This window comes from Hypanus sabinus, chromosome 25 (genome assembly GCF_030144855.1).
Source record: "Hypanus sabinus isolate sHypSab1 chromosome 25, sHypSab1.hap1, whole genome shotgun sequence".
Classification (NCBI taxonomy): Eukaryota; Metazoa; Chordata; class Chondrichthyes; order Myliobatiformes; family Dasyatidae; genus Hypanus; species Hypanus sabinus.
The window spans coordinates 39292560-39436738 of record NC_082730.1 but is presented as its reverse complement, the minus strand read 5'-3'; the positions used below and the strand labels follow the sequence as shown (position 1 = coordinate 39436738).

Here is a 144179-nt window from a genome sequence, read left to right as displayed (position 1 = left end):
TAGTAATTTGTTTTTAAACTTTCACTCTTTCTTTTACTTTTGTGTGGGTATGATTCTAATTTATGAAAGTTTTGTTGCTTAACTATATTCATTTTTTTTTAAATTACAACAATACTTCTATTACAGAAGATGTACCAGAAGAAAATGGTAAATAGAATTTTAATTCATATTCACTCAAATTTCTTAATACTTAAAATTGAGTAGAGGTCATGTGAGAATTATCATTGTTTAGATGCACATCCACTGTATTCCTCTGAAGCCCTCCATTGGCCAGGATCGAGCATGGATGTTGCATGCCAGCTGACTATGTGACCTGCAAACCAGTTCGCAGACCAACCAGGGTGATACGATATGGAGAGTAAGCTGTTGCCTGTGCAGCACAGCTGATGAATCCAAAGGAATGGCAGGAGCACTCAGTCATTGTTGAAATCAATGTAGGTCTTCAGCACCAGATTTTTCCTTGAGGTTTACTCCCAAAGACTTCCCCATGAGCTTTCCTTGAGCTTCCAACCACAGCTGACCAGCCCCTTCTGCTTGAAGCAACTGGTCTTAAGGCACCTTCGCCCCTTCTCCTGTTGGTAGAAACAGTTCTGCTGGGCTTAGTAGCTAAACCACACGAAGACCAGGAGTTGGATATGGTTGTCAGAGGCTATCTGAGGCACACACCATTGGGAGCATTTAATAGAATGGAAGTTTATGCCACCACCTCCCCCAGCTATGACACCCTTAAAGAACTGACAACTGTATTAACTCAACTGGTTAAACCAAGAATTAATTGATACATATAGACTTGGAATATTTTTGTTCTCTATTCCTGGTTTGTAATAGTTCATTTTAGGGTGACAAAAGGTGAAATTATAACTAACCATCTAAGGCCAGAAATAAGGGGAAAAAATTGTTACTTAATCTCAGGTGAAGATAACCTGCAAAAATGAACAATAAAGCTTTTAAATTAAGTGAATAATCTTACTGTGATATATTGATAAATTCACTTAATTGTGAAGAGAAAATTGGCCCTTTCATTAAAGAGTGCAATGGTCAATTCACGCTCTTGAATGATCTTTTACTTTGCATACACCAGCCTTTCTCAACTTTTTTGTCCTGAAGGAACTCTTGAACTATTTTTTCAGGTCTCAAGGATCCCCTACATAAAATTATTATATCTACAGCTCATGATACATTAGCATGATCAGTAATTTTTAAATGTAATAATCCAAAAATAATGGTCAATGCTCTTTTGAGTAGAGATTAAATTTTTAGCTTACCTTTTTTGAAATTATTTTCTTTCTTTCCCTTTCATAAATTTTAAAAACTCATAAGGTAAACATAATAAATTCCTCAATTCTGGGTTGAACTTGAGTTAAACACGCACAGATTTCACCTTCAACTGAAATGAGTTAATTCCTATCCTTGCTCTTGATGCTTGTTAAACAAGAAAAATCTTGCTCACACATGTAAGAAGTTGAAAACTGCAGCAAAATGTTCAGTGCTTTCCTATGAATGTCAAGGTATTCTTCGTTCACAGGGGAAGGTCAGTAAATCTCATCTTGAGTGCATGATCAGAGTGCAGCTCACAAAGTTCCTCCTCTCCTCTCAAAGTCAATTTCTCAGGCTGAGCAGAATATTCAGAGAAAGGGTCCCACACCCACTTATGTTGAAAGGAAAATACTCTTCAATTTTGCTCAGCCATTCTTCCACATGGTTTTCAATAAGACTTCAGACTTTCTGATATCCTTCCTCACTCTCAAGCCCAAGCCGCAGAGGAAACATTTCTAGATTTCCTTTTGCAACATGATTTTTTTCAACAATTCAGTTTCCTTTTAAGTCTAAGAATCTTATCACTTGAAGCCAGACCATTTTCTCCTGGGCCTTGCAGAGAATTGTTCAACTGGAAAAATGTCTGTTAAGAAGGCTAGTTTCTGCCACCACTCTTAATCTTCAAAACACTCTGCTAAATCTGGCCTACTATTTTCTTGAAAGTACTCCTGCAATTCAATTTCAGCTCAAACACCCTGTTGAGAACTCTTCCTTTGCTAAGCCACCAGATTTGTATATGGAGCAGGAGGTTGGTGGGCTCTTTGTCCAGGTTTTCACATCGTTTTTGAAATATTCTCTAATGAACTGGTCTTAAAGCTATTAAATAACATGCTTCCTATACCTTCTTACAACTGTGACTTTATTTTGAAAAGCTTTAATCTGTTTGCTTTGAGATTCCAATAGTCATTTAAAATAATCAATATTTGTATGTGTCGTATGGTTGTGATTTGCAGTTAAGTGTCTTTTCAATTTTTTTGGAGCCATTGCTACTTTTGTAAGTTGTTCGCACAATGGAATAGGACACCTTGGATCACCAGTCCATATGTAACCTGTCCATATATCAGCAATGTTTTGTGTCTATTGTTGCACTAGTGCAGTGAAGTGACTCAGAAGATTGTAATACTTCAGAATTGTCCTTAGGCATAGGCCTAGAAAACTCCTCTTCCATTTCACACCTCCTCTTCAAAAATCACCACATTGGACTGTCTTTAGAATGAAAATTTCCCTCCAGTTTTCTATTTCACTGGTAGATTGCTACCAAAACTGAACAGAACCTTGCAGTAGAATTTAGGATCCCCATAGTGCTGATTAGCCAATACCCAGAGTAGAATTCATTCCAACATTTGCAATTGACACCTGCAAGCAAAGCTGAAGTGCTAATCCTCCTGACAAATTCTTCAGACAGCATAACGAGAAGTTAAAGTCTCAATAAAAACAAACACACGATGTTGGAAATAAAATGTTGAATTGCTTGATTACAAATAACTTACAGCAAGACATTTTACATTACAGTAAAGCAGAATTTTGAAATAATAGTCTTGAAAGGCCAAGATCATAACTGAGTTGTTTTTAGTTTCAGAGAGATTTCTCCAGGAATTATACTTTATAGTACTGTTTATGCGTTTAGGTAAATGCAAATTCATATCCTCTGAGTTACAGTAACCACCCTTTCAGGCCAATTCATGCAGGCCAACTGAAGTGTCCATCAATCAGCACAACTCCCATTAACCCTTTCCTTTACACCTACTAACCCACATGTTTTTTATTACATGCAGCACAAAATTTTATATTCAATGATGCCGAGTTTTATAGTGAAATTAGTGCAATGCATGATAAGATCTTATTATTTTAGTGAATTCAAGAAGAATTTCAGTTTGAGAGGATTCCAACAGCTGGGAAGCAGATATCACTTTGAGATGCTTCTAAAAATTTGCTTTCAATTGAATTTACATTTTAGAACTTCAATCTAATATTTACTGACAGCTTTAAAAGCAGTACAATTGTAAATTACATGCCATTAAATACAGAGTACATTTCCGTCACTATGGCTTGGAAGTTATTGAGAAAGGATAATAAACTATTTCCATGCCAGCCTGTCTTTCCCTCCAAATCTATCAGATGGCTATTTTCAGATCTTTAGTTGTTCTGAAACTCAACAGGATATTATTGTCAATTGCTACCATTGTAAATGCCAACCGCAGTCAACATAATCTTTGAGGCCCAGGTTTGTTATCTAGAATTTGGATTTAGCTCTTTTTGTGATGAGGCAGTTTTGTTAGTCATAAGAAAAGGGAGAGAAATTAGGTAATAATACATTTCTTTCTCATTGACAACTGAGTTAAATCGTATGCCACTGGATTAGTTTCAGTTCACTAATCATTGTGTTTTCTACTCTCAATGTTGTAGAAGAAGTGGAAAAGGAACAAGGTAAATTATTTCAAATCTGTCATTTTATTTATATATATATATATTTGATGCCTGTAAACAAAAACTGTAAAAGAATGAATTGTTTAAGCTTTGCACTCATTTGGCTGGAAATTTGGGAGTCCTTGATTGTCAAATTATGATTAATAACTTTGTTTTGGCATCCAGAAGTTAAACAATTTACCATTTACTTTTGGTGGAGGAATTTGCTGTTGAAGCATTTGATAATATATTTTAAATATTACCTTGGACTACAAACACTGAAAATTCAAAATACGAGAGAGTGAGAGGGAAGCACTGAAACTGTGACTTTGCCTGTCAGAGATGAGATTTTACAAGTTCATTGAGGCATCTAAAATGGAGGGGAATACATGACATTATAAATAGTTTCATTCTGTTCAATAATATATTTTAGCTTACTTATTATGTGACATCTCACTATGATTTTCTGAACTAATATAGTTCCTTTGTTGACTGATTTAATTTAACACTTCCACTGTCAGTAGAATAGAAATAGTGCTTTGTTACTGTATTAAGTATATTGTTGCACTGACTTTCCAAAATTTGTTTCAACAACCTGTGATCTTGAATGCTTATTTCAGCTGAGGAAAATAAAGATGATGAAGAAGGTAAGATTTGTAAACCATACCTAGCACTGTCTTTATTGAAAATATTTTTCTGCATGTGCCGAATTTTGCATTCCAAATGTTTAAATAAAAGTAATTAAGGTGACAAAAACATTATTCCATTCCTCTCCCCCTCTTTCTGTCATACTGTAGCATATTACAACTCTCAAAGTTCAAAATAAACTTATCAAAGGCCATAAATTTCACTAAATACAACCCTGAGGTTCATTTGCTTGCTGGCATTCACAGTAAACACAAAGAATACAAAAGAAATCAATGGAAGACCACACCCAACAGGACGGACAAACAACCATGTGCAAAAGACAATGAACAGTGCAAATATAATAGAATTTATTTATTTATTTATAAGCAACACATATTGAGTACATGAGATGAAGTATCCTTGAAACTGAGTTCATAGGTTGTGGGAACAGTCTAGTGGTGGGGTAAGTGACGTTGAGTGAATTTATCCCCTCTGGTTCAAAAGTTTGAGGGGTTTTGTTTTAGATGAAGTTTTAGCTGACTTGTCAAACCTTTACAAACTTCTTAGGAAGAAGAAGAAGCACCACAGTGCTTTCGTCTAAATTGCACTTATGTGCTGGGCCCAGTGCAGATCCTCTGAAATGATGACACCAAGGAATTTCAAGTTGCTGACCCTCTCCACCTCTGATCCCCTGATGAGGACTGGCTCATGGACCTCTGGCCTCCTCCTCCTGAAGTTAATAATGAGCTCTTTTGTCTTGCTCAGTGAGAGGTTGTTTTATGGCACCAATCAGCCAGATTTTCAATCTCCCTCCTATATCCTACCAGCATTGATTTGGCCAATTTAAGTATGGCATCGGAGCTGTGCTTAGCCTCACAGTCATAAATATAAAGCAAGTATAACAGGATGCTAAGCACACAGCCTTGTGGTGTACCTGTGCTGACGGTGTTTGTGGAGGAGGTGTTGCCAATCCAAACCGACTGGTGTCTGCAAGAGAGAAAATCAGGGATCCAGTTGCACAAGGAGGTATTGAAGCCAAGGTCTTGAAGCTTATTGATTAGTTTCGAGGAGAACAAGTCTTAATAAATATATAGCTGTAAAATTACTCACCAGAGAATAAATATTGAGCTGTAAAATTACTCACTGGAGAATCCTGCCAAAGAATTGATCTAGATAAAGATCAACTGTATTTGCTATATGGATTTACATGTATTAGGATATTGTTGTGGTGTGTTGGTGCTACTTACAACAAAAATTACAATATCCAGTAGTTAAATTACAATATTCAAGAATTACATGAAAATAAAGTTAGAAGTACTGCTATATTTGGAATAAAATGTGCGTTAATAGGAGCATGCAACAATCTACCTCGTGATTGACTTATCAATATCAAATGGTCAAAGTTAAATAGAAATGGTATCAATTAGCTTATGAAATGTCAATGAGTCAGTCTTCAAATAACTTGTCAAAGTATGAAGGGAAACCAATTAGGATTTGGTGAAGCAGGAAGGTGTAATAAACATCCTGCATCATCTTTGGTTAAGAAATTATGAAGAGAAAAATGTAGCCAAATATTTACATTCAAATATTTATACTGCCAGTGCCAAATATTCCCTTTCACTTTCATCCTTCCCATCAGTCAGGGACCCAGAAGCTCCAAGTAATAACTTATCTGTACTACTTTCAATTTAGTGAGCTGCATTCAGAGCTCATTATGTTGTCTCCTATACACAGGGGAAATCGAACATGGTTTGCTTGGTCACACCTCCATATAATAACTAGGGTGAACTGGAAATTCCAGTTACTAATCACTTTAGTTCTCCATCTGACTCGCACTCAGAACTCTGTCTTCCACCTCCTTTAAAATTTCAATGAAGCTTAGTATAAACTTGAGGAACAGCTCCTCACCTCCCATTTTAGCACAGAGCAGCCTTTTGTACTCAACATTAAATTGACCAATTTTAGAAGCTTGCCTATTCCAGTCACATTTCCAAAATTTATTTTATTTTTTTCTCCTTTCTGATATCTTCCAGTGTCCTTAATTATCTCCTATTTACTACCAACTGCAGAGATATATTGTGCATCCTTTTTCAGTTGACGAGAACCTGTCTCTGCTGGTTTCTTTATCTTATCATGGACCTTCTCTTCATTCTATCTACCTCTTCCCCCTCTCTCTGAAACCCAAAAAAGGTTCCATTTCTAACTTCTCCCAATTTAGATGAAACATCAGCTGTTTCTGTCTCTGCAGATACTACCTGACCTGTTGAATGTTTCCTGCTTTTTCTATTTTCACTTCACTTCAGTTTCAATTTTGTAGCAGTTATTAAAAATGTTTTTCTTTTTATATCATTTGGGTTGTTTCTTTTTCATTATCAATGTTAAGCAATCTATTTCTAGCTGTTGAAGTTGAGAGGTAAAGAGAACCAAAAAAGTACTCTCAGATTCAATAGAGTGAAAAAATTCAATTAACAAAAAATTTAGAAACTTGAAACAATTCTGTTATGCATATCATAGAGGTGATCCACATTTCACTTTTTAAGCTACAGCACATTTAATTATGAAAATTACTGAATATTATTTAAAATAATCATAAAATATCATTTATCATTTTAAATCCTAGAAGATAAAACTACTGAAGATGCTCAAGGTAGGAAATATATAAGCATTCATATTTTTCTCAGTAATTAGCTATTTTTCTAATCTCTTCTGATTTTGTTTGTAAACTGGAAATGTCCATTGGCTCTCAAGCTACATATGGATGATAATATTCACTCATCATCCCAAATATAATGCATTCCCTGAGCAATTCTCTCATTAATACGTGCTTTTGGTAGCCCTTCTGTTGAGGCATTCCCCCAAAGGCCTTCAAGCAGAAGACTGGCCTCAGAACATACAGTAGATCCCAAAGTCTGACATGCAATACACTCTGATGATTGAAACATTTGTACAAAATAAGGAATAAAAGTTTAAAGAAAGGAAATTAACTTAGAATTGGTTTAAAGACACCATTTCACGATTATATTGTAACGACAAATTGGATAGGCTAAGTCTGTATTTTCAATGACAATAGAGATTGAGAGGTGACATGACAGAGGCATGGAAAATTGTAAGGATAGATAGAGTAGAGACAGTGTCTGTTTCCCACGGTAGGGGAAAGTTCAAGGCATAGGTTTAAGGTGAGAGGAAAGAGATTTAATTTGAGCTCATTGGATAAGTTTCTCCAGAAAAAGAGCAATTAGGATCTGAAATAAACAGCCATAAGAGGTGGTGGAGCAGGAAAAATAACATTTAGGAAGCATCTGAATGGGTAATTTAATGATTCTGGCCAAGTGGGATATGAAAGGAATCCAGGTAAATGTGACTAGTCTAGACAGGCACAATGATCAGCAAAAGGATCTGATTTATACTGCCTAGCCCTATGGTAAAAGTTCATTAAAAAGAATTGAATGAAGACTTAATTTAATAAAAATAATGTAAACAGTCACTTTTCAGGGCTACATTACACATCCACACCTCCCTGGAGTAAAGCTGAAGGGCCCGATGTAAAATGCATTAGCATTTAGGGTATTCATCCCTTGTCTCTGGATAGTAAGTGTTATATTTCTGCGGTATCATTCAGCCAATCAAAGTATACAAGTGAAACTAAAACCATGTTTGATAAATTCCATCCAGAGAAGTAAAACACTCTCAGATGAAGAGCCATACTTTACAAAGTTTCTCTTTCAGAAGATGAACATTTAGTGAAAAGGTTAATCAGACTCTGACTGCCTGATAGCTTCTAAATTAAATAGAATAATGCAGTTAATACATTACAGCTAGAATATTTTTAATAATTAACAATGAGAGAGGAAAAAAAAGGAAAACTCAAGAGAAGGAGATGTAATGTGGAATTGTGTTTTTTTTCCCCTTGTTCTTGCAGAGACTAAGTTGGGCCAAGTATCTTATCATTGCTTCTGATCATGAAACAGTGTATAATGGCCTTAAAATTTAGATTCATATCAATGATGATTTTTTCAGTGATTCACATTTGAAAGTTACTTCTTGGAAGGGTACACCATTAACATCTGTTCTGGGTCAAACTTCACCATTCTGGCTTAATAGTTCCAGAGACAATTGGCTATTTTCACATTGAGGAAGAGCATGTAAGAAATAAGAACATTTTATTGCAATGAATGACCATTGTTCAATATTCCTGAGTGTCCATTCATAGCACTTAAAAAGAAAGAAGAAGAATCTTGGAGTTGCAACGCAGAGAACCCAACCCAGGAAGACCTTTTCATAAGCAAGAGAAATTCTGAAGTGACTGAAAATCCAGGCAACACAAACAAAATGCTGGAGGAACTCAGCAGGCCGGGCAGCATCTGTGGAAAAGAGTAAGCAGTTGACATCTCGGGCCAAGACCCTTCATGATTCCTGCTTGCTCTTTTCCATTGTTGCTGCCTTTTCTGGTGAGATCTTTCATGTTTCATCAGCCTTTACTTCCTCCACAGTTACTACGCCAACTGTGCAAAGTTCTAATTTGTCCTGGCCACCTGTATTCCAACTCCAGTGCAGACACTCTCACCTATACCTGCCACTAAGACCCATTCACTAGATGACACTTCCTAACAAGCAGCACCATATTACCACCCACCCAGGTTTTTGTTTCCAGCAGTAACCTTTATCCCTAGGCTCCATTTAGGTTATCAATTCCCTTCACTGCTCCCTCAGTCTAGATCTGAGCCGGTGTGAGGTTTCTACACAGAACTTTCACTGCTGAACTATATTACTAATCTGCATAAGAAACGTCACCTTTGGTACTGCAACAATAGGAAAGTAAGGAAGGTTATTCTGGTTGCTCACTGACTTTATTATCCCATAACCCAAGTCAAAACGTGCAACGGCAGAAAAAGTGACTGAAATTGGCAAATCTTTGATTGTCACAGCAAGGATAGAAGTTGTTGCTTGTATATGTTTACAAGTTTATTTTAATAAAATAATAACTTTTATTAAATAGTGAATTTTTATAGTTTACAGACCCTGGTGCGAAAGATGGAGGTTAAGAAAATAGTCACTTACACTTTTAAAAGCAACCAGCTGTTGATTTACTGCCGGCATACCATTTGGCCTAATCTAATTTGCAAAATGAGACAAATGGCTAATGTCACAATCTATACTTCCACCTTCACCCGATCACTTCAGTAACACAGATGCAAACTGATACTTCAATAATCACTTACTTAATTTATTGAATTATGATTAGCATTTAAGACCCAGTACCTGAATTTGGGCATCGAGGGAGAGAGGAAGAGAAGAGCCATTCACAGTACCACCGATGCGGCAGAGAGGGCCTCAAGATGGCTGTGGCTCAAAAGAGGGGAGCCATGGAGTCATTTGTAGCTAGCCATTTGGACACAAGCTGGGGTCTGATCAGCCCCAGCTGGGTCACCTGGAAAAGGGTGTATGATGCTGAAAGATCCGAAACACCCGATGATTCCAGGTACCTCACTGATGATGTGTCCAGGAGCATCAGTAGATGTGTGCACACAGCAATTGATTGTCAAAAAGCCACTTGAATAAAAATCTATTCTAATACTTTACTATCCAAATGGCTACAGATTTATCATGGATAGCCAACACTAACTTTGACATTTTCGTCATACCTCTCTGTATAAATACTGTATATCACAATCATTTCTTTTAAATGCCTTTGTCATTTTTAAGTAATTCTAACCTGAGGAATATTGGACTTGGAATTGCTTGCATCTTACCTGCAATGGAACAGATTTTCTTTAGAGATGGTATTCCACAGAAAGTGATTGAACAGTTGGTTAGGCCAACAAGCCTACACTTTAATGCAATATGGGTAAATCATAAACATTACAATGTAGCTGCTGAGTTGTTTTTGACAATGAAACCTAAGCGCTTTTCCATGTTGGATGGGCATAGCATTTAAGGCCCAGTACCTGAAGAGATGAAGTAAGTATCTAAAAAGCTGTGCTAGCTTGCCAGTAGTTTTCACAGCAAGATGTGTTATTGATGAAAGAAGATATTAACAAGTCAATTAACAAAAATAGCTTCATGGACTGGCCCAAGTGATTAAATCCAGAGTTTTGCAATTTGTTTATTTAATTCATTGAACAGATTTTCCTCACTACTTGGCAATGAAAATTAATTATTTACTTTAAAATCTTTGAACAACAAACATTTCATTTCTTTTTCTATTTCATATCAAAGAAGAAAAACCCAAACCAAGGTAAGTACAACTTGTATGATTAATCTCTTTCATTATTTTGAATAATCTTTTTTATTCAAATGTTTATGAAGCTCAGTAAATAACATACCAGTATGAGCTGTGATCTTTATTGTGACATGTATTTCAGTTCAGCAACAGAGGAATGTTCTGGAGTAAAACAGAGACCCTATAAAAGATCTCACAATCCTATTCTGAGAAGAAGAAGAAAGTTCTTTCTGACTGTCACTCCCACACTTACCCACACTCAGCAATCCTCTTCTTAAACAAAAACCTAATCAATAAATCTTTGCCATTTATGAGCCCCTATTATGCACAACTATACTGCTGAAATTCGAAGTTAAAAAAAACCGCTGGAGAAATTCAGCAGGCCAGACAGCATCTGTGGTAGGAAATAGAAAGTGAATATCTTGTGTTGAGGCTCCTCACGTGACCTGAAGGGTAGGGGGAGATAGCAAGTATTAAATGGGGTAAGGGGAAGGGGTGGAGAAACATCTGACAAATGGTAGGTGGATCCAGGTGAGGTGAGTGATGTGCTGTTTAATGCATAAGTGCAGCCAACTAAGGTTAATGGCTGAATTTCTCTATATTACAAATGAAATGAGACTTCATGACATGTAGGCTCGGGTGTCAGATTGGAGTCTCTTACCATGGTCCAGGCATGCAATTTAGATCAGAAATGGTGAGTCCCAGCAAATAGGAATGAGAGAAATCAGGGACAAGAGAAAATCTGATGATGCTGGAAATCCAAGTGACGCACAGGAACTGCTGGAGGAACTCAGCAGACCAGGCAGCATCTGTGGAAAGGAGTACATTTGACGTTTTGGGCTGAGACCCTTCAGCAGCACTGGAAGAAAAAATATGGGGTATCAGAGTTAAAGGGTAGGTGGGGGGAGGGATTGAGAAGCACAACATGATAGGTGAAACCAGGAGTGAGGGAGGGAGGAGTGAAGTAAAGGAGTTGGGAAGTTGATTAATGAAGGAGACACTGGGCTGGATTGGGAATATAATAAGAGAGGACAGAAGGCCATGGAAGAAAGAGAAAGGGGGAGGAGCACCAGAGGAAGGCAATGGACAGGCAAGGAAACAAGGGGATGGGGAATAGAGAAGGGGGGCATTACTGGAAGCTCAATAAATCAATGTTCATGCCAGCAGAATACCCAATGGAATATAAAGTGTTGCTCCTCTAACTTGAGTGTGGCCTCATCGAAACAATAGGAGGTTGGAGGAGCAACACCTCATATTCCGTCAGATGGCATGAACATCAATTTGTCAGACTTCTGTTAATGCACCCCCCCGCTTCTCTATTCCCCACCCCCTTTTCCCTCTCTCATCTTGTTTCCTTGCCTGCCCATCACCTCCCTCTGCTGCTTCTCCTTATTTCTCTTTCTTCCATGGCCTTCCATCCTCTCCTATTAGATTTCCCCTTCTCCAGCCACGTATCTCTTTTAACAATCAGCTTCGCAGCTCTTTACCTGATCCCTCCCTCCTTCCCGGTTTCACCTATCACCTTGTGTTTCTCTCTGCCTTCACCCCTCCACCCCCCAGCTTTGACTCCTCATAGTTTTTTCTCCAGTTCTGCTGAAGGGTCTTAGCCGGATACATGATGCTGCCTGGTCTGCTGAGTTCTTCCAGCATTTTGTGTGTTTTTCTTATGTGAAATCAGGGATCAAATATCGTTGTCCTTTTTCTGCCACAATTACAGAAGGAAATGAGAAACAAAGCTTGCTACCTCATCCCACTGTCTGATGAAGTGAAGGAAGATGTTCTGCTTTTTCTAGTCGCTAAAACACAATTTTTAACCTTATTGTTGCTACATATTATTATGTATTTGTTGAATGCCATCATCACAGAAAAGCCCACATTTATTGTACAAGCTTTTTACCCTTAGAATAGTTTGGAAATTACTTCAAGGGATAGTTGTGATTCAAGCACACTGCTGTAACCGTGGGCTCAAAGTAACATATAGTTCAGACTGGGAAAGTGTAATAGATATCCTTCCCCAAGCAGATCCACTAATTTCACAGTCATCAATTAGTTTTAGTGCCATGGTGAGACTGGAACGTGTGGATTAATGGTCCAGGCCTCCAATTGTTTGCCCAGTTATAAATCCATAATGCTGCCATACACAGCAAAATTACTTTTGGGCTGGTGAAATCAATTAAATTGAAGATCCCTGAAAGTAATCTGTGATACAAAGAAAATACCTGGATTAGTGTCTTAGAAGCATAGCAGATAATTTATTCCTTTCAAAGTGTGACGTGCCAAGTGAGCTTGGGAGCAACAAACATGATGTAACACAGTTTAATTATTTTTTTTGATTCTGTAGGCTCTTTTTGCCCAACCTTGTGCCACCTAAGATTCCAGATGGAGAAAGGGTCGACTTCGATGTAAGCATGTTTTGTTTATTGCTCATTGAGCAGTATTTTTTCTTGTCACTTATTTCATATTCTGTCATTTGCTCCCATACTCCTAGGAGACTTTCACTGCTCTTTATGTGGGAACAATCTTCCCGATTACACTTCCTTCTGGTTTTAAGAATATGATCTTTACTCCAGTTCCCATGCTAAAGCAAATGGTCCCTTGTGTCTATCATATCATCTATAATGTTTTGATATGTTTGAAGTAGACACAAAGCCAAAATTTTGCATTTCCAGTAGATCTATGCAAAACCTCCTGCAGTCTGTTGGTCTTGCACTCATAGTGGGCGTTATGCTCAATATGGTCATACCTGAGTTTAGATGCATCAACAATTTATCCTGTATCTACCTGTTTTTTACCCCTAAGGATAAATCATGAAACTATGCTGACCTCTTGCTATTAAGGATTTGGGAGACGGTTGAATGAGATGGAGCTCGTGCGTATGGTTTCTGTTTTGCAGGACATCCACCGTAAACGGATGGAGAAGGATCTCTTAGAGCTGCAGACTTTAATTGAAGTTCATTTTGAGAACAGGAAGAAGGATGAAGAGGAAATAATTGCTTTGAAGGAAAGAATTGTGAGTTGTAGTGTTTTTTGGGGGTTGACTCTGCATGACATCTTGAGGAAGCTCTGTGGTCTGCCATCTGGTCACTTGCAGTGTCTGGAGAGAAGGGTGGGTGTTGCAGGTCGATGTGCTTACGGCAGAAACTGGTATCACCAAGGACATACTGTATCACAATCATCAAGAGCAGTCTGAGTTCATCTGCCAATGGCTTTTACGGAATTGACATGGTCATCGTGCCATGAATTATGGTCAGCTGTGCCAGAGCCTTGGACTGAAATACAGGCTTTACAATGTACTCCTGACAGTGTTATTTTACAGAACCGGGATTTGGTCCCTCATTGTTTAAAGACATAAACAACTGACCAGAGTTTAAGGTCATTTGGCCCATTATTGTCTTGCTTAGACCAGTGCAAGAGGAATTAAAAATTAAAATAACTGAATGCACGTCACTAAGTTTGCATTTTGCCCAATTTAAATATTTCAAATTGCAAGATAATCCTTATTAAGATTAATGACTAAATCAATTGAGTTTAAACAATAACTTATAAGATAACAAGGAAATGAGAAGGCTTCAAAAAGAAGGATAGTAGCAATTGTTCCCAACCTGAGGACCACAGACCCCTTGTTTAATGGTATTGGTCCATGGTATAAAGTGGGCTGGAACCTCTGTGTTAGAGGATGCAGGCTATCTGTGAGGAACGTCACCTACATGTAGCAGGTGAATGCACAACTCAAACTGTTGTCAGTTCTATCATGTTGCAAATTCAGGTGCCCACCTGGCACCTGCTAAAGGTACTGTTGCAATGGCATCATTGAGAGCTTACCAATACAACCAATGATCAATAAATGCACAAAACAATAATGGCTCTGGGCTGCCTCCAGGTCTTTGGTGGTAATATACACGTCATGCTGGAGGAGCTCAGTGGAGAGCTGCCATCAATGGAAAGGAAGAAACTGTCAATTCAGTGTGCTGCTGAAGTTTCTTAGCGTGAAAGGTTGACTGTTTATTCTTTTCCATAAATGCTGCCTGACCTATTGTGTTCCTCCAGCATTTTGTACGTGTTACTCTGGATTTCCACCATATGTAGACTCACTTGTGCCCATGTCTTTTGCCCTTCCCAAAAGGGGACAACTTTCATTTCTCTTGAATCCCATTTGACTGAATCATCACATAATCGACAGAATTTGTTTTAAAATCATTCGCAAAACCAAGCAGGCTTAGCGATGGCTAAAGTCTCTAAAGTGTTCTAAAATCAATGATTACCGTTAGCTGAAATATTTACTAAGATTGTATTTTACTTGTACCATAGTTCAAATGGTGGATTCTCTCCAAAAAGACACATATTAACTTAACTGATGAAATGCACGTGAATTTCCAATGTAGGAGAATCGTAGAGCAGAAAGAGCAGAGCAGCATAGGATTCATGCTGAGAGGGAGAGGGAACGCCAGTCAAGGATCGCTGTAAGTAATGATACTTGAGCTACCTTTCATTGCACAATTAGAGAAAAGCAGGCAGACGGCTAATTGTCTATTTATTTTATAATAGGAGGAAAGAGCCAGGAAGGAAGAGGAAGAGTTCAGAAAGAGAGCAGAGGAAGATGAAAAGAAGAAAAAAACCATTTCGCATATGTCCTTGCACTTTGGAGGCTACATGCAAAAGGTAACCATTAATACAACATCATTATTTGGAACACTGATTCAAAATGCCTTACTTCCTTTATTACTGGCTCTAGTTAGACAAATACAGACGAGAATTTTTAAAAATTATCTATGCTTCCCAGTCTTTATTTTAACAGTTATTGTTGGATAATTATTTGCACTAGTAAATGGAAAATTTGTGTAAAATATTTGCCCAATAATAAAAATCCTCTAAACAACACACACAAAATGCTGATAGAACACAGCAGGCCAGGCAACATCTACAGGGAGAAGCACTGTCGACATTTCGGGCAGAGACCCTTCATCAGATGCTGCCTGGCCTGTTGTGTTCCACCAGCATTTTGTGTATATTGCTTGCATTTCCAGCATCTGGAGATTTCCTTTGTTTGCCTTTCAAAATCCTCTAAAAGTAAGTTTGTAGAATTGAACTGCACTATTTTAAACTGATAGAGATTAATTCTCAGATTTCTTTAATTTATCTATTATATTTTCAATCCACAGAAGGAAGAGCATTGAAGTTTGCTTTTGCTTCATAGATAAATCTATAGCTCTGACTTTTGTCACCATAGGCCAGTAACCTTCATGGTAATTATACAAGGAGTTTATCACAGCCAATTCCTTTTAACCATTTAAGCCTTCTATGTTAGCATTCCTGCAGGACAATTTGATGAATGCATATACAGGTTGACCACATATTTTCCGGAAACTGATGGTTCAACACCTCTTTTAATTCGGATGAGGATACTAATTTTACATGTCTTCAATTTGGGTGCTTTCTCAATTAGCTTTCTTTGTATCATATTATTATTGTATGTTTATTTTTGCACTGTATCAATGTTCTTCATTTTGATCTGGGTTTTTTTTTAATCTGTAGCTATGTTGAAAATGTATAAAAAAACTAATTAAAAAAATAATAATTCGGATGAAGTTACAAGGCCAAGTAGTGCTCACTTTGCATGAAATAGTTAGATGAGGTGGATGCTGGCAATTCTGTGTAGGCGTTTATAAAGAATTTATCATGAAGGATGTTCTTTGGTTCATCGCTCGAGAGTGGGAGAAGGTAGAACCTTCAGCACTAAAGAATGGCTGGCGTAAGTTGTGGCCTGCCTTGATGTTCGATTGTGAGCCTGAAGAAAAGCTTGATGATTTTACAGGATTTTGTGTACCAAAGGAGAAAGTAGTTGTTCCTGATCTGCTTGCATATGCACGAAGTATTACCAGATCTGCTTTCAAAGATATAGCTAATAGTCTTAATGAAGAAAATCTACCTGAGTGAATGATTGTAAATGACGAAACACCTGTTGTGCATCACCTTACCGACTCGGAAATTATAGACAGTGTTCTGAATACTGATAGAAGCACACTAAATGATAAAGATGGCAGCAATGATTATGAAATGGGAAGATTTATTGACAAGTTAACTGAATTGTTGGATGATTTAATCAAAGGGTTAGAGAAACGTACCTTCGTGACGGACAAGGGCTAATGAATTTTTATTTGATGCAAGAAAAATTATACAGGGAGAAATCAAAACACATGAAACAACCTCACCTGAATGAAATGTTTAAAGATGACTGAGAAGCAACATTCTTTGTAAGCACAGTAATTAATAAAATTACATTTTATTTTTGTTGAATTAATAATCCTTTTTAAGCTTCTCCAGTCCATTTTTGCTGTTATTATTGTGAGACCTCTTTTAATCCAGCAAAAACATTAATCTGACAAGGTTTAGGAACCAAGGGTGCTGGAAAATCAGTGGTCAACCTGTACTTGCACTAATACAGCAGACAAAGTTGCAGTTTCCTCTCTTAGATCATTTAAATCAGCAGACTCCAGGATCAAATGGGGACTTTCTTAATAGTATGTGTCACTTCCATCTTGTGAATGTTACTTCCAACACCACCAAGAAAAGCTTTACCTTTATTTCTTTCCAGAACTAGATAGCAAATGATTTGGTTCCCCTGTAACTTAGGCCTCCCCTACCATCATAACCACCAAAAAAGCACATCGAATTCCATTTCTCCATTGATATCTCCAGTTTAATTGAATTACACAATGAATTGTGGAGTGTTGTCATGTTGTTTCCATCAGACTGACAGCCGGAGAGGTGGAAAGAAGCAAACTGAAAGGGAAAAGAAAAAGAAGATCCTGGCGGAAAGACGCAAATCTCTGGACATTGATAATCTGGATGAGAGTGAACTGAAGTAAGGATGAACATTATTCTTGTTTACTTGCCTATTAGTAGTTTACATTCATTCTCCTGAGAGTGCATCCATCTCATTGAGCAGGGGATATGGCACCCAATGTTTTTGTAATGTTATGCCACCAAGAGGAATGCTTCGAATATGCAGGAACATATCATTTTTCCTTAATTACTTTGATGAACAGGTGAATCCAGCTTCTGGAAAGCCCAGGTATGAAGCACCAACTGACTGGACACAGAATCAGTTTGCTAAAGGACATGACCCTGAAATTTCATGAGAATTTAATTGACCTCCTTGCTGTAACTCCAAAAGGAGACTGGCAAAATTCTTGAGTGCTAATAGCATTTTTGGTTTTGCCAACTGTTTATCCAGAGGCCCAGTAGAGTTGGAATGGAAGAACACAGGAGGGTTTAAGGTCAAAGCCTAAACCAGTCATAGTTACAACTATATAATGTTGCACTCATGAATGCTCCATATGACTTAATTTAGAATTGTTTTCAAACCATTGCTGCCAGACTTTGGATCCATATTTCAACCAATTCAGCAAACATTTTCTTGTATGAACAGGGAGAAGAGCAAAGAGCTGTGGCAATGGATGTACCAACTAGAAGCAGAAAAATTTGACCTACAGGAAAAAATGAAACAGCAGAAATATGAAGTAGGTAGAAATGTGAATATTAGTGTGTGTTTTTATAATTCCCTTGCTACGTATATCATATTTCATATTTTTGGCAAATCTGCCATATACCATGATGCTGGATTCATTGGTGAAGAATTGAGAAAATTTTCTCTGCTGGCTTTCATTCAATGAATCTGCTCATCATACTACTGTGCTCATGCCCAGATCAGAGAGCCATTATGTTAAATAAGCCCTTTTGTTTGGTAGATAATCAAATGCCGTGCATGAAATATTTCCATCAATGTCTCCTCCTTTAGCCTGCTCATCTCGTCTGCTGTCGAGACAAAAGCAGATTTGTTTAAAAGTAGATTTGTTTAAACACGATCTCCCTTTCATACAACTATTATAAACTTGTCTAACAGGGCTATTGTTTTCTAGGTGCACTGTTGCCAATTCTTCTGCGTTAAATTCCCAACACTTTCCAGACAACTGACTGCAGTAAATGCTCACCATTTCCTTACTTTCATTATTTGCTTTGCCATCATCTCTTTAAGAAGTTCACAAAGTTCTTGTACCTCCCTCTTATTCCATAAATATTTTGTCATTTTGCTATCCTTTGCAAATTTTCATTCTTAACTCATTTGTGTAGATTAACCGTCTGGTGATCATTATCAATATTTGTTTCTCCCAAGTTAGTTCTGTTCTATTATTTGTCTTTAGAGCTATCTTTAATGGCATGTTGCTTTCTGATGCCAGATAAATAATTTGCCCTAAATCTTATTTTTCAGGCACACTAAATTCATTTTAAAAAGCTCTTTCTAATTTATCCTCAAAAATGAGCCTGACATTTGCCACATTTGTGGGTTTGTCTTTTCATTGGCATCATGGAGAAAACTTGGAATTACTTTTTTTATATTTCCTTACCTGTTTTTATATTACTTATGCTATGTTATTGATACTGTCTGTTTACTCTATCTATGTTCTCATAATCTTATAAAGCTCTGTCAGGTCTCCTCAAATATGACCAACCTATCATTATAGCCCATGCCCTTTGATCCAGGCAGCATCCTGGTAAACAGCTTCTGCATCGTCTCCAAATCCTCAACATTCTTGCTATAATAAGGTAACCGGAATTGTATACAATACTCAAGATGATGTCTAACTGGTGTTCTATAAAATAACAACTTAACATACTGACTTTTGAACTCAATGCCTTGACTAATAAACGCAAGAAAGCCATATATTCCTTTCTGACCACCTATCAACCTTCATAGTCACTTTCTGGGAGCTCTGAACTTGGACCCTACGATTCTTTGATTATGCTGCTTGGTAGCATAGAGGTTAGCGGCGACCCGGGGTTCAACTCCCACTGCTGTCTGTAAAGAGTTTGTATGTTCCTCACATGAACACATTGGTTTCCTCCAGGTGCTCCAGTTTCCTCCTATAGTCCAAAGATGTACCAGATGTACCAGTTGGCAGGTTAATTGGTCATTGTAAATTGTTCTGTGATTAGGGCTGGGCAGTGTGGCTCGCAAGGCTGGAAAGGCCTATTCTACACTGTATCTGAATAAATAAATAAAAATAAATAAACAATGTCCATCTCCTTTCATTTTCCTCACATTTGAGTGCCTACCTAAACATCTCTTAATATATAGTGTTGCCACTACACAGTAAATGCAGTGCAGAGGGACAAATAAGGTACAGGGGTCCTGATGAGATAGATCAGATCAAGAGCTCGTCTTTTGGCATATGAAAGGTTCGTTTAAGAATCTGGTGGGATAGAAACTGTCCTTGAGCCTGGTGGAATGTGCACTCAAGCTGTTGTATCTTCTGCCCACTGAAGGAGAGGAGAAGAAGGAATGAGCTGGGATAGAATGGCTGGGATACTGAGGCCCTTGCCAAGGCTATGTTTAAAAAGTAATTTCAGTTGTTTTCTTTCAGTTATCAATAATGTTCATGCATTTCATTGACCACACGACTCAACAGTGATTTCCATGATAAAAAAGCTTGCATTTCAAGAAGTCTAAGTAGATTTTTTATCAAATTATGTATGCAGTACACAACTCTGAAATTTGTCTTCTCCACAGACAGCCACAAAACAAATGAAAACCATGGAGCCCATTTAAAGAAAATAAAACATTAAACCATTCCTCGCCCAACATTGCTCGCTCTAATTTTTAGTAGTCAGTGTGCACAGAAGTCTTATGTCCTGCAGATTTTTTTCCTGTGACAAATGTACGTGCACACTGAATGCATACATAGCACAGTTTATGTAGGTTTACAGAATACTTGACATAAAACTGCACAGAATAACAACAAAATAACATACATATTTAAGTCACTCAGTTATTTTTTCTCTCTCCTGTCTTTGACATTTACCCATTCTTTGTAAACTCTATCTAGACTAATAGAACTTCCATCCAATTGATAGCTTTTGATTCTTATTAACATATCCAAATGACATTCACCTAAACAGTTTCTCAGCTTGTTTTTGAGTTGATTCATTAGGCTAAAACCTCGCTCACAGTCCGCATTGGATGAAAGAAAGGTTCCCCCAATGTCCATCAATTGTGTAAGGTCGCAAAACTGGTCATTTTGAAGTAGAAATGCCAAATGACGCTTCAAAAAGTCAAGTTTCCAAATATCATCCCACTTCTTTCCACTAGCAAATTCTGCAGCAACTTTCGCATCACGACAATACAGATAACTCTAGTTTCTGAATCATACGTAAATATTTCTCATAGCTGAACGTTCATGACCTTATGAGTTTTCAGTGTAGCAGCTTCTACTATTTTGTTAAGCCATTCAACTTTGAACAAATTTGCAGTTCTTTTGCACTTCATGCCCTTTGCTTCTTTTAAATTTGACATAGTGAATCAATATTGTTTTTAAATAAAAACTTAGTAAGCTATCTTCAGGGTTTGAAACAGATCTTTGTACATTTTACAATAAGAACACTGTCCGCCAAAGCTGGCTGCTGCCGTAATGCAGCTGTACAAAACAGAACAGGAAAGGTGAGGTGATGTAAGTTAGTGACGTGCATTGTGGTATTTGAAAAACTGACTAACTAGTTAACAGAAACATTTAGCTAAAAGGTTATTTTCAATAAGTATGATTATTAATTACTACATTATTTTAGGTAACTCACCTTCTGTGCGCACATTAATTTCCTTTGTGCGCTGGTTGAATACGTGTGCGCTCGTGCACATGTGCACAGATTAGAGGGAACGTAGCCCCCAACATGCAAAGAAAATTGCATAAACAGCAACAAAAAAAAGCAAAAGCACAAGATATAAAACTCAAAACTAAAAGGTATATTTCAGTTCAAATCAGTGCTAATTATGGACCAATGTAGTAAATTCTCCCAAGGTAGTTCACAAGAATATTTTTGAATATAGCTGGACATCAGCCAACAATAAGGATGAACATTTCAAGGCATTGTCCCTGGTATTCCATAAATTTCCTTTATTTTCTTAGATTTGAGGGCAGGTTATAGCTTTCCTTTGTTTTTAGTGATTTAAATGAGGAAACCAATACAATATCAAAGGTTGCTGCTTTGAGGAGGGCCTTTAATGGTTATTGAAAGTTAGGTAAATGGATAAGGGCATGGCAGAGTGGAGAACAGAAAAGATCTCAGCTTTTTAATCCTTGACTGTAAGTATCTACATTTAAGTAGCTAATAAAGAGGGAGCCTCAACTAAATAAGGTAAATAAGTAATGAAAATAAAGGGGTATCAACTCTCAGTGCCACAGACTTTAGATGTTCTTACTAAACCTACTGAATAGACCTGCCATCACAGAAACAATGTGCTGGAGGAACTGGGAAATCAGTGGGTCTAGCAGCATCTGTGGAGTGAGGGGTGGGGGGGGGTGGAATTCTTAATGTTTCAGCTCTGGACCGAATATGTCACAGTTAGATATGGAAACACCAATGACCAGGAATGGAAATGTCTACGAAAGAGGGGGATATAGCCCAATTCCATCACATGCAAAGCCCACGCCCCCCCCCCCCCCCATCACTGAGCACATCTACAAGTAGATCTGCCACACAAAGGTAGCATCTCTTATCAAGGACAACCACGATCCATACTATGGTCTCTTCTTACTTCTACCATTGCAAAGGAAATTCAGGAGTCTGAAAGCCCACACCACCAGCTTCAGGAACAGTTGTGACCCTCGAGCCATCAGGCTTCTGAACCAGTGTGGAAAACTACAGTGCACTCACCTCAACACTGAACTGACTTCACAAACCTCAGACTCACTTTCAAGGTCTCTACAGTTTAGGTTCTCAGTATTATTTATTTATTTTATTTATTTATTATTTGCACAATTTGTCTGCTTTTGCATATTGGATATTTGTCAGACTTTGTTATGTTTAGATTTTTAATAGATTCTATTGTATTTCATTATTTTCCCATAAATGCCTGCAAGAAAAAGAATCTCAAGGTGGTATATGGTGATATATTCTGTACTTATTTTGACAATAAATTTAATTTTAACCTCATTCCAAGTCCTGCATCAGGATGGAGAGGAAAGGGGAGATGGCCAGTATAAAGAGGAGATGGGGAGTGGTGAGGCAGGAGTCTGAGGTGAACTAAGGAAGGGTGAAAGATGATAAACACATTTTGATAATTCCTTTACCATCACAGATGTTGTCCGACCTGTTAAGCTGCTCCAACCGACTGATTGTTCCTCCAAATTCCAATGTCTGCAGCATTTTGTCTCTGCTTTCACAGAAGGAATGGATTTCTTTTCAAAAATAATTTCCAAGGTCTAGACTGTTAATTTCTGATGATCAACCTTGATAAGGGGAGCTTTGCGTGAGAGTTTTAAAGGAGAGTTGAGGGGTAAGTATATGTTTACAGAGTGAAAGGAGGTTATCTGGAACTCACTGTCAGAGGAGGAGGTTGAATGAGAAACAATTGCTACATTTTCAGAGCTGCATGGGCAGGTTCTTAAATAAATGAGCCTGTGGACAGAAACCGGCGCAATGGGATTACTGAAGAGGATCAAAGTGCAGTGTGGATGTGGTGGCCCAAAGGATCCATTTATGTACTACAAAACTTCAATTCTATGATTTAGTTTTATTCTATTTATCCCAACCAGTAATACTACAGCCAGTCAAGGGAGCGTCCTTATTGCAGTCTTGGGGTGTAAGTTCTCTTTTGCTGTTTTTCAGATAAACTTACTGCGAAATCGAGTCAGTGATCATCAGAAAGTGTATGTATCTAAACCTAACATTACTATTGAAGTCATATACCAATCTATTGCAGTTACGACATTCTATTACTTTGCTTTTGTATGCTACTTTAAATTATGCTAATTGGCTTCATAGCTTATCTGCCTGGCAAAGCGTTTTGGTTCTTTAAGGTGTCATAGCTGGGGGAAGGGGTATAGTGGGGATAAGAGCCTACTAACTATAAATGCTCCCAGTGATGTGTGTCTCAAATAGCTTCTGAAAACACAGTCCGGCTCCGTGCCTCCCACTGCTATGCCCATTCCCACTGAAGGGGTAAAGGCAGGTTACTGGTGCCTTAAAACTTCATCAACCATGAAGGGCAGTTCATCTAGGAGAAGGAAGACTTTGATCTCAAACCCCCGCTGCCTTGCGGCTATACCCACTGATGGTTAAGGGGTAGGGATTAAACATTGAGGAAAAATCCAGAGCAGGACTCCCTGAGGCAGTCCTACGTTCGAGTTCAATGCTGATTGACAACTCTTGGTGCCAAACTGTGTCAATCGCTGCCGTTCCTTTGGATTCATCAGCTGTGTGGAGAGGGATGCCTGCTGCGTGGGCAACAGCTTGCTCTCCGAATCATACTGCCCTGGCTTGCAGATCAAAACCACATACATGATCAACTGTGACCAGTGGAGCGCCTCATAAAGCATACTTCAAAATAGTAGTAATGAATTCATGTTTGTCGAATGAAGTCCAGGATGACATGATAGTACAGTATCATGTGCAGTTAGAATTTTTGTTTTTAAATAACATTTTACACTGAAGCCCTGACTGCTGTTCAGGTGACATTACATATCCCAACAGAACATTTCAAAGCTTTGCAGAATGTTTTCCTAATTGTCTTGGCTAATATTTATTCCTAATTCCACATCACAGAGATGAAATACTTGTTCATTACCTCATGTTGTTTGTGGGCCCTCGCTATGTGTAATTTGACTGCAAAGTTTTCTACGACTGCACTCACACTCAAAATGCTTTTATGTAACAGAAATCTGTTATATAAGTATAGGGTTTCCTTTCCTTCCATGTAATTTCATGTTTTTTTAAAGCACTGGATTGCTTTATAAATTGTGTTAAATCATTAACACTCATGTACTATTTTTCCCAATTTTATTATTGGTTATCTCCCCCTCTTCCTTCATCCTCTTAACTTTCTTTCTATGAACATCTTATTGAATGATTGAAATCCGAACACTAACAGGAAAATTGGACAAATGCATTTAAGGGGAAGAAGGATAAAGAGGAAGTAGACTGAAAGCAAGTTCTTGCAGAGAATAATTACAGACATAGACTGGTTGGCCAAATCGTCTGTTTGCTATTTTAAGTGACAAAAATTTGAACAATAACCTGTTATGATTTCCCCACTTTAGTTCTAAGGGTCTCCGTGGCAAGGGGAAGGTCTCGGGCAGATGGAAGTAGGCGAAGCATTATAACACCATGGACTGTTGAAATGAGGAGAGCATGAGTCATCTGTCAGATAAATCATCTTATAATTTTACAATCTACTGTAATATCATCAGTTAACCTGTTAATCTCTCATTTTTTTCGCTTATGTCTAAACTCTACCAAAGACTATTCTGCTGCTTTTTGTATTTATCACAACTTCTGATGCTTTAGTGTACTTGTAACAATAAAAGCTTTTATTCAGGAAGTTTAGCTTGGTTATCAGAACAGAACATTTTACAAATGTGCTGCTTCTTTATCGTGAATATAATTGGGTGGGAATTGCAAATTTTTTCAGAGAAAGGTGTATTACATTAGGGCTACACTTGGGGAAGCTGTTTCACAACTACTCTATGTTGTGATGAAGGGGGAGTTAATGGCTAAAAATTAATATCGCTTCCTAATTTGAAAAGAGCTCATATATATTTAAGACACAGTTAGAGAGGTTTTTGCAAAGCAGGGGAATTAAAGGTTATGGGGCAAAGGCAGGGAGATGGAACTGAATCCACAATCAGCCTTGATCTTATAGAATGACAAAGCAGGTTCAATGAGCCGAATGGCTTACTCCTGCTTTTTTTCATATGTTGTTATGTACTTCTATAGGAAAGTGTAATATTTGCCAAAAAAATACACAGTTGAACTGTTGTCAAAACCTGAATTCAAGTTTACCAGAGTTAGTGGAGATAATGGTTCGCTCTTCTGTTTTGCAAAAAAAACAAGTTCAAAAGGCACATTCAGAAACCAGGTAAACGTTCAAGTTGCTTAGCTGATCAGCCCAGATCACCTCACGTCAAGTTTATTGTCATTGAACTATATACGCATGTGTGTGTGTGCACCCTTAACTCCTGGTGGAGTCATCGGGTCGCCGTCATGACAAGCTTTTTGCACTGATCTTTTTGGTGATTGGTCATCACATGGTGTGTCTTGGGCACCTGAAACCTGGCAGAGCCCATCTCTAGATCAAGTTGCTAGCTCAACACTCAAACCAGACACAACTAGAGAGCGTGCAAGGGAGCCAGCCGAATTCAAACCGGATGGAAACCGGATTGAAACCCTGAAATCCAGCGCTGATGCCACTGTGCCACCAGCCAGTGCAACTATATGCATGTATACCTTCAAATGAGACAACGCCTCTCAGGATCAGTGTGTAAAGCACGTAAACACCTACACATAAAGGTTTTCTCAAACAAAATAGTGGAGGCATTTTATGTTTCAGAAGAGCTGCAGCAACTCATTTATTGAACACTAAAAAAACTGAACCCAAAGCATGCTAAAAATTCTTTACATAATTACTTCATCACGTCAGACCAGCCTCTTAAACTGAAACCCCAACTCAATGTTGGTGGTTATGAATTATGTACATTTCCACCAATTACGTTACCCTACACAGCCCCCCCTCCTCAGAATTCACTAAAATGGGCTCTGTGAGCTTGTCTAGAGCTCGGAGGAGCTGCCCGGCTTGGGTTCTCTGTTCCATGGGTGGAGGAGCCGCAGGTGGCTCTGGCTCATCCAGAGGTGAGTTGACATGCTCATGGCCATGTCGTGATGGCAGGGGCATGGTAGCAGAATCCTTCAAATCTTGGTGGGCCAGTTTAAGGCAATCTACTGAAATATGTTCAGGTTTACTCCTGTTATCTATGGTAACAGTCTTTTCTCCCAGTTCCAAGATGCAGAACGGGCCTTCATAAGGGGACCTAAAGGGATGTTGGAGTGTGTCAGGATGGACAAAAACAATTAAGACAGAATATAGGTGAACAGGAACCCAAGAGTGCAGCACGCTGTGATGGGAGGTAGGAATTGAGCACGGTGTGACTAGTATCCTAAGCTGCCTAAATTTCATTGGAAGAAGCATCGTAGGAAAGGCTGGTAACAATCCTGGGGATGAGGTTGCTGGTTTAGAAACAGAGGCATTGTGTAGGAAGGAGAAGCTGTAGACAGGGCAAAATTGAAGCCAACAGGATGGATTGCTACGTAAAAGGTGGACAAAATCATGAAAGGTGATTACAGGACTGAAGGTGTTGTATCTGAATGGACACAGCATAAGGAATAAGGTCAATGAATTTGTAGTGCAGTTGCAGATTGGCAGGTATGATGCTGAAGGCATCTCTGAATCATGCCTGAAAGACTATAGCTGGGGGCTTGATGTCCAAGGATAAACATTGTATCAAAAGAATAGGTAGAAGGCAGAAGGAGCAGCGTTGTTCTGTTGGTAAGAAATGAAATCAAATCATTAGAAAGAAATGACATAGGGTCAGAAGGTGTTGAATCATTGTGGGTAGAGCTAAGGAACTGCAAGGGTAAAAAGATCCCAATGGGAGTTGTGTACAGACTCCCAAACAGCAGTAGGGATGTGACCTACAAATTACAATGGAAAATAGAAAATGGATGTGAAAAGGACAACGTTGCAATAGCCATGGATTTCAATATACAGGTAGATTTAGAAAATCTGGTTGATGCCAGATTACAGGGGGGATCTTCTAGAATGCCTTCAAGGTGGCTTTTTAGAGCAGCTTTTGGTTCAACCCATTAGAGTTTCAGCTATTTTGGGTTGGGTGTTGTGTAATGAACCAGAATTGATTGGAGAGCTTAAGGTAAAGGGACCCTTAGGGGTGTTATCATAATATGATTGAATTCACCCAGAAATTTGAGAAGGAGAAGCTAACGTCAGATATATCAGTGTTACAGTGGAGTAAATGGAATTACAGAGGCATGAGAGGGGTTTTTGTCAGAATTGATTGGAAAAGAACACTGGCAGGGATGACGGCAGAGCAGAAATAGCTGGAATTTCTGGAAGCAATTCAGAAGACACAGGATATACTTTCCAAAGAGGAAGAAGTGTTCTAAAAGCGAGATGACACAACTGCGGCTAAGAAGAAAAGTCAAAGCCAACATAAAAGCCAAAGCAGGGGCATATAATAGAGCAAAAATTAGGGGGAAGTTAGAGGATTGGGACTCTTTCAAGTATCACCAGAAGGTGACCAAAAAGTCATTAGGAATGTGAAAAGGAAGCATGAAAATAAGCTAGCCAGTAATATTAAACAGGATACCAAAAGTTTCTTTAGATACATAAAGTGTAAAAGAGAGTCGAGAGTGAATATCAAACAGCTGGAAAATGATGCTGTAGAGGTAGTAATGGGGGACAAGGAAATGGCAGATGAACTGAATAAGTATTTTGCATCAGTCTTCACTATGGAGACACTAGCAGCATGGTCAAAATTCCATCCATCAGGGGGCATGAAGGGTATGAAGTTACCATAACTAGAGAGAAGGTTCTTTGGAAACTGAAGGCTCTGGAGGTAGATAAGTCACCTGGACCAGATGGTGTACACCCCAGAGACCCAGGGTGACTGGACAAAATGGGATCTGCCCAAGCACAAGATCTCATGGGCAGAGTTATGGAGATTGGAGTCCTTCCCTATCTCCTTCCTCTTGCGATCCGTGTATGACACCGTTCCTTCGCCATAACATCTGTACACATGGGGGATGAGAGAGGATCTGAACTGTAAGATCTGTGGTCAAAAGGGGACACTGGCTCATGTACTGTCTGGGTGTAAAACAGCTCCAATTCAAAGGTTGTATAGGTGGCACCATGATATGGTGCTGCTGGCTCTTGCTGACGCACTAGAGCGAGAGAGATGCAAGAAGAGGACGGCTGACACAGATTTGAGGAAGGTCATCACCTTCATCAAAAAGGATAGCCTAGGCCTATCGTAACCAAACAACCAAAGCCAAATTGCTGCTAACGGCCAGGTCCTGGGAGATGAGGGTTGATGTGGGAAGGAGGCTATAGTTCCCAGAGGTGGTGCACACAGCCCTCTGCCTGGACATTGTATTGTGGTCAACTGAAGACCGGAAAATAATTCTGGTTGAGCTGACAGTGCCGTGGGAGGAGGGATGGGAAGAGGCCCACGAGATAAAGGCCTTGAAGTACCAGCCCTTAGTAAAGGGGTGCAAAGACAAGGGATGGCAGGCACGGTTGTTCCCAGTGGAGATCGGCTGCAGAGGTTTCCCAGCCAAATCAGCATGGTGGTTGTTGTCAGCTCTGGGCCTGGTCGAAAGGAGCAAAAACAAGCAGCTCGTAGGATGGGGAAGAGACAGAACGAGCCTCTTGCTGGATTTGGAGTAGACGAGAGGAGGGAAGCTGGAAGCCAGGAGCAGATGGGCGGTGAGTTGGCCACCACTGCCGGCCCACCAACTGGAGAGTGTCGTGGTTAAGGATCGAAGCACTCGGTGAAGGTTGGGAACCACCTGATGACACCTGCTCCTGGCTGAAGGCTACAGTTACCTCATAAGGAATCTAGAGAATGCACCCTAACAGGTGTCTGTAACAACATTCTGGAATGGTTTCAGAAGACTGAAAAATTGCAAATGCCAATTCCACTCTTCAAGAAGGGAGAGAGGCAGAAGAAAGGAAATTATAGGCCAGTTAGTCTGAACTCAGAGCTTGGGAAGATGTTGGAGTCGATTATTAAAGATGAAGTCTCAGGGCATTTGGAGGCACATGATAAAACAGACCACAGTCAGCATGGTTTCCTCAAAGAAAAGTCTTGCCTGACAAATCTATTGGAATTCTTTGAAAAAATAACAAGCAGGATAGACAAAGGAGAATCTGTTGATGTTGTGTACTTGGATTTTGATAAGGTGCCACACACGAGACTGCTTAACCAGCTATCCTAGCATAGATAAAGTAGTGGCTGATTGGCAGGAGGCAAAGAGTGGAAGTAAAGGGTGCCTCTTCTGGCTGGTTACTGGTGACTAGTGGTGCTCCACAGAGATCTGTGTTGGGACCAATTCTTATTACATTGTGTGTCAATGATTTAGACGATGGAATTGATGGTTTGTTGAAAAGTCTGCAGATGACATGAATATAGGTAGAAAAGCAAATAGTTTTGAGGAAGTAGAGAGTCTACAGAAGGACTGAGACAGATTAGGGGAAAGGGCAAAGAAATGGCAGATGGAGTACCGTGTTGGGAAGTGTATGGTCATGAACTTTGGTCGAAGAAATGAAAGTGTCGACTATTTTCTAAATAGACAGAAAATACTGAAAACTGAGATGCAAAGGGACATGGGAGTATTAGTGAAGGATTCCTTAAAGGTTAACTTGCAGGTTGAATCTGTGGTGAGGAAACATAGAAACAAAGAAAATAGGTGCAGGAGTAGGCCATTTGGCCCTTTGAGCCTGCACCGCCATTCAGTATGATCATGGCTGATCATCTAACTCAGAACCCTGTACCTGCTTTCTCTCCATACCCCCTGATCCCTTTAGCCACAAGGGCCATATCTAATTTCCTCTTAAATATAGCCAATTAACCAGCCTCAACTGTTTCCTGTGGCAGAGAATTCCACAGATTCACCATTCTCTGTGTGAAGAAGTTTTTCCTCATCTCGGTCCTAAAAGGCTTCCCCTTTATCCTTAAGCTGTGACCCCTCGTTCTGGACTTCCCCAACATCGGAAACAATCTTCCTGCATCTAGCCTGTCCAATCCCTTTAGAATTTTATACATTTCAATAAGTTCCCCCCTCAATCTTCTAAATTCCAGTGTGTATAAGCCTAGTCGATCCAGTCTTTCTTCATATGAAAATCCTGCCATCCCAGGAATCAATCTGGTGAACCTTCTCTGTACTCACCCTATGGCAAGAATGTCTTTCCTCAGATTAGGGGACCAAAACTGCACACAATATTCTAGGTGTGCTCTCACCAAGGCCTTGTACAACTGCAGTAGAACCTGTTTCAATTCACCTGTTTCTGACTGTAAAGGACCTACATTTGTCTTGACCAATCTTTTTCTTTAGAAGCTTTTACAGTCAGTTTTTATGTTCCCTGCCAGCTTTCTCTCATAATCTTTTTTCCCTTTCCTAATTAAGACCTTTGTCCTCCTCTGCTGGTCTCTGAATTTCTCCCCGTCCTCAGGTGTGCCACTTTTTTTTTGCTAATTTATATGGAATATAAATATAATTTATAGGAAGGCAAATGCAATGTTAGCATTCATTTAAGGAGGCCTAGAGCAAAGATGTAATGTTGAGACTTTATGTCTAAAGCACTGGTGAGGCTCACTTGGAGTATTGTGAGCAGGTTTGGGCCCCTTATCTTAGAAACAATGTGTTGAAACTGGAGAGAGTTCAATGAAGGTTCACAAAAATGATTCCAGGATTGAATGGCTTGTGAAATGAAGAGTGTTTATCGCTGGTCCTGGCCTGTATTCACTAGAATTCAGAAGAATGAGGGGTGACCTCATTGAAACCTATTAAATAATGAAAGGCCTTGTTAGAGTGGATATGGACAGGATTTCCTACGGTGGGAGAGTCTAAGACTAGAGAACACAACTTCTGAATGGGGGGGGCATCCTTTTAGAACAGAGATGAGGAGAAATTTCTTTCGCTAGAAAGTTGTGAATCTGCTGGAATCTTCACCGCAGGCAGCTGTGGAGGTCATCTTTCTGTATAATTAAGGCAGAGATTGATAGAACCTTGATTCGTCAGGGCAGGAAGGGATATGGGGAGAAGGCAGGAGACTGGTGCTGAGTGGAAAATTGGACTAGCCATGATGAAATATCGGAGCAGACTCAATGAACCAAAATGGCCTAATTCTGCTCCTGTATCTTAGGTCATCCCTGAAGTGAACTCCCACGAACTTGGTGCAATTAACTCTTTCTATGGAGATGCCACTGTTTGTAAAGTTCTATACAAAATCTCTGCTTAAGGAAGCTTATTGAATAACATCAAAAGCAAATAATTTATCTCAAGAAATTCCTTCAGAGGGCATTTATGAAGCAGATATTAAATTTATCCCAATATTTCTTCTCAATGCATTTCTTTTGAAGTCCCAGAGAGACAGAGTTGCATAATTCCACTGCTTTTAATATAAAGTCTTGACAGTGGAGCATAATAGATTGCTAAGGTATATAATTACGGTTTCTTTTATATTTCATATCATTTAAATTAATCAAGTTTTTTACTTGTTTTCTTAAATCGCTTGAATTTAATTACAATCTGTGAGAATTAATTAATGTGATCTTTATTTCATTGCTTATAACAGTAAAATTTTTCAAGCAGGTATTCGTGCTGTGAAATAAACATATTTAATATATGTAATTAACTGTAAGAAATGAGGCACAAAAAAACCTAACAGGGGTCTATAATGACAGCACTGAAAGTAAGAAATAAGATCTTAGTTCTCAGTTCGTTGAACAAGTAATGCTCTGTCCCAGGTTTGGGCCCCTTAGGGAGGGGAAGACCTCTGCAGGGAGAGGAAGACCTTCAAAGTTCAAAGGAAATTTTATGAACAGTGCATATATATCACTATACACAACCCTTGAATTCATTTTCTTGTGGGCATACTCAGTAAGTATATAGAACAGTAACTCAACAGAATTGAAGAAGGATCACCCAGAGTGCAGAAAACAACAAATTGTGCAAAGACAAATATAAATAAAGAGCAATAAATAATGAAAACATGAGATAATTAATTATCAAATGAGATTGGGTTGTAGGAACATTTCAATGATGAGTCATATGAGTATAGCTAACCTCTTTTATCCAAGGCTCTGTTGGTTGAAGGGGTCGAAACTGTCTTGAGCCTGGTGGTGCGAGTCCTGAGATTCTTGTACCTTCTACCTGATGGCAGCAGCGAGAAGAGAGTATGGCCTGGGTGGTGGGGATCTTCCTACGACAGTGTTTCACGTAGATATGCTCAATGGTGGGGAGGGCTTTACCTGTGATGTGCTGGGCTGAATCCACAACCTTTTGCAGGATTTCCCATTCAGGAGGTTTTGGTGTTTCCTTACAGGTAGTGATGCAGGTAGTGAAGTGTACACTCCCCACTGCACACCTACAGAGGATTGTCAAAGTCTTAGATCTCTGCCAAATCTCTGCAGACTCCTAAGGAAGCACAGGTGTGGCCATGCTTTCTTCATAATTGCACTTCCATGCTGGATCCAGGATATACCTTCTGAACTAGTAACACCCAGGAATTTAAAGTTGCCAACCCTCTCTACCACTGATCCTCCAGTGATAACTGGCTCATTGACCTCTGGTTTCACTCTCCTGAAGTCCAAAATCAGTTCCCTTGGTCTTTCAGACATCGAGTGAGAGGTTATTGTTTTGACACTAACCAGCCAGATTTTCAAATTCCCTTCTGTATGCTGATTCGTCACCACCTTTGATTCAGCCCACGACAGGTATGATTATTGCCTTGCTGACGGTGACCTCTGGCCAATGGAGGGAGCAGAACTGGGGAAGGAGGTTGATTATAAGTGGTGGTAAAAGCAGCAGCGCAGTAGCCCACAGCTATGCTCTGCCTCAGGGGATCAGCCACGCCTGCTGGACATTTTGTTCTGCTACCCAATTCACAGCAGAGTTGGGATTCAAGTCTGGTGCCGTTCTCACCAAGGCATATCTGTGGAGTGCTTGGAATTCTTTTCTGGGTCCTCTGTTTTCCTGGCACAGTGCAAAGACATAAAAACTTAATTGGCCATTCTCAATCATCCGGTTATTAGGTTGAGGATTAGTTGGGTTTGTTGAGGTTCGTTATGGTGGTGTACCTCAAAGGCTGGTAGGGACTATTCCATGATGAATCTCTAAATAAATTAATAAATACTTCTGAAATAGCTGCCATTATGTTCACCCGACTATAATATTCTGTATAATCATTGTAATAAGCTGGAAGTATTGAGACAAATATAGGATATCTACCCTGCAGTATATTTCTTTTGAAAATTTAGGTAGACTGAGTTTCTTCTGCTTCAGAATCAGGTTTATAGCCACCCATATATATCGTGAAGTCTGTTGTGTTGTGATTAGCTGTGTACCAGCTGTGCTGTGCAGTACATAAAAATACTATAAATTACAATATGAAATATAGTTTAATTTATTTAAATAAATGGTGCAAAAGGAGAACAAGTATCATAAGGTTGTGTTTGTGGGTTGGTTCATCTTCCATTAAAAAGTATGACGGCAGAGCGGAATACGCTGTGCCTAAAATACTGAGCACCATACCCGTTCAGATAGTTCTGCTTTTGTTTGTTCCTCCTCCCAGCTGATCACCCAATCTGATGAGGGACCTGTCATGAGAAGGCATGAGAAGAAATGCTAGAATGCAGCTTGGATGTGCTAAGAGGGCCACGTCAGCAAGTGGTGAAGGAGACTGCACAGTGAAGTCAGTGCCAAGTGGATTTTGGTAGCTGAATCATGCTTGATGATAAAAAAAATATACAAAGAAGGAAGGAGATTATCCCACCATTAATGCTATAATCTTGTTTACTAAACAATTTAGTTAGCGAACGCCTGGCTTTGTGAACTTAACTTTATAACAAGGAAAATAACTATTGTTAGCTAAAATCTTCTGGGTACCATGTCAAAACTGCTTTGTTTATTTATCAGAATGGCTGGAATAAGTATGAATTGTTTTGCCAATAAATGCAATATGATGAGTTAAAGGTAATACTTCACATCAGTTGTAACAAAAATGCAGTTCTATGAAATTTGGAATCATTGCATTATTTACCAATCCAGACTTCCCAAAACAAATCTTTTTTTTTGCTGTACAAACCTATCAGATTAGAACCATCTCCTTGAAGTTCACAGATCATGGTCCAAGAATCCATTTGTTGATGAATCAGGTTTACACGTTGGTGCGCAGCCATTTTATGGACTGCCACTCTTTCAGCAAGATCTCCCTGCTGTGAGTGTGAGATCACTGTATTTCATCACATATTTGTCTCACCCTTTGGCTAGAGTCACTCAGAACTATAATCCTGAGGATGGATTGTATCAGTCATTAAGACCTGAAGGGAAATGAAGGAAAAGGGATAAACCAAATCCAGATGAACAAAGACCTCTTGAATCTCAATCAAATTATATGTTAATACAGAGGTCAGTAAACCATAACATATGCAAAATAAAGCCACGTCTAGCACTACTTACCAGACAATCAATAAAGGCTCAGAACCACTAGAGATTCTGCAGATGTTGGACTTCTAGTGTAACAAGTTAAAATGTTTAGTAAAGCTGGAAACGGCCAAGCAAAGGCAACAAGGGTATCTTCTCGTGAATATAATCCTGGGACCTGAAATATCCAAGAAGCAGGCTGCATAGAGTTTAACACAGCGCTTTATAGTACCAGTGACCTGATTGGTATGCTATTGCAGGCTTCTGGTCATTGTAAGTTGTTCCATGATGAATCTAGGGTTAAACAGGGGGTTGCTGTGTGGAGCAGCTCAAAGGGTTGGGAGGGTCTATTCTGTGCCATATCATATTAATTAATTAATTAATGCCGGGGTAACTCAGTAGCCCAGTTACACCTGATGAGTTCTTCTAGCATTTTGTGTATATTACAGTAAACAGTCATCCATGCTTGATAGCTCCTCTGAGCTCTTGACACGGAGGAACTTGAAGCTGCTTGCCACTTCCACTGCTCATCTCTTAAATAGGACTAATGAGTGTATTCCCAAATTCTCCTTCCTGAAGTGCACTATCAGAACCCTGGTCTTGCTGATACTGAGTATAGGGTTCTCATCACCACTTGTGATGACTATCACTATTACCATCAGTGGCGTGTTTCCATTTCCAGTTAAGTAAAATTCCCTGTTTTGGTAATTAGGGAATGCTTTGAGATTCGTGCCAATTGGCAGCCAACGTAACTGAATGGGAATGACTGGGACGTCAATGCTGGGTGAGTTGTCATGGGGTAGGGGGCAGGATGCTGACACAAGTTTGTTTATTCTTCCAGTGGTCTTGGAGGGGTTTGTAGAGGCAACATTTGTTAATTGAATTAATATACCTGCTATATGGGTAATTCAGGTCCCAGAAATATATTCGCAAGAAGAAATCCGCGTTACCCTTGCTTGGTCATCTTCAGCTTTACTAATGCTGATGAACTCCCTCCTCAATTTTGACCGCCCACTGAAATCCATCTCTATCATACATTTATTTCACAGTAGCGTACATGTCATGTCACTAACCATTCCCAGTGAAAGCTGGTGTCAAACAAAACTACATCTTTGTTACAACATTTCTCACAGCAATGCTGATCTCACCTGAAAAGAACCTTACATAGTAGTGAATCTAATCTTCAGAACTATTGGGAAAGTGCTCAACCTATAGTGAATCAGAATCAGGTTTATTATCACCGGCATGTGACGTAAAATTTGTTAACTTAGCAGCAGCAATTCAATGCAATACAAAATACTGCATTAAAAAAAATTAAATAATAATAAATAAGTAAATCAATTTCTCTATATGCATATTTAACAGATTAAAAAACATGCAAAGACAGAAATACTGTATATTAAAAAAAAGTGAGGTAGTGTCCAAAGATTCAATGTCCATTTAGGAATCGGATGGCAGAGGGGAAGAAGCTGCTCCTGAATCACTGAGTGTGTGCCTTCAGGCTTCTGTACCTCCTACCTGATGGTAACAGTGAGAAAAGGGCATGCCCTGGGTGCTGGAGATCCTTGGCAATAGAATCAGTCTTTCTGAGACACCACTCCCTGAAGATGTCCTGGGTACTTTGTAGGCTAGTGCCCAAGGTGGAGCTGACTAGATTTACAACCTTCTGCAACATCTTTTGGTCCTGTGCAGTAGCCCCTCCATACCAGACAGTGATGCAACCTGTCAGAATGCTCTCCACTGTACAACTATAGAAGTTTTTGAGTGTATTTGTTGACATGCCAAATCTTTTCAAACTCCTAATAAAGTATAGCCACTGTCTTGCCTTCTTTAATACTACATCAATATGCTGGGACCAGGTTAGATCCTCAGAGATCTTGACACTCGGGAACTTGAAACTGCTCACTCTCTCCACTTCTGATCCCTTTATGAGGATAGGTATGTGTTCCTTCGTGTTACCCTTCCTGAAGTCCACAATCAGCTCTTTCAGCTTACTGATGCTGAGTGTCAGGTTGTTGCTGTGGCACCACTCCACTAGTTGGCATATCTCACTCCTGTACGGCCTCTCGTCACCACCTGAGATTCTACCAACAATGGTTTTATCATCAGCAAATTTATAGATGGTATTTGAGCTATGCCTAGCTACATAGTTGTGTGTTTACAGAAAGTAGAGCAGTGGGCTAAGCACTCACTTCTGAGGTGCGCCAGTGTTGATCATCAGCGAGGAGGATATATTATCACCAATCCACGCAGATTGTGGTCTTCTGGTTAGGAAGTCGAGGATCCAATTACAGAGGGAGGTACAGAGGCCCAGGTTCTGCAACTTCTCAATCAGGATTGTGGGAATGATGGTGTTAAATGCTGAGCTATAGTTGATGAACAGCATCCTGACGTAGGTGCTTGTGTTGTCCAGGTGGTCTAAAGCCATGTGGAAAGCCATTGAGATTGTGTCTGCTGTTGACCTATTGTGGCGATAAGCAAATTGCAATGGGTCCAGGTCCTTGCTGAGGCAAGAGTTCAGTCTAGTTATGACCAACCTCTCAAAGCATTTCATCACTGTCAATGTGAGTGCTAACAGGAAATAGTCATTAAGGCAGCCCACATTATTCAAGGGGTTTTGGCTCTGGTATAACTGTTGCCTTTTTGAAGCAAGTGAGAACTTCTGCCCATAGCTGTAAGAGGTTGAAAATATCCTTGAGTACTCTCGCTAGTAGGTTGGCACATGTTTTCAGAGCCTTACCAGATACTCCATCAGGACCTTCTGCCTTGCGAGGGTTCACACTCTTTAAAGACAGTCTAACATCAGCCTCTGAGACAGAGATCACAGGGTCATCAGGTGCAGGAGGGATCTTCACTGCTGTAGTTGTGTTCTCCCTTTCAAAAGGTGTCTAGAAGGTGTTGTGTACATCTGGTAGTGAAGCATCGCTGCCATTCATGCTATTGTGTTTCTCTTTGTAGGAAGTAATACACTTTAGAATCAAGATCACACAGATCTCAGTGGGCACCTGTCCTATCTGCAGGCAGTTTGCAGATAGTACCTGATCTTACACACATCCTATGAGATACACACAAGACAGGTACAATGTCAATTACTGAGCTGGTGATTACAAGTGAGCTGCATTACCAGGTTGGAGCCAGAAGGCAACTGAAGTTCATCTAAGATCATGTTCCAGGGAAAAGGGAAAGAGATACATGCTTACTTCATCTACAAATTATAAAGAGGGTCGGTTATAGGGAAGATTAAAATTAGCCATAAGAACACGATCATCACCATGAGATTTAGTATCACCTACTTATATGATGTGAAATTTGCTCTTTGATGGCAGCAGTATAGTACAAAGACACAAAATAACTAAAATGCAAAAATAAGTAATGTAAGAAAAGAGAGATATTGAGATCATGCTGATGGGATCAGTGACTGTTCAGAAGCTTGTTGGTGGAGGGGAAGAAGCTGATTCTGAATTTTCAGGCTCAATGGTAGTAACAAGAACAGGTCATATCCTGGATGGCGAGATCTTTAATGCCAAATGGCCCCTTCTTGAGGGATGGTCTCGTGAGGATGTCCTCAATGGCAGTGAGGGGTGTGCTCGTTATGGAGCTGGTTGATTCTACAACCCTCTGCAGCCTCCTGTGTATCGGAGGATCCACACTAGCCACAATAAACCAGTCACAATGGTCTCCACTACAGTGGGTCACCAATGTTGTCTCCAAATAGCTGGTACTGTCATGGAGATTGGAAAATAAGTGCACATTCTGTCAACTGATCATCCCACTTCCTTCATTCAGAGAGTAAGGGGAGAAGCTAATCGTGAGATTCAATGAATTAAACCTTGAAGACTTGAACACTGTTCTACATGTTCTAGTATTCCATATAAGTGTTCAAAGTAAGGGAATGTAGTATCTAACATAACATTAAATACGTGTTCAAGATCAGGGAATGCAGCATCCAATATAACTAATGCCAGTTGCATAACCAGCCCCAGGAGCTTCTTTTATTCACTACACCCCTGTCAATAACTTATGACTCATTTGCTGTGGAACACCCTCATCCACCTAATTACACTACAAGCTTTGTATGCACATCTCACATTCTGCATTCAATGCCAGTTCTTTAAACATGACATCTCAGTAAATTTGCTGCTGCTAACAGAATCTCAGACAGCAACAATGAGGTGTAGAGGAGTGAGACAGAACAAATATCATAAAACTTGCCAGTGATAGCAAAGCTGATACTTACTCTGATTTTGATTCAGATGTACTACCCGTGCTCATTGCATGGTGCTGACGTTCTTTCCTTTCTCAACATTCATCTGGAGCACTGCAGGCAAAGTCATTGATTAAATGAACAGTGAGAACCTTTGCTCAACACAGAGGACTTTTTCACAACTGCATGCCATTCCCCATTCAAAGAAACACAATCCCAGCATAATTAGTGGGCTCACCAAGAAGCATAAAAATGCATCTAATTCAAAACACAAAATGCAGGCAGAACTCAGCAGGCCAGAAGGCATCTATGGGAGGAGGTAGTGATGACATTTCGGGCTGAAACCCTTCATCAGGAGTGAAATAACATGAGATGCTGGAGGGGGGGGGGATAAGAAGAGGGGGGAGGGATGAAGTAGGGAGCTGGGAAGTGATAGGCTGAAGGGAAATGGGGTAGGGGGAAGGTAGAGAATAATGAGAAATAAAAGAGAAAGAAAGGTAGGGCTGGGGGGAGATTATAGTGAGGGGGGAAAAAGAGAGAGAAAGAGAACCAGACTAAAGTTATAGATAGGGATGGGGTAAGGAGGGGGGCAGGGGTATCAACGGAGGTCAGTGAGTTGGATGTTCATGCATGCAGGTAGGAGGCTACCTAGGCGGGAGATAAGGTACTGCTCCATCGACCTGCGTGTGGCCTCATCTTGACGGTAGAGGAGGCCATGGACAGACATATCGAAGTGGGAGTGGTCTGTGGAATTGAAGTGTGTGGCCACAGGGAGATCCCGCCACTGCTGGAGGACTGAGCGCTGGTGTTTGGCGAAACGGTCTCCCAGTCTGCGGCGGGTCTCCCCAATGTATAAGTGTTAGATCTCTGAGGATCTAACCTGGTCCCAGCATGTTGATGTAGTATAATCCCATGCTCACTATAATCTCTCCCTAGCCCTACCTTTCTTTCTCTTTTATTCTCCACTTTCCCCTAGCCCATTGCCCTCCAGCCTATCACTTCCCAGCTCTCTACTTCATCCCTCCCCCCACTTTTTATCCCCCCTCGACCATCCCATGTTACTTCACTCCTGATGAAGGGTTTCGGCCTGAAACGTCGTCACGACCTCCTCCCATAGATGCTGTCTGGCCTGCTGAGTTCTGCCAGCATTTTGTGTTTTTATTTATTTCCAACATCTGCAGATTCACTCGTGTTGTCATAAAGATGCATCTGTTCATCAGTGTCCCCTGTATCTTGTCCTTAACAAGAGCAGTAGTGCCATAATTGCTTGCCTGTAGATTTTGCTGTGATACAGATCTGCAGCAAAACGTAAACCAAGAGAAATTCTGCAGATGCTGGAAATCCGAGTAACACACACAAAATGCTGGAGGAACTCAGCAGGCCAGGCAGCATCCATGGGGGAGAAAGTACAGTTGATGTTTTGGGCCAAAACCCCTTGACAGGACTGGAGAGGATGTTGCCTGACCTGCTGAGTTCCTCCAGTACTTTGTGTGTGTTCTAACAAAATGTGCCTTGTTTGCAACGACACCCACAACAACAACATCTGTATGATTAACCGTTGTTGCCATGGGAGTTGATTCAAACACAGCGCTTTTCATTTCAGATCTGGTTTCAAGAAATTCCATAATCCATTTTAATTTAAAAGTATTGCATTTTAAATTACTATTTAAAATAATACATACACTTACAATAATACATGTTTATGATTGTGGTGAAGTACGTGTGCCTGTCTGGACACGCCCCCTGCTGACTGCTCCTGTGGCTCCTCCCACAGACCCCTGTATAAAATCGATCAGAGCCTGGGCCCGGCCTCTCAGTCTCCAGGATGTAGTATGGTGGTCACTCACTGTTGGTTCCTTCTTCCACTCAATAAAAGCCGATATCTCAGAGTGAGTTATTGATGGTGCATCAATGATACTGTCAACAGTAGCATAGAAATGCATTAATTCTCCAAACAATAAGTTCAGAATCAGAGTCAGGTTCAATATCATTGACATACGTCATGAAATTTGTTGTTTTGAGGCAGCAGGTCATGGCAATACATGATAATAATAATAATAATAAAAACTGTGAACTACAGTAAGAAGAATACATAAAAAAGAAATTAAATTAAATAAGTAGTGCAATTAGAGAGGAAAAATTACTGAGTTCCTGGATTTGCTGTCCATTCAGATTTCTGATAGCAAAGAGGAAGAAACTGTTCTGGAAACTTTGTGTGTGTGCCTTCAGGCTCCGGTACCTCCTCTTTGATGGCAGAAGTGAGAAGAGGCATATCCTGGGCGATGGAGGTCCTTTAGGGTTGATGCCGCCTTTCTGAGGCAATGAAATTTCAAATTGACTGAAAGGCTGCTTTTCATAATGACGCTAGCAATTTAACTAGATCAATCTAGTTAAACTAAAGGGGCTCTTTCAGATAAAATATTCTGCTGTACTGGCAGACAAGGTGTAAAATAAGCTCGTTTTTTACACAGAATAACGTTCTTGAGAGCAGAGGCTCGGAGTACTTTTGCTCAAACATCTCACATAGCATCCCTAGCACTAGATCCCAATAATAAAATAATAATAAAATTCTTAACGATTCTGTATTTTTATTTATAATATCTATTTGTGGGTTTCTCCACTCACTCTTGCAGTATGCATGTATCAAGTGCCGGCACAACATTGTGTGCTGAAGGGCCTGCACTGTGCTGTACTATTTTATTCCATGTTCTATGTCTGCTTAAACTAAATGATGGCAACAAATCAAACAATAACTGTATCCACTCATGAGCAGATGGGTGCAATACATACAAACTTTCCCTAATTCCTTGTGCCGCTCCCAAAGCAACCAAAAATTAATTATGTCCGAGCCATGCCCTCAATAGACTTGACCTCAAAGAGGTACTTGTAAATTTTTCAAGGTTTCTTTCTCTGTTCTCACCCTTGGCTGGTAGAAACATACAATATAGAATATTAAGGCACAGCACGGTAGTGCAGCATAGTGGTTAGCACAGCACTTTACAGTACACATGAACCCAGGGTAATTCCCTCCGCTGCCTGTCAGGAATTTGCATGTTCTCCCCAAGACACCCTGGGCTTTCTCCAGGTGCTCCGGTTTCCTCCTACAGTCAGAAGATGTACTGGTTGGCGGGGTAATTAGTCATTGTAAATCTATTTGTGATTAGGCTAGGGTTAAAGTGTGGGTTTGCTGTGCGGTGTAGCTCAAAGGGCCAAAAGCGCCTATTCCACACTGTACCTCAATAAGTAAATAAATTCAGTCCAATCTCTAGGATTAGTCTAACCCTTCCCTTCTAAATAATCATCCATTTTTCTATCATCCACATGCCTAACTAAGAGCTTCTTAAATGCCCATAATGTGTTTGTCCCCACCTTTATCCCTGGCATTTTCCCCACACATCCACCACACTCTGTGTAAAGAACTTACCTCAGACACCCTCCTATAATTTCCTGCAATCACCTTAAAGTTATGCCCACTTGTATAAGCCACTACTGCCCTGGGAAAAAGTCTCCTACTGTCCACTGTATCTATGCCTCTTATCATCTTATACAGCTCTCTCAAGTCACCAAAGAAGAGAGAAATCTAAAAAGGATTATTAAGGCTGCATTGCCAAGCCTTCTGAGGGTTTTCTGTTTGTCTGGCCTGGAATGGTTTCCAGCATGAATCCCACAGCTCAGAACCTGCTCAGACAAGTTCTCTTTGAATTATAATATAGCAGGCATCGGGTGTGCTCAGAAGCTTTGCTTCTAAATGAATTGGCCTTATTATCAATAGACGAGAAAACCATGGAAATAACTTGCCATTCAAGTGTATTGCCATTCAATGCCGCCTTGCATGTTTGTCATTTTCTAGGATTACTGACTCAGAAACACAGCCAGACCCAAAAGAAAAGTCATGGACTTTCCAGAATTTGTGATGTAGTTCAAATTGTGTCAAATGACATCGAAATGTTGCAGCGCTCATTTGTCCTCTTCTGTCTCTGTCCACTCTATTTTGATTTTCTTCCTCTCTTCTCTGCCTTTTAAGTTCACACTACTATTGTCTTTTTTCTGTGCTTTTGATAAACACTCTTTCATTTTTGTTAATATGCTTCACACCTGATTTTTTTTTCCTCCCACAGTCAAAAGACATGCTGGTTGGCAGGTTAATTAGTAATTATAATTTAACCTGTCAACCAGTACGTCTTTTGACTGTGGGAAGGAAAAAATACTCAACCATTCATCTATGAACCTAACAACATAACATTAACACTTAAGGGCATGTGAATAATAATGAAGTTTCACAAAATATAACTGAATAAAAATGGAGAAGGTCTGAAATTTTTTTGATATAATATACTGACAGGATTTGGAATGGATTAATGGTAATATTATCTAAACATCTAAAATAATTGCATTTGACGATTTATCTTGGGTTATACTTTCGAGACAAGAATGGCTCGCTAGCAGGTGGCAACTGCAGCCATCTAATTTTGAATGATTTGTCAGCTAAATAAAGTGCTCGAAGATCCTCTGCTGGTATCCATTGCCAATAACCATATGAAAAATATTATTAAACCTATCCCTGATTTGTAAGTGTTTAAAGAATGGTCCAATGGAGACTCTACAGATGAAAACTGTAAAAACAGTCAAGTCCTGTTGAAAGGTCTTGGCCTGAAACGCCAACAACTTTCTCTTTTCCATAGATGCTGCCTGGCCTGCTGAGATCCTCCAGCATTTTGAGGGTGTTCCAAATATTTAGTCTATCATATCCATGCCTTGTCTTTGGAAATGACTTTACATTGGTCTTCTTGCCAAACTCTTGCTCCATAATCCAGTAGTTTTTAGCACTTCCCTCTGTTTCCTCCCCTCTCTCAGGCAGTGTGGAACACATCATTTCATTCAGTAAAACTCATTCTGATCTTCTCATTAAACCAATCTCTCTCTCATTAGATTGCTTTCCTATATGATTGTTGATGAGCCAAATCTTCTTTCTCACCTTAATGTCACATTGAGTTTGTTAATGTTTGGCTCCCATTCCTCAGCTACTGGCCCATCTCATTCCAGTCCTTTATTATCATAGAGTTCTTCAAAAACTGGAATCAGAATCAGAGATAGAATCACTGGTCTTTGTTATGAAATATATTGCTTTGAAGCAGCAGTGCAGTGCAGTGAATAAAATATACTATAAATTACTATAATAATAAATATAAATTAAATTAGGAGTGCACAAAGAGAGCAAAAGTAGTGAAATAGTCTTCATTGACCATTCAGAAATCTGACGGCAAAGGGGAAGAAGCTGTTCCTAAAACCCATTCTTGAATCCAGCCTTTTTCCAATGTGCTATTGCATCTTTAGTCACCCATTGCTCCACTGAGTCTCTTCCCAAAGCCAAGCCTCTGTTTCCGGCAAGTGTGTGACTGATGTACACCTACCATAGGTTTCCATCCTACCTCTCATCCAATGCCTCTCAGCTGACGCACTAAAACAGTCCATATCAACTTCTCAAATAATATTCTGTGTGACAATAATCATAAGTTATTCCCTTTTGTATTTTAACAGGTCTGATATCCTAGTTATTTGTAAATAGCCTTTATCTCAGGCATGATAATTGTAGGGAGATTTATATTAATTCTTGCTTGACATTTTTATTACATTTTGAGGTATATTTTGCTCAATTTCTCTGCTTTTCTTAATTTGAAATACATTGTGTTAGCATAATCTCATATTATATAAAATTGCTTTATAGAGCAAGCCACAATATCAGAAGGGTTACCTATGCCCATATCAAAACATATTATCTGGTTCTTAAAGAAGGGCAACACATGATTATATGAACTGAGTAATCATTTCAAATTATATTATCCTATAATACTCTTATCTCATCCCATATTTAATTACTTACTGAAATGATTCCATTTTGTGGCTATGGACAGTCCCAAGCCTGGCTGCAAAAGGTGCAAGATTGGACATGGGGCTAACAACCCAATCCCATAAAAACTCAGTGCTATAGAAACGCCAGCAGAGGCTTCAGGGATCTCATCCTCGTTAGACAAAGGACACACCAAGAAGCTGGGCTACTGCTGGGGACAATCTGAAGAACTGGCCCGGGACGGAGGGCTCTGGCGGGCTACTGTTCGTGACCTATGCCCCAGTAGATGTGATGGGCTAAACAAGTAAGTACGTGGCCGTAGCACAAAGTAGGAGAGCAGTATGCTTTTGACAGTGAAAGCAACAAGACTGTGAAATAATGTTCTACATAGAACAAGGGCTGGCCCAATAGTCATTCAGAAATCTGTTTAACATTGCATCCATTATAGTCAACAGGTTTAGTGTAAGATGCATGTGGCTCAGCTTAAGTTCAATTTCACTACATTAACATTTACTAATTTAAGCTCTTTGTCATAAATCTATGTGTTTCCAGCTTGAATCACTCTTGCAGCCACAATTATTTTTACACCTATCTTGTTAAAATAGCAGGGCAGTCTCAGATAACCTCAGTTGTTATTTTACCTCAGAGTGTCATTTTTTAATTAGAAAATGTATTCAAATAATACTTTGCAAATTAAAATACATGGTTTTGACACTGCGCATAATTGTTAATAATTTTAATTAATAATTGTTAATAATAGTAATAGTCCTGCTGAAGGGTCCTGGCCCAAAGTGTCAACTGTACTCTTTTCTATGGATGTTACCTGGCCTGCTGAGTCCCTCCAATGTTTGGTGTGCGATAAAGAAAGAAAATGGAGAGTGATTGCACCTGGATCTGTGCCTCAGAGAAATTATGCAAAGCCATCAGGAGTCCACCCACTTCACTTACTTTGATTTTGACAAAAATATGAACTATTTGTAAATGGCCTGTATCTGAGCTGTGGTAATCGTGATGCATCCCTTTTCCAGTACCAGTTTCACTGAGGTGATCTCAGATTATGGTAAACCATTAATAACCTGCTCAATCAAGATGCTAAGCTCTTTTACAGGTCATCAGCTACAAATTTTACACATGAACACAAGGAAAAAGGAGCAGTAGTAGGTCACTTAGCTCTCTTGCCTTGCCATTCAGTATCGTTATAGGTAATCTATTCGCGATCTTAACTCCTCTTAGTGCTCGATCCAATATATCTCAATTTTGATTTATGAATGATTTTGAATGATTATCTCATTATCTCTATTTTGACTGGAATGAAAGGACTGTATCATAGATCAGAACCAGATCTTCATATTGTTGTTGAAGACATTTTCCAACCATGTTCAATTTCTCCTCCAGGTAAAGGCAGAAGATTTCAAGATCCAGGTTCATTCCTCTGTCTGCAGTGCCAAGGCTGTGAAGTGTTTGTCTCTCTGAGTTTCAAAGTGTTTTTGCCCCGCTAACATGATGAACTGAAGTCAAGGCTTGGGTGTACTCCAATGCTCCAGGGAGCAATCAAACGACTCCATCTGGTTCGGAATGCTGTAGTTTGCTCCTATTGTTTTTGCATGATGCGTGTGTCATTTTTTTCCTCTTTCTTAGCCCAGTGGTTATGGTCTTTCTTTTTGTTTAATTGGGTTGTTCAGGTTTCTTTCTTTGTGGCCGCATGTAAGCAAAGAAATCTCAGGGTTGTATAACTTATATGTTCTTTGATAATAAGTGTACTTCGAGTCTTTGAAACTTTGAAAATCTTTTCTACACTCCCCTGAAATGTGACACTTATAGTGCAAAATAATTCTTTAGTTGTAGCCAAACGAGTATTTCTTTATCTTTTTGTTATTCATGAAGTCCCGCATCTCACATGCTTTTATAAATTCTTCCTGTCTTCGCTGACACTTTGAATGAAACATATAGTTTTATCCTCAGATCTCTCAGTTCCTTTAGAAGTGTTTTTGTTTTACATTCTTCAGCAGTATGTTTCCATTTTTCCACTTAGCTTGTATTTCCTTGAGATCTATTTTATTTATCATTGTTCACTGTGCTACTAAGTTTTCTACTGCTTCTGCCACAAAGAAATGTTTAAGGCAACATTTCCATGAAGTTACCCCTGGAATCCAAGTAAAAGTTATGATAACCACTAACAATCTTTGGAATGTAGTATGAATCGCATACAAATATACTTGTTTCTTAGCATGCGTTGCTGCTACCGCATCCTATTCACCCCATAAATTAATATTATATCAGCTTTACATCAGTTTTTCTGGTCTTGTGCAATGCTGCTAGATAAATATTTGTCAGAATCAGAATCAGATTTATTATCACTGATGTATGTTGTAAAATTTGTTGATTTGCAGCAGCAGTACAGTGCAATACACAAATATATTGTAAAATACGTTAAGAAATTTATATTAAAAATACACAATCAGTGCAACAAGAGAGCAAACTTATTTTGTGATTTGTGGCAGGGAGGTGACCTACGAGATCTCTTTTTTTTGTAAGCATTCTGAACATACTTTCTCAGAGAGGGAAGGAGAGCTGATAACCCAATGATAGCACTTCGCACAATTACTTGTACATCAGAATCCAAATATGGACAACTAGAGGAAGAAGGCTAGGAATGCATACAAAGTCTGTGATCATGTCTCTTTGCACCCCACCCTACAAGTACAAATAAAATTCTGCTCCATGGTCCTTATCAATACTGATCAATCATTGCCCACTTATGGGGAATCAGTAAAAACCAAAGCTGATTCCACATATGTTTCCTGTTTAAAACTTTTCATTTGAGATAAAAGACATATTATTTCTTCAAGGTGGAACCACAAAGTTACAGTCAAGAGGTATTTCCTCTATTGATGGTGAAGAGAAACAGATTTCAAAATATCTCCCTGTAATAGACTGTGATGCACCATCAATAACTCTCAGAGATGGGGGGCAAACAATAGGCTTTTATTAGCTGCAAGAAACCACCACGCAGCATCCTGGAGACTGAGGAAGGAGCAGTGCCTCCAATCGCCTTTATCCCGGGGTCTGTGGGAGGAGCCACAGGAGCAGTCAGCAGACAGGTTTATGTAGTTCACCACACCAAGCAAGCCCAAAGGGACAAAACTCTGTTTCAGGTTTCAGGTTACATTCTGACAAAGCATACACATTGCACATGTTTTAAACATTGCTTTCATATGTATATATATATTGTGTTTTTTTTAAATAAAAATCATAAAAATCCGATCACTTTGTTCTCCTTTGCACTTCTGTATGGAAAAACAACAGTAACAAATCTTGAGTCTTGAATGTCAAATCTTATATAGAGCTAGTTTGGCTTGGACTATTATTTTACTTGTGGTCAAGATTATTTTCTTAATAGTATTAGTAAATTAATTACTGTACATTTTTAAGATTGGTATAGTTATGGTGGAGACAGTTGTGGAAAAAAGAACAAATGTTCAGATTTTGGTTAGCTTCGAATTGCCCTTTGGTTTCATGTCAGGGTTCAAATCTAACCCAGACATCTGCTCAGCCTGTCTGTCTGCCACACCCTGAAAAGCTGGATAAGTCACAGTTTAAGTTGAAAGCATTGAAAAGTTGACTTTGAAGCCAAACTCATGACACAGCATGTACTCATGCATAAAGCAATAAATAAACTACCGTATATAACGTGGATGCAGCGTTAGGCTAGAGAAAACTGTGTAAGCTGATAAACAGTGGAACCAAGAAAAGAACCCTTGTCTGGAACAAGCAACTTGTATTAACAATTCAGATGTTTTACACTCCCATCTATCAGTGTCCTTGAACTATGTTTAAATATTTTTAAGCTAATACATACCTGTTCAAAATGGCAACAATCCCCACAACACTATCTTTATGAAAATCAACCAGAAGCCACAGATGATGGAAATTTGAAGAGAATAAAGAGAAAATGCTGGAAAAACTCAGCAGTCAGTCAGCACCTGCGGAACAAACAAAGAAGCCTAATCTTATCTAAGCTTCCCCACTATTTCCTCCTTAACAGTGAAATCCCCTTTGTTCAACCCCTCACCATTCCCCATCTTATCTGCTACCTTGGCCTAACGTGTTCTCTATATGTCTGTTCTGAGCCCAGGTTGCTAGTATGGTAAATGGGTTAGCTCAGTCCTCCAGTCAGATAGGCAATCATCTACAATTTATGTCACTATGTGATTCATTTTCTTGCAGGCATTCACAATAAATACAAAGAAACAGAATAGAATCAATGAAAAACCACGTTCAAAAAAGACAAAGGACCAACGTGCAAAAGGCAACAAACTGCAAATACAAAACGATAATAAAAACACAAAATGACAATAGCATGTAACTAAGCAATAAATATTGAGAACATGAACCCTTGAAAGTAAGTCCATAGGTTGTGGAATCAGTTCAGTGATGGGGTGAGTGAAGTAGAGTGAAGTTATCCCCTCCAGATCATGAGCCTGATGGCTGAGGTGTAAGAAATGTTCCTAAAACTGGTGGTATTGGAAATCAGGCTCCTCAACCTTCTTCTTGACAGCAGCAGCGAGAGGAGACCACGGTTAGGTGGTGGGGGTTCTTGATAATAGATGCTGCTTCCCTGCCTCAGGTCTTCATGTAGATGTGCTCAGATGCAGTGCAGGTTTCAACTGAGATGGACTGAGCTGTATGCACTACTTGGCGTGGGCTTTTCCATTCAAGGGCATTGTGTTTCCATACCAGGTCGTGATGCAACAAGTCAGTATACTATCCACTGCTTAGCTATAGAAGTTTGCCAAAGTTTTAGATGTCACGTACCCCATGACGGGTTAAAGAACCAGCAGAAATAGAAAACACTGTGCAGTCTGGTATTGCTGTAAACTAACGCAATACAGTAATATAAATGCAGATATATCAAACAGGTTAGCAATGATTATATCTATATATATATATCAGTGTGGAAATAGGAAAACCAAGCTTCTTCAAGCCTATGGGTAAATGGATACAGTCTTACGATGATGAGTGAAGTTCAGTTCAGTTCATGGTATCGAGTTGAGTAGTGATGGAGAGAGAGAGAGGAAGAGAGTTTTGAGTCTTCAGTTAAGCTGACGCCGTCGATCGTCCCGTTGTCCTCTGAAATCCTTTGGAAATCATCGACTGTGACCACAACAAAAGGGACAGTTGTTCTGCAGTGGAATTATTAACCCAGGTGAGGGGTGGACACATGAATAACTCCCCACCGGTCTCACCTTTTTCACACTGCGAGAGCCACTGATTGATCCTCCAAAACCCACCTTTTCTGTGGGCACAACAAAGCTGATTCAGTGTCCAAAAGCATGTGTCTATAGGTCCGTCAGCGGACCTCCTATTTATCTCACCGAGCTGAACACCAGCTGTCCATCAAACAATTCCTCCTTTCTCTCTCTGTAAGAATACAGAAGCTGACAGTGTCCTTGTAAAAGTGTAAACATCGTTGCAGAGAAACCATAACATCATTTGCGAGCAGTCCTTGTCTCTCTCTCTCTCTTAATAACAAGGTGTCCGGGGTTGAACAACAACTCCTTCTCTCTTTTCAAAAACACAGTTCATAGGGGTAATTCAGGGCCCCGTCACATAGATAACATGTCAAATCTTCACAAACTTCCAAGAAAGTACATATGCTGCTGTGCCTTCTTTGTACTGTCGCCTATATGATAGACCCAGGGCAGATCTACTGAAATGAGAATGCCAAGGAATTTAGAGTCGCTGGCCCTCTCCATTTCCAATTCCCTAATGAAGACTGCTCACAGACCCCCAGTTTCCTTCTCCTGTAGTCAATAATTAGTTCACTGTATCTAGTGAAAGTGAATGAGAGGATATCGTTGTGGTGCCATTCAACCAGAACTCTTGAGGCAGAAATCTGGAGAGCTAAAAGATGACATGAGGTTTTTCTGGCAGACAAGGAGAGGAAGATGATGGGTATATTAGGAACAAAAGACAGCAAGTGTCAAAATTGCACCTCTTGAAGATCAACGTGGTCATGTATGCATGGAGCTAAAAGAGATGGGAGAGTCTTAAATCAATTTTTGCATCAATTTACTCAGGAGACAGACACACAAACTATAGATCCCAGGACCTGACAAGGTGTTCCATTGGACCTTGTGGCAGGTGAGTGCAGAAATTACTGGGGACCCAGCAAAGATAGTTAAAACATCTTTAGCCACAAGTGAGGTGTTGGAGGGCAGGAAGATAGCTAATGATATTTTGTTGTTCCAGAGAGGCTCTATGAATAAGCAAAGAAATTATAGACTGGTAAACTTGACATTGGCTGTGGATAAACTATTGGAAGGTACTTTAGGGGGCAGGATATATAAACATTTGTATAGACAAGGCCTGAACATGGCTTTCTGCATGGGAGGTATCTTTAATTAATCTTATAGATTTTTCGAGAAGGTTACCAAGAAGTTTGATGAAGGGCAGGCAGAGCATGTTGTCTTCATGGACTTTAGCAAGGCCTTTGACAAAATCCTGCATGGAAGGCTGGTCTAGAAGGTTCAGTCACTTGGCAGTCAGGATGAAGTAGTCAATTGGGTCTGACATTGAACAGACAGAGAGTGGTCATAGCCTGTTCTCTCTTTCACCTCAGGTCTATGACTAATGGAGCGTTGCAAGGATCAGTGTTGGTCCCGTTGTTGTTTATAGTTTGCATTAATGATTTAGATGATAATATGGGCTGTAGGACGTGGTTCTGTGCCGTCATACTGAGTGTAAAGCAGTGATCCCTTTGGTGTCTCATGAGTTACAACTTATCAACTTCTGAACAATCCATCCATTTTCATCCTTTGCTGTTTTATAATTAATTCCCAGTATTCAACTGCTGTAAACTTGTTCACCAACCACCTGTGACACACTACATCAGAAGTTATCTAAAAGTCATAAATCAATATCAACATTACCCCTATTAATTCTACTAGTCATATTCTCAATGAATTCCAGCAGAAGAGATTAGCTTCGTTTCATATATCTATTTTGGTTCTCTTTGAGTCCACTGCTCTTTTTTGGGAATTTTGTTGTTTCTTCCTTCATCATACAGTAAATTCCCTTGCATTTACAATAGGTTACCAGGGAAACAACTCAAAGTTTTTTCCACTCCCTTTTTCCTTAAATAGCAGAATCACATTTGCTACCAGGAACAAATCTAGAACTTAATGAATCTTGAGAGATGATAACCACTATTTCTAAATTTCTTAAAAACTTTGGTAATATTGATGTTTGCATCTTTCAACACAACATACATTTTCTTTTTTCTAATACTTAGTTCCTTCAATTCCTTGTTCTCACTAGATTGTTAATTCTCTGATATCGCTGCTAGGTTTTGTGTGCCTTCTTTAAAGATGGATGCAATGTAATTGTCTAATACCTCTGTTTTCTCCATTATAAATTCAATCTATCTACAACTTTTCAGTTTTAGTTCCATGGCTGACCAACGAGAAGACTGTGCCCTCTAGCCAACGAGGTTTCCCACCAGTGATGAACTTGCCTATTAGTTAACAACCAATCCTAGTCAAGTCACTTTTATAGTAATTTTGAACATAACTGCTGGTACAGTACATAGTAAAAATGAGGCAATATTTTTCAGGACCATGGTATTGCATGACACAGTACAAAAACTAGACTGAACTATGTAAAAAACAACACCGAGGAAGCTACACTAGACTACAGACCTACACAGGACTGCATAAAGTGCACAAAACAGTGCAGGCAGTACAATAAATAATAAACAGGACAATAGGGCAAAGTGTCAGTCCAGGCTCTGGGTATTGAGGAGTCTGATAGCTTGGGGGAAGAGCCCAAATGCTTTGGAGCCTTTTCCCAGACGACAGGAGGGAGAAGAGATTGTATGAGGGGTGCATGGGGTCCTTCATAATGCTGTTCCCTTTGCGGATGCAGCGTGTAGTGTAAATGTCTGTGGTGGCGGGAAGAGAGACCCCGATGATCTTCTCAGCTGACCTCACCATCCACTGCAGTGTCTTGTGATCTGAGATGTGCTATTTCTGAACCAGGCAGTGATGCAGCTGCTCAGGATGCTCTCAATACAACCCCTGTAGAATGTGATGAATCAACTCCTAGCTCCAGATTCAATGGTCTGCAGTGAAGCAAATGCAACTGGGCAGACCAGTTTGTTCAGATTACTAAAAATATATTACTGTTCTATCTAATCAGAAACCATGTACCTCCCATATAGCATTTAAAACAAAACCAACAATACTCACTTCATTGCCCCATATTACAAACATCACATAGGCAGCACCAGAAAGAGCACAGAAGTGATTCACCAGGATGTTGTCTGGTATGGAGGGCATTAGATATGAGAAGGGACTGGCTTGGATAGACTGGTTTTGTTCTGACTGGAGCACAGTAAATTGAAATGTGACATCTAGATTAGGAAGGGCTTAGAACGGGTAGATATTCAGAGTCTCTTTTCTACAGTAAGAAAATTTAAAATTAGGTCTAGCTTAAGGTGATGCAGGAAAGTTTATGAGGTGATCTGAGGGGTAAATTTCCCTCTGACACAGAGGACCCTGGATCGGGCTCCCCCCGCGTCCCCCCCCCCCACACACAGAAGTGGTGATGGAGGCAGCATATAAAAGTTATTTCTACAGTTTCTTTGTAGAAGAGAAATATATTCCCAATGCAGTAAATGGGATCAGCATAGATAGGCATGATGGTCAGCCTGGAGGATTTGGGCTAAAGGTTCTATTTCTAAGCTGTAGACCCCTATCATTTTTATTCATTAAGCACTTGTTGGATTAACAAAACACTTCTAGGGTTTTTTTTAAATTAAGAGAACATTTTTTTGAACAGAACTTCAGAGATGGCAACTAGTTTCAATCAAGATGGCTCCCGTGTACAACAGTACTTAGCTGGATGTCTTCCAGATGGTCCAGGAAACTGTTTATTTCATGGCTTTTAATCTGCTTTTCACCTTAATTGTGTTTCTGGATGTTAGTGCGTGCGATTTACAGTTTAGAGACCAATTGAGTGATCTAGCACTTTGCTGTCGCGAAGACTCCAGGAAGTGAGTGCAAGCTCCAGCAGCCTGAAGGTGAAGCAGCTTCGAGACAGGGCTCAAGCAGGTGATCAACTCCATTTTGCTGATTAAAGCATCCAGTAACTGCCAATTAGAGCACTGAGGAAGATTGAAGCAGAGATGCAAAGAGCAGGGGTTTAACACGGACTGCCTGCCTTTTGATTGTTGCTGGGATGGATCTGTGTGGTGGTCTATCACTCACTCCAGAGGGTAGGCCTCTGCACTTGAGTAGTATCTCCCTCTCTCAATGCCGTCAGACGATGTACCTGAGGTTTTGCGTTTAATGTACTGGACTGTCAACTGTCAGTCTTATGGATCTCACATTCTGCTTTCTCACCTGTTCTTCTCATTGCTGTGTGTTTTGTTAGCTTTTTTTTTGCAATTCAGATTTTTATTATTATTTATTCTTATTTTACAAAGCAGCACAGTATATCATAGAGCAGATACAGTACAGCATATTTACACAACCATCCCATAACAGGAAAACAAAACTAAGAAACAGAAAAAAAACTTCTAAGTTTAAATTAACATACAACAAAAATGGATCCCATGCGTCTTACAAAAGTAACAGTGAGAGAAAAGTGTATGAGAGGAGGAGATTTCAGGTTTGATGTTCTTGTGCCATTCATTTTTGTACGGGGGGGGTGGGGGAGAACTGGTTTTTCTTTGAACAACTTCCATGGTTTTGTTTTGTGGCTATCTGGCAAGGACGAACCTCAGGTGTACTCTGCATACGTGGTTCGATAATAAATGAACGTTTGAACTGTGCATGACTCACAGTAATTTGTGGTTAGGAATTCTCAGACAAAATAAAGACCATCACATATTGATCAATCTCAGTTCACTGTTCTATAAGTTGAATTAGAGGTGACATCACTCATCATACCTGGGATTTCATTCTAAATCTTATCTTTTCCCTTGGCTGAGCATCCATATACAGTAGTGTAGTGACTAGCAAAAATGCTTTAGAGTATCAGGGGCATGGGTTCAATTCCCTCTGTTATCTGTGTTACGAACCCCGCAACTGGGTATCTTACCAGCAAAGATATGAGTATCTGTTGAAGCCTGATGATACTATTTTTAACAGTATTTATTTGTAAAAATACACAAAAATAATATCAATGCAAATATACAGATAATATACATCAATACTAAACCTAAAAGTGCGGATATAATAATAATCAATAAGAAATAAGCTCTATCGTTGTCAAGGGTATAATGAATTGTCTGATGGAAATATAAAGTTCTGTTCAGTTCACGCAGGCTGCGGTAGTTGCTGATCACTGTGTTGCAATTGTTGGAGAGGGGGAGAGGGGGAGACATCTATTGACTTGCCGACTTTCCTTTTACGATCTTGATCTGTCGATGTGTTGTTGTTGTGGCCATTCATGTATGACCCCTCCATCCTTTAGCTAGACTGATTCGTGAAGGACTCATCACCAGGCAAGGGTGGACACACACACAAACCCCCACCGGTCTCGTAGCGTCTCTCCTGGTGCGTCTGAGGGGTGTTTCCCCAGACCCTACTTTTATCCCCACTCACGGGATCTCAGGTGCCAATCAGGTTGGGATGATGCAACACATCAACCAGTCCTCTCTGGCTGCCCCGAGGGGTTTCAATGAATAGAACAGTACTCACTACACAATCCTTCTCCAAGAGACAATAGCAGTAATCTCTCTTTTTTGTCAATAGGAGACATTCCAAACTGTGGGCCTCTCTCTCATTAATTTTTCATGAGCGTTGTCAATAATAACTGCCTTTGCTGTTATCCTGTCTCTCTCTCATCTCCCTTGATAACAGCATTGGAATAGTAGCGATTTGCGATTCACCCAAAGGGGGAGGGGTATGGCAATTCTGTACCCTTCTGCCCATCAGAGTTGCTCATTTGTAACATCTGTAAGTTCTCCCTGTGACTGTATGGGTTTCCTCCCCCAGCCCAAAGACGTACAGGTTGGTAGGTTGATGGGCCCCCATACATTTTGCTGCCCAATTTTAACTGATGCCTTCAGTAGAAATTCATTTAGGTTAGGATTAAATTAGGCAATTGCAGAATGTCCTATTCTGCACTGCATCACAAAGAATAAATAAGTAACAAATATCCACGTGAAACTCTTTAAATATATTTCTATTAAAAATGGCATATAAAGGCTTGTTGCAGATGCAATTAATCTGTACTTAACCAGCTTCAGTTCACTCATGTTGCTTTGTTTTCTGTTTATTCTTTTTAGGCTTCGTTGTACCAAATTGCTGGTCAAGCAAGTACTTCATATTTCTGTTTCCCCATATTTTTTCAATAATGGCTGGAAATTCACCTTTGATCTGTAGAGCTACATAATAGCAACATCTTATTGTATTCAGCCTCTGAAATGCAGTCACATCAGTTTCAATGGAATTAAAATTCAAAGGCAGGACTTTCAAAGACTATTTATATACAGCAAGACTCTGCAGTATTTAGTGTCAACCATAAATCATTTTCTGTGCTATGCATCTCTTCCCAGTTCATCTGGCCTCACCTGAATGCTATTAAAATTGGTAATGCCACCTCCCCAGTAGCAGTAACTTTCCGTATTGTATCAGTTATGCAATCTTGCCATCTTAAAACACACAGATGCAAAGCTTGATATTTCATGTAGGGGTTGAAGAGTGATGGGCAGGGTTGGAGATACATCTCCATCAAGGGTACAAGGCGCTTCTTCTGTCTGCTAGCCTGCAGGTCACCCTTGCGCAAGGTGTGACTATCTGCTTAGTCCCCCCAATCAGGGTCACCTGAAGCCATGGAGCTGGTGGATAGACACATGAGCAGCTGGTGCATATCACAGTTCCTAGTTATGTGACTACTGCTGCCAGGCAAACAATCTGATTAAAGTTTGGGGTTACCCACCTTGTAAAGACACTGCCCAGAAGGCAGCAATGGCAAACCACATCTGGTGAAAAATTTGCCAAGGACAATCACTGTAATTTACCAGGATTGCCCACATCATACAGTACAGCACATAATGATCATGATGAAGAGGGATGATTTAATAGTTTTCAAATAATTCATGGAATATTGCATTTGCAATGGGGTTGTTTCATAGTAGGTGATCACATTTTTTGGGATCAGGTTTCAAAACTGTTTCCCTAATCAATTGAAGGATGGATACAGTTTTTGTCTAGTTTCATAATGACGAGTGGTATGTCACTGTGAAAGAAACCAATGGCAGCAACAAATTGTCACACACAATAGGCTCTGAATTACTAGGAGGACACATTGTACACAAAAGTACAGGTGTACTAACTGCTAATTACAGTATAGAGAAGCTGGGTACTAATTGAAAGGCTAGTTAGATGTAATATTAATCAGTAACAAAAAGACCACTCAAAGCCATAATTTTGATTTATGTATTGTAAAAGTACTTTTGAGTCCTGAAAGGTTTTCCACAGAAGTCAAATTTCACAGCTGACACAGCTACAGAAATGGTCAGCAAGCCCAAATTTATTAACGAGAGTAGAGTGAATATTCCCAAAGCAAAAAGCATTAAACATGTATGAACCTTCTACATACACATTTTCCATAACTATAAAAAGTCAGCTCAGAAACCTTTGAACATTTTTGAAGTAAATACTGAATTATTTATCAGAAACTTAGTGTAGAGAGGTATAACATTTATAAAATGTTTTCAATCATGTCTTTTAAAAGTTCACTTGTAGCAAAATTTTGATTTTTAATGAAGAGTTAAAAATTTATCAAATCAAATATGTGCCAGAAGAATACATAGATTTTTTTTAAAAGAGCAGAGTAATTGGTTATAAAACATTATTTGAAATGTGTCTCAGTTCAGATCCTTTCAACTAGGATGCGAACTATTGCAGTTTCAGCGAAAGGATACAGTAAATTTCAATGTCTTAATGAGTGCATATTGAATGTAGCTGGATCATGCAAACATATTTATGCAACTGAAAAAATGGGAAGACATTTAATTAAAACAGTTGGACCTTCCTTTCACTCTTAAGAACTCTGAATATACAACTTAAACTGGTATTATTGATACTCAGTTGCTTTAGAACTGTAATTTAATCTTATTATTGCCTCAGCAAGCCAAGATTCAATGACTTCAAAAGTAAATCATTCCAGGTCCGCATAGTTGCCTCTGCTTATTGTAGCTCAAGCACTTGTAAATAAGTCATGTTACTTTCCCCCCCATTTTTCCTCAAACACCACCAGCCAATTGAGTGAATCATTCCCATAAATAAAATGTTATGAATCTAAAATACAATTTCCTCATATTGTTTTATCACGGCAATTAAAAAATATACTTCTCTTGATCATGCATACCATATGGGTGTACAATCAGTGTGACTGACAATTCTACCAAATAAGTTTAATAGATTAAACGTAGGAAAACAAACCAACAAAAAAAAGCTTTATCACTTTATAGTTTAAAATTACATTATCATTATAAGCCCTGGATCAATTTGGAGTATCTTTCCTATCTTTATCAATTATTTCATTTCTCTAGCATTTTAAGGATTATTCCAAGAAGCAAATTAAACTGTTGACAAATTGATGTCCATTAAAATTATATTGAACAGCTGAAGCCAGCTGGCACATACCCAAATACAAAATAATTCACTTAAAGTTTTTTTTTGGTTAAAACAATGATCAAAATTATCAAATTTATTTACATACATCTTAAAGTCACTAATACTGACATCCAAAATAACCCAGAGCAAACTTAAAGCATTAGCAAACTTGCAAAAATCCAGAAATTTGGGTGAAGAGATACTCTGAAGAACATTTCTCTATTAGATATGCCTCTCAAACTTATACAGTAAATTTAGAACTTTTAGCTTGCAATAGAATTCTAGAAAGTAAAAATGTTAAAAAAATATCACTTTTAAATTTCACTCTCCCCACCATAAACCCACTAGATTTTCTTTTTTCCCACCCCCCCAGTGTCCAGTCCATGCAACAGGAGTTTCTTGAAGAGACTCGTCATAGATAATCAAATCCACCTAGGAAATAAAATGTATTTTTAGTTGCAGCAAATTGATTTTCTGTTAATAAAGTTAACAATATAGGAATTATGAATATCTGTCAGAACAGTTTACAACTGAATATACTTGAAATTCACATATTCAAATACACCTTTTCTAATGCAGAGATGTCTAGACATTAAGCTGTTAGAAAGTTCATCTCACAATGTTCCACAGTATAAATACTAAACTTGTTGCCACCAGAAATGCTAAAAGGGTGAGGTCATACAGTATGCCTGCAAGGAAAGAAAGAAAACTATCATTGGTGATAGTTGAGGTGGCGTTTGAAGGCATACAAGATTGACAACAAGGAGAGGCTGCTGAGCAAGATCCTGGATTTGGTGACGGGGATACAGAGGTCCTGATAGGCGAGAAACTTTGCAGGAAGAAAAAGCACCTTATTTAATCAGCAAGATCAGGTGAGCTTGCAGCCAGAGTCAGGACAACCATGCAGAGGCTGGTTTGACAAGACTCCTCCAGGACAAAAAATTTCCACAGCAAGCAGCAATGCCACAAGTAGTTTTGCATCTTACAAGCCATTATGTACAACAGCATCTGACTCTTCTGGGCCTGTACTTGAAGGGGCTCATTGTGAACATGGACCGTGTGTTTCTATTAGTAGGAATCTTGGATCTGAGGGCACAGCCTCAGAATAGAGGGTTGCCCCATTAGAACTGAGATGGGGAGGAGTTTCTTTGGCCAGGGGATGACTCCTGTGGAATTTGTTGTGGCACAGGGCAGTGGAGTCTGTTTTTGGGTGTAGTTAAGGCAGAGCTTGATAGGTTCCCGATGTGTAACGGGGTTAAAGGTGGTGCAAGAATAGGATTGGTAGAGAATTTAAAAATAAATCCATCATGATTAAACGGCAAAGCAAATTCATTACACCAAATGGTATAATTCTGCTCCTTTTTCTTATGGTCTACACAAGGTATGATATAGTTCACAAACATTGCTTCTCCATCCACACTCCTCACATCGCTGACTCACCATCCTTATCCCATGATATGCACAGGTCAAAAATTGGTCAGGTGGCTCAACAGATATGGCATCTGATTTCTAGGTTCAGGAGTTTCATAACATTTATCGAATCACTCAATGTATGAAGGTCTTTAAATGCTGTGAGGGAGGCCACATTTCACAATACAAAGCCCTAACTAGGTTGAAAGCACGCATCAAGGTTCAATGGATAAATACAAGAGATACAGTTATCTAAAAATGATACGTGTTCCATTGTGAAGGGACAGCTTTATGGAAAATGTGACACCCATTCATATTTGGTTCAGTCCATTTTGGCTAGTCAATAAAAACTTCAGGTATTAATTGGAATTGGCTTAGATAGTTTGATAATGAGACTGTGTCAATGCAGTGCAAGCACAGGTTCTGACCCAGTGTCGGGTGATATCCCAGTGGTTTAAAGCTTTCGAAAGCAGTAAAAACTGGGATGACCAATGCAGACAGAATGGTTAGTAGATCAGATTCACACCGGAAAGCAACGGGATGGCAACTGGGTTAGCTGATTTTAAAATAAAAGTTAAAATATTTAAACACATCTAAATTAATAGCAAAACCTTTCGATTACCAGAAATGATGTGAATTTATCATGGGCACCAACCTCAGCAGTATCTGGGAGATCTTCAAGGAGCAGTGCCCCAAAAAGGCTGTGTCTACCATTAAGGACCCCCACCACTCAGGACTTACCCTCTTCTCATTGCTACTATCAGGATGGAGATACAGAAGCCTGAAGGTGCATACTCAATGATTCAGAAATAGCCTCTTCACCTCTGCCATCAGATTTCTGAATGGACATTGAACCTATGAACACCTCTTTTTAATTTTATTCTTTATGCACCAAAAAACTCTGACCTCAAACCGCCGCTGCCTTGCGACTATACACTTTCATGGGGGTCGGCTTCGGGAGTAAACCCTGAGGGAAAGATCTGGAGCTGGAGTCCCTGCATTGAGTTTAATGCTGACTGGCAACTCCTGCGATGCTGCTGGTACCAAACTGTATTGGTCTCTGCCATTACCTTGGGTTTATCAGATGCGTGGAGAGGAGGGCCTTGCTACACGAGCAAAAGCTTGCTCTCCATATCATACTGCCCAGGCTGCATGTCTGGACAGCTAGGATGCAATATCCATGGTCCCTTACTGTAATTCAGATTTTTCCTATCATATATTGCACTGCACTGCTGCCACAATGTTCACAAATTTTGTAACATATGCCAGTGATATTAAACCTGATTCTGAACCAATGACCTTAGTTTGATACCTTTACATCGAGGTGTGTCTACAATTAAATTCCAGTTGCTGACATAATATTTATGTAAGATTATTAGAGATATAGTTGCAACAAAGTACAATTACAATTCAAAGCCAAAGACAACATAAGTATTTTATCCATTACCTTTTGAGCAATTATTTCAGAACCTTTTGCTCATGAATCCTAAAGCATTCTGTTGTGCTAATTTGACTGCAGACGATGTCAAATCATTTACAAAGTCTCTCTTTGAAAATCCTTCCTGTTAAAAGAAAATATATAAATGCAAGTTTATTCATGATAACAGATGCTCCAACACTGTTCAATTCAATGGCTTTTTGCTGTATCTGGACATAAACCACATTAAAAGTGGAAGCTGAGTAGGTTATAAAATGCTACTGGCCAGCTCCATCAGTCTGTATGATCATGGCTGACAATCCACTTCAGTACTCTCTTCCCAGTTTCTTCTACTTTCCCTAATCTCTTCAGTTTAAAAAATACAATAACTTTTTTGGCCTGTACTATGTTCCACAGTTTTACCACCCTCTGGCAAAAGAATTTTCTCCTGATCTTGTTTACAAATCCCGAGGTTATGACCTCTATTCTGGACTCTCCAGTGATTCGGAAAATCCTCCAGGCACCTAGTCAATCTAGTCCTGACAGGACAATTTAAGTATACATACACATTATACCTATATACATATATATATGTATATATATATTTATTTATTTTTTTTTAAATACAAGGCAAAACCATTCAATAAATAGCACTACCTCTAATAACTGCTTTCTTAATATCAGCAAGACAAAGGGGATGGTTATTGACTGTGAGAGCTCATACCATTCACATCTCCCTTTACATTGGCAGCAGAGCAAAGGAAACTTCAAGCAGATTCAAATCCCTGGAAGTGCGCATCTCACACAGCCTCTCGTGGTCCCAGGACATGTCCTACACTGTCAAGAAAGCTCTCCAATGCAGCTCCTTTCTGGGGAGGCTGATGAGAGCTGGATTTTGCACATCCATTCTCACTTCATTCTATGGATGCACAGTTCTGAGCATCCTAACAAGCTGCATCAGTGCCCGGTACAAATACTACCCAATGTACCACTGGTACCAGCCTACCCACCATCAAGGATGTGTATACAGAAAGGCAAAGAAAAGGGGAAATAACAACACGAAGAATTCCACACACCCAGCTCATGGACTGTTTGTTCTACTCATCAGGGTAGGGGCCATGGAGCATCCATGCCAGGACTACCAGACTCAAAAATCTGTAACTTTCCCCACCTCCACCCACCAGCTCTTGCCACTTCTTTATTATTGCCCATCAGTCAACTTTTGTGCAGCCTAGCGTCAAATTACGAGCGTACAATGTATGTATACAAGCTATATGGTGTGTATTTTTATTATCATTGTTGTATCTTTATATTTTGTGGGGTTTTTCGGAGCTGCATCAGATGCAAGGTAACAATTATTTCATTCTCCTTACACTTGTGCGCAGGTAGTGACATTAAACAATCTTGCACCTTGCATCTGAACCACCAGTCCCAAACGCAGTCATGATCCTCAAACGCCAGATTTTGAATTTAAAAGAATTTAGTTCTGCTGCTCTCAAAGTATCATTTTTTTTTTAAAAAAAAAGCATTTTCAGGGTATAATCTGAGCTGTATTAAGCATTCAAACTCAGGTCATTTATGCTAATATTTAAAAACACCTTAGATAGTTGGGTGGGATAGTTAGATGAGCAGTTCACCTTCTGAATTCCCAAAAGGTCTCTAATATCCATAAGAAACAATGCAAAGTTGTAATCGATTACTCCCTTTGCGTGGAAAGATGCAACTTCAAGAAATTTAAAGCAACATCCAGCCCGCAGCAGTGTACCTCACCAACATCTGAAGTCTTCCACTCTTTCTTTGGTAATGTCCTACAGCTGCAGAGTGATACAGTCTTTAGTAGGATGGTGAGAGCACTTAGCATCTTACACCTGACCCAACATTCAACGGGGTCAGGGCTGATCCATATTTCCAGTATGCTTCTGTCCTGTATCTCGATATCCACAAGTGAGGACAGTTCGAGGCTTTTTCCCCAGGGCTGAAACAGCTGCCACAAGGGGCACAGGTTTAAGGTGCTGGGGAGTAGGTACAGAGGAGATGTCAGGGGTAAGTTTTTTTACTCAGAGTGGCAAGTGCGTGGAATGTGCTGCTGGCAACAGTGGTGGAGGAGGACACGATAGGTCTTTTAAGAGATTTTGTACAGGTACTTGGAGCTTAGAAAAATAGAGGACTATGGGTAAACCTAGTAATTTCTAAGGTAGGATACCTTAGACGTTCAGCACAACTTTGTGGGCTGAAGGGCCTGTATTGTGCTGTAGGGTTTCTGTTTCTAAATCCAGCCCTCATTCTTACAAAAATTAGAACTCACACAATGTGGAAAAAGTCACAAGGTGACAGATTCAAGAACAAAAGCCAGTAATGCATATTAAGAGCAATAAAACCCCACTATAAATACTAGGGATGTCAACATAGCATGCATCTCTTTAGGAATTATTTAAAATAAAACACTGAGGTTTAGCATCCTCTGAAAATGAAAGACCAGCCATATGTATACATTGCTATTGTGTGTGGACAGATGCACCATGGCCAGGAGTTCAAAGCAAATTAATACTTAGGTAAATATTATCAGTAATAAATTTATTCCTGTCAAATGACTGCATACCCTCTTGAAGAAACTCTGTAGATCTTTCTGCAGCCACATTTCATACAGGAAAAGGCAGGCAGCTTTCCCAGCTGAGGGATGTGTACTGTAAAAATCAATGGAAAATAAATCAATACACTATGGAACTTGTAGACCCATTGCTCTGATCGAAGATGCACTGTCTGTACTCGATTGCATTCTACAGAGCATGGTTGAGAAATTACCATACAATAAAATCCACAATATTTCTAAATTCAATTAACCTAATCGTTTGGACCGTCGGGGTCACCAATTGTAGCGGTGTGCTACACGCAGCGCTAAAATTACGACACGGAGTCGGTAACTGCAGTCGAAGGAAAAAACTTTATTCGAAAACTTCAGCCTCACTTTTAAGCCTCTGTCAACCGGCCCCCCATGGCGCAGAGGCTCCAAAGCTCTGTGCTCGCAAACCCCCGTAGGCTATCTAATTGTGAGTCGGTTCGGATACGCTAGGAAATGGGTCGCCACACTACTTTCATTAAACCATCCGATCTTTGTGGTGTGTGCATTTATGAACCAGACATAAGTAGTCCCTGCCTGTTGAAATGGAAGCGGGGGGGGGGGGGGGGGGGAAATCAGCTGGACACTCTGGGTCAGCTCAAAAGCTTGCTGATCATGGGATCGGTGCATCAAAAGCAGAATAAAGCAGTTGGCTTTAAGCTGACATACAGGTAAAATCTTGTAACAACTCGATTACTTTCCGGGCAATCCTTCACCTTGTTGTTAGGCACAGGATTCCCTGTTCCAGGTGGCAGGAACAGTTACATCCAGGTTTTCTGTCAACGACAAAACACCTTGCTTGGCAAATTGGATGTAACATGGATTACAATGGAAGTGCACTGTACTTCTTGTGCCGTTTTTCCTGTATTTATTCAAGTTTCTTGTCTGCTGCATTTAAATTCAGACTGATGCATGCATGGGAATTTCCTCAGTGTCAGAATTTTCCATTTATTCTACGGGCAGAGGTGTACCCATATGCTAATGAAAATAATTTACACTCAATGGCCACTTTATTAGATACACCTCTAAACTTGCTCGTTAATGCAATGCAAATATCTAATCAACTCATCACGTGGCACCAACTCAATACATTTAAAAAACACATGCAGATACGGTCAAAAGCTTAATTTCTTCAGATAAAGCATCAGAATGGGGACGAGATTTGATCTAAGTGACTTCAACCGTGAAATGTTTGTTAATACCAGACAGGGTGGTTTAAGTATCTCAGAAACTGATCTCCTGAGATTTTCACAAACAACAGTCTCAGGGTTTATCAGAGAATAGTGCCAAAAACAAAAATAACATCCAGTGAGCGGCAATTACGTGACAAAAGCTCCTTGTTAATGAGAGGGGTCAGCAGAGGACAGCCAAACTGGTTCAAACTGAAATGAAGGTGACAGTAACTTAATTAACCACACATTACAATGGTGGACAAGAGAGCATCACTGAACATATCAAACCTTAAACTGGATGGGCTACAGCAGCAGAAGACCATGATCATACCGAAATATACTCAGAGGCCACTTTATTCGGTAAATGCTATATCTAATAAAATGGCGTGAGTATAAACATTTCCCCCCCAAGGTTTTCCCAGCATCTATCCTGAAGATACGATAATCAATTGGCAAGCGGAACAAGTGCCACATCTGCCCCTACACCCCCTCCCTCACTACCATCAGAGCCATGAACAGTCTTTCCAGGTGAGGCGACACTTCACCGGCGAATCTGTTGGGGTTATCTACTGTATCTGGTGCTCCTGGTGTGGCCTCCTGTGTACCAGTGAGACCAGATGAAGATTAGGAGACTGCTTTGCCTAGCACCTAAGATCCATCCGTCAGGAAAAAGTGGGATCTCCTAGTAGCAACCTATTTCATTTCTACTTCCCAATCTGACAGGTCAGTCCATGGCCTCTACTGATGCAGTAAGGCCACACTCCGGTTGGTGGAACAACACTTAATATTCCGTCCGGGTAGCCTCCAACTTGATGGCATGATCATCAATTCCTCAAACTTCTGGAAATTCGCCCCCGTCCTCACCATTCACATTCTTGTTTCCCCTCTCACATTGTGATCCATGAGCAGATTTTTTTTTATATATATATATAAATGGATCTGGACATTCCTTTTTATTTGCCTTCACTAGTAAGTATGAAAAAAAAAAATGAAGCTTTTCATGCCACGGTGCCCATGATTTGGTAACATGAAATGTGTTTACTTTTCTAAGCCCAGGTATATTTATCAGTGTATCTTGCATCAGAGCAATCAGTTGGCAATCAAACTGATGACAGGTTTGAAACATTGCCTGGAATGCTTATCCTGTTTACAAAATATGTAAGGCTGGTATAGCGGGGAGTACAGCAGATAAGTGGGGGGAAAAAAGTCGTTGAAGCAAGACAAATTAATTCAGTTTTGTAGAACTTGAAAATTTCAAAAACAAAAACAGAAAATGCTGCAAATAGCAGGTCAGGCATCATCTGCAGAAAGTGAAACAGAGTTAGCATTTCAGGTTAACTATTTCCAACATTTTCTGATTTTATTTTGAATTTCCAGCATCCACACTTCCTTTATTTTTAAAATATGAATAAATACTATCAAAATGTGTGTGTTGCTTTGCATTTCCAGCATCTAGAGATTTTCTCTTGTTTGTGAACAAATTAGGTGATTTCAGTTACTATTTGTAAATAATCAGAAATCTAGCTTCAGTGTCATAATCCCTCAGGAAAGAGGCTCAAAAGAGGATTAAAAAATTAAATAAGAGGAAAATTATGAAGAAGATACAAGAATTATTAGAGATAACTTCTGGTTCAGTGTGGCAGATGTTGGATTCTAAATTTATTTGACAATTCAGTAAAATGGCATTATGTAAACTTTCATTTTGCTCAACTTCAATAGCCAAGCTTAAAATGTTATTGTAGATACCTGTGCATGAATATTTGTTATTTTATATTTCAATTCCTTCACTACTTTAGATAAGACATTATATTTAGAAACTATTAATAGGCAATGAAACAATGAAAAGTTTTAAAAGCAATTTTAAAAGGTTAAACAGTAAAATCTCTGATAAATATTGAAAGAAATGTACCTGGATTTGCTGAGATTCATCAGATTTCTCAACATAGAACCCTGCAGCACTGTTTTTGCCAAGCTGGTGTTATTAGGAATCAGATTTCGCATAATGTTACAGGCAGAAGCGATGGTGTCATCTGAAGGAGCTGTACTCTTGCCTCCACTAGGGAGAAGCCGTGCTAACGCTGGTAGCGTCTGAGAAGCTAAGAAAAGTTTTAAAACTTAAGTATTTATTTTACTTTTTAGGACTATACATATATTAAACTCAGTTAATATTTTTCTTAAATAAATTTACAGTATTCTGTTACTTTCTTAAAAATATCACCCAATGTTTATATCCAAGTGCATTTCCTATCGACATACTGAGTGGCTATTCTAGTAAAATCTTATTGTTTTAAAAATTACAATACGGTTAGATGCATCTATCTCCTCTGCCAGCAATATTGAAGCTTGAATTTGTTAATTGTTAAAAAGTTGCATTCAATGAAGTTCTGGTGAAAGATCATTGCAATAAAAGATTAAATCATTTTCTCTCTGCAGATACCAATTGGCATGTCAAGTCTATTATTATGCACTGAAAACATGAGAGGATAAGTGTTTATTAATTTGTATCTAGAGATCTCTGTCCTTATCACACGTGAAGTTCTACTTCCTTCCAGTTTATGTGGAGATTCAAATCTTGAAGAACCAATTTCCATGTTATCTGAACTCCTAAAAAAAAGGACCTTCAGAAAACCAAAATCTTCCATTCACTGACTTAGCTACAAACTTTTAACATCTGACTATTTTAGTGCAAACCCTTATTTCTGATCCTGTGGGTTCTTCCCTTTCTTTCATATTTGTCCCTTCTGATGGTACATCTCCAAAATCAATTACCTCATATTCTTCAGAATTATACTCTATATTCTGAATGTGTATTTCTAATTAATCAGTTTTATTTTGTTATATGACATGACTTCATTCTTTTGATTATAACCTTATGCGTGATATTTTTTGTTGTCAATTTACAGGTTTGGTAAATTTAACATCCTTAAATTTGTATCAATTGAGTTTCATTTTAATTATCAATACCTCCTGTTTGTAATCCGTCATTTTCTCCAACTCTCTAGATCATTACTATAATTATCTAAGCATACAAATCACTACAAACACTGAACAATTGCTGAATTAAATAGCCTCAAATCATAACCAACTATTCACTATGATACGAGACCCAACTGAAATTATTTACATATTGAAGATAACTATATTGAAATCATATTTCATAATTACATTGAAGGGAGGTGATTTGCCCATTGACCCTACCAGGGAAACCCTGCACTTATTATCCTGCAAACTTTTCTCTTACATGCTATTAATTCCCACTTCTAACAACTACTTCTGCTAGGGGCAAATTATAATGGTCAATCAACTTACCGATCAGCAAATCTTTAGCACATGGGAGGAGACCACAGAGTCACAGGAAGAACATACAAATGCCTCCCAGAGTCAGCATCAAACTCTGGGATCTAGCAATGCTAACCACATCACCACTGAGTCACCCTCATAACAACCTGTTACTTCCCTTTCTCTGAGGACAGTCAAGGTAATTGTTACTTGCCCCACATGCAAATTGGCACAAAGTTAGCAAGGTCAGACAGCTAAATGTGTGGCTCAGAGATTGGTGTGGGAAAAGTGGGCTTGAATTTGTGGGATATCAGCACCAGTATTGGGGAAAGAGGGAGCTGTTCCCATGGGATGGACTCAAATTGAACCACGCCGTGACCGTGGTCCTGGCAAAGCACATATTGAAGGCTATAGACATGTCTTCCAAAAACCAAGTGGCAAGGCACTGGAACAGCTTGGAAAAGTATGGTTAAAGGGAAGCAGAGTGCAAAAGAATTACTGAAGTCTCCAGGAAAAAGACTAGGAGAAGAAGTTGAGAAAGGAATAAGAATTTAATATCAGGCAGCAAAGACAAATTTGAACTGATGAGTGGCGAGTACCGGACTGAAAGTATTATATTTGAATGCATGCAGTATATAAAAGCATATTATCTCATAGCTCAGGTATCATTTTGTGGGCACCACTGAGATGTGGCTGAATGAAGATCACAGCTGGGAGCTTAATATCCAATGAAACACATCATATTGAAAGGGCAGGCAGGTGGACAGAGGGAGTGGGGTTGCTTTGTTGGTGAAAACAAATCAAAACTTGAGAAAGTAGTAAACATAGGATCAGAATATGTAGAACCCCTTGTGGGTAGAGTTAAGCAACTGCAAAGGTACAAAGACCCTGATAGGAGTTACGTACAGGCTTCTAAACATTAGTCAGGATGTAGAACACAAATGACAACAGGAGATAGAACAGGTATGTTTTAAAAAATAAAGAACAATGTTGCAATGGTCGGAGGGTCCAGGTTGGTGAAGAATCCCAAGAGAAAGAATTTGTAGAATGCCTTCAAGATGTAGTTGTTGGTGTTTTTTATTTTAAAAAGCAGCCAGTGGTGGGGCCACTAGAGAAAGGCTATTCACAATTGGGCATTGTGGAATGAATCAGATTAGATTAGGGAGCTTAAGGTAAAGGAACCCTTAGGAGAGAATGATCATAATATGATATAGTTCACCCTGCAGTTTGAGAGGAAGCAACTAAGTTACTATTTTGGTACTGCAGCAGAGTAAAAGGGAAATACAGAGGCACGAACGAGAAGAAGACCAAAGGTATAAGAAACGGGATACGAGCAGAGATCACCGTAGAACAACAGTGATTGAAGATTCTGCAACTAATTCAGAAGATATAGAATTGGTTCATGCCAAAGCAGAAACATTATAAAGGAAGGGTGAAGATTCCCTTTATAACCATGGCACAAAAAGGAAGTCAAAGATAGTACTAAAGGAAAAGAGGGCATGCTATTATTGCAAAAATGAGTGAGAAGCAAGAGAATTGAAAAGCTTTTAAAAATCAACAGAAAGCAACTTAAAAAGTCAGAAAGAAAAAAGATTAAACAAGAAGATAAGCTAGCCAATAATATAAAAGAGGACACCAAAAGTTTCTTTTCCAGATATATTAAAAGGCAAGTAAGTGTAGACATTTCACGTTTCCAAAATAACACTAGAGAGAGAGTGATGTTGCACAAAAGAATAGCAGATGAACTAAATTAAGTATTTTGCAATATTCTTCATTGTGGAAGATACCAGCAGCTTGCCAGAAATTCAAGCGTGTCAGGACAGAAGTGAGTGTAGCTGCTTTTTAAATGACAGTACTCGGGAAACAAAGACCTGAAGGTAGATAAGTCACCTGAACCAAATGTACCACACTCCAGGCTTCTGAAGGTGGTAACTGAAGATATTGTGGAGGCTTTTCTAGTGATTTTCAAGAATCACTGGGTACTAGAATGGTTCCAGAGGATTGGGGAGATGGGGGGAAATCGCAAATGCCATTCTACAATTTAAGAAGGTATGTATACAAAAGACAGGAAATTATATGTCAGTTAGCCTGACCTCAGTGTTGGCAGCATGTTATGAATCTATTGCTAAGAATGATGTTTTGAGGGTACTTGTGGGTGCAAGATAAAATAGGCCAAAGTCAGCATGGCTTTCCTAATGGGAAATCTTGCCTGATACAGCTGTTGGAATTACTTCAGAAAATAAAAGGTTGGATTGACAAAGAAGAGTCAGAGGACGTTGTTTGCTTGTTTTTTTAGAGGGCTTTTGACGAAGTTCTGCACAGGAGGATACCACAAAAGACAAGAGCCCAGGGTTTTACAAGAAAGCTAGCGGCATGGGCAGAAAATTTGCTGACTGGCAGAAGGCAAAGACTGGGAATAAAGGGGGCCTTTTGTGGTTAGCTGCCAGTGACTAGTGGCATTCCATAGGAGTCCATGTTGGATCCATTACTTTTCATGTTAATGATATGGATAATGGAGTTTAGGGCTTTGTGACTGGAGTCCGTAGAGATACAAAGATAGGAGGGGGGACAGGTAGTGTTGATGAAGCGTTGAGTCTGCCGTGATGAACAAGTCTCAAACAAATGGGGAGCAATCTCAGAAACTGGAGGTTCATAGGGACCTGGGAGTCCTAATGTAGGTCCGTAAAAGTTCACCTGCAGGTTAGGTTGGTTGTAAGGACAGCAAATGCAACATCAGCATTTATTTTTGAGAGGGCTAGAATACAAAAGAATGGATGTAATGCTGAGGTTTAATGGGTCAGACTGCATTTGAAGCATTGTGAGCAGTATCTAAGGAATCAGCCCATTACCAAAGGATGTGCTGGCATTGCAGAAGGTCCAGAGAGGGTTTATGAGAATGACCCTGGGGATTAAAGGGTTAATGTAGCAGGAGCATTTGATGGCTCTAGGCCTGTACTCACTAGAAAACTGAGGGGGATTCCCATTGAAGCCCACTGGCTAGCGAGGTATCTAATAGAATGGACATGGAGAGGATATTTCTAATAGCGGGCGAGGCTGGGGCCTCAGAATACAAAGATGTCCCTTTAGAACCAAGATGAGGAGGAATATCATTAGCTAGGGGAGATGAACCCATGCATTTCACTGCCACAATGAGGACAAGTCATTGGGTACATTTAAAGCGGACGGTGATAGGTTCCTGAATAGTAAAGACACCCAACATGACAGGAAGAATGCAGAATGTGCTTAGAGGGAAAATAAATCAGTAATGATTAAAAAGCAGACCAGACTTGTTGGGGTGAAGGGCCCAATTCTGTTCCTACAGTACATCTTATGGTCACTTGAGGGTGATCATTACCACAGTTTTAGTTGAATATACAACCAATTGCCTTGTTTCAGAGGAAGTTTAAGCACCTGCCTTACCCAATTGTGGCTGGAGATTACTGTGTCGTGTAAGGTTATTCAGCAATAAAACTGCTGTCTTCTGTAGGTCTGTATTCCCAGAATGGAGAAGCTTTGCCACCTGCGGACTTGCCTTCTCTCCGTCCACTAATGCCGAACTCATCAGGTATGACGACTGCAGAAAAGCAAAGGAAATACTTTCACAATTCTGCAAACAGGCTGAATCTAACATACTGGCCTAATGTTCACATTTGCTGAGGTGAAAATTATTACTAAGTAAAACGCTTTTGTTTTAAGTGTAAAGGGGGTTTCTTCTTTTTCTCTTTGTTACTGTGTATGTAATCAAAAGGGCTTCTTTTGTTTTGTTAACTAGCAGGAATGCTTCTTTGTTGCGAGAGAGTGCTGGGAGAATTGTATTCCTTTGTAAACCAAATGGGGATTAATGTTCTTTCTTCTGAGTCTGTAAGCTTTTGTTGACAGGCTTTTGGCGAGGGGGTCGAGAGAGAGGACGCAATGTTGTAAGCTGGGCAAGGAACGGACCCCAATCGGGGGTCCGAGGCCAGGAGGTACTCCAAGGGGGGGAATGAAGCTAGATGTGCTTGGTTGACCACTCGGAGGGTCCTGAGCTGCGAGTCGAGGAGTTCGGAGGGGATCGAATGGTGGCCAGAAGACTTCAGTAATTGAGCTCCAACGGTTGTGCACGAAGTGGTTTGGACTTTGATAAATTTGGCGCCTTTTCTTTATTTTTTTCTCTTCATATATACTAGATCATTATTAATCACTTAGTTATAGTAACCTTTATAAATTGTACTCATTTAATCGCATTTGGTGTACTGTCTGTTTTTGGGCGAGGTGGGGACATGACACAGCATCCACACCAGCTGATTACCCAGTTTGGCGGGGCCGAAGGCTGCTCCCCGTAGACGAGAACCAGCTGAGCGAGCCTGAGGCGACTCAGGGGGTTACATAAATGAGTAAGAAAGCTTTTTTGTTTTGCAGTCAGTGATTTCGCTAGTTTTAACTTGCCTCAGTTTACACTGGATTATTGTTATATTAGGAAGAACACCCAGATAATGGTGGATTTAGTTCCAGGTATAGTATAATGGATCAATTGATAATGCAACTCCTTTTACACAGTATATTAAACAACAATTTCTTACTAACCATGTTTTTGAAATTTAGTTTGCATGACCTGAGCACCTCAACAGTATTTACAGTCTATCCCTGATTGCCCCTGAGAAGGCAGTGGTGAATCACCATCTTGCACCACTGCAATCCTACCAGTGAAGCTACTCCTATAATGATATTGGGACCCAATGAAGAACAGGTAATAATGTCCAAGTCGGAATGACGTGGAATTGGGGGGAAACCTAGAAGTTCTGATGCTCTTATGCTCCTGCCGCCCTTCACCATGTTCAAGGTTACGGCTTGGAGAGGTGCAATTGGAACAGGCTGGGCAGTAACTGTAGTGTACTCTGGAAACCATACACCTAGTGGCTATGCGCCGTTGCTGGAGGAAGTTAATGTAGAAGGGGCTTCAGGTGGGGCACCCCTTCCCTCTGAATAATGTTCTGTACCACTTTGTTGCCGGCTGTCAAATTCTGCAGAGCTCCAGCAGAGGCTTCCAACGTTGCATCAGACTTGGATTTGTCCAACAGCGAAGCATACATTTTAACTGCTTTCGAATGGAAGAGGTTGTTAACTCCTCTGGGATTGGCGTCCTCTTGAGTGAAATACATATTACATAAATCTGCCTGTGGAACAAAGAGAAAATGATTACAAAAGAATATTGTTAACCATTAAAAAACTAGAGGCTGGTCATAGATTAGTTTTTTTGAAGCCAATGATCTGTAACACAAATCTGACCTGCAAATCCTAAATTAAAACTCACTTTAAAAGTGAAAATTACTGCCCAACTTCTCTGTATTCTGATGAGCTAATAGCATAAAGTGAATTAGAAACTAAATTCAAACCTTTCAACATTAAGGAATGTCGCATGAAACTAAATATTCCAATATACTGAAAATAAAATTTTAAGTAGATTCTTTCACTGCTTATCCAGCTTTCTACCATGGCACGCACTTAAAGACTAAATAGAGAAAAATAAAGGACATGATCTACCATTCTGCAGCACATTCCCATTCTTTCTGGAGGTGGAAAAATACACTTGTGACTTCTGAATTTAAATTATTCAAGATGTCCTTTGAGCCAACTTTACATTCAACAAAATCATGGCTGATCTCCATTAAGGCTACTATTCAGCACAATTTTCACACCTCCTGATACCTTTAATAATCAGAAATCCATTAATCTCTATTTTGAGGGAACTCACTGACTGACTGTCCATCACCCCACAGAGCTAATAAATGCTTATGGCCCTCACTAAAGAGGATACATCTCATTTCAGGCCCAGATGGACAATTTGACGTGATTATGCCTCAGTGCAAATCACAATTAAACAACTTATGAAAAAAAATTAAAGGAGAAATTTTCCTTTGGTCACTACTGCTCAATGCATGTACCAGTTACAGGGAGTACCAGCTAAATTCACTTTTCTGAACATGTCACTGAAATCAAAACCAAATATGCAAGAGAGATAACCAACATAAGATGTATAACATGAGTTTATAAGATGATGAGCAGCATTAATCGTGTGAATAGTCAAAGGCTCTTTCCTAGGGATGAAATGGCTAGCATGAGGGGGCACAAATTTAAGGTGGCTGGAAGCAGGTACAGAGTAGATTATTTTTATATATATATAAATAAAAACAAATCGCAGAGAGTGAGGAGCACACAGAATGGGCTGTCGGAGACATTGGTGGAGGCAGATACAATAGGGTCTTTTAAGAGACTAAAGGCTAAGGCACCGGTGAGCCCTGTTTCTATCCAAGGGGTCAGTGTGGCCATGGTGGAATATTACAAGTACCTGGGGATACGAATGGACAAGAAACTGGACTGGTCAAAGAACACTGAGGCTGTCTACAAGAAGGGTCAGAGCCGTCTCTATTTCCTGAGGAGACTGAGGTCCTTTAACATCTGCCGGACGATGCTGAGAATGTTTTACGAGTCTGTGGTGGCCAGTGCTATCATGTTTGCTGTTGTGTGCTGGGGCAGCAGGCTGAGGGTAGCAGACACCAACAGAACCAACAAACCCATTCGTAAGGCCAGTGATGTTGTGGGGATGGAACTGGACTCTCTGACACTGATGTCTGAAAAGAGGATGCTGTACAAGTTGCATGCCATCTTGGACAATGAATCCCATCCTCTCCATAATGTACTGGTTAGGCACAGGAATACATTCAGCCAGAGACTCATTCCACCAAGATGTAACACTGAGCGTCATAGGAAGTCATTCCTACCTGTGGCCATCAAACTTTACAACTCCTCCCTTGGAGTGTCAGACACCCTGAGCCAATAGGTTGGTCCTGGACTTATTTCCACTTGACATGATTAACTTATTATTATTTAATTATTTATGGTTTTATATTGCTATATTTCTTCACTGTTCTTGGTTGGTGCGGCTGTAACGAAACCCAATTTCCCCTCAGGATCAATAAAGTATGTCTGTCTGTCTCCTGGATAGGTACATGGAGCTTAGGAAAATAGAGGGCTATGGGTAACCCTGGGTAATTTCTAAAGTGAGTAGAGCTTTGGCACAGCATTGTGGCTGAAGGGTCCGTATTGTGCTGTAGGTTTTCTAAGTTTCTAACATCAAGAGCCAAGTTTCATACACGTTGACATCTGGTATCCAAACAAATGAGCTCCTTGCTAAGTTGTCAAATAAATACTTACCTCCTCAAAATGCTCTGCTCCTGGAGTAAAACAGCCTACAGAAGACCTCTTTGACATCTTTTTGGTGAGATGCACATCCGCCTGCTCACCGAAATGGGCAAATGCACTTGGGACTTCTGAATCCAAGTGATACGAGAGGTTGTGGAGGATACAGACACAGTTTTCAACAGACTGGGAGAAGTAAAATATGATGCAATAGAGTCAGCATACACAAGCAACTTCTTTTGATGTTTAAGCTGGTAACCCAGCATTAATAAAAGAAACACCAAAACAAATCAGCCAAATTATATCTACATATACAATAGTAAAACATTATTGTTAAATTGTAAGTATCCAAGACTGAGAAATGGAGGTGTTAAAAACAAAATCAAAAATCACTGTCCAAAAACACATTTCTATAAAATAATTCTTTGAAGGAGGTGCCCACATTTTGTCAATTAAAAGTATATTAACAATGCTGAAGGACAAACAGTAAGATTTGACTAAATGATAAAGCCAATTGAAAAAAATATGCATTAACATAGGTCTACGTTAAAACTGTCAGCAACATATCTAGCTATGCACCTTGCAAGCTTTGTTACCACCAGGAGCTCCAAGTTTAATCTGAGCAGCAGGTATCAAGTCAATTAAAAAAAAATGCAATTATTATAATTATGAAGCAAATAACAACCATCCGTTTTCCTGTTTATAAGATTTACTACATTTTCATGACAGCCAGTAATTGAGCAGAGTTGAAGTACATAATATTGTTTAATAATATGTATATTACAACATATTTTCAAGGTATTTTAGAGATAGATGCATTTAATTACAGACACTTTGTCAAACAGTTCCAATCAACAAGTTCCAAAACTGGGCCTCTACATCTCCCCCTGCAACTGAATCCTTGACTTCCTCACAAGGAGACCACAGTCAGTGTAGATTGCAACAACCTTGTACTCAATATCAGCAAGATCAAGGAATTGATTGTGGACTTCAAGAAAGGGATGTCTGGGGAACACACACTAGTCGTCATAGAGAGATCAGTAGTGGAAGGAGTGATTTCCAAATTCCTAAGAGTCAACATCTCTGATGGTCTTTCCAGGGCCTAAGATATTGATGGAATTAAAGGCAAGACTGCCACTATATTTCATGAGAAATTTGAGGAGAAATCATATATTACCAAAGACACCTGCAAATTTCTATGTATGTATCATAGACAGCATTCTAACTGGTTGCATCACCATCTGGCACAGAGGCGCAACTGCACAGGATTGGTAAAAACTGCACAAAGTCCTTGGCTCAGCCAGCTCCATCATGGGCGTTAGCCTCCCCAGCATTGAGGACACCTTCAAAAGATGATGATTGGAAAAAAAATGCAACATCTATCACCCCAGACATGCATTCTTGCCATTGCCGCTATCAAGATGGTGGCATAGGAGCTGAAGAGACACACTCAGCATTCTAGGAAGAGCGCCTTCCCCTCTGCCATCAGACTTATGAATGGACAAGGAACCCATAAACACTACTGACACAATTTAATTTTATATAGATGCTTATTGTGATTTATAGTTTTTACTATGTACTGCAATGTACCGCTACTGCAAAACAACAAATTTCACGGCTTATGCCCAACTCTGATTCTAGTTGTTTTTTAAACCATCTGTCCTTTCCTGCTCTTAGTATTGCATAACAGATTAAAGTAGCAAACATGAAAGAAAGTTGTTTTCTCCACAGCAGAACTTTTCTTTCTAAATCTTTTTATTATTATTAATAATATGAACAGAATACAAATGATGTATTGATAAAGAAATTACAAACATACAAATTCCATTACATATGAAAAAAAACAAACAATAGTTACAATATAAATGAGTTTACCAAGACATAAGCCATACAATATATGTGTGAACATGGTAAGTCTAAATATTTCATAATATATGATATAAAAAAACAGAAAAAAGAAAAAAAATATATAATGCAAAACTAGCTAATCTACTAATCTAACAACTAATAACTAATATAGAAGAAAAAGGAAGCAAAAAAAAGAGAGAAAAAAAGAGGGGGCTGTTTATAATATCTCAAAGGAATAAATATTCATCAACGCCGTCACCTCCGGTCCTCTCAACATACATAAGCTAAAAGCTGGGAAATCAAATGAACTTGGAACAGGGTCATATTACATCATATGAAAATGTTGAATAAATGGTCTCCATAACTTTTCAAATTTAATAGAAGTCTCAAAAACACCACTTCTAATTTTTTCTAAATTTAAACATAACATAGTTTGAGAGAACCAATTAAATACAGTGGGAGGATTAATTTCCTTCCAATTCAACAAAATAGATCTTCTAGCCATCAGAGTTAAAAATGCAATCATTCGACGGGCAGAAGAAGATAAATGCCGTGAGTCTAACATTGGTAAACCAAAAATTGCGATAATAGGATGAGGTTGTAAATCAATATTCAAAACCGCAGAAATAATATCAAATAATCTTTCCAATATTTTTCCAAAAATGGAAAAGACCAAAACATGTGAGTTAAAGACGCAATTTCAGAATGACATCTATCACAGATAGGACGAATATGAGAGTAAAAATGAGCTAATTTATCCTTGGACATATGGGCCCTATGTACGACCTTAATGAATGTATTAATGAATGTTTGGCACATATCGATGATGTATTAACTAATTGAAGAATTCTATCCCAATTCTCACTAGAAATAATAAGGTTAAGCTGTCTTTCCCAATCCATTTTGGTCTTATAAAGGGGCTCTGAACGTATCTTCATAATTATATTATAAAGTTTTGAAATAAGCCCTTTTTGAAAAGGGTCTAATTCAAATAAACTCTCCAAAATATCTGAAGGCACAAAATTTGGAAACGTAGGGAGTACAGAACTTAAAAAATGTCTAATCTGCAAATATCTAAAAAAATGAAATCTAGGCAAGTTATTTTTGTTGGATAATTGCTCAAAAGACATAAAACAATTGTCCAAAAATAAATCAGAAAATCTTAGTAATCCCTTTCCACAGCAGAACTGGGATGAGAATTGAAGAATAAAGGCAAAGTAACTTAAATACCTCACTTAAATATCTAAAGCATTTGGAACGGAGGTGCAGTTATTACATTGCGCCACATTTTTGTACTTCCATCATCAAATTTACACGTCTACCCTTATCATAATATTTAATAATCTGCATTAATTTTGTTACCTTTTCATCAGGTTGATCCACAGCAAGGCATCCTTGAACATGAGACATGAGAGCATCAATAAAACCAGGAGTGTTTCGCATCTCCTGCCTGCCGCTCTGCCCAGCTGAGCTCAGGTTCCTACAGAGGAACGAATGCAGTTCTGTCAGAGACCAAATGGGGATGACTCAGGACCAGTACTGTTCGATAGTGGTGTGAGGCAGGGTTAATGGAAGAAAGAGGGCCAACATTATGGCGTCTCTGTGTGGCTGTTGGTAAACCCTTTGTAATTTTTGCAGAACATACCTGTAACACCAATTGATTTTGCTTCTGATTTATACATTTGGTCAGCTTCAGTTTCCTTATTTACTCTACTCCTGTTCTCCTTCACCTTTTACTATCTTGCCTTTTAACCTCTTTCCTTCAAACCCATCATCTTCACTTTTTGACTTTTCCTTCTCTATTTCTATGGATCTTAAAATCTTCTTTATCACTGTTCCCAAATTTGGTAACTTGGAGTAATAAATATTTCTTTTTCCACTGATGCTACGTGATTGGATGAGTATGCAGAACGTTTAATGTTATTTGTTTACAGATTGAGAACGTTTAATTCACCAAATTCCAACACTAATTTCTTTGACGCGAGGAAGTCTGCAGATGCTGGAGATCCAAAGCAACACACAGAAAATGCTGAAGGAACTCAGCAGTTCACACAGCATCTATGGAAATTAATAAATAGCTGACATTTCGGGCCGGGGTCTTTCTTCAGGACTAAATTGGAAGGGGGAAGATGACAGGATAGCTTGAAGGTGTTAGGTGAAGCCAGACGGGTTGTAAAGGTAAAGGGTTGGAGAAGAAGGAATCTGATAAGAGCAGAGGGTGGACCATAGGAAAAAGGAGGGAATGACCCAGGAGGAGGTGATAAACAGGTGAAAAGAGGCAAGAGGCCAGAGTGGCGAATAAACCAGAAGGAGAAATCAATATTCTTGCTATCAGGTTGGAGGCTACCCAGGCAGAATACAAAAGATTGCTACTCCACCCAGAGGATGGTCTCATCTTGACACAATTTTCTTTGCAAGCTTCTACAGTACTAGATTAAGTTAGATTAATTTAAAATTGCTTTCAAAACATTAAATGGCAATGAATAGGAAAATGGAGAAAAATAAAATCTTAAAGTTAAATTAGTGAAAATGTGGATTTGATGGTTGCTGCTGACTGTCTCTGTATGACATCAGTTAATGATGCATGTTAAAACACGAGAAAGAATGAACATGTTTGTACAATCACACATCAGGACACATTTTTCTTTGTTTGAAATGAACCTACAGCAGATCAGTTATAGAAATGAATCATCACCGCAGCTGAACTGAAAGAGAAGTCAATATGATCAGCGAAAGGAAGGGTGAAGGAAAAAGCAGTACTGACTTCAAAAGTTAATGAGATGAGTAACTTTCCACTTTGACATAGAGCAGTACAATCTGCCCTCCTTATCCGTGGGGGATTGGTTCCGAGACCACCCCCCCTGCGGATACCAAAGAACGTGGATGCTCAAGTCCCTTATTTAACCTGAATCAGGGCAATGGTCTTTAGAACCCAGCAGAACCCCGGACCTTATTTAACGTGTTCAGTGCGGTGGACATTAGGACCTGGCGCAGCTCTAAATCCGCGGTGTTTCTGTTTATGAAAATAATCATGATCACAATTGAAAATAAGGTGGAAGTAATAAAGTGATCGAAAAGAGGTGAAATGCCATCGGTCATTGGAAAAGCGTTAGGCTACAGTCGGTCAATGATCGGAACAATTTTAATGGAGCATGTGAAAGGCCCTGCCCCGATGAAAGCTACAATCATTACTAAGCAACACAGTGGTTTAATTACTGAAATACCTATGTTTCTTAAGTGTTTCATATGCATAGAAAGGTAAAATATGTACTATATACTAAAAACGTTTGACTAACTGATGCTAAATAATACGAGAGGTACTTGTCCCGACCTCAAATCAGACTTAAAAGAGGAATGGAACTCATTCATAACGGGGACTGCCTGTACTGTTAAGTAATTTCTAGATTACTGATAATACCTAATACAATATAAATGCTATGTAAATAGTTGTTATACTGTATTGTTTAGGGAAAAATGACATGAAAAAATAGTCTGTACATGCTCAAACAAGTGCTGGAGAGAGAACTTCTGGGTTTTCCCAATCCACGGTTGGTTGAATCTGCACATGTGGAATTTGCAGATAGGGAGGGCCGATTGACCACTGAAATGATCTTTAGCATCATATAATGAATGGAAATTATACACAATTAGAAGAAACAATGTAAACACAAACAAAAAAATACCGAGATGCCAATGGAGGAAAGGTAAATGGATGAAAATAAACAAAAAAGCCATTCTGAAAATGAAATGCTGCAGGGATTTCTACCTAAAAGTGGCTCAGCCCAAAGGTGGGAAATCTATAACCAATGCCTAGAGAACTCCAGTTGAATAACTACCTATTTGAAAACTGTTAATTACATTTTCCTCAGCCACAGTGTTACTGATAACCATGCTCACTGTACACCATCACGCGAGTGTCACAGGTACGAAAAGGCCTCAACAGCTGATCCGATCTCCCTTCATCCAATGCTGATCTACTGTTGAATAGAAAGGAGGTGGGAATACCGTCCACATTTGCTTCCACTAGCCACAGGCATACTGGTCAAACTGACAGGGTCAGCACCCTTCTTTCTCCAAAGTCCTGATGCTTCCATTGTGAAATTTGATAGTTTGACATGTAGCATATACCATCTTACACTTTTACCAATAAATAGATAAAAACACTGGTAACTGAATCACGCACAAAATGCGCCTGCTGAGCTCCTCCAGCATTGTGTGTGTACTCCCTCGATTTCCAGCATCTACGGATTTTTTCTTGTTGGTGAATGAATCACAATCAGCTTAATTTAATGATCAAAAATACAATTTGTCACAACACTTCAGGTACCGTAGTTGGCAGCTAATGTAGTGGAAAACACTGGGAAGGTACAGAATGTTATTAGGGTTGATGGGCAACTGTAAACCAAAAACTCATAATTATATGTGTGGGCAAAAAACAGCTTATTGGAATGGGAGCCAAAAAATACTTCATGAAAATAATGCTTGCTCCCACATTGACAAGTTACCGAACATTTGAAATAAAAATCAAAGAACTGCTAATGGTGTAAATTATAATAAAGAACCAGAATTACTGAATACACTATACTTGGTCAAGCAATATTGGTGGAAAAGAGGAAATTGTTAATGATTCAAGGGTAAGACAACTTATTAGGATTTTCACAAAGGGTCTTTGACTTGCAACATTAACTTTTCTTCTTTTTCCACAAACGGTACCATAAAAATTTCTGAGCTCTATTTTACAAGCACCAGTGCAAGGCTAACATACCTTAAACACCCTGAAGCATTGTAAAATATTTCTGAATCCATGGTTCCTTGATTTTTAACTCCTTGAGAAGCATATGGAACAATCACAGAGTCAGTCAGTACTGGTAAGGCGTCCTTAATTAGATCGTCCTTTATAGCATCACACGATGAAAGGTTCCACAGAAGTCCTAACAAAATAGAAAAAAAATACTAAATATGGAATACATTTTTAAAAATTTTGTTGTCCATCCTCATTATTGCTCCCTTACTTCACACCACACTTGCAGAGAATTCTGCAGAACAGCACAAATCCTTTGCCCCTGATTTGACCCAACCAAGTAATAAGTTCCAAAGGGTTGTGCAAATCTTTTGATGCTCAAGCAATCTGTTTAAAACTCAATAGGTCAGGCAGTGTCTGTAGACTGAAGACACTGCCCAACCTTTCCCTCGATACTCTCTGACCTGCTGAATTGCTCCAGAACTTTGCACCAGATTTCAACACCTGCTGTCTCTTGCCTCTCTGCCTTGTGGCAACCCTTCACCATGCCACTCATCACCTGATCACAGCAACCCCCCCAGCCACTAATAATTCATAGGATTTGCTGATAGTCACCCTTCCCCCAAATAAACCCCTCACTTCTAATTTCATTAACCTTAATAGCAATATAAAACATCCATCATGAATAGGAGATAGCTAGTAGACATCCCTATACAACTTCATTTGCCTCACTCCAGATGTCCTTCTCCTCCCCTTGACCCAGCCTATCACTAGCCTTGCCTGTTTTCCTTCAGTTACTCTATATCAAAAACGGCAACAGAAAAGTGGTGTAGGAAGTGCCCTGCCCCTTGGATTTACACTGTCAATGTGGAAAATGAAATACTGCAGTTTTCAGGCCCAGGAACCTTCATCAAAACAGAGTGAGATTAAGAGAAAGAATAGAAGTTAGTTTTAGATTGCAGAGAAAATGGGGAAGAGGATCTGGTGGAATGTAACGAGTTACTCCAAGGGCAAGACTGATGTGCAGAAATATACTTGAGATGCTTTACTATCTTCTGAGATCACAAAAGTGGCATCAAGACTGACTAAACCATGGAGATACATGGTTGTTACTTTCCAGTGTTACATTATCCTAGTCATCTGGATACAACTCTATTTCAAATATTCATACAACTCACATCAACAATCAGAAAAAAATATTTTAGCTGCTAAACAAGTTCATCCTCATTCTGAGATGGTGGCAGGTTATTCAGCTAACATGGGTCGAAGAGCCTGTTTTTCACGGACAGGGATCACAGGTGGGCAGTGGGATAGGGTGGTGCTACCCTGTATTGTGGAATCGCCCGATTCCCCTTCTACAAAACAAAGGTTCGAGCATGGTGGGATACTCTCCATTTGCCTTACTACACTTAAGAACCATGTCACAAAGCAAAGAAGAGGTCCACCCAATTATTTGTTGTTGAGTCGTTTAGTCGAATCCAAGTGTTGGGGACCACATGGACAGATACTGAAGTAGATTGCCAGGCCTTTTTTCACACAGATACTGTTGCTGCCCAAGTTGGGACCCAGCTGGGTTTGAACTCTGGACCATCTGCCTTGAAGTCCAGTGCTGATGCCACTACACCACCAGCTGTGTAATGTTACCCATTCATTAAACCATTAACTCTGAGAACTATTAGTATGAATTAGATCCAGTGTTTAAAATCTGCAAAATGCTTTGCCCAAGTTCAAAGCTTCTTGGCAAAGCCTGGGCAAATTACAGTGACAAATTTAAACCTGGACTCCGCGATGTTTTATTGTCTGAGAAATGGCACGTGTTGAATCTAGCCACTTACTTAATGGTAGTGGCAGTCTGATATAGAATTTGTGACGAAAGACATGATAATCCAAGTTAACAGCCAATAGGGTCAAAGTGGATAAAACCACAGACTGCCAGATGTTCAAGACAGAAAATATTCTCCAAGAGTTTTGTGGTGAGAAATCAATAATGTTCCATATTGTCCTATTTCAACTGAGTTAATATCTCTAGACAAAAATTTTAAGTATAGGTGACATTAAATTCAGCTTGGAATTTGCATGAGGCTTGGGCAGATGGTTTGGGAGAAATACGAGAGAAAAGGGAAGAAAAAGGGACGTGCTCAAAAGGAGAATTGTAAGTTACAGCATTAAAAATGGACAATAAATTTTACAGAGGTCTATACCAGTTATTTGCTTCTTTGTTTCTGGGTCAGTTGTTTCTCTCAGCAGTTGAAGTGCTTGTTTGATTCCATCGTGCTTCTTTACCTCCAACTTGTTGGTGACATTCTTAAAGACTGCATTTCGGAGGGCTGCACATGCTGACTGCTGAACATTGGTATTTTTGATTTTCAAAAGGTTAATTAATTCAGGAATTGCACCCAAATGGCAAATCTGAAAGAAAAACAATATTTCATTAAATCTGTCAGGGTATTAGTTCTAGGTATTAACACAGCATATCAAGTTGTTTAAGAAGAATGCTTCGAAGTTATGTGCCTAAGAATTAAAAGGCAATTTCCAGATTTGGTTTAACCTTCAAGCTACTGACAATCAATTACAGATGTATAATGACTTGTACTTATATGGTGTTTTTGAGGGGATATAGTCATAAAGCAAGGATTAAAATGTTTGAGGGACAGATTTTGAATGAGGATTTTTATCTCAAAGGTCAAGGTGACAAAATAAACAGGTTTGAAAGACGATTCCAGGGAGAAAGGCATGCATGATGAAGAGTATAATCCATAATCATTGGTTTTCATGCTGGCTGAAGGAGCTTACAATTATTAAACATTTACGAGCAGACAACTAGAGTACTAAACTTGAAAGTAGAAAGTAAGTGACAACAAAATTCAAAGGATGAATGTTAGAATTCAGGAGAAACAAACAGTAAGCTAAGCAGCACCTCCAGACTATGCTGTCATTCTACGAGATCAGTTGATCACCTTTCATTTCCCTGCCCTATTCCCATATCCCTTCATTCCTCGAATATTCAGACTTCTATTGATCTGCTCCAAATTTGTGAATTCCAAACATTCACTCTCAGAGATGTTTCCAAAATGGCGACCCTCTTTTGAGATTAAGAACCCCTATTTCTCAGCCCTTGGAAACGTTCTGCTTGCATCTAGCCCTCCATGGTTCAGTGAGCCAATTCTGCTCCTATGTTTTATGGTTTTGGAGATCCCTTCCATTTTTCCAAACCTCAGAGTATATATACTCTCCTCATATGACAGACCCACCATCCTAGAACCAGTCTAGTGAATCTTCATTCACTCTATAGCAAGCATACCCTTCTTACAAGGTCAAGAGACCATGCAAACAGTACACAGTATTCCAGGTGATGTCTCACAAGGCTCTATGCAAGAACAGTAAAATACCTTTACCCTCATAGTCAAATTCTCTAGCAACAATGGCCAACATACCATTTGCTTCCACAATTGTCTGCTGCACCTCAGTCATAAAGTATTTACTGTGCAGGAGCCATTCAGTCCATTGTGTCTACTGGGTTGACTCACTAGTTTTATCCTTCCTTACCTTCAGCTGGGACATTTCAGGCCAAAATCCTTCACCAGGACTCGTTATTCTGGCCATTTTTCCTTTCCTTTCCTCTCCTGATGAAGGGTCTCCGCAGAAAATGTCAACTCTTTATTTCTTTCCATATATGCTACCTGAACGGTTGAGTTCCTCCAGTAGTCTGTGTGTGTTGCTCATTTGTTCCTTCGTTAGTGTGGCTCAGTAGTGCAATAGTTAACACAACAAACTACACTACAGGCAACCCAGGTTGAATTCCTGCCAATGCCTGTAAGCAGTTAGTACGTTCTCCCTGTGAATGTGTGTGTGTTTTCTCTGTATGCTCTGGTTTCCTGTCACAGTCCAAAAACATACCAGTTGGTAGGTTAATTGGTCATTGTAAATTGTCCCATGATTAGTCTCAGATTAAACTGGGGACTGCTGAGCGGCATTGCTTGAAGGGCCAGAAGTGCATATTCCACGTAGTAACTCAATAAATAACTAAAATTGAGAAATTTGATGATCCTTCATTATACTGCCTCCAGGGCACATAATTCTTCCTTAAATAAGGAGACCCAATCTGAACATAGCATTGTCCTACCAAAGCCTTGTATAGCTACAGTAAGCTCCACTACTTTTGCAATAAAGCCCAGCATTACATTTAATTTTCTTAACAATGACTCCAACCATTTCTTATGATCACTCTTCTCAAAGGATTCTTCACAATGGGATTACAAATTAATTCTAATCCATGACATACAATCAGAGTAAGTAGTCTGCCCATATCTGAAACAATACAAATACTATCTGTGTTTTATTGTACAATACTGTCTTGCTAAGTCTATAATGATGATTTTCTTCAGATAAGATGGAGAATTCAGTGCTACCAAAGCTCATCTTCAAAAGTGCTTTCTCTCCTCCAGCGTGACACTTGTGGGCTGCCCAGCTGATCTGATTTGACGCAAAGTGCATTTCACCGTTTGATATACATATGACAAACATAGCTAATCTTTATTTTTAAATGTGTATTGCTATGTAATTGGGAAGACAATAGAAAGTGGGGAAAAAATAAGAGCAGCATTAAAGAATCACTAGATTCTGAAATGGCTCCCGAGAACTGGATAATCACAAATGTCACTCAACGCTTTAAGAGAGGGAGGGAATAAGCAACAAACTACAGACCAGTCGGCCTGTTGGGAAAGTGTTGGAATCCTTTATTAAGGATTCACGGTATTTGACAGCGCAAGATAAAAATAGGCTGAAGTCAGCATGATTTCCTTAAAGGGAATTTTTGCCTGACAAATCTGTTGAGATTCTGAGAGAAAGAAATAAGGTTAGTCAAAGGAGAGTCAGTGGATGTTGCTTACTTGGATTTGACAAGGTACTGTGCAGTGTGGCTGCAAAATGAAACAAGAGCCTATGGTATTATGGAAAGATACCAGCATAGACAAAAAAATTGGCTGTCTAGTAGGAAGCAAAGAACGGGAATAAAGGAAGTCTTTTCTGCCTGGCTGCTGGTGTCTAGTTGTGTTCCACAAGGGTTGGTGCTGTTGCTGCTTTTCACTTCATATTTTAATATACTGGATGCTGGAATTGAGGGATTTGTGGGAAATTTGCAGATGACATAAAGTTAGGTCGAGGGTTAGATAGTGTTGATGAAGCAGAGCATCTGAAGGGGGACTTGGACAGTTTAGAAGAACTGGCAAAGAAGTGGCAGATGAAATACAGTGTATGGAAGTGAATTATCATGCGCTTCGGTAGAAGGAATAAAGGCATAGACAGTTTTCTAAATAGGGAGCTAATCTAGAAATTGGAGGGGAGTCCCAGTGTAGGATTCCCTAAAGGTCAAGTTGCATTTTCAATCAGTAGTAGAGAAAGAAAAGCAATTTTAGCATTCATTTCAAGGGGACTAGAATATAAAAGCAAAGATGTAATGCTGAGGTTTTATAAGGCACTGGCCATTTTGGAATATTCTGAGCAGTTTTGGGCATCATATCTAAGAAAGGACACACTGGCATTGGAGGTGGCTCAGAGGAGCTTTATGAGATGGACTGCGGGAATGAAAGTGATAATGTTTGGCTTTGGAGTTGAATTTGTTGGTGGTCAAGTCATAGCGCATACGTAAAGTAGGGGTTGATATGCACCTTGATTAGTGAGGGTGTCAAAGACTATGGGAAGGCGGCAGGAGAATGGGGTTAAAATGAAATACAAGTTACTCAGGATCAAGTGACAGAGCATATTTGATGGGTTGAATTGCCCAATTTTGCTCCTATGTACATAGTCTTATCTCTATCCCAAATTGAATGGATCGATTACTTTACTAGTTTACTACATGTGAAACACTGATTGTCAACTCATGGAAAAGTAGTCTTTTCCATGAAATATTTGTAGCTTAATACTTTACCATTGCTTTAGCGCTGTCCTCCTTGTAACATTCATTCTGTATGTAGGAAGAAGCATAAGCCTGAACATTGGGATCTTGAGTGCTTAAAAGAGCCACCGCTTTTTGCAAGTTAAAGTCTCCACTGATTTCTCTGTAATACATTGTAAGAGAATAGCTGTGATGAAAGTGTAATTTCTGAAGTATGTAGCTCAGACTCATATGGTTTACAACACAATTATACTTACAGCTTAGGAATTCATTGCAGTAACAATTAAATCCAGCTACCTTCAAGTAGCCAATCATAGCAGAAATTATTTTAAGACAGCCAACAAGAATGATAGAGAAACAAAGAGTTAAATTTAAAGTCTATAACCTCATGTCAAAAGTTCATTTGTTGTGAATAATGTTGTTCCCTACACCTGACAGTTCAAGTACAACTTGGCTGACAAGTCCGCAAAATACATCTGTTCCAGACAAGCATGAGCCCCAACTAGTTGCCTGGGTTCTACTTCCTTTTATCTTTGTTTTGCACCTCCAAAAGCAACACACAAAGCTGGATACCAGCTTGAAGGACAGCATTTTTTAAATCCCCGGATTTATTGCATTTTATCATTTCAGCAGTAATGCAGCTCTTCGCATTAACTCCTATTATCATTAAAATGTCTTTCTTACCAATATGTTTTTGTTTTTCACTCCTCTTATTACATATTAAAATTTATTTTATTCTGACCTTCACAGTTCAAATGTTAACCCAAAATCTCAACCATTTTCCTCTCTGCACAAATTGTATTGCACCCACAGCAAGTTTCCTGTAGTATGATTTTTCTTCCAAATTCTCAAAATCCAGAATATTCAAATACAGTTTAGTCACTTGGATCTGGAACAACTTAATCCAATGCATTTTTGGTCCTATTTGCAATTCCAATCCATGTTGTGAAGTACTCAATTGCAATCTTGACCATTTACAGTGGACACATTGACGCCAACAGAATTTGCCTGCCACACGTTGGACCGGTTGCTCCCTATCAATTTAGTTCTCCATGTTCAAAATAATTAGGAATTAACAATGCTAAAATAGCATTAACATTGAGAAAACATCAGCTTTTCCACTGAAGCTGAATGTAATATTTTGAGCCATTTTAGAACATTCTTTTAGGTAAGCAAACTCAGAAAATTGAAACAGTGAATAGTGAATGAAGGACAATTGCAGGAATGGGGACTGGTTGTACATTAACAAGAATGGAAGATTAACTGCTGTTTTGTACTTTGGAACAATGAAACAACTATCCTCAGTTAATGCTAAGATTGTTTACTACACACAAAAGAGTATAAAAGTTTATGTAGAGACAGGAAAAAGATGGGTTGTTCAGGGTGGTGGGCGTATGGAATGAGCTGTCAGAGGAAGTGGTATGTGTCAGTAAAATTACCACATTTAAAAGGCTTATGGATAGCAAACCTTGAGAGCTTCCGGTGGTGCCATTAAAAAGACAATCTGCGTGAGCAGCTCCAACTGTATTGCTGCCACAATAAACTTCGACATTTGCCAGTGATCCTGATTAATACTGAGGGGCACAGAAATGTGACAAATGGGACCAACTTAGAAAGGCTCCTTGGATAAGTTGGGCCAAGGCACCCATTTCTGAGCCACAGAACTAACTCTATGCTTCCAGGACAAACCAATACTGACTGAAGGCATTGAAATAAACAATGCTGGAAATGATCAGTAGGCCAGTCAGAATTTACAACTAATGAAAATGAGTGAGTTAATTCTTCAGGTTGTTAAGAGACAGGGAAAAAAAAAACATGCTAGTTTTAAATTACAGAGATGATGAGGCAGGACAGTAAGATAAAGGCAATACTGGTTTAACAGTATCAGTTTCAGACAAAAGGAGTATAAAATATCAAGTGCAGCCTAATGGAAATGTCATCAGGTCAGCTTCTGCAAATTCCATTACCATAGGTGGATAATTACTAGCAGGAATAGTTTTAAATTGGGCAGGAAAAGGAAGATGGCCAAAGCTGTACAATTTGATATCAATTCTGGAAGGTCGGACCCTGACCAAACATGAAACAGGATGTTGATTCTCAAAGCTCATATTGGACCTTGTACAGGAAGCAACAGAGTGAGACAGGGTGGAGGAGTCAAATGACAGGCAACAGGAAGCTCAAATTACTAATTGCAAGTTGCACCATCTGTATTTGGTTTCTCCAGTGCAGAAAGGACCACATTCCGAACAGTGCACAGGTGGCAAGGAGTGCAAGCCAACTGCTGCTTCACCGAGCACAACTGTTTAGATCCCTGGATAGCAGAAAGGGAAGACCCTTGCAAGGGAATGTGTCTTAAGAATGGGACAGATAAGTGGGGAAGAAAAGCAGACCAGTGAGTTGTGAAAGGAAAGGTCCCTTCAAAATGCTGAATTGGGGGTGAAGGGTAAGATTTGTCTGGTGGTGTGAAGCTTCATTAAAGATGGCAAAAATTATGAAGCAAGGTCCATTGAATGCAGAGGTTGGTGGGATGGAAGGGAGGTGAGGATCAGGATGATTCTATCATTACTCTGCCCAGGAGAAGAGGTACATGACACTGAATAGTTGTTACAAACAGGGTTAGTAGGAGCAATTCAACACTTCCAATTAATTAAAGCATGTAGCCACACTTCATAAAGTGTTTTCTTTCTTTGTAATGGCACTTATGTATTGCACCCAGGCCAGATTCTCAATGATAACACTGAGGAATTAAAAGTTGCTGACCTTCTCCACCTTTAACCATACCCCACCGATGAGAACTGGCTCATGAACCTCCAATTTCTTCTTCTTGAAGTCAATAATCAGCTCTTTCGTCTTGCTGACATTGAGTGAGAGGCTGTTGTTGTGGCACCACTCAGACTGACTTTCAGTCTTCCTCCTATATGCTGTTTCCATATGGCTGAAGCAGTTGGGAGCAGGGATCAAAGTCTCAAAGTAAGGGGTAGGCAATTTCAGATGAAATGAAGAATTTTCCCCCCTCACTCAAAGCAGACATAGAATTTTAGGTTCTTGGCTTTGTTTCTGCACCTTATTCATTCACCTTTGGTTGAGAAGTTGACAGTGATTTTTTTTTCATAATTGCTGACATGTTCCACCAGCCAGCTTAACAGAACCTGCAAAATGTGTTTTAAAACTCAAACCCTCACATTATAAAAGCTAATCACTAACAATTAACGTTCTCAAATATGGGAAAATTATTTATGAACGGAGGTAGGAAGGCACTCTCAAGTTCTTCCATTGCTGCAAAAACCCCCATTTGGTGGCTCATTCTCCAGTTCAACAAGCCCTCCAGTACATATTTTTCAGTAAACTAACTGTATTGTATTTGCTGCTAGCAGCTGCAAATTTGATGACTAGACAGATTTCCGTCACCCTCAATTTCATGTGAATACTGTTAAATGACACCTAGCTGTCACTGCCTGACAGGTAGTGGTAATCATTGATGTCAGAAGGGAAAAAAAAATATTGCTGAGAAATTTTAGAGGAATAAGACCAACTAGATCACTTTTGAATACGCCCAAGGCCTTCTTTATTATAGCCATACTGCAATCTTAACTGAAATCCCTGACCATATTATCAAGTTAAATCATTATCAAACTTACCGCACTCCATCGACTTTCCTTCTGGTACCGTCTCTCTTTGGAGGTTGAAGCTGCGTACATGACCGTACTAACCTAACGTTTTCAGGACTTCTAGTGTCTGAAAGAATGCGAGACGGCATGGTCTTGGTTGTTCTCATAAAGTAACTCCTGGTCTGGGCTGACGCTCTGCGGTTGCTTTTTTTTCGTTTGATTGTTGCTGAAGTTCCGACATTAATGAGATCTGGCTCACTTCGGCTGGATGAAATACCGTAGAGAAAGACATCATTATCACTCTGTGGACTGTATGGACCAGAATATTTGCGATATGATGGGGCACTAATTGATCTGGTCCCCTTCACGCTGTATGAACTGAACACACTCTTGTGCCGTTTCCCTCTTGTGATTCCCGTTCCATAAAGATGGTTGTCTTCCACTTTAGGAAATCCATTCATTGTACCATCATAGGGTGAAGTCTATGAAAATAAAATTATGACATTAAGTTTTCATTAAAATTAGGACCTGAAACCCAAAACAACAAGAACTACAACAACCTTGCGAGTTTGGAAAGTCACATTAGTTCATCAAGCGTGCAGTGAATCAACAAACACTTTTTCCAAGTGTCCAACACTACAAAACAACCTTGATGGACAAGAGAGATTTTTGCAGGGGACAACATGGGAAACAGGTTCCCAGCACAACTCAGACAGGTCTCTTACAACCATTGGCCAAAGAAGGCCTAGCACACATCTCATTTTTACTCTAGTTTAACTGTTCCTGTGCCAGTAACCTGAAAAGCTCTTGATGGTACAATAGAGTGGGGGGGGGGCAGGGGGAAAACATCATTTAAGTATTTACTAAGCATCTGCTGCACATCATTGCTCACAAGTATGCTTATTCCAGTGACCCTAAATATGAATATATCAGTTGCATGGAAGAAACATCCCCCAAATATTGCAGCATTTGTAAAATAAGATTTTTAAGTGGGCCTTGGATACTCTAAAAGTCTTGGTAAGTTTCACTTACAAAAGTAGTCACAAGAAACATTAACTTCAAATAAAGCATGTTTCTTCTAATTTATGCACTTATGGATTATACCATTCTGCCCTTAGAATTTATGACTTAGCTACATACAACTCTGTTACAACACTTAACCGAGTGCTCAGGATGAGCTTCCAGGAATAAGCATACTGGATGGAATCTTTGCTTAAAGGGGGTCATTACATCATTACACATTGTACATAGAGATGTGTTGAGCAGTGTGCATTGGGGACACAGGGCTTTGAGCCTGTAATCCCTAGAAAAAAAGTGTGAGCCTAGAAAAGCTGTATAGCCAATGAAGAGAGGGGGGAAATTAGCAACTTCCTTACTTCTAACAGTGGATGATGAGGGAGACTGAAGGGTCTGGCGCAAAGTGTAAGGTTCATACCAATCTCCTGGACAATATTGTTTTGGTAAAATAAATAATATGATTTTCAAATTGTTTTGAGAGCTCATATTACAGGGAAACTGAGAAGCTGCACTCACTGATCATCTATGACATTCAAAATAAAACCTGTCTCATGTATTTCACCAAATCCAGTAGTCTCTCAATGAACCACAAGATGTTTAAAGTATGTCCCACACATTAATTTTCTTTTTCCACTTAGCAAATCAAAAGTCCACATGCTTGCTTCCTTTCAAGATTAAATTCAAAAACTGCAATGCTTGTTTTAACATGACAAAGAAAGGCTCAAACAAATCTTCAGTTTTCATTACTACAAGGGGTTTGGCTTGATGTGGATTACAACATAATTATAGCAGCAACCCACAAACACAATATCTGAAGTTAATTAAATCTTAATGCCACTTATCTTTCAGTTCCATAAAAACGTCACCAAGTGTCAAATATGCACGACTTAATCCAAACATACATGCAGATACCGGGGAATCTGAAGCAAAGTAGAACATGCTGGAAATACACAGTATGTCAGACATTTCAGGTTAAAGACCTCTCTTCAGAAATTTCTCTTTTCAGATGAAAGGTTACTGACCCAAAAAGTGACACCTCTCTCTTTTCATCCACACGGCCTGACCGGCTGAGTATTAACAGCTCCATCAGTTTTCAACCAAAAGTCGAACTGCAATAAATTCAACCTCCTCCCACACGCCAGTTTTCTACCACTGATTTCAGTTCAGAGCAAATGTGTGTAACACCTTAGTTACCTATATAAAAATGGCTTCTAACAGTAATGGCAGTAATATTCCAAGATTAATTTTAATCAGCAAAAATTGGTGAATCTTGAATACAAGTTAAACTGACCTCAACCTTGCTCCAATTTCTATCGCCAGGCTAATGAGAGCCTATGGCGACCCATTTCCTGGCACATCCGAACCGACTCACAATTAGATAGCCTACGGGGGTTTGCGAGCACAGAGCTTTGGAGCCTCTGCGCCATGGGGGGCAGGTTGAGGGAGGCTTAAAAGTGAGGCTGAAGATTTCGAATAAAGTTTTACTTCGACTGCAGTTACCGACTCAGTGTCGTAATTTTAGCGCTGTGTGTAGCACACCACTACAAGCCGACATTGATGTTATTGAGACATTGGTTGTTTGATATTAAGTCACCAGCTGTTTTGAGGCTTTGGAAAATTCCCCACTTCCATTAGAGTATTGTGTTTCAATAAGTTCACAATGATGAATTATTAAATGTAATATGGACAATTCTTCATTTTCTTTCCTCCTCAATTTTGTTCTACAATTTAACTTCTTGATATAATCTGTTCTAGTCTTTTAATTTGAAACCACTTTATATACTATGCTTCCTGGAAGTGTAAGTAACTTTGGAAATTTAACATTGACTTGATTAAAGGCTGGTTCCAAATGAGTTATATTTTAACAGTATCCCAGTCCAAACAAAACATAATTGTCCTATTAAATAAAGTGATTATTTGGTGACAAACCTCATTAATGCCACTAGCAGTGTGGTCAAAAAGGAACTATAAATAGATCAGAAATTATAGTGCATATTTGCAGACTATGTATTAAAAATAAGCAATATCACAATTTAATTCATTGTTATTCTGCTATTTTTATGCATACATTAACTGAGTGCCACTTTATACATAGCCATTCACGGAAAGAAACAAGATGAGAGCCCATTATGGGTCACTATACTTGTTCAGGTTCTTCAAATAGCCATCTAAATCTAACTAGACCAACTCCTGTGATTTTTGAGCACCTCTTTGGCTGCACAGCTAGTAAAATGAATGCCTCACAGGTTCAACTTTGGCATCAAGAATATGCATGCTCTATGTGCGACTGCTTGGATTCCCCCCCCCCCCCCCCCACCGAGGTGCTTAGTACCCTCCCACAAGGGTGGCAAGGTGGGGCAGCTGTTAAAGTAATACTATTACGGTGCCAGAGATCTGGGTTCAATTTTGCCGATGCCTTTGAAGTGTTTTATGTTTTGCCTCGGACGCACTGGTTTCCTCCTACATTCCAAAGATGTACAGGCTGGTAGGCTACTTTGTCACGTGGGTCTAATTGGGCAACAGGAGCTCACTGGGCTGGAAGGGCTTGTTACTACTGTCCAAAATAAAATAAAGATCATAAGTAGTTGTGGGTTGGTCAGGTAACTGTCCACAATAAAACTGGCCTTCATGTGTAAATGCATGTTAAGAGTTTGCAGGGAGCCTATGAGAATATGGAGAGAATGTTTCAAAGAAATGAGACTGAAACAGGACTAGTGTGAATAGGTGATTTATAGTCACCTAAATGGGCTAAAGCATTTGTTTCTGTGCAGTTATTTCCCTAGGATTCTATCTCTCACTGGTTGCATCTGCTGCAAAAACAATCTCAGTTGTCAATTTCTCTACATAATGAGGCTTTTCATCCCCGGTGTCCATAAGACATAGGACCAGAATTAGGCCATTCAACTCAACGAGTCTGCTTCAGTATTCCATCATGGCTGGTCCCAGATCCCACTCTACCCATACACCTGACTTCTCGCCATATCTTTTGATGCCCTGACAATTGGGAAACAATCAATTTTTGCTTTAAATATACCCATGGACTTGGTCTCCTCCACAGTCTGTGCCAGAGCATTCCACAGACTAAAAGAATTCCTCCTTACCTCTGTTCTAAAGGGCCACCCCTCAATTTTGAGGTGGTGTCCTCTAGTTCTGGACATCCCCAGCAGAGGAAACATCCTCTCCACATCCCCTTTATCTAGTCCTTTCAAAATTCGGTAAGCTTCAATGAGATCGCCCTCCCCTGGATTCTTCTAAATTCCAGTGAGTACACACCCAAACCCAAAGCTGCTAAACACTCGTCATATGTTAACCATTTCATTCCTGGAATCATCCTTGAGAACCTCTTCTGGACTCTCTCTCCAATAACAACCCATCCTTTGAAATATGGGGTCCAAAACTGTTGACAATATTTCAAGCGCTGACTGATAGATGTCTTGTAAAGCCTCAGCATTATCTCATTGTTTTTTGTATTCTATTCCTCTTGAAATGAATGCCAACAGTGAATTTGCCTTCTTTACCACAGACTCAATCTGTAAAATAACTTTCTGGGAGTCCTGAACGAGGACTGCCAGTCCCTTTGCATCCCTGATGCTTGAATTTTCTCCCTATTTAAATAATAGTCTGCATTTAAGTTCCTTTCACCAAAATGCATTATCATACATTTCCCAACACTATTCCATCTGCTACCTTTTTGCCCATTGTTCCAATACTGACCCCTGAGGAATGCCACTCGTCACGGGCAGCCAAACAGAAAAGGCCCCTTTATTCCCACTCGCTGCCCCCTGCCTGCCAGCTATTCCTCTATCCATGCCAGTATCTCTCCTACAGTGCCGCAGGATTTTAACTTAAGCAGCCTCATGTGTGGAATCTTATCAAATGCCTTCTGAAAATTCAAGTAATTGACATGCACTGCGTCTCCTTTGTCCACCCTGCTTGTTACTTTCTCAATGAACTCCAACAGATTTGTCAGGCAAGATTTCCCTTTACAGAAACCATGCTGACCGACTTATTTTATCATTAGTCTTCAAGTAGCCCGAAACTTAATGATGGACTCCAACACTTTCCCAAGCACTGGTTAGGTTAACTGGCCTATAATTTCCTTCCTTTGCCTTCTTCCCTTCTTAAAAAAACGGAGTGACTCTTGCAACTTTCCAGTCCTCCACAGACATGCCAGAATCAAGTGATTCTTTCAATCTCATAACCAATGCATCTGCTATCTCTTCAGCAACCTGTTTCAGAACTCTGGGATGTAGTCCATCTGGTCCAGATGATTTATCTACCTTAAGATCTTTCAGTTTGCTTGGCACTGTTTCCTTTGTAATAGCAATAGCAATCACTCCTGCTCCCTGATACCCCTGGAAATGTGGCACATTGCTAGTGTCTTCCACAGTGAAGACAGATGCAGAGTACCCATTAAGCACATCTGCCATTTCTTTGACCCCCATTATTGCCTCAGCAGCATTATTTTCCAGTGCTCCACTATTAAGAGAAGATGGCAGCACGACGCAGCACGCAGCGGCCACTCCGGGATGAATATCTGTCAAGTAGGATGCCGTGTACAATCCTGATTTGATGGAGACGGATGCGAGAAGCACGGAGGAACATCTGGTGAAACTTCTGACAAGCCCGTTTCGCTGCCGCTGCTACTGTGTGATCGAGAAATCTCTGGAGAGGAAGGCCCCGAATCCTTGGCTTTGCCTGTTGCTTGGCGGCCGGGGCCGGGGTCGAAGCGCTCGGCAGAGATGGTGCTCGGTGTCGGCGGGCTGGTCGGAGGCTCGAAGTTTTCAGACGGACTCAGAGTTGGCTGTGGTCGGGTGCTTCCAGGGTGCTGCTTTGGCAAGTTTGCGGCGCTGGAGGTTCATGGCAGGAAGAGTTTTTCTTCCTTCTACCATCTGCGTGAGATGATGGGCTGTCGGGGACTTTGAGACATTTTTTTAAACCGTGCCCATGGTCTGCTCTTTATCAAATTACGGTATTGCTTTGCACTGTTGTAACTATATGTTATAATTATGTGGCAACATGAGTGAATCTGCAGATGCTGGAAATAACTAAAAACACAAAATGGTGGCAGAACTCAGCAGGCCAGACTGCATCTATGGGAAGAGGTAGTGACGACGTTTCGGGCCGAAACCCTTCATCAGGAGTGAAGTAACATGGGATGGTCGACCCGAAACGTCGTCACTACCTCCTCCCATAGATGCTGTCTGGCCTGCTGAGTTCTGCCACCATTTTGTGTTTTTAGTTATAATTATGTGGTTTTTGTCAGTTAGTCTTGGTCTCTCGTGTTTTTGTGATATCATACTGGAGGAACATTGTATCATTTTTTAATGCATGCATTACTAAATGACAATGAGGACTGAGTGTCTTCATAATCTTTAAAAAAAACTCTCACCCTTTTACTTGCGATATAACTAAAAACTTCTGGTATCCTGCTTTATATTATTGGCTAGTTTGTCCATATATTTCCATTCTTACAGCTTTTTTTAGTTGTCTTTTTTTGGGATTTTAAAAGTTTGCAATCACTTTTGCTTCATTATATGCCCTTTGCCCGACTTCTTGCATTCCTTAAGTTCCCTTGTCAGCCCCTGTTGCCTACCCCTGCTATATGAAAACAACTACTTCTTTGTAACATATCTATCCTGCACCTTGCAATTATTCCCAGAAACTTCAGCCACCTGTGCTCTGCTATCATCCTCGCTAATATACCCCTCCAATCTACCTGGGCAAGCTTCTCTCCCATGCCTCTGTAATTCCCTTTATTCCACTGTGATACTGATAAATATGACTTACACTTCTCCCTCTCAAATGGCAGAACAAATTCAATCATATTATGATCACTCCTTCCTAAGGGTTCCCTTACATTAAGCTCCCTAATAAAATTTAGAAACATAGAAAACCTGCAGCACAATATAGGTCCTTCAGCCCACAAAGCTGTGACGAGCATGTCCTTACCTTAGAAATTACTGCAGGTTACCCACAGCCCTCTGTTTTTCTAAGTTCCATGTACCTATCCAGGAGTCTCTTAAAAGACCTTATTATATGCAACTCCAACGCAAATTTACTAATCCATCCCTCCCCTTCTTCATCCAGATCATTTATAAAAACCACAAAGAGTAAGGGGTCCCAGAACAGATCCCTGAGGCACACCACTGGTGACCGAACTCCATGCAGAATATGACCCGTCTACAAATGCTCTTTGCCTTCTGTGGGCAAGCCAGTTCTGGATCCACAAAGCCTCCAAAGTCTCCTTGGATCCCATGCCTCCTTACTTTCTCAATAAGCCTTGCATGGGGTACTTTATTAAATGCCTTGCTGAAATCCATATACACTACATCTACTGCTCTTCCTTCATCAATGTGTTTAGTCACATCCTCAAAAAATAAAATAAAATTCAGTCAGGCTTGTAAGGCATAACCTGCCTTTGACAAAGCCATACTGACTACTCCTGATCATATTATGCCTCTCCAAATATTTATAAATCCTGCCTCTCAGGATCTTCTCCATCAAATTACCAACCACTGAAGTAAGACTCACTGGTCTGTAACTTTCTGGGCTATCTCTACTCCTTTTCTTGAATAAGGGAACAACAGCTGCAACCTGCCAATCCCCCAGAACCTGTCCTGCCTCCATTGATGATGCAAAGGTCATTGCCAGAGGCTCACCAATCTCCCCCCTCACCTCCCACAGTTGCCTGGGGTACATCTCATCCAGTCTTGGTGGCTCATCGAACTAGATGCTTTCCAAAAGCTCCAGCACATTCTCTTCCTGAATATCAATATGCTCAAGCTTTTCAGTCCGCTGTAAGTCACTCTGACAGTTGCCAAGATCCTTCTCCATAATGAATACTTTGCTTCAGTACTCATTAAGTACCTCTGCTATCTCCTCCGGTCCCATACACACTTTTCCACTGTCACACTTGAGTGGTCCTATTCTCTCACATCTTATCCTCTTGCTCTTCACGTACTTGTAGAATGCCTTGGTACTTTCCTTAATCCTCTCCACCAAGGCTTTCTCATGGCTCTTTCTAGCTCTTCCAATTTTATTCTTAAACTCCTTCCTGCTAGCCACGTAATCTTCCAGATCTCTATCATTACCTTGTTTGGATTATTGCACAACACCCAACCTCAGATAGCCTTTCCCCGAGCAGCACAAGCTGCTCTAAAAAGTCATCTCACATGCATTCAACAAATTGTCTCTCTTGCGATCAGACACCAATCTGATTTTCCCAATCCCCTTGCATACAGAAGTCCCCCATTGCAATTGGGACATTATCCTTATTACATGCCCTTTCCAGCTCTCTTCAAAATCTCAACCCCACACCTTGGCTACAACTTGGAGGCCTATATATTATTCACTTTTTTTTTTAACCCTTGCAGTTTCTTAACTCTGCCCTCAAAGATTCAATATTATCTGATCCTATGTCACTACTTTCTGGAAATGTAACTCCATCTCTTACCAAGACAGTCACACCACCACCTATGTCTTCCTGCCTGTCCTTTCAATACAAAGTACATCCTTTGTTATTAAGCTCCCAGCTATGACCTTCTTTCATCTAGACTCAGTGATGCCCACAACGTCATACCAACCAATCTCTAACTGTGCCACAAGTTCATCCACCTTATTCTGAATGCTATGTGCATTTAAATACAGTACCTTCAGTCAGGCATTCTTTGCCTTTTTGAATTTTGTCTCTGTGGTACAATTCAACTCTTTGCTCTGTCAGCATTTGTACCCAATCATTGGGCTTGCCCTTCTTTACATTCATATTACACCCATCATCTACTTGTAAACCTGCTGGCTCATCCTCAACTCTATCATACTGGTTCCCATTCCCCCCCCCCCCCCACCCCATTTAGCTTTAACAAACCTGCCTGCAAGGATATTGGCTCCCTTTGGATTCAAGTGCAACTGTCCCTTTTGTACAGGTCACACCTGTCCCAGAAGAGGTCCCATGATCCAGAAATCTGAATTCCTGCCCCTGCTCTAATTCTGCAGCCATTCCAGTCAAGATTCTCTGGAACCCCACCAAGGTCTTAAGGTCTTTCCTAAAGTAACATCCCCAAAACTGACCCAAAAACTCTATCTGTGCCCTACTCTGACCTGTTGGGATTGAGTTATTTGTTTCATACATCATATCCCAGTTTATAAAAATCAAACTGCACTTGCAAATTAATACTGTCCCACAACTTGCCCTGCAACCTTTAAAAAATAAGCACATCTTGTGTTCCAACTCTTCTAACATTGTTGCATTTCAATTTATTCTCATCATTTTTCTACCAATACACGCTTATCACATTTCACCAGATTGACTGCAATCTGCATTATTTTCCAGTCCATCGTCACCCCCTTAATTCTCTTATTTGCTTATCATGCTTTTGAGGTATATGTCGTCTGCAAAAGTATGTTTTCATAGAACGAAGTTAATGTCACTTTTCCACACCCTGAAGAATAGAGTACACTGAAAACAAATTTGGTCTTGTTTTCTGCTAGCTGTCCCTTTGTCCATTTTAATCCCAAAGGCTCCCATTAACCACAAATACTGTATATTATGTGATATTCTTTCAAAAGCTCTTTGCCTTGTTTTTTGTAGTCAGTTAGCCTACTTCCTTTACCTCATTTATTTTCCCTTTCAGTTCACTTTGTTCTTTGAACTGGCATTTTCCTAGATTCAGAGTCTAGCATATGCCACAGTACAATTTTTAAAATTAGCACGAATAGTAATTGCTAACTGCCCATGATGCAACGAGAGTAAATTCAGGTATATAGACTGAAACAAAGTTCACATCTGTGCAAAAAATAACAAAACGGAAACTAGTATTTAATGCAGTGTGGTTTTAAAACTTAACAATGGCAGACTGTCCAGGGAACACAACTTTAATTTCAGTGTAAAGTCAAGATTTCATCACTTGTCTGAAATCAAAAGCAAATATCAAAAAAAATCTTTTAAAAAGTTGTGAAAAATGTTTATATACAGAGTAATTCAGTATTTTCATTGTAAACCTCTTACAGCTTTTCAATGTTAAACAGCACATGAGCAGGGCATGATGTTAGACCACCAGAACCACTTATCACTAACAAACCCATCCCTATTTTAATCGCATTGAACTAGCCGGTGGAGCATTGAGCTGGCTTTATTTTAGGTACAGTACATTCCTTCCATGGATACAGACCACCAGCCAGACCATACTCTCTTCTCACTGCTGCCCTTGGGAAGAAGTTACAGGAGACTTAGTACCAGGTTTAGAAACAGTTACAACTTTCAATAATCAAGCTCCTGAACTGTTGTGGACTTCACTCACCTCAAATCTGAGATGACTCCACTACCTACGGACTCACTTTCAAGAACTCTATAACTCATGTCCTCAGTATTATTATATTTTTCTATTTGCACCTATTGTCTTCTTTTGCACAGTTTGCTTGCCACTCTTTGTGTAGTTTTACATTGTTTCTATTGTACTTTTTTTTTGATCTACTGTGAAAGCACTCCAAAAACTGATTCTCAGTGTAATATGCAAACACAAGGAAATCTGCAGATGCTGGAAATTCAAACAACAACACACACAAAATGCTGGTGGAACACAGCAGGCCAGGCAGCATCTACAGGAAGAAGCGCTGTCGACATTTTGGGCCGAGACCCTTCGTCAGGACTAACAGAAAGGAAAGATAGAAAGAGATCTGAAAGTAGTGGGGGGAGGGGGAAATGCGAAATGATAGGAGAAGACCGGAGGGGGTGGGATGAAGCTACGAGCTAGAAAGGTGATTGGCGAAAGTGATACAGGGCTGGAGAAGGGAAAGGATCATGGGACGGGAGGCCTTAGGAGAAAGAAAGGTGGGGGGGAAGCACCAGAGGGAGATGGAGAACAGGCAAACAACTAAATATGTCAGGGATGGGGTAAGAAGGGGAGGAGGGGCATTAACAGAAGTTAGAGAAGTCAATGTTCATGCCATCAGGTTGGAGGCTACCCAGCCGGTATATAAGGTGTTGATCCTCCAACCTGAGTTTGGGTTCATTTTGACAATAGAGGAAGCCATGGATAGACATATCAGAATGGGAATTATATAATAAACTTGTGTTGACATTTGGGTAGAACAGGAATATGCAAATTATGGTCACTTTCATTCCTTTAGAATGCAAGGAAAGAAGTGTTGATTATGAGGGAACACAATCATTGAAACAATAAAGTTGTAAAATTATAATTTAGAAGCAGCAAAACAGTACTTAAAATGATGAAGTTTGCTTCAGAACATCACAGCTAAAGAACTGCATTCATTAATGTCATATCGTGGAAGAAAAATTACGAGGAAAACTGAATTTTGAAATAAATTTTGTTGTCAAGCTTGACCAGCTAATTTTTGCTCAAGGGTGACATGAGGAGAAGCTGATGCTGCCTTGCCTATGCTAGCTAACAATAATGAGTAATAGATCATGTCACTAAAGAGGTATTGTTAGCCTTTGTCCAAGACTGTCCAGTAAATAGAGGAACTAAATGTACACGTAGAGTTCTTATTTAGTGTAGTGCACAGGAACATTTGTAAACTGGCTGATACCCAACAAATGCTTCCTGAAATTACAGACTAAATATGCTTGGCTGTTCTGTTGCCCAAAATTTACTGTATATATTTAGGATGCAACTTGACATTGGTCGGATTCGTAAGGCAATAGTCACTTATTAAAGGGTTAACCTTATATCAAGGTCTGAGTCTTCATTTCTGCTTGATAATGGGGTAAATCTCCTACAGTAAAATACAGTAAAAAGGGCAAGTTCTACACATATAGAAGTCAGATTTTTCTTTATATTCTTTGATATCCTCTGAGACCCTAACAAGGCTTTGTACTGTATTACAAGTTCATCAAAGGATAATCCCATGAAAAATACTGCACATTGTACTGAGTGTTAATAAACCATGCAGCAATGTTGATAAAATAGTAGGTTGCTGATAAAATTATCTAAAGAACCAAAAGTCTTCAGAAACAGTCAAAGTCAAGCATAAAAAGTACAACTTTGCTTACCAACAGCAGAAATGTTTCCAGGAATACTTACATTTAACTAATGTAACTTCTGTAGAACACCAACAAAAACAGCATACTAGATTTCTACCTTACCATCTGGTGGCCAATTTACTGAAAGTGGCAGGAATATTCTATTTATTGAATTGCTTTTAAGGCGAACTATAAATAAAAAAAAATTGTGCAGATAATATTGTGCAAAGTGATGGTAAGGGAAATACACAGACTACTCTTGTAAATGCTGGATTAGCACTTAAAGGCATTCGGTCACAAACCCTCTGTTACGTACTCGTGACACATGACGGTGGTACCCTTGTCACGTGACTGGGGTTCAAGCTATACTGGACTTGAGGTGATGGTCTTGTGATGGCGGAGTGACGTCATTTTCCCACCAGTAGAGATCATGTGACAGGTTATAAAAGGAAGACCCCACCCTGTGAGGAGGGGCAGTTCGTGGCTGGATTTGCCAAGTTGACTTCATGCCACTGCGTGATTTAGTTGAAGGATTAAGTTTTTATCTAATGCCTAAAGTTTAAAAGGTCATTGCCAGCAGGTTCTTTACAATTCTGCTAGTTTGAGAATCAGTGGAGAGTGAAGATCGAAGTTCAGGAGTTAAAGATCGAGGAGAATCGCTTTCTACGGTGAAACAGGTTCGGCCTTTGTTTGATCCTTATTTGGAAGGATTTCGTTGACTATTCTCGCGTTAATCCCTGGGATTACCAGAAAGGATTGAGGATAGTGAGGAAGGAAAGGTCAGTGCCTTTAAGGTGTTCCGTTTCGTAAATTCTTCGTGGGAAAAGTTCGACGTCAGGGATCCAAGCAAAGCGAAGTGAAAGAGAATTTAAATCGTCTTATAAAGTCTCTCCTTTTAAATGGACTGTGAGCATATCAAACTTCTGGCAATAAGACTTTAAAGAACTGTTTTTGCAATATCGCTTTAAGAACTGTTTGGGCTGCCGCACCGCAGTTGTTTCCGGTTACGTTAGTGTTTTACTTTTGGGGGGTTTGTTTTCTGTGTTTAATAAACGTGTTGTTTGTTATAAAAAAAACCCTTGCCAAACTCATATATTTATTGTTGCCTGAATACATAACACCTCAAAGAATTAGCTTTCTGTTGTGCAGTAGTGCTTTATAAAGGAGTTGGTGGAACTTGAACTTTCTATTCTTGCCGAAAGAAAATGTTTGAGGCTCACCTCTGGAAATGAAAACCAACCTGCATCTGCCTATTTCGTTGCAAAATAAATCACATCACAATAGAAGTTGGATCACATTCTTTAACAAAATTTCCACCCAAGAACTGGGTGGAAAGCAGTTGTAAAAAGAAAATATATATTCCTTCCTCTGACTTTGCATGGGAATAAGCAAAGTCAATATTGATAAGGAAATGTCTGTGAATTTATAAAAAGGTTTGAATCAGTTTAAGCTCTAGAGCATACAGTCACTCTAAAATGAGTGGGAAATTAAAGGTCTAGTTATAGAGTAGGAAACAAACAGAATTTGTCAAAATATAGTACAGGAATGGCAACGAGATGTTCTCCCACAGATCCAGGAAGCCAGGTTTGTACCTGTCTTATAGGCATGTCTGTACAGAGTTTGCACATTCTCCCTTTGAATGGTTGGTTTGTCCCAGATACCTTGGCTTCCTCCCATTTTTCAAAGGTGCACTGATTGGATAATACTAAAAATTATCACTGGTGTAGAGTTGCTGGCAAAAAATATCAAAGAACAGGTGTTGGCTACATGGGTGTGAAGTTGTTGCAAGAGGATTAGAAATAAAAGATAGGGAAGTGGAGGAAATGGGTTTGTCCCCTCAACGCTTGGAGAGATCCAACCAGCTAAGTCATCCCTATCTGCGTCATTATAAGATTTTAAGGAATAGATGACAAAGTCACTTTACCCTAATGGCCAAAGGTTGTAAGAGTCCAAAAAGAGCCTATAAAGGAGGACTTGGAAAGATTAATAGACAAAGTAGCAGATGGAATACAGTGTACGGCCATGTACTTTGGTAGAAGGGGTAAAGGTGTACACCAATTTCTAAATAGGGAGAAAATTCTGAAATCAGAGATGCAAAGGGACTTGTGAGTCCTTGCGCAGGATTTTCTAAAGGTTAATTTGCAGGCTGAGTCGATGGTAGGGAAGACAATGGCATTGTTAGCATTCTTTGAGAGGCCTAGAATATAAAGCAAGGACCTAGTGCTGAGGCTTTCAGGCATTGCTCAGACTGCGCTTGAAGCACTGTGAGCAATTTTGAGCCTCGTATCTAAGATGTGTTCGTATCGGTGAGGGTGCAGAGGAAGTTCACAAGAAGGATTTTAGGAGTGAAAGGGTTATTGCATGAGGAGCATTTGATGGCTCTGGGCCTGTACTCATTGGAGTTTAGAAGAATGAAAGTGTGGTGAACTACATATACCTGCCTGGACATGCCCTTTGCTGACTGCTCCTGTGGCTCCTCCCACAGACCCCTGTATAAAGGCGATCAAGGCCTGAGCCCGGCCTCTTAGTCTCCAGGATGTAGTATGGTGGTCAACCACTGCTTGTTCCTTCTTCCAGTCAATAAAAGCTGATATCTCGCCTTACGTCTCAGAGTGAGTTATTGATGGTGCATCAGAGAGGGAATCTCATTGAAACCTATTGAATGCTGATAGCCTAAGCAGAGTGGACATGGAGAGGATGTTTCCTAGAGTGGGGGAGTCTAGGATCAGAGGTCCCAGCCTCAGAATGTCCCTTGAGAACAGAGATGAGGAAGAATTACTTTTAGCGAGAAGGTGGTGAATTTGTGGAGTTTATTGCTGCATACCGCTGTGGAGACCAAGTCATTGGTTATCATTTTTAAGTGAAGGTTCAAAGATTCTTAATTAGTAAGGGCATCGAAGTTTACAGGGTGAAGACAGCAGAATAGGGTTGAGAGTGATAATACATCAGCCACAAATGAATGGCAGAGCAAGCTTGATGGGCCAAATGGCCTGATTCTGCTCTTGTGTCTTATGCTCTTAATAGGCACCATTGAATTTCATAGGTATGGGAGTGAAATTAGCTGAAGCTCCCACTAATCAGGAAAACAGGGAGTGACTGAACAGGGTTTTAAAACCAATTGACTCATCAGTAAATATTCATTAGAAAAGCAATGGATGAACTATTTGACACTGTCCTCAAGTGACATTTAAACAACAGCTTATCAATCTTTGACTCCAGACCTCATCCTAACCAAGTTGAATTTGAAAGGACAGCATGAGGACATCTGAACAAATGAGGCACACGTGTGCAAAATTAACTCAATGAGAATCAAAGAGGCGGTTCTCACTGGCTGGAACCATACCTCACGCAAAGAAAAATGGGACTGGTTGCTGCGAACCAGTCATCTCAGCCCCAGGACTCTGTGCAAAAAGCTCCATGGAGAAGTGACCAAGGTCCAAGTAATGCTTCAAAATCTCTTTCCGTCACATGTTCAGAAGTGAAGAAATCAGAAAACAAACACAGGTTGCTCAATTTAATCCACAACTCTTCCTGCATACTGTTCAGGCTTGAGTTAGTATCTTTCAGGCACAATCTTTGCTGGAGAAATGACCAAGAGAGAGCTTAACTTCCACACTGATATTTAATGCATTACCAGTGTTACACCCTTCAGCATCACCATTGCCTAGAAACTTCAATGGGCCAGCCACACAATTTATGTGGTTTCAAGAGCAGAGAATATTCTGTGGCGAGGAATTAACTTCCTTTTCCCCAGTGCTTTTCTTAAAGTGCACTGACACACTTTCCAAACGTTTGGATGAGATTTACACCATCCAGGATGCTGTGGACTTGCATGACTGGAACCCAATCCAACACTCCCTCATGTACTTCCTCCATAAGTACACTGTCATTGCAGTAAAATTTGCAGAATGCATTGCAGAGTATTACTAATGCTCTTGAGACAGCTCCCTTCTTAGATCTGTGGTGAACTACATATACCTGTCTGGACACGCCCTCTGCTGACTGCTCCTGTGGCTCCTCCCACAGACCCTGGTATAAAGGCGATTGAGGCCGAAGCCCGGCCTCTCAGTCTCCAGGATGTAGTATGGTGGTCACTCACTGCTTGTTCCTTCTTTGAATCAATAAAAGCCGATATCTCGCCTTTATGTCTCAGAGTGAGTTATTGATGGTGCATCAAGATCCAAAGTCTCAACCATCCAGAACATGGGCAAAAATGCATGACTCACAACCCTTTTTCAATGACACACCATCCAGACCAAACATGTCATCAATACTTCATCAACGGTGGCTTGAAACGTGGGAGCCACCACATTCTACACCTCTCTTACAGACAACAAAGGTTCACGAAGTTGAATCACTGTCCAAGTGAAATTAGCAACAGGCAATAAAGTGCGGCCTTGACACCAACAGCCATATCCCATGTGCACGTATAAATAATGAAAGCTCTGGGGTACTATGAAAATTAAATGACAAAGGCATAGTAAATTTGTGATAAAATAACCCCAAGCATCAGAGCAGATTTGACAGATGGTCATAAACACAAGAGATTCTGCAGATATTGGATATTCAGGGTAACACACACAAAATGCTGGAGGAACTCAGCAGTCAGACAGCATCTATGAAAAGGAAGAAACAGTCAATGTTTTGGGCCAAGACCCTTCATCAGGACTGGCAACCATGAGGGAGGAAGAATAATAACGTGAGGGGGTAGGGGGGAAGGAGTACAAGCTAGAAAGTGAAAGCATGTAGAGGAGGGGAGAAGCTGTGAGGTGGAAAAGCTTAAAGGGCTGGAGGAGGAATCTGATGGAGAAAGAAAAAAAAAAGTCCTCACAGGGATATGACAGGCAGGTGAGAAGAGGCAAGTGGGGAGCCAGAGTGGAAAATGGAGGAAGAGAGAAAGGGGATGAGGAAAAATTACTTGAAGTCATAGAAAACAATGTTCTTGCCATCAAATAGTCTAGTTTTGATTTCTCTCAGATTATTCATGTAGTCATTAGCCATTTTACTAGCTACACGTGTTCATTAATGCAAATATCTAATCAGCCAAACACTTAGCAGCAATTCAATGCGTAAAGGCATGCAGACGTTGTCTAGAGGTTCTGTTGTTGTTCAGACCAAGCATCAGAATGCGGAAGAAATTCTGACCGTGGTTTGATATCTCAGTAACTGCTGATCTCCTGAGAATTTACACACACCAGTCCACAACTTACAAATTTGTGGAAGAAAACATTTAGTGAGTGGTAGTTCTGTGGGGGGTGGGGGGGAGGGAGAACACCTTGGGAGTCCTTGTGCAGGATTCCCTAAAGGTTAATTTGCAGTTTGAGACTGTGGTAAGGAAGGAAAATGCAATGTTAGAATTTATTTCAAGACGACTAGAATATAAAAGCAAGGATGTAACATTGAGACTTCATAAAGCAGTGGTATTGCCTCACTTGGAGTATTGAGAGCAGATTTAGCCCCCTTATCTTAGAAAGGATGTGCTGAAACTGGAGAGGGTTTAAAGGAGGTTCATGAAAATGTTTCCAGGATTGAATGGCTAGTCTTAAATGAAGTATTTGATAGCTTTCGGCCTGTATTTATTAGAATTCAGAAGAGAGAGGGGTGACCCAATTGAAAACTATCAAACTGTGAAAGGTCTTCATAGAGAGGATGTGAAGAGAATGTTTCTGGTGGTGGGAGAGTCTAAGGCCAGAGGACACAGCCTCAGAATAGAGGGGTGTCCTTTTACAGCAGAGATGAAGAGGAATTTCTTTAGCCAGAGAGTGGCAAATCTGTGGAAATCTTTGCCACAGGCAGCTGTGGAGGTCAAGTCTTTATGTATATTTAAATCAGAAGCTGACAGATACTTGATTGGTCAGGTCATGAAGGGATATGGAGAGAAGGCAGGAGATTATGGCAAAGAGGAAATTTGGATCAGCCATGATGAAATGGCAGAGAAGACTCAATGAGCCAAATGGCCTAATACTGCTCCTTTACCTTCTGGTCTTGTTAATAAGATAGTACTGAGAAGGATGGCCTAACTGGCTCAAGGTGACAGGAAAGAAACAATAATTCAAATAACCATGTGATGCAACAGTGGTGTGCAGACAAACGGCTCTGAATGCACGCCATCCACTTAGAATGGGTGGGTTACAGCAGCAGCGGATCACAAACATACACTCAGTGGCCACAGGAGGTAGCTAATAAAGTGGCCACTGAACGTAAATACTGTAGCCTTGCGATGTTTCTGAAAAACACTGAAGATCTTTTGCTGGAAGAAAATTAACTGTGGTGATATTACTTTATGATAGCTCAGTAATAAGAAATATAGGTGGTGTTCATGAATTTATGTCTATCAAAACAGCTTTAGTGATGATTAACGTTCTGAACCTATTCCATCTTACAACATTCACCTGATGAGTTTAACTGACGTCACAAATCCAATTCATGCTTTGATTGTTGTTCTAAAAACAAAAATTCTTAAGTTTTGATTTCATAAAAGCTAAAGCATGGTGAAGAACTGAAATTGAAAGCTAGATGATTTAATATTTTGAAAATATCTTGTCAGTTATAATGCAGCAATTTCATGTGAGAATGGAAGCAGTTAAAAACTGGCTCTGCTTCTTCATCACATTAAAAAGCATATTCTTTGACATTATTACTATATTTATGTTTTTGGTAAATTCTGTCGTGACGGAATTGTGAAACTGGGACAAGAAACACTACGCAAAACTAAAAGCCAACTAAATAACTTCCCAGTGCTTAGAACTGGATAATACAACCTCCACTTTCCAATGACTTCCTTACTAAAATAAATCTTATGAAAAAGCAGTAATTACTTTAATTTAGCTATACCATTTTTGATATACATTTAAATAGCCAGGAATACAAAAATAAAAAGACAATTATTTGCTGATGGTGTTGATTCTAATATTGTAATCAAGAAAAACTTGTATGTAATTGAATAATCTCTGCTACTTAATTATTTTGAAATCATTTCCTTCATAAATCTTGAGAAAACCATAACTACAAGAAATTCTGCAGATTTTTGAAATCCAAAGTAACACACACAAAATATTGGAGGAACTCAGTAGGTGAGGCATTTGAGGAAATTAATAAACAGTAAACATTACGGGCCACGATCCTCCTTCAAAACTGGAAAGGAAGGCGGAAGATGCCAGAAAAAGAAGGAAAGGAGACTAGCTAGAAGGTGATAGGTGAAGCCAGGTTGGTAAGCCAGGCAGCATCTACGGAAAAAAAATTACAATTGATGACAGCCTTCAACAGGACTGCTGAACTATTTTCCATAGATGTTGCCTGGCCTGCCGAGTTCCTCCAGCATTTTGTGTGTCTGCGTGCGTTGCTTAGATTTCCAGCATCTCCAGATTTTCTTATTCATACACAATGTACTATTTTCCAATCATGGGCAACGGCTTAGTTAATCGTGATTCATTATAATTCTATGTGTTATTATTTGGTCAATGAATTCTAGCTGCGATGACCCTTGTGATCACACTGCAGTTTTCATAAAACTCCTTGTTCTCAAAAGAACAAGGAGAATGTAGGCAAGTTCAGTACAGTTAGTTTCAACAGCCAAATGAAATTAATCACATTTTTGAGCCTGGTTGTATCACCATTGCTTGCCTGTTCATGTGTGTGTCTGAATGCCTCTTAAACACTTATCTTAGTACAAGATGATAAGAGGCATAGATCGAGTGGAGAGTCAGAGATTTTTCCCCAGGGTGGAATATGGCTAATATGAAGGGGCAAAATTTTAAGGTGATTGGAGCAAAGTACAAGGGGAATGTCAGAGATACTTTTTAAAAAAAAATAGAGTGGGAGGGGAAAGTCCCCACCCAATTCATGGCAGGATGCTGAACAGTACTGGTGTATTGAGGAACCTTTTTCCTGGTGTATAAATGTCAAATACCAGAGGACATGTATTTAAGGTGTGTCTGTGGGGCGGGGGAGCGTTTAAGATAGATGGGCAGGGCAAGATTTTTTCCCCATAGAAGACAGAGTGAGAGGTGCTTGGAGCAGGCTGCCAGGGTTAGCATGAATATCTAGAGAACAGAGAGAGGAATCACAAGATCTCGTTTAATTTCACACAGTTTGGCACGGACATTGACAGCCGGAAGTCAAGTGAAGTTTATTCTCATTTAACCATGTACATATATATAATGTATATAATATATAGAAATAAGACAACATTTCTTCAAATCAGGGTGTAAAGAACATAATTTTTGAAGGTAAGGGTAAAATCTGTGTATGAATCACACATAAATAACAAACTTAAGTGCATTAATATTAAATAGTGCAAGGTATGGAACAGATTAACCAGTGACACTTTGAATACAATATGCAGGAATACGGGAAGTTCGTATTCCTGAGGTGAAATGTTCACTATTACCTATCTGAGAAATTTATGACTTCCAGCTTCTTCATCACTAACTACCTAATGCTCACCAAATTGTATAAAAGTTCCCTAATACACCTTCCAGTTAGCTAAATATTTTCCATCATTAAGCAGAGATCATTTGGAATGATATCTGAATCTAGTATAAATTTGATCATTATTTTTGCATTTTGATAGTGTAACACATACAAGTACACTGACAAGAAACAATGACATTTTAATAAAAGTGTTAGATTTAAAGGGCAGTATTTAATGCTGCAAGTTTGATTAATATCTTGTTGTAGATTATATTCAGCTTCCAGGAGCAGCAACGTGCATTGAATGTTAACCTTGTTTACTGTCACACATTTAGTTTGTGAAAGCTGGCATAGAAAATGTATCTTTTTCAGAAGGTTTACCTTTTGCCTCAGAGTTCCTTGGCTCTTCACAGTAATACTTTGCATTCTATTTCCAAGGTCAACAACGTCTTTTTGCCCATTTGACCCTTCTGTGCAACAAAAGGAAGAAAAAAACATTTCAAAACATTAATTTCAAATGCAATTCTGCATATCACTTAAGTTGCTAATTATCATACAGTGGATACCAGAACACTGCAAATCCTTGATCTGGATCCTGGCAGTTAGTTAATTGTGTTAGCAATTGACAGCTAGAGGAATATAGTAAGTTAAAAACCTTAAACTCTAAACCAGGGGTCGATGAACCTTGGCTAATGGTAAGAACCCGTGGCTTAAAAAACACCTGATCTATATTTCATACATCAACCCTATACTATGTATACGCACGCGCTTCCATAATGGCTATTTGAATTTTTAAAAAGCCCATTAATATTTTGAAAGGCATTTGATAAAGTTTTGTATTGCCAGTATATTATCAATATTTATTTTTTTCTGTTACACGAGATTAAGAGAGCACATAAAAAATAGGAAACCTTTAAGAAGAAACTGAGCCGAACTTAACTACATTCACTGGGAGCTAATTATAAACGTTTCAAGAAATTAAACTATTTATGTAAACTTTATATTTTCAACACATTTTAATCTTTCAAAATATGATAATAGCGTGCTGATATTAACTTAAAACAATAATGCATTAGCAACCACGATGTAACTGCGGGAAAAAAAATGACAATTTAAAAAGGGAAGCTTTCAGTTTAGCTTTATAACCTGAGAGGATACAATTAAACAAGTAAAAGTGAACATAGAAAATGGTCCCTGTACCTCGTTTAATGGTCGACTGATGATTTTTCTTATTCTGCATCATCATGCGTACTTGGTTGTTAACTCTGCGTTCACTATCCACTCGGGCCAAAGAGCTTAACCTTCCGGGCGGCGGCAGAGCCAAAGTAGAATTATCCTGATTGTTAAATGATTGACCCGCTGTTACAGTCTTCATATAAGCCATTTTAGCAGATTTTTCCCCCCAGTAAACCTTCCACCCGCGAACAACAACTTCCCCTATTTGATTGTTCCGAATCCTTTGCAGTTTACAGCCGGTCTCTTCTCTTGTCGTTGTTGCTCTGCCCCGCCCTGTACCTGATTAACAAAAGTCCGGGTGGAGTTCAGTTTGGTGTGGTTAGCTGATTTGTCAATCATATGCAGGCCGGTAAAGAAGTTGTTTTCATTAGCTCATAAATAATGTAAAGGAAAACGCAAATTCAAAATCGGGGGAGAACAAGTAGACAATAACTTTCTTTTCACGTGAGTCTCGAGAAGCCGAAATCCAGAAGCTACTGCCCTGTTAGCCCGGGTGTTTTCGCAGGTTATTTAATTTTGTTTAAAACAGGTTAATTTCTCTGTTAAAACTTAACTTAATATGAATTTAGTTTTAACTCTAGTTTAACTACAATGACGGCCGTTTCTGGGCACCGCTACTGCTTTGAATTAACGCAAAAATGAATAGCTGTAACACGTATTTTCTCGAATAGTAATTAGTCAAAGTGACATTCATATTATATCAAATCATAGCTATCAAATACTAGTTATAATTTCATTAAAAGTCGATTTATTTATTAATGATCAATCCCATTTTAAAGCTGTTGGTCTCTCTCTTATTGTAATGAGCTATTGAATTGAGTGTACATTCCATTGAAATTACTCAGGTTGCTGGGTTCTATCAGAAACCACTTGTCATCTAGGTAAGTACACAATGCTGAAGTAGGTACAATAAATAACTAGTTTCACGGATCGACGTGAACGACTTGGCAGCTAAATGACAAATGAGGTAGATGAAAAACGCTCAAGAATGGAAGGCCAATGACCCACAAAACAAAATGGACAGATAGTTTGAGTTTGCACAGTAATTTAAAGCAGCAGGGAACAATACACCACTCTTTCTTATTCCCTCACTCCAAATACAACATGGCTGTGTACTCACTTTATTTGTTTGCACAATAACATCCAAAATCAAAAGACCTGCAGGAAAAAAAGATCAAATATTAGAAAGATAATTCTAATATTGAAAATTATTATTACATTGATAGTACTACTCACAGAAGTGAAAACTTTAAAGGTTATAAGTAGGCTTAAGAGTCAGTAAAATACCAATTTTAAGAGTTTATATTTATTTTCATATTTAATGTCTTGGAATTGTAGATAAGTACAGTACAGCAACTGAAAGAGGCTATTCGATCTATTAAGAAAAGTGTAGTTAGTCCTAATATCCTTTTTAATATTTCCTTTTAAAGTATTAAGTCCTTTTTGAAATCTGTTTTTTAACTTTTGTCCACCAACCTAGCAACTAATCCATTTCCAAATCCTAACCTAATGCATGGAGAGGTTTTTCCGCAAATTATTGCCAGTTCCTTTATCGCAGAACCTGAAGTCAACCCTACAATGTTCCCAAATGAATCTAGTTCTCTGAGTATGGCAACATTAATTTGTCTTAATTGTTAAGAAAGGAGAGAGCTGTTGTTATTCAGCTACAATTATTCAATTGATGTTGAAGAGAAAATTATATTGAGTCCCTCAATTGGTCGGGCTCAACCATGGAAGTTGAATCCCAGCTGTCTACATGATATACAAACCAGTATGCAGGCCAAGGTAGAACAACATGGAGAGCAAGCTGTTGCCCATGCATCAGGCTCCCTCTCTCCACACAGCTGGTAAATCCAAAGGAATTACAGAGACCCATATATTTTGGCACCAAAAGCGTCACAGGAGTTGGCAGTCAGCATTGAACTCAACAGAGGACTGCCTTAAAGACTCCAGCTCTGGATATTTTCTTGGGGTCTATTCCATCCCCATGAGTTGGTTATAGCCACAAGGCAGTAGAGTTTTGAGATCAGTGTTCTCTTTCTCCAGTGCAGGAGAATTGTAAGAGCCAATTAATATTGAATGTTCTGATAGTCCTGGAGTCATAATCATACAACAGAGGAGCAGATTACTTGGCCCATCAATTCAGTCCTGACCATCATGCACCCAGTTACATCAATCTTCCACTAATTCTCACCACATTCTCATTAAGTCTCTGCAGATTAATCACTCACATATACATGAGAGGCAATTTACAGGAACTATAAACCTACATGTCTTTGGGATGTTGGAGGAAATCAAAGCACATCTTCACAATTGGACTCTGGACAAATGAACAAAAAGTTTGAGAAAGGATCTAATATTTTCCCAATGTATAAGACAAATAAACTCTTCTTGGGTTTCCAGCCGATCTATGGATGATAACTGACATTTTGAAGACAAACTCTGCCATCTTCAACAGGGATGAAGTCCGGGCATGTCCAGTCCAGTGGTATTTACACCCCTGTAGTCTGTCCCTTCTGATTCATTAGACTTCATCCAATTAGGTTTCCAGTCTTCCACCTTGTTTACCAGTTCTTACTTAAAGTGAGACCTTCATGTTTGCTAAAATTCTTTTCATCTAGTTTTAATTTCAATGGCTTCCTTTACCAGATGGTCCCAAAAGCCATTGGCACAACACAGTAGTTCTGTGCCATCAAAGTCAATCCTATGGCCACTACAAGTGCAATGTTCTGCTACTGGTGATTTCTGTGGGTAACCCAGATGGATACACCTTCTGTGCTCCTTGATGCGGGTGAGATGCCTGGTGGAAATCTGCATCAAGGAGCACAGGAGGTGTATCTGCTTGAGTTACCTGGAGAAATCGGCTCTAATTCATTGTTATTGTGACTGCATCAATGTGTCGGGCCCAGGGTTGATCCTCTTGAGATATTGACACGTAGGAACAAAAAGCTGCTCAGCTTTTCTACGCCGTCAATGATGATTGGTGTGTGCTCTCTCAACTTCCCCTTTTTTGAAGACCACAATCAATTCCTTGGTCTTGCTGACTTTGAGTGTGAGGTTGTTGTTGTGATGCCATTCAACCAGTTGATTGTTCTCACTCCTGGGCATCTCCAAGTAACCATTTTACATTTTACCAACAACATTGATATCATTGATGAGTTCATAGCTATACAGATATAAGTGTAAACAGAGTAGAGCAGTGGGTTAAACATGCGTCCCTGAAGTGAGCCTGTGCTGATTTTCAGAGATGAGGAGATATTTTGACTGATCTGCACTGACTGTGGTTTCCTGATAAGGAAGTTGGGATCCAGTTACAGTGGGAGATACTGACGCCAAGAATTTGAAGCTAAGTGATTAACATTGAGGGGATGATTGTGTTGAACACTGAGATATAATCGCTAAAGTCAGCCAAACATACGTTCTGCTGTTAAGGTGCTCTACAGCCCCATGGACAGCTAGTGAGATTATTTATGCCTGCTGTGGACCTGTTGTTGCTATAGGCAAATTGCAGCTGGTTCATGTACTTGCTCAGGCAGGAGTTAATCAGGATCAGAATCAGAACTAGGTTTATCCCAGATATATGCCATGAAATGTATTGTTTTGTAGCATCATCATCAGGTGCCATGCCCAGTTTGATCTCTGACTGCCATGACCCACACACTCCTGGCTCAGGTCAAGTGGGTCATTTCCAGTTTTCTGGCCACTGTCTCCATCATCATTTGTCTTTGTCTTCCTCTTGCTTTCTTCCCTTCAATCTTTCCCATAATTTCCGTGCAGTTTAACTCCTCTTTCCTAATCACATGTCCAATGAAGTTACATTACCTTTTCATGATCTCATACATTATTTCTCTTTGTGTGCTTGCTCTGTTCATGACATCCTCATTAGATATTCGTTTTGTCCATGATATTCTTTGTATCCTCCTCAAAAACCACATCTCTGCTGCTTCCTCATGTTACCAGGTATTGTCCAACATTCAGAGCCATATAACATAACTGGATAAACGTAATGTTTCAGTACACTGAGGCGGGTTGTCATGCCTAGTTTAGTGTTGGTCAGTATACTCTTCATTCTCGTAAAGGTGTCGTTTGCCATCCCTATTCTTCTTTTGATGTCCATGTTGCAACTACCATCTGATGTCACCCAGCTTCCTAAGTAGCAAAAGTTCTGTACTTGTTTTATGTCTTCCTCATTTATTCTCAGCCTGCAGATAGGATTCTCCTTCTTTTTGGATATGACCATACATTCTGTCTTTTTGCAGTTGATAGATAGACCCATTTTTGCACTGCTTTTTTTACAATTTTTATATAGACCCATGTTTTGCTGCAACACATGAAAACAGCTGTAAGTTACAATAAAAAATTAACAGTGTCAAAGACGAATAGTGAAATAGTGTTTAAGGGTTCATGTACTGTTCAGAAATCCAATGACAGAGGAGAAGGAGCTATTCCTAATACATTGAATTTGGATGTGTAAACTCCTGTACCTCCTCCCTGATGATAATTATGAGAAAAGTGCATGTCCCAGCTGGAGTTTGTCCTTAATGATGGATGTCCCCTTCTTGAGGCACCACCTTTCGAAAATTCCTTGATGGTGGGGAAGCTTATGCCTGTGATGGAGCTGACTAAGTCAACAACCCTCTGCAGCCTCTTTCAGTCCTTTGCATTGAAACCACCATACCAGGTGATGATGCAACCAGTCAGAAAGTTCTCCATTGCACATCTGTAGAAATTTGCGAGAGACTTTGGTGTATCAAATCTCTTGGAACTTATAATGAAATATTGCCTTTTTCATGATTACATCAACATGTTGGTCCCAGAAACTTGAAGCTGCTCACTCTTTCCACTGCTGACTCAATAAAGATTGGTGTCTTCTCCTGACCTTCGCTTCCTGAAGTCCAAAATTAATTTCTTGGTCTTATTGGCTTTGCTGATTTTCCTACCCACCCGGCTTCACCCATCACCTTCTAGCTTTCCTACTTCCCTCTCACCACCTTTGTATTCTGTCACCTTCTCCCTCCCTTTTCAGTCCTGAAGAAAGGTCATGACCTGAAATGTCGACTGTTTATTCATTTCCATAGATGCTGCATGACCTGCTTATTTCTGTCAGCATTTTGTGTGTGTTGCATTAAATAAAGTAGATTACTTTTCAGTGTATAGCCAAGAGAAGAAATAACTGGATAACTAAACCTGTTCAACATTCAGTGAAGTAATGATTGATCCAATGTTTGGACTCAATTCTTCTTTCCTATAACCTTTGATCTGTCTACCCAGCCTGGAACATCCATAATAAATCAGCAGTTTAGAGAGGGGAATTCCTAAAATTCATGAACCAACCCTTTATATGTCATCTGCAATTGGCATGTTTATGACAATGTACTATTTTCACAGAGCAAAATTCTTTGACCCATATATACTTGCATTACTTCTAAGCCAGGATGCTATACCTTTTTGTTTTACATTTGTAACAAAGGAAATCTATCCTGTCAAGATAACGTTTCAATAAGATTACCTCTTAGTATTTTCTACTCCAGACTGTAAATGTCCATTCCATGGTTCTAGAGCAAGATAATCAAGGACCCTTCCCACGCCACTCATTCTCTCTGCTCCCTTCTCCTGTCAGGCAGGAAATACAAATAGCCTGAAACCACCTACCATTGGATAAGGACGGCTTCTGTCCCACTGTTGTCAGACATTTGACTGGATGTCTGGCAAGCAAAAGATGAATTCTTGATCTCCCAGTTTATCTTATCATAGTCCTTGTACTTTGTTTAACTTCACTGCACGTTTTCTGTTGCTAGAATTCCATATTTGACATGCAGGTTACTTTTCACTATCTCAATGAACTTGTGTATGATATGAGCTGCCCAGGGAGCATGCGAACAATTTTCTTTCTGTATCTTGGTACACAAGCTGAACTTCCCAGTGGCCCAACATTTTAATTCCAATTTATGTACCGTTCCAGCATGTCGGTTCATGGCCTCAACCAGCATCAAGATGACGCCATCTGCAGTGTGGAGGAGCAACAGCTTATGTTCTGTCTGGACAGCCTCCAATTGAAGGTCATGAATATTGATTCCTCTGTTCCCCACTCTGACTTTTACCTCTTCTCCCTTGCCTATTACTTCTCCATGTACCCTCCTCCTTCTGTTTCTCGAATAGTACACTCTCCTCTCCTGGTAGATTCATTGTCCTCCAGTTCTTGACTTCTCCTATTCACCTGGCTTCACCTATCACCTTGAGCTAGCCATCTTCCCTTCCCTGGACCTTCTTATTCTGGCATCTCCCTCCTTCCTTCTCAGACCTGAAGATCGACCTTTGCCCAAAACGTCGACTGTTTATTCATTTCCACAGATGCTGCCTGACCTGTTGAGTTCCTCCAGCATTTTAGAAACATAGAAAACCTACAGCACAATACAGGCCCTTACTTTACTTACTTTAGAAATTACCTAGAGTTACCCATAGCTCTCTATTTTTCTAAGCTCCACGTACCTATCCAGGAGTTTCATAAAATACCCTATTTTATCCGCCTCCATCACATATCGGCAACCCATTCTACGCACTCACCACTCTCTGCGTAAAAAAAACATCCCTGATATCTCCTCTGTGCCAACTTCCAAGCACCTTAAAGCTGTGTCCTCTTCTGTTAGCCATTTCAACCCTGGGAAAAAACCTCTGACTATCCACACGATCAATGCTTCTCATCATCTTATACACCTCTATCAGGTCACCTCTCAAGGAGAAAAGGCCAAGTTCATTCAACATATACTCATAAGTCATGCTCCCAATTCAGGCAACATCCTTGTAAATCTCCTTCTCACCCTTTCTATGGTTTCCACATGCTTCCTGTAGTGAGGCGACCAGAACTGAGTACAGTACTCCAAGTGGGGTCTGACCAGGGTCCTATATATCTGTAACATAACCTCCCTGCTCTTGAACTGAATCCGATGGTTGATGAAGGCTAATACAGGTTTCCCCTTCTATCTGAAGGTGGAGCGTTCCTATGAAACCGTTTGTAAGCTGAAATGTCATAAAGCGAAGAAGCAACTACCATTAATTTATATGGGAAAATTTTTTGAGTGTTCCCAGACCCAAAAAATAACCTACCAAATTATACCAAATAACACATAAAACCTAAAATAACACTAACATATAGTAAAATCAGGAATGATATGATAAATATACAATCTATATAAAGTAGAAATATTGTATGTATGGTGTAGTTTCACTTATCAAAATCGGGAAGACAGTGAGCCAAAATCGATTTGGAGAAAAAAAATCAGCAGGTACACACATGTGCACGTACATGCCTACGCACATACACACATACGCACGTACACGCATGCGCACACAACTGCCCACCCAAGGCTTCATGGTCATGGTAGTCTTTCTCAGGGTAAACACACGTATAAAGTGGGCATTTTTTTTCGTAAAAGCGAAAGTCCTCTTTGGTTAGTGAAAACAGGTACTAATGTAGGTCTTTCATAACAGTGAGCTGTCGTAAAGCGAACGTTCGAAAAATGGGGGCCACCTGTACACGATATGCCTTCTTAACCACAGAGTCAACCTGCCTAGGGTGTCAAACAGATGATTCTGTGGACACAAGAAAGAAACACGGATGGTAGTTTACCTACCAGGTGCTAGGGTCTGGGATGTTTCTGATCGTGTCCACGATATCTTGAAGTAGGAAGGAGAACAGGCAGAAGTCGTGGTACATATTGGTATCAATGACATAGGAAGGAAAAGGGAAAAGGTCCTGAAAACAGACCACAGGGAGTTAGGAAGGAAGTTGAGAAGCAGGACCGCAAAGGAAGTAAACTCGAGATTACCACCTGTGCCACGTGACAGTGAGTATAGGAATAGAATGAGGTGGAGGATACATGCGTGTCTGAGGGACTGGATCAGGGGGCAGGGATTCAGATTTCTAGATCATTGGGACCTCTTTTGGGGCAGGAGTGACCTGTACAAAAAGGACAGGTTGCAAAAGAATCCCATTGGGGCCAATATTCTGGCAGGGAGGTTTGCTAAGACTATTGGGGGGAGTTTAAACTAGAATTGCTGTGGGGTGGGAACCGAACTGAAGAGACGGAGGAAAGGGAGGTTGGCTCACAAATAGAGAAAGCTTGGAGACAGTGCGGAAGGGAGGATAAGCAGATAATAGAGAAGGGACGCGCTCAGTCCGGTGGTTTGGGATGTGTCTATTTTAATGCAATGAATATATGAACAAAGCAGATGAGTTTGGAGTGTGGATCAGCACTCAGAACTATGATGTATTGGCCATTACAGAAACTTGGATGGTGCAGGGGTAGGAATGGCTACTTTAAGTGCCAGGCTCTAGATGATTCAGAAAGGACAGGGAGGGAGGCAAAAGAGGTGGGAGTGTGGCACTTGATTAGGGATAGTGTCATGGCTGCAGAAAAGGATGGAGTCATGGAGGGGTTGTCTATGGAGTCTCTGTGGGTATAAGTTAGTAATAAGGGGTCAATAATGCTACTGGGTGTTTGTTCCAAGTCTTTTTTAAGTCTTTTACATAGAGAGTGGTGCCTGCTTGGAATAGGCTGCTGGCGGCGACAGTGGAGATGGAAACGATAGGGCCTTTTAAGAGTCTTCTGGATAGGTATGTGGAGCTTCGAAAAATAGAGGTCTATTGGTAAGCCTAGGTAGTTCTACAGTAAGCACATGTTCAGTACAGCTTTTTGGGCCGAAGGGCCCATATTGTGCTGTATGTTTTTGGTGTTTCTTTGTTTCTATCTGCAACCCAACAATCCTCTGGAACCTCTCCCATCCCCATTCATGATGCAAAGATCATTGCCGGGGGCTCAGCAATCTCCTCCCTCACCCCCCACAGTAGCCCTGGGTGTATCTCGTCCGGTCCCGGTGACTTATCTAACTCGATGCTTTCCAAATGCTCCAGCACATTCTCTTTCTTAATGTCTATATGCTCAAGCTTTTCAGTCCGCTGTAAGTTGTCCCTACAATCGTCAAGGTCCTTTTCCGAAGCGAATACTGAAGCAAGGTTTTTATTAAGTACCTCCGCTACTTCCTCCAGTCCCATACACACTTTTCTACTGTCACACTTGATTGGTCCTATTCTCTCACATTTTATTCTCTTGCTCTTCACATACTTGTAGAATGCCTTGGGGTTTCCCTTAATCCTGCTCGCCAAGTCTTCTCCTGGCCCATTCTGGCTCTCCTAGTTTCATTCTTAAGCTCCTTCCTGCTAGCCTTATAATTTTCTAGATCTCTATCATCACCTAGATTTTTGAACCTTTCATAAGCTTTTCTTTTATGCTTGACTATATTTTCAACTGCCTTTGTTCACCATGGTTCATGTACCCTACCATCCATTCCCTGTCTCAATGGAACATACCTATGCAGAAGTCCACGCAAATATCCCCTGAACATTTGCTACATTTCTACTGTACATTTCCCAGAGAGCATCTGTTCCCAATTTATGCTTCCAAGTTTCTGCCTGATCGCCTGATACTTCCCCTTACTCCAGTTAAACACTTTTCTTACTTGTCTGTTCCTATCCCTGTCCAATGCTATAGTAAAGGAGACAGAATAGTGATCATATTTCCAAAATGCTCTCCCACTGAGAGATCTGACACCTGACCAGATTCATTTCCCAATACCAGATCAAGTACAGCCTCTTCTTTTGTAGGCTTATCTACATATTGTGTCAGGAAACCTTCCTGAACACACCTGTTACGGTACGTCCCCAGCAACAATAAATATAAAGTTGACTCAGGTTTTTTTTATAAACAAATAAACATTTATTAAACTCTGATCAATAAAAATGAGAAGTAAACAAACAACTAACTTAACTGGAGGTTAACTGCTATATGACAACTCGAACAGTTCTCAAAGCGATAAATGCAAACACAGTTCTTAAAGTGATAAATGTGAAAGTCCAAATGATTTATACAGTCAATCAGGAGAGACTTTCCTGAAGTAATGAATTCCTCGATGATGTGATGTTACTGCTGATCCCAGACAAAATATGCCTTCCCGAAAGACTTACGACGAAGGAACTTAAATCGGCTTAAAGGAACTGACATTTTCCTTGGCAAATAACATTGCCCCAACCCTTTCTGCTCTTACAGGCAGGTGTTATCTCGAATGCAGGTTACTATTTCCTGAACAAAGATCCAATAAGGTAGATCCTGTACTAAATTGCTGATGACACCAATTTTACTTGATCTTTCAAGTTTCCGTACTTCGATAAGTTCTGCACTCTCCAACTGAATTGCAAAGGTAGATCAAACCAAAACTGGCGGTGTTTGGCGACACTGCCGGCAATAATTGTTGAGACTTAAGATGAAAAGTAAAACTCCACTTTAAAACAAAACTATGTCACGAAACCAAATATGCAGCTTAACGGAGTAACTGATGACTTAAACGACGTCTCAACACAAAAACTCCTGCATCACAGCAGGCTTTCCCCGTTTTATACCTGTTGGAACAGGCCATCACATGACCTCACACTGGCAGGAAAATTACATCATGTGACCTCACACTGGTGGGAAAATACATCACCCCACCATTACATCATGCTCACTAGATACTCAATTACACCATGGTCATAAGACAGTCACAAGATACCCACAGGGGATGTAACACACCTAACAAACTCCATCCCATGTAAACCCATTGCGCCAGGGAGATGCCAATCAATATTGGGGAAATTAAAATGCCCCATCACGACAACGCTGTTGTTACTGCACTGTTCCAGAATCTGTCTCCCTATTTGTGTGTGTTATCTTGGTACAAATGACAAGAATAAACCAATACCAGTAATTTCATCATAGGTCAATCCCCTTGCTGCTGGAATCATGGTCTCAAAAAATTCATTGTATTTACTTTTTTTTGCAGTACTTCCAGGAGAAACATTTCTATTGTCATTAAAGTGGATAATCAGGGTAACAAAAAGGCCAAAAATAATTGCTTTTGGTTGGCAGTACAGGTTAACGTGTCTTTCCTTCTACTCGCACACACAGCAGATTCTGCAGATGCTGGAAATCTTGAGCCATAAAGTGGAGGTGATAGGTAGCAGGTGATAACAAGCTAGCAGTTGAAAGGTAAGACCAGGTGAGGAGGGGGAAGTTAGTTCTGTAACAGCCGATTATGACCTTCATCTACTGGCTCCTGCCCCCTTTCCAGTACTTGACCCAAAACATCAGCTGTTTATTTCCTGCCACAGATGCTGCCAGACTTGCTAAGTTCACCTAGTATTTTGAATGTGCAGCTCTTTCCTTATAGTCTTTATTGATCACAGTGCTAATGGAGTTATTTCTGGTCAGGTTTCTCTGAATTTTGTGGAATTCATTTAAATCTCCCCCTCAACCTCCAGTGCTTTAAGGAAAACTTTCCTGACCTTCCCACCCTTTCCTCCATAATTGCAAAGTGACATTTTCCATTTTTGACAATACCCTCAAACAGTTTCCATAAAAACTTATCTAATGGCACCACTACTTTCTTCTTCTGTACTGCTTAGTGTACTCTAGCTGTGGCCAGATCTGTATTTTATGTCGCAATGACCACCTTGCCCCCTTTCCTTAGCCAATAAATTGAAGTTGCTTGCAGAGTTCTTCAAAACATTACCCACCTGCTCTGTTACCTCCTTTACACTTCTAAAAATCATATGAATTGTACTGTATTTCTTTCTCTGGTTTGTTGACCTCAATTGCACCAATATAATTGCGAAGAAAAAGAATTTCAGGATGTATAGTGTATACATTTCTCTGACATTAAAGGTACCTTTGAAACCAGCTACCCATCTGAATTGTGCAAGTTAACCTTCCCCTGTCTGCACCTTTTTACCCACAATCCACCACTTACAAATTTTGCTGCTGTTTGCAAATGTTTTAATCAAGTCTGTCATTAAAATTTGTTATAGTCCATGAAAGCCACAGATTTGTTTAGAACCACACTATATATTAGTACTGAAACTCCTGTCTGCTGTTCTTTTCTAAACAATCTTCAGTGACCATGTGAGGTCTCTCCATTGGTCAGGGTTGACCATAGATGTTGTGTTACAGCTGTCTACATAATATACCAGATTCAAGATTCAAAAACTTTATTGTCATTCCAACCATACACCAGCTCTGCAGGGCAGAATGAGACAGTGTTTCCCAGGGGCAAGTGCAATCATAACATAACAAACGCAACAATAAATAGTAAACACAACAATAAATAGTAAAACACAACAGCCACATGTTGGTTAAAATCAAGTTAAAAGTGTCCAAAGCAGAGTCAGATAGAGCAGGTATTTAGCAGTCTGACTGCCTGTGGGAGGAAGCTGTTTAGTAACCTTGTGGTATTTGTTTTGATGCTCCTGTAACATTTGCCTGATGGCAGAGGAACAAACAGTTTATGGAGAGGGTGTGAGGGGTCTTTAATGATGTACTGTGTCTTCTGGAGGCATTGACTCTGAAAGAGATCTTGGACAGAGGGTAGGGAGACCCAAATAACCTTCTCTGCTCCCCTAACCACCCTCTGCAAGGCTTTTTTGTCGGCAGCACTGCAGCTGGAGTACCAGGTTGTGATGCAAGAGGTCAGCACACTCTCAAACACGCCTCTGTAGAATGTAGTTAAGATGTTAGTGGGGAGTGAAGATTGTTTAAGTTTCCTCAGAAAGTGCAATCTCTGCTGGGCCTGTTTCACAATCCCAGTGGTGTTCTTGGACCAGGTGAGATTGTCTGAGATCTGCACCTCAAACTTGATGCTTTTCGCTCTGTCCACTGTGGAGCCGCTGATGCTGAAGGGTGTGTGCTCAGGCTGAGACCGTCGGAAATCGACGATCATCTCCTTGGTTTTGGTGACATTAAGTATCAAGTTGTTGTCACTGCACCAGCTTTCTAGGTGTTTGACCTCCTCCCTGTACATTGTTTCATCATTTTTGCTGATGAGCTCCACCACTGTGCTATCATCAGCAAATTTAATGATCAGGTTCCCCTTGAATCTGGCTGCACAGTCATGTGTTAGCAGTGTAAACAGCAGTGGGCTGAGCACACAGCCTTGTGGGGATCCAGTGCTCAATGTGACGGAGTCAGAGATGTTCCTGCCAACACGGACTGACTGTGGTCTCTCTGTCAAGAAATCCAGAATCCAGCGACACATGGCAGTGTTAAGGCCAAGCAGCAACAGTTTCTCCACTAGACTCTGCGGGATGATGGTATTGAACGCTGAACTGAAATCAATGTACAGGATTCTGGTATTGGTGTCTTTTGAGCCAGAGTAGTACAATACTCAGAGCAAGCTGTTGCCCCTGTAGCAGGTGCCCCTCTCCTTGCAGCTGATGAATCCAAAGGAATGACAAAGGCCGACACAGTTCAGCAGCAGCTTCATCACAGGAGTTGCCAGTTAGCATTGAACTCAACGTAGGATTCAATTTAGGATGCTACTGATGAAACCCAGGGCCAACTTACTGATAGCAAACAAAACAAAGAATGCATGTAAATACTTTATTAATAACAATTTTTCTTGTAAAATTTATGGTAAACGATCTCTGGCAACAACGGAGAGGTGAGCAAAGGCAGGGCTGAGATAAGGATCAAAGCGTCCGGTACCAAGTGAAGTCGAGGCTTGTTTGAGGCAAAGTCACGATGAGGTTGAGGCATAGTTGAGGCAAAGGTCAGAGCAAATGTAGCAGAGAAAAGTTGGAATGGAGGTGAGGCAGATTCGAGGCCTGTCAGCCTAAACTGAGAGTGAGGTTTGATTGATCTGAGTGCCAGTCCAATTTGGAAAGGTCAGGTGGCATCAGAATCCAGGCCCAGAGACAATTTAAATGCCAGGCCAGATGGATTGAAAAGGCAGGGTAACAGCACAAGAGGCAAGGGTTGGGCTGGTTCTGCTTGCCTCTCCACAACATTTACTCAGCTCTGCGGTGAACTGAGGCTGTGGCCTGCTCTGGCTGCTCTGAGCTTCATGTCTATGATTCACTTTTGTTCTGATTGCTATTTGCTTACTTTTATTGTTTATACAATTTGCTTTTTTCCCCTCTCTGCACACCGGGTGTTTGATGGTTTTTTTTATTATGGGTTATTTTGGGTTTCATTGCTTTGCAGCTGTTTGTAAGGAGGCAAATCTCAAAGTTGTATAATGCATACACACTTCGATAAGAAATCCAATTTGAACTTTAAACCTTATGCACTACAGCTCCAAATTTTTCCTCTGGGTTTAATTCCGAATTCTTCTCTATGAATGGGTTTGGCTGCAAGGCAGTGGAGGTACGATATCTTAGTTTTCCTCTTCTTCATCTGAATGAAGGGGGGCTGGCTATTAGATGAAAGCTGGGGGAGATGTCAGGGAGCAAACTGGTTGCTACGGATGCAGACTTAATTGAGGGCAGTGTATGAGAACTGTAATCTCTGCAGACCTTGGAAACAAGCTATTCAAGGAAATATGGTTTTTCTTTATAGCCCTGATGACTGTGCATTATGAGCTTTCAGTCTCTTCTCTCCTGCGCTCTCTTCTGTTCAGGGCATGACCTGACCTGTAAAATAGTTTCACTGTTCCTACTCCACTGCTCCTGGGTATCAGCATCTGGAGAACGCTTCTCTGATCAGCATTTTTGCTGTGATTGCTTTGCAAGTGTTTTTTTTTCTAGTCCTTTTTACACTGGATGTATTTATTCCTTTTCGTTGAGACTAGCAAAAGTACAATGAAGTCAATTTGGATGCACGCCAGGGCTCCCACGCCCTTTGGGTGTGGTAGAGTTATTTCTTTCTCCTGTGATGATATGGATCAATTAACTGCACACACCAGCCAAAGTAAGCCCTGTTTGAGTCAAAGTTCCAATTGGCATTAAGTAGAAGTAGTCATTCTAATTTGCAATCTGTCAAAAGTGTCATTTATTTTAGAAACAAGTTTAGAAAAACATGACTTTTTAACAAAGAATTCAACTGTTTCCATTCCAACACTACTCCACAGCTGTAATTTTTAATTTTTTACTCAGATATATATACATAACGAAAAAAAGCTTTTAGTCCAAACAGATTTTAATTTAAGATATCATTTATGTTTTTCCAACACAGTATATGCATAAGCAATTGTTAGACCCTTAGCAGAATGGAAAAGCTTTTGTATTTAATTCTATTAGTCTTTTGAAAATTACACAAACTTTACCATTAAGAATGGCAAAAAAAAGAAATAATTATTAGTTTCTAATGACTAACCTTATGAAACCAGAAATGTTCTAATGAAAGAAGACAGCATTTCTGGCTTTGCCGAATTGCCTCAAATTGTTAGTTCAGTGTTGTCAGTTGAGAATCCCATATCCTCGCATGGTTGCAATCTTGAGCAGATTTGTATGTGACTATGAACACTACCTCATTATTCCTACCTTTTGCACTGTTTTGGGGGGTAATTTATAGCGATTTTATGGCTTCACACTGTACTGCTGCCTCAAAACAATGAATTTCATGTCATTGAAATCAGTGATTTTGATTATTGCGTACATAGCACCCCTGATTCAAACCAGCTTAGTACATGCTCTGTTGGGCTGCTTGTTTCTTATTCCATACTACTGAATGAAAACTAGCTTTTTTCTTAGCATGTGGGTTGCTTATATATAGATCCTGCCATCCTTATTGTATTGGTTATTTGCATGGGATTTCAAAGCTCAAAGCAAATATATTATCAAAGTCACCACGTACAACTATGAGATTCATTTTCTTGCGACAATCACAGTAAATATGAGAAACACAATAAAATCAATGAAAGACTGCACCCAACGGGACAAACAAACAATGTGCAAAAGGTAACAAATCATGCAAATACAGAAGGAAAGAGGGGAAAAAAGCAATAAATATCAAGAACGTGAGTTGAAGAGCCCTTAAAAATGAGTCCATAACGCTGTGGGAAAGGTTCAGTGATGGGGGGGGGGGGGGCGAGTGAAGTTATTCCCTCTGATTCAAGAGCCTGATGGTTGAGGGGTAATAACTGGTCCTGAAGTTGGTGGTGTGAGTCCTGAGGGTCCTGTAACTTTCTTCCTGAAAGCATTGCCTAGATGGTGGGAGTCCTTGATGATGGATGCTGCTTTCCTGCGACAACGCTCCATGTAGTTGTGCTCAATGGTGGGGTGTGCTTTACCCATAATGGACTTAGCCATATCCAGTACTTTTTGTAGGCTTTTCCATTCAAGGGCGTTGGTGTTTCCATACCAAACCGTGATGCAACCAGTTAATATACTCTCCACCACACACCTATAGAAGAGATACAATTAGGTATCTCCTCTATTGTGTATTTAATATTTCAGTAATATTTGAGTAATATTGTGATTATGTTGTTTGATTAAGTATTTTTGTTTATTTAAATAATTCATTATGGTTGTATGTAAAAATGAGTGAATTGATATGCTACCACATGATACGTAACGTAAAAACTAAGACTCCAATTTCAGACTCTCCATATTCATCATTAGATTGGTTTTATGTTTCAGAGTTACAAAACATAACAGTGGTGACAAAGAAGTTTTAATAAAATTGAGACACCTACCTACCTGTTGAAGCACAGTGCAATGTTAGAGTTAAAAAAGCAGAGCACCGAAAACTGGTCAGGTTAAAATTAAAAAAAAGGCACAGTGTTTCTTTTCTTCACAAGGGGAGAAAATTAGTCAGGTTAAAAAAGAAGGCAGGAAATGGAAGAACTCATGGGTTTAGAGACAATGATAAACGGGTGGTGATAATAATAATAATCATCACAAAAAAAAAGGAAGAGTAATGGTTGGCTACATTAGAAAGTCTGGGTGTGTTTGGTTACACAGCAGATAACTGAATATTGTATAATGAGTCAACCGAGCAGTATTTAAAAGCAAATGCAATAGTTGATGAGAAGTGAGTGTCGATTCTGCTGTGCAATGAATTTAAAAGCATACAATTTGCTTAGCAGTTGGACTGCTTCAACCAAACCAGTCAAACCTCAAACTTTAGATACAACACTAAGTCGTGTCATCTGCAGAAATTATCTGATGACTCAACATTATTTGGGTGTACAAAGGGAGGACGGGAGGATGAATACAGGGCCCTGGTGAAGGACTTTGTCAAATGGTGCAAGCCGAATCATCTGCCGCTCAACATCAGTAAGACAAAGGAGATGATGATGGACTTGAGGAAGCCTACTCCCTGTTACTATTGATGGTGAGGATGTGGATGTGGTGAGGACCAACAAGTAACTGGTGGTGCACCTGGATTATAGCTTGAGTGGTGCACTAACAAAGAGGCTGTATACAGAAAGGGCCAGAGTCACCTCTACTTCCTGAGGAGTCTTAGGTTCTTTGGAGTATGCAGGCTTCTCCTTCACATGTTCTTCCAGTCTGTTGTCACCAGTACAATCTCCAATGCAGTGGTGTGTTGGGGAAATGGCTTCAACATAGGTGATGCCAACAGGCTCCATCAGCTGATTAGAAAGACTGGCTCTGTGATAGGAGTCTAAGTGGGCGTACTGGAGGCTGTGATAGAACAAAGGACACTACAGAAAATCCTGGCAATTGTGAACAATGTTTCTCACCCTCTGTATGCCAGCTTGGCTGAACAGAGGAACAGTTTTAGCAATAGACTAAGACAACTGTGTTGCTTCAAATAGTGCTATATGAGGTCATTCTTACCCTTGGCCATTAGGCTCTGCAATGAGTCAATCAATAGCTGGGGAAGTAGGTTAGACCATTTAAGGTAACGTGTTATTTTATTCTTCTTTCTAATACTTGTATATCTGTGCACTTATAATGCTACTGTAACATGGTAACTTCCTTTTGGGTTCAATGAAGAATCTATCTACAATGAGCTTTGCTGACATCAGGAAAGTATTTCAGGAACATTTAGAAACCATTGTTGATTCAGAACACTTTAGGTTTCACAGGCAGAATCAATAGGAAGGGGAGTCCACTTCAGTATGTGTGGCTGAATTGGAGAAGTTGGATAAGCGTTGCCCGTTCAATGATGCACTGAGAAATCATATAGTTTGTGGAATCTCACAAGAAAACATTCAAAAGTGGCTCCTAACTGAAGCACAACGTACATTTTTAAAAGCAGTTGAAATAGTTGTCTCAATGGAAACAGCATACAGGAGCAACTGGGTTGAGTCAGAAATGAAAGTGAGCGTGAACAAATTTGCAAAGTCTGAACAGAAAGTAGCCTGATTGACCAAGTTTTGTTACCTTTTTGGCAGGGGCTCACACAGGTTTAAAAGTACTGCTTTCAGAAAATGCAACAAAGTAGGATATATACAAACAACATGTTGGGCAGACAAAAATAAATGGACTGCATCGAGAAGAGAAAAAGTTGAAAAGTCAAGTTGCTGTTTCAAGCAATGCACTAACCTGTAAGCTGCTGATGAAAGTGACGCAGGACTGGGTAGATGAGATTTACAAGCTAAAAATAAAGAGTCAAATGATTTACACCAGAACTGAACTGCAAATTAATTCAAATGGAATTCGACACCAGCTCGGCTTTTTCAGTTATTCCACAAAGTAAGTTTGAACAGCATTTCAAAGATAGAAAACTGAGGTCTGCAGATGTTCAACTGAGAAGTTGTACTGGAGAAATGACATTCGTGACAGTGAAATACAACAGCTAACAAGCCACATTGGGCTCTGTGGCGATTTTAAAGTCACCATGAACCAAGTACCGAAAGTAAATTAATACCCTCTGCCATGTATAAATGATACGTTTGCAAAGCGTTTTGGAGGAAAACATTTCTGCAAAGTGGACTTAGAGGAGGCCTATCTGCAGATGGAGATGGATGAAGCTCCTCACCATAAACATTCACAAAAAGCTTTATCGGTATAATAGGCTTACATATGCTCTTTCTAGTTGTTTAACTTTGGTTTGCATTTTCTGCAAATTTTACAGTGCAGGCAACCCAGGTTCAATTCTGGCTGCTGCCTGTAAGGAATTTGTACATTCTTCCTATGGGTTTCCTCCGGTTGCTCCAATTTCCTCCTGCAGTCCAAAGACATACTGGCTGGTAGGTTGATTGGTCTTGTAACTTGTCCCATAATTAGGCTAGCATTAAATTGGGGGATTGCTGGGCAGCACAGCTGGAAGGGCCAGAAGGGCATCTTCTGTAGGTATCACAATAAATAAAAATAAACGTTTGGAGTTGGATTAGCACCAGTTCTTTGGCAGAAATCTATGGACCAGGTGCTGCAAGGCTGTCCAGGTCCTCAGTGTTACCTGGATGACATCATTGTTACCCGTGAGGATGGTAAAGGACATCTACAAAATCTAAAGACAGTTAAAAATTTTTAGAAGGTGATGGGCTCTTTGTAGGATTTGTCAATTACTATAACAAGTTCCTCCCAAAACTGGCAATTATGCTCTGCCCTTGAACTCATGACTACAGATCGAGAATAAGTGGCAATGGACAAAACAGTACAAGGTAGCTTTCAAGAGGGCAAAGGAAAGGAGCTTTCAAACACTGTACTTCCATATTATGATACATATCATCCAGTGGCTAGCCGTAGACTATTTGGGATGCCAGCAAAAGGTGTGTGGAGCTATCAGAACCATTTTCTGTAGTCCCAGAGTCAACTCCTGCAGTCACCACGGACACCCCGAACCTGAGATAATTTCACAGCTACAGGTCTCTCCTTCCGACAGACAGATCCCCTTATCAGGGAAAGCATTATCCCACATGCCGTAGTATATCAAGGCAATTGGACTTGCTGTTTTGTCAAGATGATGTTTTGCTACAGTCCTTGGTTTGCTGTGGGCTGCAGCCTTGATTTACTACTGCTTGATATACAATGACCTAGTTGACTGAGAACTTTCATAGGCACATTATCCAACAAGAGTAAGAAATCTTCGACAGCAATTAAATCTTTAGACCTGACTGGGACAATTTAAAATTTACTATTCTATGGATGTCTATACAGTACTTTATTGGGGGGGGGGGGGGTGTCTGTGTATGTAGAGTCTGCTTCCTTCAGCCCATTTTAGGGCCTGGGTCTGTGTTTAAATGTTTATCATCTCTTGTCCCTTTCTCTTTCCCAGCTTCCTCCCAGTTCCTGTCTAGATTATGCTCTGCAGACAATGAACTACTTCTACAATGCATGTCCCTTTAAACATTTCCTGTCAAAATTATACTGAGGGACCTATAGATGGTGATAAACTCAAATGCAGAGCAAGGTCTAGAATTAACTCAGACTTATACGAGATGACACAAACACAATCCAAGTGCAAAATCACAATCAGTGGTACTAGAAATGGAACTCCTACAATTGAGTACTTAATGCTTAGCATGAGGTCTTTAAGTACAAAATCTCCATGAAAGAATGTGGCAAGCAATAATTTGCAGTCTGAGTCTTAAAGGGACAATGGCAGCTAGCCCACTTCAGAGAATTGGAGCACCAAAACCTGGATGCCTGCCCCTGTTCAAGTCCTTCAGTAGACTCTTTGCTTCCCCAACACTACCTACCCCTCTACCTAACTTTGTATTGATAAACAAACTTGGCCAAAAAGCCATGTATTCTGTCATCCAGATCATGAACATAGAATGTGAAAAGCAGCAGACCCAACACTAACCCATGCGGAACACCACTAGTCATCAGAAGCCAAATGGATCATATGCTTAGTGGATATTCTTTAGCTACTTAGCCTATCTAATAAAGTGGCCACTGAGTGTATGTTTGTGGTCTTCTGTTGTTGTAACCCATCCACTTCAAAGTTTGATGTGTTGTGCGTTCAGAACTGCTCTTCCACACACCGCTGTTGTAATCAAATTTAAAATTTCTAAATACATTTGTTCTCAAAGTATGTATACATTATACAACCTTGAGATTCATCTCCTAACAGGCAGCCATTAAACAAAGAAACCCCAAAGAAACATTAAAGAAAGAAAAAAACGTTCAACACCGAGTATGCAGAGAGAGGGGAAAAAAGCACATCAGGCAAGTAGTGAACACGTGCAAATAGCGTTCTGTGTTGAAGGTCACAAAGAGACTCTGTGCGTAAATGTTGAGTGCAGTGCTGAGCAGAGCTGAACTGGCCTGTCCCTCACCCCTGGTCCCACACCCTGACCATTCCAGTCTGGCCTGGTGCCTAAATTGTCATGCAGACATTGAGTTCATTTGCTTCAATGCGCTCTGCAGCCTGGGCCCTGCTGCCTCGATTCATCTCGTACCCAACATTCAGCTCAGTGCTTAGATCGATTGAACCTCGGGCCTTCCTTGCTCTTGCCGATGGGCCCACTGACTCGCCTCGCCTTGAATTGTTTCCAAGTCCAAAGGGACTTTACAGCTATTGTTCGTGAGGACCTTTTACCAGAAAAAAGTGATTAGCGAAGTATTTAGTTGTTTTCCTCCTTTCATCAGCCACCACCCAGAAGTCGCTGAGGTTCACCAGCACCACCTTAAACTGGATTGCGTGGTTACTTGAGTTAATGTCGTCTTCCTGTCAACTTGAACCAGTCTGGCCATTTCTCCTGGACTTCTGTCATTAATAACGCATTTTTGCCCACAGAACTGACACTGTCTGGATTTCTTTCTTGCACCATACTCTATAAACTCTGTAGACTATTGTGCACAAAAATCACAGGAGATCAGCAATTTCTGAGATAATCAAACCAATCCGTTTGACACCAACAATCTTTCCACAGTCAAAGTTACCTAAGTCACATTGCTTATCTACTCTAATGCTCGATCTGAGCAACAAGAGAACCTCTTGACCATGTCTGCATGCAATAATGCATGAAGTTGCTGCCACAAGATTGGTTGATTAGATATTTCCTAATAAAGAGGCCATTGAGTTTATGTCCAATCATTGTCTTCTGCCAGGCAGCCAATCTTCTGACCATACTGGGAACTCTTTCATGTAATTTGATTGGCTCTTATATTTAGCAGCCTCATGTGCAGCACATTTTCAAAGGCCTTCTGAAAGTCATATAAACAACATCCTCTGACTCTTCTTTGTCTGCCTTGCCTGTTATTTCCTCAAATAATTCCAACAAATTTGGTAGGCAGATTTTCCACTTAAGGAAACCATGCTGACTTTGGCTTACTTTATACTCCAAACCCTCATCCTTTATAATGGACCCTAAGTTCTTACCAACCATTGAAGTCAGGCTAACTGGACTATCATTTCCTGTCTATTGTGAAATGACATTTATGATTTTTCAGTTCTCAGGAAAATTCAACGATTCTTGACAGATCACTACTCATACCTCCATAATCTCCTGAACACTGGGGTGTAGTTCATCTGGTCCAGGTGACCTACTTACCTGAAGAGCTTTCAGCTTTCCAAGCACCTTTTCTCCACAGTGACTACACTCAATTCTGCACCTAACACTCTCTAGTTTCTGGCATGCTGCTGGCATCTTTCACATTGCATGCTGAAACAAAATTCTTATTCAGTTCAACCTTGATTTTGTTTTTATCCTCATTATCTGCTGTATCATTTTCCAGCAGTCCAATATCCATACTGGCCTCTTTTTTTACTCTTTGTATACTCTGGAAATCTATTTTGGTATCCTGTTTAATATTTATTGGCTAGCTTACCTCCACATTTCTTCTTTTCTCTCCTTATTGTTTTTGTTGCCTTTTGTTGGTTTTTAAAAGGTTCCTAGGCCACTAGCTTCCCACTAATTTTTGCCATATTTTATGCCCTCTCTTTTGCTTTTATGCTGGCATTGACTTTCCTTGTCAGCTGTGATTGCCTTATCTTCTGTTTAGAATACCTCTTTAGGATGAACTGATCTTGTGTGGTCTGAATTATACCCAGAAACTCCAGCCATTGCTTCTTTATCAACATTACTGCTGGTGTCTCTCTCCAACTACCTTTGGCCGGCTCCTCTCATTCCACTGTACTTACTTTTACTCAATTCTAATAGAAATACATCTGGTTTTACTATCTTCCCCTCAAACTACAGGGTGAATTCTATCTCATTCTGATCACTGCCTCTTCAGGGTTCCTTTACCTTAAGCTCCCTAATCAAATCTGGTTCATTACACAACACCCAAATTTCTTTTTTGCAAAAGGGCTCAAACACAAGCTGCTTTTAAAAGAAACCTTGTAGGCCTTTTACCAATTCCTTGGTATGCAGCACCAATCTGATTTTCCCAATCTACCTGCATATTGAAATCCCCATGATCACTGTAACATTGCTCTTTTTACATGTCTTTTCTATCTCCTGTTGTAATTTGTATTCCATATACTGGCTGCTTTCTGAAGGCCTGTATATACAGTAACCACATCCGGATCTCCTTACATTTGCAGTTTCTGAACTCTTCCCCATGGACTCTACATATTCTGATTCCATATCTCTTCTTTCTAATGATTTGATTTTGTTTTTCTACCAAAGGAGCACCCGACCCCCTGTGACCACATGCCTGTCCTTTTACTACAAAGATAAAGAGCCATCACTCGTCTGGAGTAAATAAAAACACAAAATGCAGGCAGAACTCAGCAGGCTACACACCATCTATGGGAGGAGGTAGTGACGCCGTTACAGTCTGAAACCTTTCATCAGGAGTGAACTGGAGTCTGGAGTACTTCTGATTCTGTTCCAGCATGCTGTAATATCTGAAATTATTGAACACATGCTTCTTCTAAGGAATTGGTAGTTATATACTTCAAGGAAAACATATCATGTGCCAGAAATGCTCTTCTTCATGCCACACCACTCTACTGATTTCCTTTCTAGTGGGAGAAACCCTATTCCCATTTCTATGTAATTGATGATCATGTCAGGTTCTGTGCACAATTTTGTGCTCCTGCATGGGCTCAAGAAAAACATGGGTTTAGCAAATGGGTGACGACTGATGGTAAGCAGTAAGCAACTTCACAGAAAATTCAGGTCAATAGATATCAAAGTGAGCTCTTGAATTTATTGAGAGTCAGTACCTCAACTCTTATATGAAGTCTGACATAATTAGGCTACTGTGGAAGTTATCAGCTATAAAATTTCTACTTAATGTAGTTTCACTGTTAAAACACTTCACCCTATACTCACTGACAAACTGCTAACGTTCAACCCCATGTCTATGAACATTTGTTTGTAGACTGCATAAACTTTTTGTGTAATTAATTGAATTAAATTTAACCAGTTTAAATCTAATGTTAAGTTATTTTATATTAATATAAAGCTTTGTTTTAAATTGATAAAATTATATTTAAATTATAAATATATATAGTAATGTTATTTCTTTTGGGTATTGGTTAGTTCACCTATAGCAAAAGCAAACAGGTGGGAAAAGGTAGAAAGAGAATTAAGAATCAAAATATTATAAAATATTTGCAATATTTAGAGAAACTACAATATGAAAGATCACTTATAATACCTATTAGATAAAATCCCAGTCTTTTACACTGACTATGACATCGAGCTTTACTTTTGGGACTTTTGTGATTCACATTAATCATCATGTGTTCAGCTTGAGTCAGGAGTATCTGTTTCTTCTCTGTGTCTGAACTTGTCTGCATCAGAAAGAAACAAAGAAGAGAAGATTAAATATTTATAAATATCAGTAAGTAGGCAAGTCAAGAATGGTGTCGTAGACATCGGCTTTTTAAAAGACTGCTGACTGTACGGTATTTGGAAAAACAAGGCTACTTGCATTGGGGAAATATTTGAAGATAGTTTCCAGACTTTCGATGAAACAGAAAGTGAAAATGAAGGGCTAAAGTGAGCCTTTGTGAATGGCCAAAGGTTTTAACTTTCCCAGTAGTGTTACTCTCGTTATTAATGATTTGCTTCAATTAGAATGCAGTAATCTTAAACACAATGTGTAAGTTTTCAGGTTGTTCCTGACTGTGTGTGGTGGCATGGGAATAGTGGCTAAAAGTCTGACAGTGCTAAACAAAGATATTAACAGACTTGGAGAGTGGGTGTGCAATTCACAATCAGTTTTATTATAGGCAAGTGTAACTGTAAACTACCCTCAATCACTTTCTTACTTGCCAGTTCAAACTCTGATCCCTGATCCAAGGTAAGAGTACTGGCCCGTCTTTCCCCCCTTACCTCTCCACACCCAAATCCGCCCTGGATTGTGGGTGGCAGACTATTATATTTGAAGGTGTTGCTCACACTCTCAATGGTGCCCGAGGTAAATTTGCTAAAATTCCCAAACTGTATTAACCAAGCCACATTTTCTGTGCAAGCGCTTTGAACATTTGAATGCTTTCAGCAGCCTATGTTTTGTTTTCTGCAGCTCCTTTTATCCTTTTGTTCTTCTTGGCTCCTCAGACTTGTTTTCTTTTAGAACATAGAACAGATAGCACAGGACAGGCCCTTCACAAACAACGCTGTGCCAAACCAACAAAACCAATAATTAACTGCTTACACATCACTCATATCAGTCCAATCCCTGTCCCTATAGGCCTCTTTAATGCCTATATCATACTTGCTTCAGTACTACTCCCGGCAGTACATTCCAGGTACTCATGGCTCTCTGTAAATAAACTTGCTCCACACATCTCCTTTGAACTTAACGCCTCTCACCTTAAGTACATGGCCTTGAGTATTAGACATTTTTACCCTGAGGAAAAGATATCAGGCGTCTACCTGTTCCACTCAAGATGTTCTCAGAATTTGTCCTCTGTGTTGACTTAGATGATCATTTAGTTCTTCCTTGTAACTCTCAACTTCCAGAATTCCTTGTCACTTTGCCAATGACTTCTTTGACTCCATGCTCTGCTCAGAACAGTCAAGTATTCACACTCATTGGCTGGGGCAGAGTATGCTTAGTTGAGCCAGATAATGATCAGCATGTAATTCTTCAGCTGCGATATCAGGGCAGACTAAATATCTCTGGATGAATGCACAGGAATGTTTGTCCAGTTTTTCATCAACTGCACCAAAGCCATCTTGGTAAAGTGGTTTATTCATAGAATGCTGAAGATTATGGGTATCTATTATTTTGTGATACTAATTCAATGTCAACGGCACCATTATACTTCAATAGTTATGCTTATTCCCTCTCTTCACTTTCTTTGGCTGAGCACATGCTAAGAAACAGGATAAACCTTGTTAATGAAATGACATAAAGTGCATTATAAGACCATAAGACATAGCAGCAGAAGTAAATCATTGCATCTGCTCCACCATTTCATCATGGCTGATACATTTCCCTCTTAATCTGCACTCTCCTGTCTTCTCCCCTTAACCTTTCAAACTTTGACTAATCAAAACCTATTTACTTCCACCTTAAATGCATCCAGTGGTCTGGCACCCACAGTCACATGTGACAATGAATTCCACAGATCCACCACTCTCTTGAGTAAAGAAATTCCTCCTCATCTCTGTTCTAAATGGACGTTCCTCTGTTTGAAACTGCGCTCTGTTCCTAGATACCCCACCAAAGGAAACATCCTCTTCATATCCACTCTATTGATAGATTTCAATGAGATCCCCCTTCATTCTTATAAATTCCAGTGAGTACAGTCCCAGAGCCATCAATCACTGCTCATCTGACAACCTTTTCACTCCCAGAATCATTCTTGTGAACTTCCTCCGAATCTCTCCAATGCCAGCACATCCTTTCTTAAACAAGAGGCCCAAAACTACTCACAGTACTCCAAGTGAGGCCTCACCAATGCAAAGCAGTCTCACAATTATATTCTTGCTTTTATATTCTAGTCCTCTTGAAATGAATGCTAACATTGCATTCGCCTTCCTCACCACCAATTCAATCTGTAAATTAACGTTTAGGGAATCCTCGATGAGGACTCCCAAATTCCTTTGCAGCTCAAATTTTTGAATTTCTTCCCCATTTAGAATATAGTCTGTTCCTTTATTCCTTTTACCAAAGTGCATGACCATACACTTCCCAGCACTATATTGCATCTGGCACCTCTTTGCTCATTCTACTAATCCATTTGAGTTCTGCAGTTTTCCTGTTTCCTCAGTACTACCTGCTCCACCATCTATCTTCATATCATCGCAAATTTGGCCACAAACCATCAATGTCATCACCCAAATCATTGGCATACAGTGTAAAGAGAAGCAGTCCCAACCCAGTCCCCTGTGGAACCACACCGGTCACCAGCAACCAATCCGAGAAGGATCCTCTTTGCCTCCTGCTGATCAGCCAATGCTTTATCCATGCTAGTACCTTTCTTTTATTTTGCTTAACAGCCTCAAGTGCAGCACCTTATCAAAAGCCTTCTGAAACTCGGAAGTACACAACATCCACTGATTCTCCTTTGTCTATCCTGTTTGTTATTTGTTCAAAGAATTCCAACAGATTTGTCAGGCAAGATTTTCTTTTAAGGAAATCGTGCTGACTTTACCCATTTTGTCATGTGCCTCTAAGTAACTTGAAACCACATCCTTAAGAATTGACCCCAACATCGTCGCAACTACCGAGGTCAGGCTGACTCACCTATAATTTCCTTTCTTCCACCTCCCTCCCTCCTTGAAGAGTGGAGTGACATTTGCAATTTTACATTCCTCCGGAACCATGCAGGAATCTCTTCAGCTACTTTTTCTAGAACTCTGGGGTACGGTCCATCAGGTTCAGGTGGCTTACCCTTCAGGTTCCCAAGCACCATCTCCCTAGTAATAGCAACTCCACTCACTGCTGTCCCTTGGCAATATGGAAATTTCCAACACCATATTAGTGTCTTCCACAGTGAAGACTGATGCAAAATACTTATTCAGTTCATCTGCCATTTTTATGTCCCCCAATACTATCCCTCCAGCGTCATTTTCCAGTGGTCCGATATCCACTCTCACTGTTTACTCTTCATATACGTGCCAAAAATACTTTTGGTGTCAATTTGGATGCTGTTGGCTAGCTTACCTTCATATTTCATCTTTTACCCCTTATGGTTTTTTTGTTGCCTTCTGTTGGTTTTAAAAAATTCCCAATCCTCCAAATTCCCACTAATAGTTGCTCTATTAAATGCCCTCTCTTTTGCTTTTATGTTGACTTTGGCTTTCCTTCTCAGCCATGGTTACGTCATCCTGAATTTAGACTAATTACTCTTCTTTGGACTGTTTCTGTCCTGCGCTTTCTGAATTGCTCACCAAAATTCCAGCCATTGCTGCTCTGCCATCATCCCGGCTAGTGTGCCCTTCCAATCAACTTGGCCAGCTCCTTTCTCATGCCTCTGTAATCCCCCTTACTCAACTGTAATACTGATACTTCTAAATTGGACTTCTCCCTCTAAGATTTCATAGTAAATTCTGATATAATCACTGTTTCCTAAGGGTTCCTTGCCTTTAAGCTCCTTAATCATTTACAGTTCATTACAAAACATTCAATCCAGAATTGCTGTGGGCTCAACCACAAGCCGCTTTAAAAAGCCAGCTTGGCGGGATTCTACAATTCTCTTGCATGGGATCCAGCATCAACGTGATTCTCCCAATCTACCTGCATATTGAAATACCCCATAACTAGTGTAACGCAGCCTTTTTAACAAGCTTTTTTCCTTCCTTCCACTGTAATTTGTAGACCATCTGTTGGCCACTGTTTGGAGGACTGTAAGTATCTCCCATTAGGGTCTTCTTATGCTTCCAGTTTCCTAACTCTACCCACGAGGATTCTACACCATCTGATGCTATGTCACCTCTTCTAAAAATTTGATTTCATTTTTTTTTATCAGCAGAGCTCCTCCTCTTCCTCTTCTCCCTATTTTCAAATGACCATTCTTGGATATTAAACCCAATCACAATAATCTTTCAGCCGTGACTCCATGATACTCACAGCCTCATTCTTGCCTATCTTTCTGTGCTACAAGATAATTTACCTTACCTTGTGTACTGTGTGCATTCAAATATAACATCTTCAGTCCTGGATTTGGCACCCTTTTCAGTTTTGTACCCCTTTTACTCTGCAGCCCATCCAACTGACTGCTTTGTTGCCCTGTCATCTGCCTGTCATCCCCCTTGACAGTCTCAGCATACACTACCTCAGGTTGTAAATCAACATCCCTACCCTCAGCCCGATCCTACCTGCTGGCCAAATTATGAGTTTTTGCCTTCTCTCTTAAAAGCTTCAATTCTAATTATTTTTGTGTTTTCTATGTTTGTTCCAATGTGGAAGTACTTTATTACATTTTAAGGTTTTTGTGCTAAGCAGTTGCTGCAGAAAGGCAGGAATCAGGAACAGAGTCAGATTTGATATCACCGGTGCAGGTTGTGAAATTTGTTAACTTTGCAGTAACAGCACAATGCAATACATGCTAAATAAATATAGAGAGAAAAAAAACTGAGTTATGTTGAGTGTATTAAATGGTTAAAATAGATTAAGTAGTGCAAAAAAAGTGAAATAAAAAAAGTAGTGAGGTACTGTTCATGGATTTAATGTTCATTTAGAAATTAGATGGTGGATGGGAAGAAGCTGTTCATGAATCACTGAGTGTGTGTCTTCAGCCTTTAGTACCTCCTTCCTGATGATAACAATGAGAAGATGGCATGTCCTAGGTAATGGGAGTCCTTAATGATGGACAGCACCTTCCTAAGGCGCTCTTTGAAGATGTCTTGGATACAACGGAGGCTAGTACCCGTGATGGAGATGACTAATGTTACAAGTTCCTGCAACTTATTTCAATTGTGTGCAGTAGCCCTCCCCATACCAGGCGGTGATGCAGCCAGTCAGAATGCTCTCCATCGTACATTTCTTTAAGTATTTGAGTGTTTTAGTTGATAAACCAAATCTCCACAAACTCCAAATGAAATATAGTCACTGTCTTCACTTATTTATAGTTGTATCAATGTGTCGTATCCAGGTTAGGTCCTCAGAGATATACACCCAGGAACTTGAAATTGTTCACTCTCTCCACTTCCGATCCCTCTATGAGGATTGGTATCTGTTCCCTTGTCTTACCCTCCCTGAAGTCCACAATCAGTCCGTTTGGTCTTGCTGACCATGAGTGCAAGGATATTACTGCGACGCCACTCAAGAAATCTTAAACTTGTATGTCCTTTTGTCAGCACCTGACATTTTGCCAACAATGGTAGGATTAAAGGGAGAGTACTGAAAGGATACGTTGAGCAAGACAGGTTGTTAGAAGAGGGAGGAGGCCAGAGTGGGGTTTTCTTGCAGCAAATCACGTGGAGCCCAGTTATTTATTGTCCTTTGTAAAGGAATGAAGTTTACAAATTATTGCAGGCTCTGCCTTAGCCTCAGAGCAGGGTAAGGACTGCAGCTTTAGCAACTGTGACATAAGGAACTTGCTCTTTGTGGTTGATGTTGCTGACAGTACTATTATTTTGCAGATCATCACTCACAGTTGTGTCAGGGAGGTTGCAGAGAATGTCATTTCAAGAAGTAAATTAATCTATTCCTTACTAGGGATAATAGTGGATACAATAATATTGGATTCATGATACTGCAGATATAATAGGGTCTTTTAATATCCTCTTAGAAAGGTAGATGGAGCTTAGAAAATTGAAGGGCTATGCGCTAGGGGGATTCTAGGTAGTTTCTAGGGTTCTGTTACATGGTGGGCTGAAGGGCCAAGCTGGATGGGAGTGACTGTGCACCACATAGACAATCAACCGGGCCTTCCACTTGGCATTCCAATTTCTCAATGTACCATTGCCATGAGACTAGAGGAATGAATATCCTGTATGTTAACTCTCAGAGAGATGAATCGTGCAGGCTTTGGCATGTTTTTAGTACGTCTAACAAAAGTAATTCCTGTACCTGCTGCTAAAGTGACCAATGGCTGTGTATCTAGCACTTTGCTCCATCAGTTCACTCCATCTCAAGTTCTACTTCAAAGGCAGTCCCTTTGGGATGAGGATGATTCGTTTCCACTCCAGTTCTGTAAGGTATGAGGTTAATGTGAGGTCGGTGAACTCTACCAGAAGTGTGTTAGGAGCTGTGATTGATGGGATGAGTGTGTCATTGTGAGGACGTGTGCTCACTTTACAGCTTGCATCTTCCTGGTCCAACGGTCGATCGGCCGAGGAGGTTAATTCTGCTCCTATATCTTGTTGGTCTTGATGCGTACCTGCTGCTCCCATGTTTTGATCATCACAGACCAACAAGTCCTGAGAGGTGGTTGAGCACGTTACACACAGCAAGCCACATTGCAAGGTCGGGAATGGAAAGGCAGAGCAGCATCAGGTTCCTGGGATAAACATCCCTCGGGATCTATCCTGAGCCCAATGCGGGTATACGTTTGA

The 144179-nt window shown here is 39.8% G+C and overlaps 2 protein-coding genes across 2 annotated transcripts; one reads left to right on the top strand and one right to left on the bottom strand.

Annotated features, from left to right (window-relative positions):
- The first annotated feature begins 3573 nt into the window (after positions 1 to 3573).
- Positions 3574 to 24934, top strand: LOC132381183 (troponin T, cardiac muscle-like). Its single transcript, XM_059950477.1, has 12 exons — positions 3574 to 3744; positions 4344 to 4370; positions 6971 to 6997; positions 10567 to 10585; positions 12912 to 12972; positions 13464 to 13580; positions 14953 to 15030; positions 15116 to 15229; positions 17320 to 17432; positions 18000 to 18090; positions 23231 to 23271; positions 24661 to 24934. Exons 6-12 carry the CDS (start codon positions 13482 to 13484, stop codon positions 24707 to 24709), a joined length of 585 nt encoding a protein of 194 aa, XP_059806460.1. The 5' UTR covers positions 3574 to 3744; positions 4344 to 4370; positions 6971 to 6997; positions 10567 to 10585; positions 12912 to 12972; positions 13464 to 13481; the 3' UTR covers positions 24710 to 24934.
- A 32261-nt stretch (positions 24935 to 57195) lies between these two features.
- On the bottom strand, positions 57196 to 113392 carry LOC132381182 (plakophilin-1-like). Its single transcript, XM_059950476.1, has 14 exons — positions 113073 to 113392; positions 112254 to 112342; positions 91493 to 91944; positions 87888 to 88017; positions 84163 to 84370; positions 81986 to 82151; positions 78583 to 78700; positions 75388 to 75558; positions 73173 to 73349; positions 71617 to 71770; positions 66827 to 67013; positions 63728 to 63812; positions 61159 to 61273; positions 57196 to 58733 (listed from the first exon to the last, which is right to left on the bottom strand). The coding sequence occupies exons 1-13, from the start codon at positions 113254 to 113256 to the stop codon at positions 61175 to 61177; spliced, it is 2220 nt and encodes a 739-aa protein (XP_059806459.1). The 5' UTR covers positions 113257 to 113392; the 3' UTR covers positions 57196 to 58733; positions 61159 to 61174.
- Between the last annotated feature and the right edge of the window lie 30787 nt (positions 113393 to 144179).

Coding starts and splice junctions, on each gene's coding strand:
- LOC132381183 (XM_059950477.1), top strand. CDS start 13,482: ATGGAGAAGGATCTCTTAGAGCTGCAGACTTTAATTGAAGTTCATTTT. Junction 15,031..15,115: donor AACGCCAGTCAAGGATCGCT/GTAAGTAATGAT, acceptor ATTTTATAATAG/GAGGAAAGAGCCAGGAAGGA. Junction 17,433..17,999: donor CTGGATGAGAGTGAACTGAA/GTAAGGATGAAC, acceptor TTGTATGAACAG/GGAGAAGAGCAAAGAGCTGT.
- LOC132381182 (XM_059950476.1), bottom strand. CDS start 113,256: ATGGCTTATATGAAGACTGTAACAGCGGGTCAATCATTTAACAATCAG. Junction 88,018..91,492: donor AGGAAAGTCGATGGAGTGCG/GTAAGTTTGATA, acceptor AATGTATTACAG/AGAAATCAGTGGAGACTTTA. Junction 82,152..84,162: donor AACAAAGAAGCAAATAACTG/GTATAGACCTCT, acceptor CTATTTTGTTAG/GACTTCTGTGGAACCTTTCA.